Source organism: Rhincodon typus, chromosome 17 (assembly GCF_021869965.1).
Source record: "Rhincodon typus isolate 14 chromosome 17, sRhiTyp1.1, whole genome shotgun sequence".
In the NCBI taxonomy this organism is placed as follows: Eukaryota; Metazoa; Chordata; class Chondrichthyes; order Orectolobiformes; family Rhincodontidae; genus Rhincodon; species Rhincodon typus.
The window spans coordinates 16,459,905-16,568,920 of NC_063348.1; the positions used below are offsets into that span (position 1 = coordinate 16,459,905).

The 109,016-nt window shown below is 41.1% G+C and overlaps 3 protein-coding genes across 4 annotated transcripts in view; 2 read left to right on the forward strand and 1 right to left on the reverse strand.

The window, feature by feature from the left end:
* LOC125485268 (anoctamin-9-like) overlaps nucleotides 1-6,905 on the forward strand; it is a 191,555-nt gene extending 184,650 nt beyond the window's left edge. The window contains exons 21-22 of the mRNA XM_048607302.1: nucleotides 334-446; nucleotides 6,839-6,905. Coding sequence (XP_048463259.1) covers nucleotides 334-446; nucleotides 6,839-6,905 — 180 coding nt within the window. The remainder of the gene's footprint in view (nucleotides 1-333; nucleotides 447-6,838) is intronic.
* A 17,905-nt stretch (nucleotides 6,906-24,810) lies between these two features.
* sigirr (single immunoglobulin and toll-interleukin 1 receptor (TIR) domain) lies at nucleotides 24,811-75,596 on the forward strand. The gene is made up of 10 exons (XM_020519503.2): nucleotides 24,811-25,440; nucleotides 28,522-28,845; nucleotides 33,567-33,774; nucleotides 39,192-39,322; nucleotides 41,201-41,341; nucleotides 45,003-45,146; nucleotides 46,016-46,118; nucleotides 46,700-46,850; nucleotides 65,483-65,657; nucleotides 73,665-75,596. The coding sequence occupies exons 1-10, from the start codon at nucleotides 25,314-25,316 to the stop codon at nucleotides 73,856-73,858; spliced, it is 1,698 nt and encodes a 565-aa protein (XP_020375092.2). The 5' UTR covers nucleotides 24,811-25,313; the 3' UTR covers nucleotides 73,859-75,596.
* A 3,797-nt stretch (nucleotides 75,597-79,393) lies between these two features.
* cd81a (CD81 molecule a) lies at nucleotides 79,394-93,707 on the reverse strand. 2 transcript variants are annotated; one of them, XM_048607110.1, is made up of 7 exons: nucleotides 93,614-93,707; nucleotides 91,317-91,391; nucleotides 88,903-89,019; nucleotides 87,753-87,839; nucleotides 82,064-82,150; nucleotides 81,438-81,536; nucleotides 79,394-81,234 (listed from the first exon to the last, which is right to left on the reverse strand). In XM_048607110.1, exons 1-6 carry the CDS (start codon nucleotides 93,677-93,679, stop codon nucleotides 81,474-81,476), a joined length of 495 nt encoding a protein of 164 aa, XP_048463067.1. In that variant the 5' UTR covers nucleotides 93,680-93,707; the 3' UTR covers nucleotides 79,394-81,234; nucleotides 81,438-81,473. The 2 variants fall into 2 exon arrangements, with proteins under 2 accessions (XP_048463067.1, XP_048463066.1); XM_048607109.1 differs by having other exon boundaries at nucleotides 79,394-81,536.
* Between the last annotated feature and the right edge of the window lie 15,309 nt (nucleotides 93,708-109,016).

Sequence of the window (109,016 nt, forward strand, 5' to 3'; positions counted from 1 at the left end):
AAGGGTCTAGGCCCGAAACGTCAGCCTTCCTGCTGCTTGGCCTGCTGCGTTCATCCAGCTCTACACCTTGTTATCTCAGATGTGGGTGGATGTTATCCTCACTGCTAACCAACCTCAAAAGAACAATTAGTTCTGTGTGGTTCTCTAAATGGCTCAATTCATCTTCTGTCTGGAATAACTTTTATTAAACGGTAACAAATATCTCTGTTCATCCTAATCATGGGTTTGTATCTTATCAGAATTACCTGTATAATTTTTAATACGGTAGGGTACTTAGTTATGCACACATAATAACAGTATCCTATCAAACGATTGTCTTCATTTCTATTTCAGAATATTGCCATTTGCATCAAGTACCTTGCATCTTGGTTTATCCCTGAAGTGCCAGTATCAGTCCGAAATCAAAATCTGACAAATACAAATAACCGATTAAAGGAGGAGCTCAGGTAAGTTTTGTTCAGCTGACACTGAGATGCTATAAAATCCAGGGTTCTAAAACTCTGAAAGCCTCCCAATTAACAAAGCAAAGCAAAACAAAATGAAATGATCAAAGTGGCAATATTGTGGTGTAACTCAACCTGGTATGATGCCTATGTGTTGTAAACACAACCCTGGTGCAATACCAGTGTGGATGCGATGCAGTTACAACATGTTAATGGGGCCCTATTGGTGCTATGTAAATACAGCCCAGGTCTGGTGCCCTCTTGATGCAGTATGAACACAGCCTTGGTGTGGTGTTGGCATTATAAACTTTTACAGGTTGACATTTGAATCCTGACAGTGTGAAAATAAGTTGCTATGCTACATTTAATTTCTGAAGTACATCACAATCAGAATCCTTTTGAAGTGTATTGATGTTATGTACATAAATAAAGCCGTCATTTTGCAATGTATCAAAATAATAAAGAGATGAATGACTGTTTACAAATGTAAAATATTGCAGTTGCTGGACATTTGAAATAAAATCAGTAAATGCTGATAATACTCTCTGTATAAAGAGAAATATGGTGAATTCACATTGTTCAAATCATTGGGCACAAGAAATAGGAGCCAGTATAGGTGATTCAGCACAGCAAGCCTGCTCTAGATCGTAGCTGATCTTCCATCTTCATGTCATTTTCCTGCATAATCCCCATGTCCCAGTATATCTTTAATATCTAGAAATCTATTGATCTCTGCATATGAGAAGGGCACAATGGTAATTTTGGGTGATTTGAACATGCATATTGACTGGATTAATCAACTTCGCAAGGGTAGTCTCGAAGAAAGGTTCATAGAGTGCATGAGGGATTGTTTCTTAGAGCAATATGTCATGGGGCCAACCAGAGGATTAGCCACTTTAGATTTGGTATTATGTAACAAGGAAGAATTGATAAATAGTCTTTTAGTTAAGGATCCTCTGGGAAGGAGCGACCACATCCTAGAGTTTCAAATTCAGATTGAAAACAGAGTTGCATATGAGAGTTTTAGCGTTAGGCAGAGGTAATTATATAGACCTGAGGAAGGAGTTGGCCCGAGTGGACTGGGCAAAAATATTAAAGGCCAGGATTGTTGAAGAACAAAGGCAAATTCTTAGGGAGATACTAAATACCTCTCAATTAAAGTATTTTCCTGATAGGAAAATCATGAAAAGGTGAAAAATCATCCATGGCTTAACAAGGATGTCAAGGATAACATAAAGGCAAAAACAAGGGCATATCATACTGCAAAAGTTAGTAGCACTGTGGAGGACTGGGAGAACTTTAAATGCCAGCAATCAATTACTTAAAACAAAATCAAAACAGCGAAGATGAACTATGAAAGGAAATTAACAGAAAACATAAATGCTGATAGCAAAAGGTTCTACCAGAATATAAAAAGAAAGTGAATATTGAAAGTAAATGTTGGCCCTTTAGAAGATGAAAATGGTGAGGTAATAATGGGAAATTCAGAAATGGCAGAACAACTTAAACTAATATTTTGTCACTGTTTTTACTGTGGAGAATAACTTCTTCCCAAAAACTACAGTTACTACAGCAGAACTTGGTGAAGGTATTAAGTAAACTGATGGGATTAAATTGTATCAGATGAAGGGTCTAGGCCTGAAACGTCAGCCTTACTGCTCCTATGATGCTGCTTGGCCTGCTGTGTTCATCCAGCTCTGCACCTTGTTGTCTCTTGATGGGATTAAAGGCAGGTAAATCCCTGGTGCCTGATGACCTGCACCCTAGGGTATTAAAGAAGGTGGCAGCGGAAATAGTGGATGTATTAGTTATGATATTCCAAAATTCCCTCGATTCTGGAAAGGTAGCAGTGGATTGAAAACATGCTAATGTGACACCCATGTTCAAAAAATGAGATTGGCAAAAGGTGGGAAACTATAGACCAGCTAGTTTGACTTCTGTAGTGGGGAAGTTGCTGGAGTCAATCATAAAGGAGGAAATAACTGAACACTTGGAGAAACAATGCTCAATTCATCAGTGTCAGCACGGTTTCATGAAGGGCAAGTTGTGCTTGACAAACCTCCTAGAGTTCTTCGAGGATGTAACCAGCAAGGTGAATAATTGGGATCCAGTGGATGTGGTATATCTTGACTTTCATAAGGCATTTGACAACATGCCACATAAAGACTGATCCAGAAAGTTAGATCCCAGGAGGTTAAGGTTAGAGTATTGGCTTGGATAGAAGACTGACTGACTGACAGAAAGCAGTGGTTCTTCTCTAGATGGTGAACTATAACTAGTGGGGTGCTGCAGAGTTCAGTTCTTGGACCTCAACTATTTACAATCTACATAAATGATCTGTAAGGGACAGACTGTAAAATAGCAAAATTTGTATATGATATTAAAATAGGTGGGAAAGCAGGTTGTGATGGGGAGGTATAGAGCTTACAGATGGATATTGATAGGCTAGGAGATTGGGCTAAAATCTGGCGGATGGAGTTTAATGTGGATAAGTGCAAGATTTTCCATTTTGGCTGGAAAAATAAAAGGACAAATTATTATTTAAATGAGAAGCAGATTCAGAGTGCGTCTTTGTGCATGAATCGCAGAAAGAAAGTGTGTAGGTGCAGAATGTAATAAGAAAGGCAAATGGAATCCTGGCATTTATTGTAAGACGACTGGATTATAAAAGTGTTGTTACGGTTATATAAGGTGTTGGTGAGTATTGTGCCCAGTTTTGGTCTTCTTACTCGAGGAAGGATGTGATGGCACTGGAAGCAGTTCAGAGGAGGTTCACCAGGTTGATTCCAGGAATGAAAGGACTGTCGTACGAGGAGCAGTTGAATAGCTTAGGCTTATACTCACTGGAGTCCAGAAAAATGACGGGGTGGGGGGGTTCTGATTGAAGTATATGAAATGCTAAAGGGGATTGATAAGGTGGATGCTGAACAGATGTTCCCCCTTGTGGGACAGTCTCGTACAAGAGGTCATAGATATAGAGTAAGAGGAGGTAGGTTCAAAACTGAGATGAGGAGAAACTACTCCTCTCAGAGGATTGGGAATCTGTGAAACTCACTGTCCCAGAGTGCAGTGGAGGCAGAATCAATCAACAGATCAAGAAAGAAATAGACATGTTTCTGATAAAAAGCAGGATAAAAGGGTATGGGGAACAGGCAGGAAAGTGGAGTTGACACTGGGATAAGATCAGCCATGAATGGTGGAGCGGGCTTGAAGGGCTGAATTGCCTCCTCCCACTTCTAATTCCTATATTCCTGTGCTGAATATACAGGTTTGAGGAAATAAAGGCAAAGGGGAGGAAGGAACAAAAATGGAAATCTCTGGGCTATAAGATAGGACTGATGAAATGACCAATGTAATGATGATGTAATGGGACAGGTAAAGAAACAACAGTGAGAATGGGGGAGATAAAATTGCAAGTGTTACATCTCCAGCAATATAGCATGGAAGAGTGTTGGGTGGGTTGAAGAGTCGACCAGAGTGTCACAGAGCATTGGAAGAGAAATGGAAGATGTGTTTGGCAATGGAATTACATGGAGGTAGCAGGGAATGAGGAGGATTGTCTGATGAATGTGAAACCCAATTGGAGGAAGGTAAGGACAAGAGGATCCCTTTGAGACTGTGGAAGCAACAGGAAGGGGGAAGAGCAGAACTGTAGGGAATACAACAGACAGAATCAAGAGCCCTGTCAACATGGTTGAAGGGAATCCTTGATTAAGAAAAAAGGAAGATATATTAGAATCACTGGTATGGAAGGTGGCATAGCTGGGGAGAGAACATTATAAATGCAATAGAATCCTAACAGGAAGCAGGGTGAGAGACACTGTAGTTTAATTGGTTAAGGAAGACAATTGGCGTATAGTGGATATGGATGGTCTATCCCTATGGGGTCAGCACTGGTCTAATATCCCCAATTTTACCAGTGTTGGAATGGAGTCCATGTATGGAGTAAATGTACCCAAAGGAGTTTATCTGGCTGCTTTTGACTTGGTACTTAGTGCTGTTAAGTAGTAATCCTTATTGGACTGCTCTCATTTGTAGATTAAGTTTGTAGTCATACACTGCCTTTGTCTTACTTATGACCACAATACTGAAAACTACTAAAGACAGTTAGATATATTCACAATAATCCAATCCTGGCTAACTGAGACCATAAATGGTAACTATCAGAAAAGTACCATCCAAATGTCATCCTAAATGTTGTGAGCTGTTGTGATTTCACTGCTTAATGGACAGACCAGTATTCAAGCATCACATCTAGCTTAGAAAAGAATCTTCTTCTGGAAGCTTTAGGTTTTATTTGTTCTCGCATCAGTTATTTTGTGTGGAGACCTTTTACGTGAAAGATTGAGATAATTTGGCCATAGGTATACTTTTATTGTGACTTCTTTCTTTAAGTCACACATTATGGAGCTACACCAATCTGTGTGGTAGTTGAACTTCCATCTCAGTCCATCTTGTTTAGTTGTGCTTGAAACTTCCCCTGAATATACACACTGCACTTTCTTGAAGGATCAATGATTTGCATTGCATCATGCAATTATGTTATATTCATATCGGTACAAACTTTTGAGACTATTGACTGATTCAAATACATTGCATGTGGTCTGTTTCATCTCAGTAGGCGTGCTTTGAATCTCATGAATTGCGACCATGCTGAGATCTATGCATACTAGTAGTCTTGACACTGCTGGACCATTGGTATCTACTAGGTAGAAAATTTTGAAAAGTCAAGTTGAGCTTGCATATTCACACCACAGTGTGATTCTGCCAATGCAAGGAATTGGTGATCTGTTATAAGTTGTGAGACGGTCTCTCACAGGTGGTACCATGGCAGACCACATGCTAAGGTACATGTCTTTAGGGATGCATAGTGGTAATATATTGGCACTAGTTCCAATATGAAGTTTTAGTTTTTGGTGTATGTTGCCCTCCCTTTTCAAGATACATGTCATCAATTGTTGTAAATGCTTTTGATTACCTTATTCCATAGGCATAGTATGTGACATGAACAGTATGGAAAGCTTGGTAATCTTCTGAAATTTGCCTTTTACGTAGTTGACCCTGAACCTCACAACATTTGCATTTATGCATCTTTTTAAGACTTTCCTTGCTTCCAATGTTCTAATATACTGTCTAGTTGGTTTGTTTTGGGAAGTTGGTTAGCCTTTGGAACCAGATCTCCTACGCATGTATGCCCAATGTGCATCGGTACCACATGCTTTATAGTTACTAATAAAAACTGAACAACTTTTGGGAGGTGCAACAAACCATATCTATTTCAGATTTTGTTGGTTCTGTACACTTTGCTGACTGTAGCAAAAATGTTCACAGCTATTACAGCATATAATTATGGCTGGTCTGCCACTATGGTTTCATACTTGCATCCAACTACAAGTAATGTGTCAATGGTACAGTATTTTATTCTTCTGTCCAAAGATCCTTCTTAAAAGCTTTAACTGAAGTAATGGCAATGACAAATTTCATGAGCCTATCTGACTGTTCCCTTCTGTCACACTTGTGCCCTTTGTTGTGACCTCTTCTGACAAAATATTCAGTGGACTCTTGTAACTCCGTAACAAGATTTCTGCTGTCCATGATTCCATCTTAAAAATGTTGGATTGTACACCCTAATCAGTGTCTCCCTGACTTGGTATCAGCTTGGATACAAATCTGATTCTTTTCTTAAGAGCACAGACTTTGCAGCTGCTGTTCTGCTAAACTGTTTCTTGTGTATCAACTGTCAGAAACAAAGCATTCCAGTGTCTGGCTTCTTCTGTGCTGGCCTTGGTGTTGTAATCATTTTATATTTTTCTTTCTTTAAATTAAAGCAATGTTAACATTATTTTCTCTTGAAAGAACTTACATTCCAATCAAAATTAGCTGCTTTCTTCGTGGTAATGTGGTTTTCCTTGGGAAGGGAATAAAAGCAGGCTATGAAGGATTGCATGACTATCTGAAGAAGTGGGGTAAGAAAATTGATTATGAAAATACAAACACATTTCTTCTCCTAGAGGTAGTGAATGTCTGTAATTCCCTACTAAGAGAATTGCAGAGGCCAGATTACTGGAAATATTTAAAGAGAAGGTAAATATATTTTTGAAATATCGAAGAGTTGAGGGCTAAGAACAGCTGGCATAAGAGGAGTTGAGGCCTGGCGCAGATCAGCCATGATCTTATTGAATAATAGGGCAGTCTTGACGGGCTGAATAGTCTACTTCTGCTCCTATTTCTTATCTCTCCGAATTTGTACAGTCAACCAATCTCAAAATTAACCCCAAAGTCTTTGTAGGTAAGATTATTACGTTGTGAGAGGGAAGTGTGAGAAAATCAAGAATTATCAAAAAAATTGTATTGCTTTAACCTTGTGAAGTTATTCTAATTTTTTTTCCCTTTAGGATATTAGCAGAAAGAAGTCCAGCGGCTTCATACATTAATACGGGGCATCATCAGTTAACTTTATGAAAAATGTGAAAATAAAGATAATATAAACATGTTTACTGAAAAAGTATGACTAACAACTTACCTGATAATGTACTGCCTTTTATATTACTATACTAGCTTAACCAAAATATATGAAGCAAGCTGAGTTTGAAAAAAAATTGCAGTATACCGCTGAATCCTGTCAGTAAAGCATGTACCACTCAGTCATTGAACCAGACTGCAGCAAAGAAAAGCAAGGTGGTTTCATTCAGTTTGGTGCCAATCAAGCTGATCATTGTTGATGTTTCTTCATGGCCATGGTTAAATGTTTTCCTAAGTTCTAATATTCATGCATATTAGTCTTATAATAGGAAATCTTTAGTGTGGCACTCTGAACCTTAACTTTTAACGTGATTGAATAAATCCAAGAGAATATGAATGCACTGTGCATTTTAGCCATGAGCTTGTCAGACCCCTGCCTGGGTGAACATGTCTGATATATCACAGTTCAGAGCACACTCACTCCAATACCCTACCATCAACTACAAAAGCTGGAGAGTTTGTAGCTCCTAATCTGGAAAGCCCCAGAGCCTGTTTGCACCAACCAGAAAAATCCTGATAAATTCAGGAAATCCCAGTTTGTAGAATCCTATAGAGCTTCCAATCCCTGGAATTAATTGGACCTGTGATAAGCCAAAGTGCTAATTGTTCTAAAACTAAATTGTTTGCAGCACAACAGCATTTAAGGGCCCACCCTTTACCTCTGATTACAATGAGAAATCAAAACCGCGACACGGGAAGTTGGAACAACAGCTTATGGATAACAAATGCTGTTATTCCAATTCAAGATGCTTTTGCTTTTTTGTCACTGTTTATTGATATACAGGCTGTGCATATGATCTGCAATATCACAAACCTCATCATTGCACCCTAAAAGAGATACAATACCATGTATGATATCCTTTCTTCCACATACCCACTTTGTACAAGCCATGTTGTTTCGAAAGAACAATGGGAATATTGGGTAACTGATTAAATGTTAAATCTAAGTATTTGTTCTTGGAATGTGGACATCACTGACAAGGCAGAATTTAATGTCAACCAAAGTTGCCCCCAGAGCCATTAAAAGTCAATCACATTGTGTCAAACTGGTTAACTGTAGACCATTCTGGATCGGTAATGTAAGCTTACTCCCCTGAGGCTTATTGGTGACCCTGATAAATATTAAAATATAGCAACTTTCCTGTGATATTTGTGTCTTACAAAATTGAAAATAATCGTGTGATAGTCATCAAAACTCATGCAAAGAAATGTAGACCAATTGCATACCAGTGGAATCAAGATTATTGTTAGCCTAGGACAGTACCTAGTCTCCTGAGGCAGGCTGTTTCCATTACAGTATGCAGATCAATATTTCAGACGTGATTTTAACTTTGTTTTAGCCTGCTCTGAAAGCACTGTCTTGATGGTAAGTTGTTTCATACATAGAAACAGAATCTTTGCCAAATCAATTGGGCTTCTTGTGATAACATAGGAGGAGGAATGTCTGCAGAGAGTTCTGTGATAGGATTTGTTACATCCAAGCCCACTTCTGATCTCCCAGCGATCATAAACCCAACCTCTGACCTACCCTTATGGTCACAGTATTTAAGTGGCCAGTTAACGTTTCTGATTAATGGTGACTGCCAGTAATAGTAAGGGGATTCAGTACTGGTAACGTTGTTGAACATGCAAGGTCATTGACTGGTTTCTGTGTAAATGTTATTTGCCATTTATCAGTCCAAGTTTTCACTTTACAGTCATATTCACAGAGTTGTAGTCAATAACAAGAACCTTGTGCACAAAGACCATTTATAGCTCCCAGTTTCTAATCTGTTTGAGATCAGCTAACTCAGGAGAACCTGGATATCGCACTCTGGACATCCTAGGTTCTATGGATGTAATGAAGTTGTCTTTTCTGTTTGACTATGGGAACCAAAGAGGGTCAGAAGCTTGAATTTTTTCCATTTAAATGCATGACAAAGCAATAGCATTATGCATTGAAGAAATATAATGGTTATTAATTAATTCTAGTTCAGCAGGCAGACCATGTACAGGATTTCTAATGTTTCACATAAATCTTGACTGAAAACATCACAATTAGGATTTATCATGTTGATATCATCCTTGAGAGTTAGGTGTCTCTTTTCATCACTGCATTTTTGTGCATAGCTTAACACCAAATGCTGAGTTACCTGATCCGAGGTAGAACAATAAATGGCTTCAACAGGCTAGTCCAGGTAGGGAACAATTGTAAAAAACATGGTTCCTAATTCTGATTGCTATGCAGTGATCCTTTGCTGGAAAATGCAAATGTAGGGGTTGATAAAGTGGGCTTATTTGGGAAATCTTTCACGGTTAAGTAAGCTATCAGCACTTAGGGTTAAATTTTCAAGGAAATCAGGTGGGCATGCCTAGACCTGATCTCCTGCAGCAAAGGAAGCTACATTTCACAATGCAAGGTCTGAAAACAGACCCAATTGTTCTATATTCTGGTGCAGCTACTAAGATCACCAGGAGTGAGTAGAGTTAGATCAGTGGCATAAGGCCATTGGTTTGCTGATACAAAAATCGTTCACTTCATAAAGGACCCTAACACTCAAACCTTGAAGGCATTAGCCCAGCTCTGGGCCTTCATTGAAAAAATGTTTCAAGTCTTTCCAAAAGATGCTTCTGCTCCCTTCCAATTACCTCCCCCTCTTACAGCATTGTGCTACAGTAAGGCCCAGCATATTTATCCCTGATGGTTATGTAATAAGTTTCCCACTACAGGTTTGCCTTACATTATTGACTTGTAGCTGATGAAAATGATATCCATCAAATTGGTGAACAGAGTCTTCTTTACCTTATTTGGTAGGAGGAGGAAAATCTAAATCTTATTCTCTGCTTACACTAGGATAGATGGATCATACTGCTATTGAAGAAAATTGTGAAATAAAAATATACTTCATTGTAAATAACTGTCCTTGGGCCAAACATGAGTCTTTAAATTGAGATATCATACCTGTTTGGACATGTTGATCAATCTTTTAAATATTGCTGCAGTTTGGATGTTAATATTCTGTGCATTTCTGCTGTTGTGTAGGACTGCTGATTGTTGTGATTTCTACTGTGTCAATTTTCTTGGCTTGTGATTTGGAGCTGCAGTTTCATATCTCAGTCTTTTTCTCATTTACTTACTTATTACTATAATTGTTGTTATAGAAAATACAAATATGATGTAACATAGCAAGTACAACCAATGTTAAAATAACATAAATACATGCCTATTATATTTTTGGGTCTCCTACTACTTTGGTTTTTGTGCCTTAGATTACTGTCCTGGGTGAATTGAAACTATCCATACCATCAAGTGCACATATCCTTGCCCTAAAGCTTACATAACCTTTCAACAGTGTGTCTCCAAAATAGCAACAAACTATGTAGCTACTCAGCTAAGCATTCAAAATGCAAATGGTAGAGGATCATATGAAACCCCACTGCATGTTTAAAAATGAGCAAATTTATTTTAGAAAATAATCTTAAGATCAGTGATTTTCTATAGCATTGCAAATGAGGATTCAAGAGTTAGTGCAATGTTTAATCTTCCCATTAGAAGGCTCAAAACAATTGGAATGTGGCTGAGCTGGTAGAGTAGATGGAAGAGAAAGGTGTAGTGAGTTGGGACAGTCTAGAGGTTGACAGGATATGCAGATAGGGAAGGACAACAATGTTACGGGTAGTGTATAGAGAGATATGTGTGGAGGAAGAATGGGTGAGAGGAAAGGAAGAAAAAATTCAAGGTTGCTAGAGGGCTTCACAGGAGTTCTGTTGAAGCGAAACACATGAACATGCAAATGAAAGGCAGGTGGAAAGATGAGGAGGGAATCCCGGAGAGAATGTAAAAGGAAAATGGGAATCCTTGACGGAGGGGTCACAACTGGAAAATAATAAAAAGGATGGGGAGATAGAGAAATTGGGATGAGGTTAGTGACAGGAGAGAAAGATTTGGAGATAGGGTAAAAACATTAAATCATAAATAGGAGTCGGCCATTCAGACACCCAAGCCTGCCCTGCCATTCTATGAGGTGATGTCTCAGGCCTCAACCCCATTTTAACACCAGCACCTCAAAGATTTTTGAATATCTGGGAATATCTTTAAATACTTTCAGCGATCTAGTCTTCACAACTCTTTGGGGTAGAGAATTCCAGATATTCACTATTCTCTGAGAGAAGAAATTTATTCTCATGTCACTTTTATGTGAGTGTCCCCTTATTCTGTAACTATATTCCCCAGTTTGAGATTTTCCCACCATTGGAAACATCAACTTGTCAAGCTTCCTCAGAATCTTGTGTGTTTCAATGAGATCATCTCTTCATTCTGCTAATCTTGAATGAATAAATACCTAAACTGTTCTCGATAAGCCAGCCTTTTCATCCCAGAAATCAACCTAGTGATTCTGTTTTGAACTGACTGTAATGCCAGTAGTATCTTCTTTCTTAAATACAGTGACTGAAACAGTACACAGTACTCTGAGTGCACCCTCACCAATATGCTGCACAGTTGTAATAAGACTTCCCTGTTTTTAAACTCCAAACTCCTTGTAATAAAGGCCACAATTTCATTTAATTACTTGCTGCACCAGCATGCTACTTTTGCTGTTTCATGCATAAGAACACCCTGATGCCTCTGTATTGCATTTCTCTCTATTTCATTGCAATCTGCCTTTTAATTCCTCCTACCTCTCACTCACCTACATTAAACTCAATCTGCCAAGTTTTTGCCCACTCACTCAATTGATCATCATTCCTATGTAGATTTCCTATGTTTTCATTGCAACATGTCCTCCCAACTATTTTTCAATCATCAGCAAATTTGGATACATTACACTCTGCCCACCCTCCAAGCCATTAACATAGATTGTAAATAATTGAGACACTGAGACTAATCCTTGTGACACTCCACTAGTTATGTCTTTGCAACCTGAAAAAGATCCTTTAACCCAGGCTCCCTGTATTCTCTTAGAATCCGTACAGTGTGGAAACAGGCCCTTCGGCCCAACAAGTCCACACTGACCCTCAGAGCATCCCACCCAGACCCATCCCCCTATAACCCACCCACCTAATCTACACATCCCTGAACACTGTGGGCAATTTAGCATGGCCAATCCACCTAGCCTGCACATCTTTGGACTGTGGGAGGAAACCAGAGCACCCGGAGGACACCCACACAGACACGGGGAGAATGTGCAAACTCCACACAGACTGTCACCCGAGGGTGGAATCCAACCTGTGTTCCTGGTGCTGTGAAGCAGCAGTGCTAACCATGCTGCCCCGATGTGTTAACCAATCTTCAATCCATTCTAGTAATTGACACACAATACCATGAGTGCCTATCTTGTGCAATAAGCTTTTACATGGCACTTTATTGAATGCTTTATGGAAATCCAAATATAATATATCTTCCAGACCCCCTTTGCCAACTTTGCTTGTTACATTCTCAAAGGACCCTAAGAAGTTTGTCACAATATTTCCCTTTCACAAAATCATGTTGGCAGTGTTTAAGTGTGTTTAAGCTTTTCTAAATTATCTTGTCATTTCTTCCTTAATAATGGGCTCTAGTATTTTTCCAATGACAAGTGTTAGGCTAATTGACCCATAATTTCCTGATTTCTGTCTCCCTTCATGAACAGGGTCATCATGTTGGCAGTTTTTCAATTGAGTGGAGCCCTCTAGAAATCAGATGTGTTCTGGAATATTTGGACCAATGCCTTCACTGTTTCTACAGCAAAAACTCTTGGATACATAGAACATAGAACATAGAACATTACAGCACAGTACAGGCCCTTCAGCCCTCGATGTTGCGCCGACCTGTGAAACCAATCTGAAGCCCATCTAACCTAAACTATTCCATTATCATCCATATGTTTATCCAATGACCATTTAAATGCCCTTAAAGTTGGCGAGTCTACTACATTTGCAGGCAGGGCATTCCACGCCCTTACTACTCTCTGAGTAAAGAACCTACCTCTGACATCTGTCCTTTATCTATCACCCCTCAATTTAAAGCTATGTCCCCTCGTGCTAGCCATCACCATCCGAGGAAAAAGGCTCTCACTGTCCACCCTATCTAATCCTCTGATCATCTTGTATGTCTCTATTAAGTCACCTCTTAACCTTCTTCTCTCTAACGAAAACAGCCTCAAGTCCCTCAGCCTTTCCTCATAAGACCTTCCCTCCATACCAGGCAACATCCTGATAAATCTCCTCTGCACCGTTTCCAATGCTTCCACATCCTTCCTATAATGAGGTGACCAGAACTGTACGCAATACTCCAAGTGCGGCCGCACCAGAGTTTTGTACAGCTGCAACATGGCGATTTGTCTGCTTTCCATCGCATTAATCTGTCAAATACTTTATCCCTCATGATAGAGACAGTACAAGATCTTTCCTCATATTTACACCTTGCTTATCTGATATATTTGGGATGTTTAGAGGGTTCTCCACCATGAAGGCAGATGCAAAATATTGGATTAAATTATCTGCCATTTCCAAGTACGCCATGATCAATTCTCCTGTTACATCCTCTAAGGGTGCCACAGTCACTTTAGCTAATTACTTGTATAACCATAAACACTCTTACTTTTTTTTTACATTTCTTGCCAATTTACTTATGTGATCAATTTCCTTTTCCCTTTAGTCATCAACTACTGTTTTCAAAAGAAATTCCCGATCCACTAGCATACCACGTGTTGCCATTTTGTATGCTGTTTTTAAAATTGGATACTCTCCTCTTCTCTTAACCATCGGTTGTTCATCCTTCTCATCAAGTCCTTCATTTTGACTGGATACATTTTTGCTTAAATGTTTGCCACTGCTCATCTATTGACCTTCCCTTATCTTACATACCCAGCCTGCTTTAAAGAACTCTTTCTTTATACCTCTGTAATTGCCCTCATTTCATTTGAGGGCATTGGTTTAAGAGGCGAGTTGTTCTCCCTCAAACCAATGTTGAAATTTTACCACGTTGTGATTGCTACCCCGAGAGGATCCTTAACTGTGAGACTCTTACTAATCCTATTTCATTACATATGCTCTAACATAACCTGTTCATGGTATGGAGTTACAAGAAAACTTGCAGGGCCTTGCAGACTGAAATCCTCTGTGAAATGGAATGAAACTGACACTTATCCTATTTTTTTTAAAAATTTATTCATTATGTGGGATGTGGGCATAGCTGCCTGGCCAGCATTTATTGCCTGTCCCGAGTTGCCCTTGAGAAAATGATGGTGAGCTGTCTTCTTGAACCACTGCAGTCCACCCGCTGTGAGTTGACCCACGATGCCCTTGGGGAGCGAATTCCAGGATTTTGACCCAGCGACAGTGAAGGAATGGTGGTATGTTTCCAAGTCAGAATGGTGAGTGGCTTGGAGGGGAACTCGAAGGTGGTGGTGTTCCCATATATCTGCTGCCCTTGTCCTTCTAGATGAAGGTGGTTGTGGGTTTGGAAGGTGCTGTCTGAGGATCTTTGGTGAATTTCTGCAGTGCATTTTGTAGATAGTACACTCTGTTCCTGCTGAGCATCAGTGGTGGAGGGAGTGGATGCTTGTGGATGTAGTGCGAATCAAGTGGGCTGCTTTGTCCTGAATGGTGTCAAACTTCTTGAGTGTTGTGGGGCCTGCACTCATCTAGGCAAGTGGGGAGTATTCCATCACACTCCTGACATGTACCTTGTAGATGGTGGATAGGCTTTCGGGAGTCAGGACGTGAGTTATTCACTACAGTATTCCTAGCCCCTGACCTGCTGTAGTAGCCACTGCATTTATGTGGTGAGTCCAGTTGAGTTAACGATCAATGATAACTCCCAGGATATTGATAGTGGGGGATTCAGTGATGGTAACACCGTTGAATGCCAAGGGGTGGTGGTTAGATTTTCTGTTATTGGTGATGGTCAAAGCCTGGCATTTTTGTGGCATGTATGTTACTTACCACTTGTCAGCCCAAGCCTGGATATTGTTCAGATCTTATTGCATTTGGACACGGACTGCTTCAGTGTCTGAGGAGTCACAAATGGTGCTGAACATTGTGCAATCATTGGCTAACATCCCCACTTCTGACCTTATGATCGAGGGATGGTCAGTGATTAAGCAGCTGAAGATGGTTGGTCCTAGGACACTATCCCGAGGAACTCCTGCAGAGATGTCCTGGAGCTGAGATGACTGACCTCCAACAACCATGACCATCTTCCTATGTGTGAGGTATGATTCTAACCACCAGCGAGTTTGCCCCCTGATACCCATTGATTCCATTTTGCTTGGGCTCCTTGATGCCACACTCGGTCGAATGTAATGCAGCCTTGATGTCAAGGGTTGTCACTCTTACCTCACCTCTGGAATTCAGCTCTTTTGTCCATGTTTGAACCAAGGCTGTAATGAGGTCAGGAGCTGAGTGGCCCTGGCAAAACCCAAACTGGGCATCACTGAGCAAGTGCTGCTTGATAACATTGTTGATGACATCTTCCGTTACTTTACTGATGATTGAGAGTAGACTGATGGGACAGTAATTGGCCAGGTTGGATTTGTCCTGCTTTTTGTGTACAGGACATACGTGGGCAATTCGATATCACGTTGAGTGAATCTGTAACCCTGGGGACCACTGCAGGAGGCCAAGATGGGTCATCCACTCAAAATTGCTGCAAATGCTTCAGCGTTATGTTTTGGCACTGATGTGCTGGGCTCTTACATCATTGAGGATGGGGATATTTGTGGAGCCTTCTCCTCCAGTTGTTTAATTATCCACCATCTTTCATGACTGGATGTGTACGACTGCAGAGCTTAGAGCTGATATGTTAGTTGTGTGGTAGCTTAGCTCTGTCTATCCTTTGCTGCTTATGCTGTTTGGGTGCAAGCAGTCCTGTTTTGTGGCTTCACCAGGTTGACACCTCATCTTCAGGTCTGCCTGGTGCTGCTCCTGGCATGCCTTCCTGCACTCTCCATTGAACCAGAGTTGATCCCCTGGCTTGATGGTAGTGGTTGAGTAGGGGATATGTTGGGCCATGAGGTTACCGATTGTGCTGAGTACAATTCTGCTGCTGCCTCATGGATGCCCAGTCTTGAGTTGCTAGATCTGTTCAAAGTGTCTGGAAGCATACAGCTTTTATAATAAAATGGTTTAATTGATCGTGCAAACAAATAAATATGTATAGCCTGACAGCCATTTCAGAGATATGGTTACAAGGTGATGAAGGGTGGGACCTAAATATTCAAGAATATTGGGACATTTCAGTATTATAGGAAGCTAGGAAAAAGGTGTTGAGGTGCCTACTAATTGAGGGTCACATTAACAGTAGTGAGAGATGATCTTAGTTCAGAAGATCAATATGTAGAATAAGTTTGCATACAGTTAAGAAATAACAATAGTAAGAAGTCACTTGTGGGAGTTGTTTATAGGCCCCCTAATAGTAGCTACACTGTAGGATAATGTATACAGGAAAAAATAGTAGGGGTTTATAAAAGGGTATGGTAATATTCAAGGATAATTTCATTTAGATTGGACAAATTAGATTGGTAGGCATGGAATATGAGTACAAACAATATATTCAGAACAATTTCATAATGCCAACGAGGGAGTTGGCATTTGTGCAAAAGATGAGTGGATTTCCCCAGTCTTTTTCACCACCCAAACTATTATAGACTGTTCAGAGGCAGGAGGAATGGTGACAAGAGGACCAGCTGAGGAATATTACAAGCCCACCAGCATACAAACCTGTCATCAGGATCCATAAATTCCTACCCAATGAGCCAAATGGTCTCTTTCTGTTCTGTATAATTCTATGGTCAGAGAAGCGAAGCATGCAAAAAAATGGCAAGGGAGGTGCTGAGGAAGACAGGAAATAGAGGCAAAGACAGAGGGAGTGTTCCATCAGGGGACTTTGCCTCAAAGTTGTGGTGAATCCTGGTGGGATTTTCCTAGTCTTCAGGATTGTGGGGGCAGGAGGAACAACAGTGATTTTCTTTCAAAAGCAATTGGCATTCTCCTATATTAGTTTCTATAGTGACGTGCTTCAAATTTGGAGGACAAGTATAATATTCTATATTTTCTCATCAATTTAAACCCAGACATATTGGTGTATATCTCTTCTTCCTACAAACATGAATCACACTTCACAACATTGTTTCATCTGCCAATGTTTTATATATAATTCACATGATACAGACAGCAAAGCAAAGTAAATTCATAATGGCTCCATGAATGGAGTAGAAACCAGTTATTGCTACACATCTTTGCATATATATGTAGTGACTATTGAAAAACAGTGAACAGCGCACATATATGTCTGCTACAATCATGTCACTGGACTCAGTAATGATCTTCCAGAGCCTCTTTGAAGTCAATGTCAGCCAAACAATCAACAGCCATTGTTACACTGGTATCACTGTTGTTCTCTTCAATGGTTACTAGTTTAATGAACTTTATCTTTTCTGATTCTATGCCATGTATTTGTGCTTGTGTTGTGAAGCATTCTGCTCACCCCTATATCAAAGAGTGTGTGAAATAAACCTTATTCTGCTTTTTAACTTCACCACAGTGTTGATGTGATCCTGACAAAATCAGAAAATACAAATAGGACATTGGAATAAATATGTCCACCCCATACCTTCCCAAAAGGGGGAAGAAATTAATTTCACAAATGTTTCACAAACGTTGTGTACAGGTGGTGAGAGTAGGGAGATCTCAAAAAATTATTTCAGCACTCACAATCTGCCTTTGACAATTTGTTCTAATTATCCCACACTTTTCTAAGGCTACCTTAATAATATGTACTAACATTTTTACAACAACTGATGTTTGGATAATTAGCTAGTAGTTCCAGTTTCTCTCTCTGTCATTTCATGAAAAGCAGCTACACCTTTGCTGACTTCCAATCTGATGCAATCATTCCCCGTCCAGTATTTTGTCCTCCCAATTGTTTGTGATCCTCTATGGCATTAACTTCCTATTGTTTTTGTGATCCTCCCACTATTCCCTCTCCAATGTTCCAGTGCTTCTCTCCAGTTCTCCCCTTGCAATGTTCCAGTGGCACACCCCAGTGATTCTTCATCCCTTCCCATTGTTTTAGTGAACCTCTCCTGTTTTTTCACATTGTTCCCGTAAACCTCTTCTCCTGATCCCTTCCCATTCATCCAATTACTCTCTCCTCCTGTCCATTACTTTATTCATTTATGGGACATGGGCATAATTGGCTGGCTAGCATTGTCCGTCCCTAGTTACCCTAGGTGGTAGTGAGTTGTCTTCCTCATTTGCTGCAGTTCAAGTGCTGTAGATAGACTTCAATGCCCACAGGGAGGGAATTTCATGGTTTTGACTCAGCAACAATGAAGGAATAGAACACAGAACATTACAGCGCAGTACAGGCCCTTCAGCCCTCGATGTTGCGCCGACCTGTGAAACCAAGCTGAAGCCCATCTAACCTACACTGTTCCATTATCATCTATATGTTTATCCAATGACCATTTAAATGCCCTTAAAGTTGGCGAGTCTACTACTGTTGCAGGTAGGGCATTCCATGCCTTTACTACTCTCTGAGTAAAGAACCTACCTCTGACATCTGTCCTATATCTATCACCCCTCAATTTAAAGCTATGTCCCCTCATGCTAGCCATCACCATCCGAGGAAAAAGGCTCTCACTGTCCACCCTATCTAATCCTCTGATCATCTTGTATGTCTCTATTAAGTCACCTCTTAACCTTCTTCTCTCTAACGAAAACAGCCTCAAGTCCCTCAGCCTTTCCTCATAAGACCTTCCCTCCATACCAGGCAACATCCTGGTAAATCTCCTCTGCACCCTTTCCAATGCTTCCACATCCTTCCTATAATGCGGCGACCAGAACTGTACGCAATACTCCAAGTGCGGCCGCACCAGAGTTTTGTACAGCTGCAACATGACCTCATAGCTCCGAAATTCAATCCCTCTACCAATAAAACCTAACACACTGTACGCCTTCTTAACAAGCCTATCAACCTGGGTGGCAACTTTCAGTGATCTATGCACACGGACACCGAGATCTCTCTGCTCATCCACACTACCAAGAATCTTACCATTAGCCCAGTACTCTGTATTCCTGTTACTCCTTCCAAAGTGAATCACCTCACACTTTTCCGCATTAAACTCCATTTGCCACCTCTCAGCCCAGCTCTGCAGCTTATCTATGTCCCTCTGTAACCTGCAACATCCTTCTGCACTATCCACAACTCCACCAACTTTAGTGTCATCCGCAAATTTACTAACCCATCCTTCTATGCCCTCATCCAGGTCATTTATAAAAATAACAAACAGCAGTGGCCCCAAAACAGATCCTTGCGGTACACCACCAGTAACTGAACTCCAGGATGAACATTTCCCATCAACCACCACCCTCTGTCATCTTACAGTTAGCCAATTTCTGATCCAAACCGCTAAATCACCCTCAATCCCATGCCTCCGTATTTTCTGCAATAGCCTACCGTGGGGAACCTTATTAAACGCTTTACTGAAATCCATATACACCACATCAACCGCTTTACCCTCATCTACCTGTTTGATCACCTTCTCAAAGAACTCAATAAGGTTTGTGAGGCACGACCTACCCTTCACAAAACCGTGTTGAATGGTGATATCTGTCCAAATCAGGACGGTGAGTGGCTTGCGGGGGATCTTGCAGGCAACGGTATTCCCATGTTGCCCTTAGCCTTCTAAATGCAAATGGTTATGGGTTTGGAAGGTGTGGTCTAAGGATGTTTGGTGAACTTCTGCAGTGCATCTTATAGATAGTACATACTGCTGCTTCCGATCATCGGACTGGATGCTGGTGGATGTAGTGCCAATCAAGCAGGCTACTCTGTCTGGGATGGTATCAAGCTTCTTGACTTTTGTTACAGCTGTATTCATCCAGGCAAGTGGGGTGTGTTCCAACTTGTCAATGGTGGACTGGCTTTGGGGAGTCAGGAAGTGAGTTACACGTCATAATATTCCTAGCCTCTAAACTGCTCTTGTAGTCACTGTATTTGTTTGTTGAGTCCAGTTGCATATCTGGTCAATGGTAACTCCCAGGATGTTGATAACTGGGGGATTCAGTGATGCTAACACCATTGAATGTCAAGAGGACAGTGTTTAGATAGTCTCTTATTGGAGATGGTCAATGCCTGGCACTTGTATGGTGTGAATATTACTTGCCACTTGCCTGGCCAAACCTGGATATTGTCCAGATCTTGTTGCATTTGAACACAGACTGCTTCAATACCTGAGGAGTCGCAAATAGTGCTGAACATTGTACAAACATTGGCAAACATCTCCATTTCTGACTTTATGATGGAGGGAAGCAGCTGATGAAGGTTCAGCCTAGGACAGTACCCTGAGGAACTCCTACAGAGATGTCCTGAAGCTGAGATGACTGATCTCCAACAATGACAATCATCTTCCTAAGTGCCAGGTATGACTCCAGCCAGTGGATAATTTGTCCCCGATTCTCATTTATTCCAGTTTTGCTATGGATCCTTGATGCCAAACTCAGTAAAATGCAGCCTTGATGTCAAGTGCTGTCGCTCTCACTTTCACCATTCTATTGTTCGTATAGAGAGGTAGTCACACCACAGACTGAGACATCACAGGCAAGAAGGGAATGGGTGACGACCTGGCAGAGCAGGAGGGCTGATTAGGCATTGCAGGAATCTCCGGTGGCTATTCTCCTGCGAAACGGGTATACTGTTTTGGATACTGTTGAGGGGAATGGCCTTTCAGGGGATAACAGCAGCAGCCAAATTCATGGCTCCACAGTTGGCTTTACTGCAGAAGGAAAGAGAGATAGGTATAGAAATGCTGTAGTCATAGGGGATTCAATTATAAGGGAATAGTTAGGCGTTTCTGTGACCTAAACAAGGTGTGTTGCCTCCTTGATGTTAGGGTCCTGGATGTCTGAGCGGTTGCAGGATATTCTGGAGTGGGAGGGTGAACAGTCAGTGGTTGTGATACACATTGGTATGAATGACATAGGTAAAATAAGGGATGAGGTCTTAAAAGCAGAACATGGAGAACTAGGAAGAAAGCTGAAATGTCTGAAAAGATGGTGTGAGGGCAGAGAGTTTCAGATTCATGGAGCAGTGGGACTAGTTCTGAGGGAGGTGAGACCTGTACAGGACCGGGATTGATGTCCTTGGGAGCATACTTGGTTGGGGAGGGTTTAAACTAGTGTGGCAGGGGGATAGGAACGAGAGGAGTAGGGTAGTAGATGCAGAAATTGAGGGAGAGGTAGAAACAAAGGCAAACATTACCAGAAACAAGAACAGGCAGGGAAACACTGCTGAAAAGAGCAGGGGAGATGGTCTGAAATGCATGTATTTCAATGCAAGAAGTAAATAGGCAAGGTACAACTTAGAACTTTAGTTAGTACTTGAAACTATGACATTATTGCGATTCCAGAAAGACGGGTGAAAGAGGGACAGGACTGGCAGCTGAATGTCCCAAGTTTCAGATGTTTCAGGTGTGATAGAAAGGAAGGTAAAAGGGCTGGGGGAGTTACATTACTGGTAAAGGAGTATCTCACAGCTGTACTGAGAGAGGATACATCAGAGGCAATATGAGTAGAACTCAGTTATAAGGAACAATGAAATCACAATACTGGGGTATACTACAGGCCTCCCAACAGCCAGTGGGAGATAGGGGAGAGAATATGTAAACAAATTTTGGAAAAATGTAAAAACAGCAGGGTTGTTGTTGTGGGTGATTTTAACTTCGCCTATATTGACTGGGAATCACTTCATGCTAGATGCTTGGATTGGGCAGAATTTGTAAGGACCATTCAGGAGGGATTCTTGACACAATATGTAAACAGTTCAACCAAGGAGGAGGTTGTACTGGGCCCGAGATAACACAGTATGGAGCTGGAAAAGGCAGCATCAGAGGAGAGGAAAGTTGACATTTCGGGTCAGGATCCTTCTTCAGAAATGGACAGGGGGAGAGAGAGTTCGGAAATAAATAGAGAGGAGGGGTGGGCTGGAGAAGGTAGATGGAATGGTGATAGGTGAGTGCAGGCAGGCAGTGGTGGGGATTGGTCAGTGAGGTGGGAGGAGCAGATAGGTGGGAGAGAAGATAGACAGGTTGTGTTGCGTCAAGGAGGCAGGGATGAGAGAGAGGGTTGGACATGGGATGAGGCTGGGGGTGGGGAGATTTTAAAACTGGTGAAATCCATCTTTAGGCCATCGGGCTGTGGGAGGCGGAATATGAGGTGCTGCTCCTTCAGTTTGCGGGTGGTGTCATTGTGACACTGAAGGGAGGCCCTGGTTTTGGAAAATGAGTCCGGCCAGATGAGTGAAGTTTCAGTGGGAAAGCATTTCGGGAGTAGTGACCACAATTAGTGAGTAGTGACTGTGAGTTTTAAGATACTCATGGATAGGGATAACAGCAGTCCTCGGGTGAAGGTGTTAACTTGGGGCAAAGCGAATTACAACAACATTAGGCGGGAACTAGAAAATATTGATTGGAGGCAGCTGTTTTGAGGGTAAATCTACATCAGACAAATGGGAGTATTTCAAACGGCAGTTGATAAGAGTTTAGGAGAGACACATTCCTGTGAGAATGAAGGATAGGTATGGCAAGTTATGTGAACCTTGGATGACCTTGGTCAAAAAGAAGGAGGAAGCATACGTAAGCTTTAGGAGGATGGGAACTGATGAAGCCCTTGAAGTATATAAGCAAAGTAGGAAAGAATTTAAACAAGGAATCAGGAGGGCTAAAAGGGGTCATGAAAAGTTGTCAGCAAACAGGATTAAGGAGAATCCCAAGGCTTTTTATATGTACATAAAAAGCAAGATGGTAGCCAGGGAAAGGGTTGACCCACTCAGTGACAAAAGAGGGAATCTATATGTGGAGCCAGGAGAGGTAGGTGAGGTCCTAAATGAATACTTTGTGTCAGTATTCACCAAAGAGAAGGAATTGGAGAAGGATGATCTCAGGGAAGAGAGTGTCGAGTTTCTAAGCCAAGCTGCTATTAAAAAGAAGAGGCGTCTTAAGGTAGATAAGTCCCCAGGTCCTGATGGGATCTATCCCAGAATATTGAGGGAGGCAAGATAACAAATTACTGGAGTATCGACAGACATGTTCGTATCCTCTTTGGCCACAAGTGAGGTCACAGAGGACTGGAGAATAGCCAATGTTGTCCCATTATTTAAAAAGGATAGTAGGGATGATCCTAGAAATTACAGACCTATGACTCTCACATCAGTGGTAGGGAAATTATTGGAAAAGATTCTCAGGAACAAGATCTATACGCATTTAGAAACAAATGGACTTATTAGTGATAGACAGCAGGATGATGAAGATGATTGATGAGGGTAAAACGGTTGACGTTATCTACATGGACTTCAGTAAAGCCTTTGACAAGGTCCCTCATGGCAGACTAGTTCAAATGATGAAGTCACATGGTATCGGGGTCAGCTGGCAAGATGGATACAGAACGGACTTAGCCATAGGAGACAGAGGGTAGTTGGTGGAAGGATGCTTTTTGGAAAGGAGGGCTGTGACTAGTGGTGTTCCACAGGGATCGGTGCTGGGACCTCTGCTGTTCACGATCTATATAAATGATTTGGTGGAAAATGCAGCTGGTCTAATTCATAAGTTTGCAGATGGTACAAAGATTGGTGGAGTTCCAAACAGTGAGGAAGGCTGTCAGAGGATACAGCAGATATAGATCAGTTGGAGGCATAGGCAGAAAAATGGCAGATGGAATTTAATCCAGACAAATGTGAGGTGGTGCATTTTTGAAGGTCAAGTACAGGTGGAAATTATATGGTGAACGCCAGACCCCTTAGGAATATTGATATGCAGAGGGATCTGGGTGTACAAGTCCAAAGATCACTGAAGGTGGCAGCACAGATAGATAAGGTTGTCAAAAAGGATTATGACATGCTTGCCATCAATGGAAGGGGCATTGAGAATAAGGATAGGCAAGTTATGCTGAAATGTATACAACTTTAGTTAGGTTGCAGTTGGAATATTGCATACAGTTCTGGTCACCACACAATCAGAATGATATGGATGCTTTGGAGAGGGTAGAGAAACCAGGTTGTTGCCTGGTATGGGGGATTTCAGAATGAAGAAAGACTGGATAGACTGGGTTTGTTTTCACTGGAATGCAGGAGGTTGATAAATTGTGAATGGTATGGATAGAGTGGAAAGTATGAGGCTTTTTCGCAGGGTGAAGGGGTTAATTATTAAGGGACACAGGTTCAAGGTGTGAGGGGGGAAGTTTAAAAGAGATGTGCAAGGCAGATTTTTCACACAAAGGGTGGTGAGTGCCTGGAACATGTTGCTAGAGAAGGTGGTCGAAGTAGACACAAATAGCAGCATTCATGAAGCACCTGGACAAATACATGAATAGGAAGGAAAGAGAGGGATACAGATCCTCTAAGTGAAGACAGTTCTAGTATCTAAGGACGAAATGTGGTGGAGCAGGCTTGGAGGGTCGAAGGGCCTGTACCTGTACTGTATTGTTCATTTTTCCAGTGACTCTCAGCTCCTGTCGCTTCCCAGTATTCCAATGACCCTCTCCTCCTCCTATCCCTTCTCATTGTTCCAGTGATCCTCGCCTGCCCCTCACCGCTATTGCAGCAATCCATTCTACTATACACTATTGTTCTCGCTATTCTGAAGACCCACGAGGCAGCTGACGGTCCAGATCTCCAGACTTCTAGCACTACCACCATTCTCCAGCACGACCACCGAATACCGCTCATCCCATTTAGCCCCTCCCCCTCTCACCTGGCTCTTGCCATCGTGTCCGGAGCGGTGTCACTAGTGGCTGGTGCATGTCGGGAGTTGTAGTCCTGATTGCGCCTGACCCTCGTTCATTTAAGCTTTAGGATCCATCAGCCAAGACTACAATCCCAGCGTGTCGAGCACTGGAAGCTGGAGTCAGCGCACCTGCTGCAGTGGGTTCGAGCGAATGGAGCAGTGAGGGAGCTGCAGTAATTAATTCCTGTTGATAAACTCAGAGAGAAAATAACATTTAAAGTACAGATCTCGTATTGGGAAAACCGAAACGAGTGTAGAAAATATCAATTGTAATTTATGTCTTGGATTTGGAACAGACAGTTAAACTCTTGGATACCTATATTTTAACTGACCTGTTTATCATTGTGTTATTTAATATTTGAGTTTTGATGTAATTCGAAGAAGCTGCTGAGGTTTAAACGAAGACTCCAAATGAATTAACAATCTGTGCTCATAATCCGATACTTGCTGAATGGACTTTGACGCTTCGGAATGCCCAGGAAGTACTTTTGGATATTGCAGTGAATGTATCAGATTTTCTGATACAAACTGACCTGAGTTTGTAACCCTGTGGCACCTATTGGAAGGCGAAAAACAACAATAACGGTCTTCAAAGAGCCCCAATAAAATGTGGAAGAGCAAGCAATTTCTGTGGATTCGAAGTTTCTGCTCAGCGCTGTCTCTCTGTGTACCGATGAGCAGATTTGGAAATGCTGAAGAAAATGATTTGAAGATAGCTGGAACCTCAAAACCAGGTAAGATCAGTCCGTATCAGTATTCAGTAGGTCGCATCAATTTGTTTGTGTAATTTCATTGTCAATATAATTTGTTCCATCTGTATATATTTTTGGAGAATGCAAGCTGATAATCTTTTGGTGATAAGCTGTTTGTAATCTTAATCTAATGCAGAAAGTGTATAGATCAAAAACAACTTGCATGCATATTGTGCTTTTGGTGTAAAAAAGACATCCCAAGACACATTGCAAAGGTTTAATCTTAAGAAGTGAGTGAGAAGTTCATAAATTGCCCAAATTGGTTTAATCACCTACTGTTTTGACTCAAACCATCAAAGTTTTTCCATCCAGTTAAAAGGATCTGAGTTCTGAAACTATAAATGCAGTTTAAAATATGATTTAAGATCAGCCTTTAGAATAAGAGGGTGCTATCTTAGATATGTGAATTTTAGGTCAAATAGTGTTTAAGTGTTGTCACTAATATTACAAAGACTTTCCCTGAATTGACCACCATTGTGGAGAACTGATGCCTCTAACCGTTCCTGCAATGCTTAAAGAAAACTACTGGGTAGGGACAGTATTGTTCAGATGGTATAATATAGAGAATATCTTGCCAAAACTCATTACCCAGGCTTACACACCATAGATGATCATATAGATAAAGTACTGGAAGGCTGCTAAAGTTTGTGGAACTTCATACCGGCAAATTTTTGTACCTTCAAGAGAACAAAGGAGAACATCAGAAAAATAAAAGTGAAACTTTGAGATCAAGAATATATAAAATGTAATGAAAACAGAAAGTATTGGAAATGTACAGAAGGTATGACAGCATCTATAAAAATAGAAACAGCATTAACGTTCCAGGATGATGACCTTTCATCAGAACTGGAAGACATTCAAAGTTCTGAAGAAAGGTGATTGACATGAAATGTTAACTCCGTTTTTCTTTATATAGGTATTGTCTGACCGGATCAGAGTTTCTAATGTTTTATGCATGTACTGTGGGACTAGTCAGGTTGCAAATATTAATGTGGTATTTGGATTGTTTTACCTGCTGCACTTTTATCCAGTTGAAAAGACAGAACCATACTCCTAGCTTGAGTAAGAATTATATTATTACTATAATGTTGCCAGTCAAATAGGAAGCAGTTGTTGGGGGAGGGGGAGGTGCTTGAGGATTTTGGGTCCATGAGATAATACTGGCCAGCTTGTGGCCCATTGTATTTCAAAAATTAATTATTTTTTAAAGTGTTCAATATCACTATTGATTATGGACTTTCTTCCCATTATGGTATTCAGTGCAAATAATTTGTTCTTGTGGCCCTGGGGAGACTTCCTGAGGGGAAGCTTGACCTGCTGGACAAGGACACAGTTGTTCAGGAACTTACATATTGTGGTTGACTCTCAGAACCATGGGAACAGTGTTACACAGTTTCGGTTCACCACCATGCCCTTAGGCAGTTCTCCCATGCCACACCTTTAATTGTTTTGTTTTCCTACCTCCATCTGTCATTTCTGGAAATTTATCTATTTTAGGCTTACAAGAGTCTGTGTGACATGTTATATGAGCAGTGGGAGAGGAGCTTAAAGTGCTGCACTGTATCATGTGAGCATGAGTCAGAAATTGGCAGGTACAGCAGTATTTACACAACACCTGTTGCTCAGTTAGATTTATACTGTGTGTCTCCAGGTAATGGAAAGGTACAAAGTACCTGTGTACAGAACGATTAGTTTGACTGACTGGCTTGAATGTTAACCCTTACACCACTAAGCTGAATGCACATCTTCCTCCTTTTGACTTTTTTTCCCTTCCTTTCTCCCTAGAAAATATATATGATGGATATTTGCTTGCAACATTGTAGAAGAGCTTGCATAGTTTGCACTCGTAGACTACTGCAGTTTTGCAGACTTTTTGTGTTCTATGATATGTAGTAGTTGTTTATAACTAACTATTTAATCCAGCAGTCCCCTGTCAGGCCTTGATTATAGAATACATCTGTCATTAGGCTACACATTCTCTGGAGACAAAAAGAGAAATTGCCAGAAAAACTCAGCATGTCTGGCAATATCTATGGAGAGAAAGCATAGTTAACATTTCTAGTGCAGTGACCCTACTTCAGAACAGATTGTAGCTAGGAAAGGATTGGTATGTATGCTGAAGATGGGGTGGGGAGACTCATCATTTTTCAGCATTTAACTTTTAATTTAATCTTTTAATTGGTTTTCAGCAAAGGTTTTAAAATTCATTACTAAATTATTCTCTATATATTTTCATTATTTGGGAAAAAAAGTCTTGACTTTGTCAGGATGAATTAGTGTAGATTTTTATTAGAAAAATACAAGTGCATAGAGTTTGTTTGTTTATGGCATGGGTTAGTCATCGCTTAGGATGTTGGAGTTTTTGGGAATGTGCCTTAACTGACATGATCATCTTGAGATCAGATAAGACATTAAGGTTAAAAACAGGGAGATAGGTGAAGGCAGTGGTTTGGAAACTGAATTTGTTGTGGAATGGAAAACGATGACTTTGATATTCCTAATATTTAACAAAAGAAGATTTATGCTCGTCTAGTACTGTTCTCCTGGGTATTGGGTGGTGATTTTAGAGATTAATGCACTTTGCTGTCCTACATATTCAGGTTGAAATATTTGAGTTCTTACATAGTGGCAAAACTTGGATTTCTTATCAAGTACATTGAGTGTAAGAATGCCTCGAGTTGATTTTGTGCAGATCTGGGTATCTGGCAGAGAACTGGAATCCAGTGTAATTGGCTATCTCATACACTCAGACATTTGGCTTCAAAATTCTACAAGTATGGTTTGTGGTTCATTTGGAGCTCTGGCATGCCTGGTGTTGTCTAGCTACTCAATGGCTTTGACCTGGTAGGACCAGTGTGTTGCACAAGTGAACCTGAGTGCGTTAACTGGGGACGTAACACAAAAGCTGAATGACTGAACATTTAGTTGGATAAAGCTGGTGAGATGTTTTATGTAATGGATCAAATCTGGTTGTAGTTGAATTGTGTGTCAGGCAGCTATAAAAGAATTTGTAAAACCTGAGGCACAGACATTACTTTCCTTTTTTGTAATATGTATTGACAGATTTCTCATGTGTTGATGTCGATCGCTTCTATGACCATTATGTGTGGACAAAGCAGGAGCAGAAACATCATTTGTTTTGTCCTCTGAGCAAGGAACTGCTGCAGTTGATACCATCTGCCTCAGGATTCACTGTCGAGTGGAGCAAGAACTGCCTTCCTTTTAACATTAACCAGAGTTCACATATAACTAACAGGACCTATCCAAATGGGACTGCATTTCTCACATTCCATACCCTCCACAACACTGATGCTGGGAATTACACTTGCGTAGTCAGCTTGAACGGACAGAGATATCACTCCTTCACCATGCAACTCCGATTAGAAGGTAAGGATTTAGCAACTCAATGTTGTAAATGGTTTATAAAATCAAAGGACCAATTAAAATTCTGTGTTTAGCAGAGCCTGGTTTGGAAGAGCATTGGTTTGAATGGGCAGGTGGACAACACCAATTTGAAGAGATGGGGAGATGAAAGCAACTTCCTATTTTTCATCCTTAAGTCCTTTGAGAGGTCTACTGCAAAGTAATGCAGGTTTATAAATGTTAGGAAAGTAATACCTTTGTATGATTTTGTTTTCTTTGGTTGCATGAAGTATTGAAGTCACTGTGCCCATGCATTGCTTGTGGTGTGAATGGTGGTCATAAGTGTGTGCCAGATACATATGTGCCTGAATGGGATAGTTGATGAAGTGATTGCCAGCATGGAAAAAAATGTTGTGTGAAGCCAGTGAGACTGAAACATGTGCCAGAAACACCAAGAATGATGTTGACATTCGGCAACAAATGAAGCAGGCGCTCAATACGGTGCATAGACCCTCTCTCCCTCCCCCATTCCCCCCCAGTGCTGTGTTAACTCAGTGTTATTACTATAATGCAGCTCTTTCTTGGTTTATTTTTCTGCCTGCTTGATACTCTGTAACTACGAAATTGAAAACAAAATTAATTAAGACTTTTAAAAATTATTATTAAGAGCTTGAGGAGGTTTCAGGCCAACCACATCAAATAACTTGCTCTGAAAATGCAGCTTACATTTTGACGGTTGTGACAAATTTCATCTCAGCAACTGAGACAATGCATGGCATTCTGGAAAAAAACAAGACCATACAAAATAGGATACATTGACATTTTAAGAATATTGTAGGCTATCTGCCTGTTCCTTTTTAAAAAAAAACCTAGAATCCAAGTTCAGATCAACATCTTTGCTAAAAATTTAAGTTTTTCCTTGGGCCATTCCTAAGTTTCATTAAAATCCATCCATTCATTTTGAAATCTACGGCACATAAACATTACCTCTACCCATATTCAGTGGTGGGGGTAGTTAGGTGCAAAGCTGACCTAGGTCTAGGGGGAGACTGCATTTGCATTCTACTGTTAGGTAGATTTAGGTCTTACTGTAGACATCACAGAGCTCTTCTGGATTTCTTTGCTCAGGCCACAGAATTTCATGGAATTATCCATGAAAACTTAAACTAAAGGAATGCTCTTGTCCACATATTTCACTAAATCAAAAATCACAGTACCTTCAACAAGGCCTGGTAGCTAGTAGCAAACTACTGTTCAGTGAGTTGTTAGATCAAGAGCTGACCTTGCTGGCACATGGCATGTAAACATGTCCTACTCCCTAAATGTAGGAATATTCAGCAATGAGCTGTTGTAATTTCCCTGCATGGGTTGTGTGTGGTCCTGCAAACGCATTCCAACAATTTTTTTCCATCCCTTCTTCAAGCAGCACACTGTCTGCATTGTGTTTGGATCCATGTAAATAGTATGGTTTAAAGTCTGGTACATTATTTTCAGTGTGTCTGATCTTGAATTTCTGTGAGAAAACACTAACCTGCATTCCTGTTCCTGCTTGATATCTAGTGATTTCAACTGGAAAGTACAGACCTCAAATGAGGTAGAAATCAATTTGGATGTGATGTCCACTCTCATGATATTACACACACTGTCCTGACATCAAATGTGATGAGTATCCATTTGGATGAGGTGCATTAAAGTGACTCCTGGGCAAAGTTCAACCATTTTGGGGAAAGAACAAAGGCTCCATAAGAAATCTAACTCTGTCCTGACACACTAAGTATGGTTGAACTTATGAGGAGTGGTTTTTTTGTGCAAATCAAATTACAAAACTGTTGATGTGACCTTCAAACAAATCCGTTTTGGTATCTTTTGGAGTAGTGCTGCATCTCTAAAAACATGGTAGCTGCATCTTAATCAGAGGTGCTGGATTCAACCTTCTCATTCTTCTTTCAGTTCACTGAGCCTGGATGTGTTATGTTAAGCTTGAATTATTAGGTTACTGTTGTACTCTTGTTTGCCTAAAAAGCTTGTTGCCTGTTTGTCTTGTGCTGAGAGTCAACATCAGTCTTGGGAATAATAACAGCATAGTTAATAGTGTGGAGACAATGACTGTGTGACAATTTTATTAATGAGTTGGGAATTGCTATTATTCTGCAGAATCAGTTATCTTGTATATTTTGCCTCTTCATAGTGCTGCCACTCTTTCACCCATCCCCCACAACGTGATGAAGTCATGATATTGTCATTGGACTAGTAACCAAAAATCCAAATAATGTGCTGGCAACTAGGGTTTGAATCACACCATGGCAGATTCTGGAATTTTAATTCAAGCAAGGTGGAATTAATGGTCTAATGTTGATCATGAAACAATTATCAATTGTCATAAACACCCATTTGTTTCACTAATGCTCTTTAAGGGAGAAAATCTAGTGCCATTCTCTGGGCTGATCTACATGTGACTCCAGACCCACCACAATTAAGTTGACTCTTAAATGTCTTCTGCAAATGGCCTAAAAAGCCACTTGGTTATATTGAACCACAGAAAATTCTCAAAGCAATGAGAAAGAACTACCAGGCGTCAGCCTTGACACTGGAAACTACAATGGAAAACTTGGCCCAGCTGACCTGCAAAGTCCCCTTCCCTATCATCTGGGGGCTAGTGCTAAAATTGGGTAAGCTTTCTCACAGATTAGTCAGGCCACAGTCTGATTTACTGGTGGTGGTTAATAGATGAAAAAATAGCACGGGTTATTTGGTGATGGTGGGGGTGGGGTTGGAAATGCGGGGAAGGTTCAGTTGTGTGTAAGAGCACTTCTGGGTATTAAATAAAAGAGAGAAAAGATTTTAACAAGGGTTGTTGTGGTGATTGGAGGTCCAGGATAGCTCTGCAAGAGTTCCTCAGAGCGGTGTTCTAGGCTTAACTATCTTCAGTTGCTTCATCGGTAACCTTCTGTCCATTCATAAAGTCAGAAGTGGTGATATTCACAAATTGATTGCACAGTGTTTGGTACCTTTCATATCTCCATAGATGTTGAAGCATTCTTTGTCCAAATGCTGCAAGATCTGGATAATATCCAGGTTCAGGCTGACAAGTAACATTTGAGCCACACAAGTGCCAAGCAGCGAACATCTCTGACTGGGGAGATGACCATCATCCATTGACATTCCGTTGTGTTACTGCTGCTGAACCCTTGACTATCAACATGTTAAGAAGTGTCATTGACTTGAAATTTAAACTGAACTGGTCCTATAAATACTGTAACTAGAAAAGCATGTCAGAGGCTAGGAGTCCTCTTATGAGTAACTCACTTCCTGACTCCCCAAGCTTGTCCACTATCTACAAGGCAGAAGTCAGGACTATGATGAAATACTTTTCACTTGCCTGGATGAGTGTAGCATTAGCTACAGTCAAGAAACCGACACCATCCAGGCATGTACGATGGGCAATAAATGCTGACCCAATCAGCCCACTTCCCCTGATTGTATAATAAAAGTATTTAGGTTGCTAGACAAGCGATCTAACCTTGGATAACCTTATGTCTGAATCGTATATCCTCATCCAACCTCTGCACAATCACTTTTCAGCCAGATCACTATGTAATAAGTAGGAGCAGGAGACCAGTTTGGTATCTGTTCCCCCTTTCATATTCAGGAATAGTCATGTCAATTAGATAATGCAAAGTATCACTTGGCAAAGTTTAACTTAATGTGGATTGGAAGTTGAACCTCAAGTTTGCTGAGTTGTTTTTATTGTACTGTGAAAATTGAGTGTGCTTTTTATAAAAGGAGAGTGGGAATAAGTGAATCTCTCTTATTCAAGATCACACTCTTTCTCAGATAATCTAGCATGTAGTACATGTTTAAACCGAATGTTAAAAATTGAATCATTGTACAGTACTTCCTTTAATTATTTAGCATGAACATACATGAACATTGACTACTCAGGTAATATTCTATGGAGCACTTGGAGCTGCAGATAAATTTGCTAGTAAATATATGTGCAGAAAATGGAGAGAATTGTTGAATTCCTTTGTCCAGATAGGGCAGAAATGCAGATTTTATTTTTGTTTATAGAAGCTGCCTGATCAGTTGTTCATTTTGTTGCTTAGTTTTTGTGATTTGGCGGCAAATAATTAGGCTGTTCCTGGCTGGGCTGCATGCTAGCCCACAGAAGTGCACGTCTTCTCCCTATAAAAGACATCATGATGGGATCGCATGGTGGCTCAGTGGTTAGCACTGCTGCCTTACAGCACCGGGGACGTGGTTCGATTCCAGCCTTGGGTGACTGTCTGTATGGAGTTTGCACATTCTCCCCGTGTCTGTGTGGGTTTCCTCTGGGTGCTCCGGTTTCTTCCCACAATCCAAAGATGTGCAGGTTGGGTGGATTGCCATGCTAAATTGCCCATAGTGTCCAGGGATGTGTAGGTTGGGTGGATTAGCCATGGGAAATGCAGGGTTATAGAGTAGGGTTCCAGGTGGGATGTTCTTCAGAGGGGTGGTGTGGGCTCGATGGGCCGAATGGCCTGCTTCCATACTGTTGGGAATCTGTGATTAAATGTGGAGGTGCTAGTGTTTTCAAATATTGGACTATAAACTGGTGTCATGTGATTTTTGACTTTATAAAAGACATCATGTAGATCCCATTCTTTTGTGAAAGGGCATTCTAAATCCCTACAATGAAATAATGGGTTTTGTGCTGAAATGTTGTGCAGTAATGTGTCTTTGTCTTTGTCTTTGTCTTTGTTTAGATAGTCGCTGTGACGTAGCTCCTACATTCCTGTCTCCCTCTGGAAATCAGACTTACAATCTTCCTATTGGCTCATGGATGATGTTGAATTGTACAGTGAAGCTACTCTATGACCAGAAGTTCAATTGGTGTGACCCAAGCATCGAGTGGAGTAAGGATGGGCATGTGATCATGAACAGTAGTAAATACACCTGCACTGAGGAGACCAGGTAATAATTCTACCAATTTATAATTCCATCTTCTGCAGCAGCATATATAGATAGTTAACATGGTATTGTTGCTCAGGTCCTCCTGTCTATCTAGATTAATCGTATAGAACAATAGTTCTTAGGCAGGATTAATCTCCACTGTTACTTTACTTTCCCAAATCCATCCCCCACTATCAAATGAGCTCTCGGGAATGATTTGATTTGATTTGATTTATTGTTAGGTGTACCTAAGTGAAAAGCTTCATTTGCAAGCAGTTTAGGTAAATCATAGTAAGCAAGGACATACAGATCGTAGGGTGAAAAGCAAACTTGGACAGAGTAAGGCATACAAGTTCCACTGTGCACAAGGCAAGATTAGCATTACTTAAAGTTAGACAGTCCATTCATCAGTCTAATAACAGGAGGGAAGAAACTGTTCTTGATCCTGCTGGTGCATGTGTTGAATCTTCTGTACCTACTGCCTGACGGAAGAGGTTGTAGGAAAGCAGTACTGGGCTGGGGTGGGGTGGGTCGGGTCTTTGATGATTTTGGCAGCCTTTCCGCGGCAATGAGACATGTAAATGGAGTCTGTGGATGGGAGGTTGGCTTCCGTGATAGTCTGGACTGTGTATACAACCTTCTGTAGTTTCTTATGGTCCTGGGCAGAGCAGTTGTCATACCAGCCTGTTATGCACCCAGACAGTATGCTTTCTATGGTGCATCTGTAGAAGTTGGTGATGGTCCTTATGGACATGCCAAATTTCCTAAGCCACCTTAGGAAGAAGAGGCATTGTTGTGCCTTCTTGACCAAAGCATTCACATGGGAAGTCCAGGACAATTTGTTGGTTATCGTCACTGCTAGGAACTTGAAGCTCTTAACCCTGTCAAGGGCTGTCGAGGTTTGGGTATGAAGAATGTGCTACATTAGTGATGTATAACAGGCAGACTGAACTTGTCAATTTGTACACTGCATCAGCTCCTCTAAGGCAAGGTGGTAGAGAAAAAAATGGGAAATCATAGAATCATACAGCCCAGAAGGAGGCCATTCTGTCCACCATGCCTGTGATAATGTTTTGGTAGAAATATTCAGTTAATACCAGTTCCCTGCTCTTTCTCCATACTCCTAATTTGTTTTCCCCTTAAGAGTTTATCAAATTTTCTTTTGGATGTTAGTGTTGAATCTGCTTCCACCACCTTTTGGAAAGTGCATTCCAGATCTCAATGACACACTGTAAAAGAAAAGTTACCTTATCTTATTTCTCATTCTTTGTAGGAATTTTAGCAGTTAAACAGATATAAGAGATGTCAGTTACTCAAAGTAATTACCTGAAGCCTCTTTCATCAGTTCTTCTTCTGCATCGGAAGGACCAGAACTTTATTTGGAGGAGGAAAGGATAAGAAACTTATTGTTTTCTTTTTCAGTGTGCTGTTTGGGGGACGCAGATTGAACAAAAATAATTGTGTCCCCCACTGATTATTTTCTAGGTTCTATTATCATAGAATGATGCACCACTGAAGCGGGTCATTCGGCTTATTGAGTCCGTGTCACCCTTTTGAAATAATTATTCAATTAATCCAATGCCCTGAAAATTTCCTCAAAGCCCTGAATATTAACTCCTCTGTATTTAGCCAGTCCCCTTTATGAAATAATTGGATCAGTTTCTACCAGTCTTTTGGGTGGTGCATTCCAGATCTTAACCTACTTTGTATTCTTTTACAAAAACAAAGTTGCTGGAAAAGCTCAGCAGGTCTGGTAGCATCTGTGGAGGAGAAAACAGAGTTAACGTTTCGGGTCCGGTGACCCTTCCTCGGAACTGAGGAAGGGTCACTGGACCCGAAACATTAATTCTGTTTTCTCCTCTACAGATGCTGCCAGACCTGCCGAGCTGTTCCAGCAACTTTGTTTTTGCTCCTGATTTACAGCATCCACAGTTCTTTTGGTTTTTATTTGTATTCTTTTAGTCTATCTTAGGTTCCAGCTACATTGGCTTACATGGCATTCTTCCTTGCTGCATTCTTAAGGTATTGAATTCAAGACTCCTACTAAACTTCATTTTACTAGACTGCAGTCTGATATTACTTGCCCCTCACTCTGCTTTTCTTTTTATGGTCTATGGCTTGGCTTCATCTAATTGCTACTTTTCTATTTGTCTTATCTTCGTGATGCTCCAGACTGTCAGTCTGAACCCTGCGTCCAGGATTCTCAATTTAAAAGAAGTATAGTGAGTAACCATGCTATTTGATCATCGAGGACACCTGAGCAAAGCATGATACCGACTGCATCCGATTTCCACATTTTCAATTCGATGAAAATGGCTGAATTTTTGTTTTCTCTGGCTCAACAGCATTGAGGCCAAACATAACACCTAACTGTTCAATTATTTGTGATTAGTGAACTCCACAACAGGGAATAAGCCTGGCATCTTCTGGTTTATTCTATGGAATCTGTGACTGTTACTGCCTGGAGTGCAGTGGAGACAGAATCAATCAACAGATTCTAGAAAGAAATAGATATGTTTGATGAAAAGTGGGATAAAGGGCTATGGGGAACAGGCAGGAAAGCGGAGCTGAGTCCAGGAAAAGATAGGCCATGATCACATTAAATGATGAAACGGGCTCAAAAGGCTGAATTGCCTCCTCATGCTCCTAATTCCTATGTTCCTATGGCTTATTTGCTTCGGTATCTCTCTGGGTACCATTGAATAGTTTATTATTGCGCATTCTTGGAGCCCTCTCCTTTCATAGATTTTCTTTTACTCCAGACATTTTGATAGCATGTGATCTATTTGGATTAGTTTTTGCATTAAATCAAACTCTGTTTGCATCTGGAACTTTTTAGTAGGTAAATTCCAGTATAAGCGCAGACTCAGCACTACTTGGCTCAGTCTGTACAAGCCATTGTATCTGATATTACCTATATAGTTGTAGAGTAGTGTTGTCCAATAACTATCACTGACTAGCCAGAAGTGTGACTCCAGCACATCATTTTTGTCATATGCTCTAAGATTAGTAAAAAGCACCATACATGCAACACAGGTTAATATGCTTCATTGTGTATATTTAAGCAACAAACATCTGCTACCATTCTGTGTGAAATTTTGCAGCTTTGCTTTCTCACCAAAGCTTAGAATTCAGGAATGATTTTATCATACCTTTTTGTTCAGCACACAAGATTGCGTTCAACAGTTGCAAGCAGTATTTAGACTTTGGAATGATTACTGAAGACACTGATTTGCACAATAAGCAGTGCCAAACTCTCCAGAAAGTACTTTACTATGACCCATCTATTGAAAGTATACATTATTAGTTGGTTTACTTTCAGCTGCTGGCCTGGCTTTCTAGTTGACCAAGATGATAGCTGTCTTGCCCACATAACATTACTAGTGTTTCAGTGGTGCTGAAGTCCAGCCCTCTAACTTGTGTTACACAACTTTTTGGCAGAAAACTAGCAATTGATATCTAATAAAGTAAAGTCCATGCAACAGTCAAAAACAATTGAACTCTGTCTTTCATCTAGCCATTTTACTGACAGACAAGCAAAATGTTAAGAGTATGTCTGTGTGTCATGTAATGTGAATATTGAGGTCACACATCCACCAAAGGAGTCAGTTGCTTTTTATTTATTAATCAAAAATGCAATTAGCTACACCTGGCTAATGTGTTGGACAACATTGCTGTATAGTGCTGAAAATGCTAATGAGGCATGCAGCATTTTATATCCACAAAAGTACTTGTTCAGCGTTTTTTAAAGTGGCCAGCTGCTCTTTACATCAAAGGACAGAATAAACTGTATTTGTTATTGCATTCAATGGAATTGTTCAAAAATGCTGTCTATTATATACATCAAAATAAAGAGTAATGATGGGGAGGTGTTCTAACTTGATAGCAAACTACTTGTACTTCAAGAAAGTGATGTTGACAAATATTTTTATTCACCTACCTTTTAAACGTAATATTGTGGAGTATTTTTAGTGAACAACTACCTGCTATGTACCTCGTCCACCACTGGAACCCCCACTGTACCCTTACAGAATTACCTTCTTGTTTAAGAACTGCATTTCAATTCAGTCATCGGCTTCAGATTCTTCAATATCTGAAGTTTCTAAATCCACCTGATTTCAGAAGATGATTACTGATTGTAGCCTTTCAAAGATACTACCCAGATTTGAGTATTATGCTGCCTCTTAAACATTTATGTTTCTAAAAAGAAATCTGAACTAGGCTTCCCAGTAAATGAACAAGTAAATGAGTACCTAGTATGCTGCTGAGGTGCACAGATTAAACTCAGTCTCTGGCCTGTAATAAATTATCTGATCACAGCCAACGCATTACAGTGGACCATTATTTTCTGGGCTATTGAAGATAACTACCCTACCCAAAAATTTCCTGATCTGAGTACCAATCAGCATGCTGAGTGAGAAAGGTTGACAACCTGAATGGGAAACAGTTAATCCTCAAAGTTTGTTTACCTGGTTAGCCCAGTTTAAAATCTGCTCCCCAATATTATGTTACGGACCCACAAGAAGAAGTTACGCAGAATCGACCCAACACAATTCCTTGTAGCAGACCTCAACTTTAAATGAAAAAAAATTAATGGTTGGTTCTTCGGTCAGATGTCTAGAGATGAGAAAGGTGTGGATGTGAGTTGTAGCAATGATGGGGGTAAATAAAAGGCAGAGTGTGGATTTGGTTTCAGCAGAGTGAAGTGAGATAGACAGAGCTGAGCAGAGTTATGACGGTAGAAATATGATGATGGACTTTGAAGGGTGAAACAAGACATGGTCCCTCAGTGCTTCATTGCCATTGAATTAAAATGAAGCCCTTGTGATTTTGTAGATAGACACAACAACCAATTTCCACCCAATACAGATGCATAGGAAAAGCTAAAATAAATGGTCAGGCGGTATATTTTCCTGCTTTTTAGTTGAGAGATAAATATTAAGTAGGATTTCAGGAGACTTTACCTGAACTTCAAATAGTACTATGTACATTTATCTCCACGTTAGGCAAAGATTTGGTGGCTTGATTTAACTCCACCTGTACTGCACTGTTTTATGATGCTGTCATGTGAGAGGGTGAAAGGTACTTTGAAAGGTGGTACTTCCACTAATGCCACACTGACCCAGTACTACATTAGAGAATATGGTCAAGTCCAGGAATGGGGTATGAACTCAGTTTTCTAACTACAGAATGGAGAGTTCCACCTGTGAGTCAAGGCCAGGAACAAATGAAAAATTTCTTCATGTGGTTGATGTAGGAACATGGAAAAATAGCAATTATCATGTGGAAACCCTGGGTAGGCGGCTTGCGATACTCCATTGTAGTGACTCAAATACAGTTGTGCTGCTCAGGATGAAAGGACCAGTGGTAAGACTGATGTTAGACCCTGCATTGATGGATAATGTAATGGTGTCTTTACCATAATCCTTGTTCATCAGGTTTAATCATAATGCTTCAGAGAAGTTTCTCTCCAGTCTTCTGAATGTCAGCATGATGGACGAGGGTGACTATGGAATCTTCATCTGCCTCATAAGAAAAGGATCAGCAACCTTCACATTACAAAGAGATTGTGAGTCATTGTGAGACTGTGGCTAGTGTCAATATTAATCACAGAAGTGTTATGGCACGGAGGAGGCCATTCTGTCCATCATGTCTGCACTAGCTCTTCAAATAAGTGTCAATCCTTAGTGTGATCTCCTGGTTTTCCCCCTATCCTTGCTCATTGTTTCTGTCCAAATAATTGTCCAATGCCTTTTCAAATGTTTCATTTGAAACAATCTCCACCGTACTTCCTGGCAGTGCATTCCATGGTCTAACTACTTGCTGTGTGAAAATGTTTTACTTGCATCTCATTTTGCTCCTTTTGCAACTCACTGTAAATCTATGCCCTCTCATTCTTGTTACTTGTATGAGCAGGAAGAGCTTATTCTGATCTACTCTATCCAATCTGTATCAGGTATCAGATATCCTCTTAGTCTTTTTCTCTCCAAAGAGAACATTCCAAACTTCTTCATTCCATCCTTATGATTGAAGTATCTCAGCTCTGGAAACATTCTTGTAAATTACTTCTGCACTCACTCTGATGTGTTTACATCCTTCTCATAATGTGATGCCAAAAATATACTCTAGCTGAGGTTTAGCATCACCTCTTCGCACTTGTATTCTATACTCCTTTTCATAAAACCAAGGGTACTATATATTTTGTTAGCTGCTGTCTCCGTCTGCCCTGATATTTGCAATGATCTGTGCCCAAACCCCCAGGCCTCTCTACTCCTGCACCCCCTTTAGATTTGTATCCCCTATTTTATATTGTCTTTCAATGTTCTTCCTACCAAATGCATCGCCTCACACCTCTCTGCATTGAATCTCATCTGTCACCTATCCACCCACTCCTGCAGCTTGGGGAAATAAAAGACTCCATTGACCATAACTCTCTGTTTCCTATCGCTCAGCCAACCATGAATCCATGTTACCACTGTCTCTCTTATTCCATGGCTTGTAACATTCCTCACAAGTCTGTTGTGTTGCATCAGATGCCTTCTGGAAGTCCATGTATACAATATCAACAGATTAATCCTTATCATTACCTTCCTGTTACTTCCTCAAAAAACTCCAGCAAATTAGTCAAACATGATTTTCTCTTCAGAAATCCATGCTGACTCTTCCTAATCACACACCTATTTCCATGTGATTACTAATTCTATGCTAAATAATTGTTTATAGAAGCTTCCTCACCATGAAACTAAGTATCAATTTTGAGGCGGCACAGTGGCTCAGTGGTTAGCACTGCTGCCTCACAGCGCCAGGGACCTGGGTTCGATTCCAGCCTCGGGCGACTGTGTGGAGTTTGCACATTCTCCCCGTGTCTGCGGGGATTTCCTCTGGGTGCTCCGGTTTCCTCCCACAGTCCAAAGATGTGCAGGTTAGGTGGATTTGCCATGCTAAATTGTCCGTAGTGTTCAGGGAGATGTAGATTAGGTGGGTTATAGGGGGATGGGTGTGGGTGGGATGCTGTGAGGTTCGGTGTGGACTTGTTGGGCCGAAGGGCCTGTTTCCACACTGTAGGGATTCTATGATTCTTTCTGATGGATATAAGTCCTACTGTTTTCCTGTCTTAAGAGATGTGCTTGATACAGATAGAGGAGCTTAACTGTACCAGACTTGGAAGTGCTTGATTCAAACAAAGTACCTGGTATGGAAAGTACCCATACTTCAGACTTTCATTCTTCAACTTGATCAATAAAAATTCACAACAGTGAAATTTATTTTAAACGATGCAGCCGCTGCTATGGAGGGCCAGTATCTGGGGAGCAGCAAAGTATTTCATTCCGATTGGGCTGAGAAATGAGAACTCCAGATAGCCCATTTTATTTACAGTGCTTCTTTTAGCCAGGTAATGTAAGAGTGCTTTATGACCTATTATTTACTGTGTTTCTCCTGGTTGTAGACAATGCTAGCCATGTGCCAGCTCTACTGGGTGCTTTCCTGGTGCTATTTGCATTGCTGCTGGCTGGATTACTGTATGTGAAGTGTCGGCTAGATCTGCAACTCTGGTACAGAAATAAATACGGAGAATTTGAAGTGAATGGTGAGTTTTTTTTTTTAGGTTTTTTGACAATGAAAACTTGAGAATGATCCTATGCCTCAGCAACTTCTCTTTGAAAATCTGGTAAAATCCTATTCCAAAGCAAAATCCTGTTACTGCTGAATGTTGTGATATGTGTCACTGAAAGTATGAGAGTATACCTTTTAAAAGACATGCCCATGATAACATCATAGCATATGACCTGAGGGTATATATTGTTCCATACTCCATCTAGCCTTGGGATCACTGGAAGCATGACATGCTACCAGAAGCATGTATTCTACTGTATTCTAATGGCTCCATGTTAGCCCAGGCATCTACGTGTCTGAGAAATGTCATATTTGTTGGCTGTTTTAAAAAAAAATCTGTTGGATTCTTCAGTACCACAATATCCATGACCAGTTTCTTATTTGTGGGAGTTATCATTATGATTGCCAAATCGAGGAAAATATCCCACTTGAAGTAAACTCGCATCACTGGAAATCTGAAATACAAATAGAAAATACCTGGAAATGTTCAGCAGGTGCGATAGTGTCTGTTTGGAAAGTAACCAACATGATGTTTTGAGTCGATAACCTTTTGTCAGTTCTGATAACACGTTGCAACATTAACCATTTGTCTCCACATACGGTCTGACCCCCTTAGTGTGAGTGCCTGATTTCTTTATAGCTGACCAATGTTCTCTCCCCCTATTCTGTAAACATGAACTCTTGGTGTAGGTTTTGACCTGCCTTACCCACCAGTCCTCAGTTTCTCCATCTAAAAAGCTGTCCTTCAGTTGTGCTGTTATAAATTGTGTGTCAGTGGAGCACTTTATTATGGCACTGCAACAGCCAAGTCCCATCAAGCTCTTGCATACACGTTCCAGTAGGGCCCATTGGGTAGTAACCAGGAACATTGGATAATTGTCTTGCTCCTGACCCATACCACTGCAGCAGATTATAGTGTTCTGGCTGAAATTAGCTACCAGACCTTAATCAGAGAATGAAGCTAGAATCTTGCTGGTTCAGTACTATACCTAGAAGTGCATTAGCCTACAGAATAGCTGGAAATAAGAAGTTAGACTTGTAATTATATTTCTATTCTGTCACGGTGCATAATAATGCATAGTACAGTTAAAGTTGAAACTCATCTACCTTCTGTAAATGTTTTGTACATCAAGGATCACAGCTCAAAACCTAACTCAAACAATAAGAGAAATACAAGGAACTGTTTTTCATAATTTGTGTATATAGAGTAAGTCTGTTGGCAATTTTGGAAGAATTGATAGTTGGAAATGAATTACCAGATGGAAGAATTTGGATAATTTATATACAGAATAATGGACACTATTATTTACTGGGTAGTATTTAGTTGAAAGTTCTGTTTGTTTATACATTAAGAAAAATCAATAATTTTATGCATTATTGGGGACCAGTACTTGAAGTCAACTGGGGCAGAATCTTATAGTAGTCTGAGTGATGTGGGCTATTGTAAAGACCGTGTATTTTTACTTTAGTTTTGGTTGTGGACCTGAATTGAGAAAAGGACAGTTTTACAATAAAGGACCAAGGAAGCAATTGCTGTAGTTTTAAAAAGCAGGTTGCTGAAAATAATTGCAAGTCGCAACATGACTGCTTTATTCAAGCAGTGTAGATGGCCCAGCATCAAGGGATGTGTACAAACTGAAATTCAACTGTTAACAAGTAGCTGATTGGTTTTTGGAATTGTGACCAGTTGTGAATGCCAAACAATATCAACCGGATGACAAATCTCAGGTTAGCTGAACAGCTTGTGGGTGTGAATAATAGTGAGAAGTCCTTGGACCTCTGGAAGTGGAGGCGGTGTCTCTTTACTTCGCTGCAGTGAAAGACCTGAAGCTAAAGAAAGCCAGTTGCTTTTTCCCACCAGTTGTTGTAAGTTGTCACTTATAAACAATGGGTTAGAGACTTTATAATTTGTGAATCAGTTGCTCAGTGCTTCCGTGAAGAAGGTAATGAACCTGAAGGAAAAGATCAGAGAAGTGAATGAATTTGGAAACAAAAAAAATCTCATCAGATCCTAAAGATTGGTGCTATTGAACTGTTTCCCCAGCACTTTATTCCCTCCATCTATAGCACCAGTTTTATTTTCTGTCTGTGCTTGTCTGTATATATGTAGGCATCCCTAGCTAGGCCAGCATTCGTTGCCCATTCCTAATTGCCCACGGGGCAGTTAAGAGGTTGTTGACTTGCTTGCTGAGCTGGTTTGTTTTCATCCAGACGTTTCGTCACCAGGCTAGGTAACATCATTAGTGAGGCCTCCGATGAAGTGATGTTGTTCTACTCTGCTTGGAATTTATACTGTCTGGTCCATTATGGTGAGTAGTGTCATTTTGGTTTTGTTCTGTAGAGGTTTGTATATGGAGTCCAATTCTATATGTTTGTTGATTGATTGCATTATGGGTTGAGAACCAGGCCTCTAGGAATTCCTGTGCATGTCTATGTTTGGCTTGAGATATAAATTCCAAGCAGAGTAGAACAACATCGCTTCATCGGAGACTTCATTGATGATGTTACCTAGCATGGTGATGAAATGTCTGAACGAGAACAAGCCAGCTCAGTGAGCAAGTCAACAACCTCACCCACAACCCGAGCTACAGATCTTTGCTAAAACCTTAAGGACAGTTACGAGTCAACCACATTGCTGTGGATCTGGAGTTACATGTAGGCCAGACCAAGTAGGGCAGCAGATTTCCTTCTCTAAAGGACATTAGTGAACTAGATAGTTGTTTTTTTTCTGACAATTGGCAATCGTTTCATGGTTGTCGTTAGGCTCTTATTTCCAGATTATTATTGAATTCAAACTCCATCAGCCATGGCGGGATTCAAGCCCAGGTCCCCGGAACATTTCCTGGGTCTCTTGGCAGAGATAGAAAAGTGCTGGCAAGTCAGTTCAGTGGTCTTTGCGTCCTGATTTTGAGATGATTCTACTTTGGCTAGCCAGGCCATGGGTGTTCAATTGCCTTTCACTAGATGTCCCAATGGTTTGTATGAAATTTCCCTTGGAAAATGTCTCTGATTTATTGATTCAAAAGTCACAGCTCACAGCAACTGCTGCATGTAAGGTAATTGATTTTCATTAAGTTTAAACCGAGTTTTGTTTTACTGCGGTGAACCAGCAGATTCTGCTGTGGAGAACAATAGTACACTTTCTGTGTCTTTCTGTCTCTGTGTTTGTGATCTGTGACTTTTTTTTCCAGTCTCAACCTGCTTAGTTAGCTGAGAAAAAATCAATTTCACTTGCAAACAGCTCTGTGGCTGCTGATAGTCTGCACGTTGCAGGAACCAATGGTGACAAAAAGCAGAATTTACTATCGGTATTGAATTCCTTGCTGCGAAATTATTTACCTTTTGGTAAATCATTTGTTTTAATAACAAGTTTTTCTCCTTGCAGTTCCAGTTTTATATAAGTGTGGATTGGTTGGTAGTTGTACCTTCTTTTGACAGTGGGTTCAGGTTCAGTGTGTTGTTTTTCAAGTCTGATTGGACCTTATTTATTGTAAGAGGAATGTCAGACTGAAACTGTCTGTGTCATAAGAAAACTAGCAAATGACCTGTGAAAATGAGACAAAGCTTCCTGTTCAACAAGTATGTTTTATTGTAAGAGCAGAAATGTAAATACCTCATCGTTTTTCTCTTCCCAGATGGGAAGTTGTATGATGCTTATATATCCTATGTGTCTGCTGATGATGACCGCAAATTTGTCAACTTCATCCTGAAGCCACATCTGGAGAACAGATATGGATACAAGCTACACTTGGATGATCGTGACATTCTTCCAGGATCAGGTGCCTCTTTTTTTTACACTAATTGGGAGACTCAGTGCGTGAGGCCCAACAGCCTATCAGTATCAAACATATCCTAGAGTCATGGGTTACATTGCTTATGGGGTAATGATATCACTGAGGTTTTGGAATAAAGTACCATTTGTTGTCACAAATACCTTACCTGTTCCTGTGTGGAATTGGACAGGGAGTATCAGCTGGTAAATTGACAGTGGAGTGCATTTAAGTCAGAATCAGTTCATCTTATGGAATTGCAGCAAGAGTCATTGGACATTGATCAGGAACAGAACACTTGGCTGAGTTTGTCTGTTCCTATCAGAGGGTATTCAGACTTGAAACTGTGGTAGCATGCCTTTTAGGTGTTACCATGTGGGGTGTTCTGGAGCTGCTAACATTTCTCAGTCTTCAATTCTGTCTACAACCTCAAAGTTTTTACATCCAAAGTGTTATTTAATTGGATGTTCCATTGGTTTATATATTAAGGCAAATTCATTAGATTGAAGTTTCACTGGGGAGCAGTACTTGTAGACATTGAGCCTGAGACAGCTGTAAAAAAGTAGTTTCAATTTTCCAACTCCAAATTCCTTTCAAATGTTGGGTGTAGGAAACGTTATAGAACTATCGATCTAATCAAGTTGGGTAATTAGAATTAAATAAAAATGAATGATTGCAATACCTGATACTCCGAGAGGTCAGGAGGAAATAATAGAATCCACACTGCAGGACTAGTACACATCTGAATCAACATAGTTGTTACATATACTTATTTGTATAGAACCTCCTTGTTGTAAACTTATATGCTGCAACCAGTCACTGTGATGTACTGCTTCTTCACTAGTTTACTTTTGACTACTGTTCCTCTCTTGATCTAGAGCCCTCAGCAGAGCTGATAATGAACATTAGTCGCTGCCGCCGTCTGATTGTAGTGCTGTCCAAAGCATACCTGGAACAGGACTGGTGCAGGCTGAACTTTAGGTATCTTCTACACTATTGAGCTGAGGAAAGGCTAGGGATGATGGAGAGTGATGTATTCAGTATAGCCACGAGGAAATGTGTACAGGAAACATGTCAGGATATAAATTAGTGATTTAATATGTTCTAGATCTCTAGTACAATTAGTGTGTGCAAAGCATATAGATGACTGTTTTAGGTAGAACTAAGATTGGATTGGTTAGTGTACATTCTGCTTTTTTTATTCAAGGGATGTGGGCATTGCTGATATTTATTGCCCAGAGGGCAGTTAAGAGTCAACTACATTGCTGTAGGTCTGGAGTTGCATGTAGGCCAGACCAGGTAAGGACATTAATAAACCTGATAGGTTTTTCCTGACAATTGTCATTGTCAATGACAATGATTTCATTATCATCTTAATTCCAGGTTTTTATTGAATTCAAATTCCACCATCTGCCATGGCAGGATTTGAACCCCGATCCCATGTCATTAGCTGAGTCCCTAGATTAATAATCTAGTGATAATATCACTAGGCCATCGCTTCCCCTAATGATTTGTGCCATAGAAATTGTTCAATATTTTGACAGTTGACTTGTCTTTTGCAGGGAAGCTCTATGGCAGTTGATGGATCTCTCCAGGAGGCCCATCTTCATCATGTTTGAAAGCCAGTACAGGGAACTGTCTCACCCAGCTATTCAACTTCTCAAATCACAAAGGAAAAGCTTTACTCTCCTACTGTGGACTTCCACATCAATGGTACGTTGGTTGAACCTTAGAGCTAAATGTAACTGTCATCAGGCCAAATGGAACACTTCTACACTGTGTATCCAGAAACCTAAAACACTAGCACAGAAAAAGAGACAGATTGTGAATATACTTTTCTTTGGTAGTTTAGCCAATGAGGATAAATTATTCAAGTTGAAACTGGAAAATAGAAATGAGGCATAATGATGACAGCGTGGGTTCAATTCCCACATCGGCTGAGGTTACCATGAAGGACACTCCTTAATCTCTCCCCTCACCTGTATGTGGTAGCCCTTACTTTAAACCGCTATCAGTCATCTTTCTTCAATAAGAGAGAACCTCTATGGTCCAACAAGACTTGCTGGAAGTCCCAAAGAAATGAATATTGGATTGGGAACAGGGTGAATAAAATTAACTTCAGTAAAAATTGGTACTGAGAAAATTAATGTAATTTAACAGTGATAAATCCCTGGACTTGACGGTTTCCATCTGAGTGTGTTTAAAGTAGGGGAACACATTGTAGACACTCTAACTATAATCTTTTATAGATCCCTAGATTGGAGAATCATCCCGCTGATTAGAAAATTGAACATGTCATTCCACTTTTTAAACAGGGCAAAAGAGGAAAATCAGGGAATTACAGAACAGTTGACCTAACATTTATGAGTGGGGAAATTGTTGGAGTCTATAATCAAGGATAAGGTAATTGAGCATCTTCAAAAGTTTCACTTAATCAGGGAGAGCCAGCATGGATTCTTGACAGGTAGGCCATGCCTGAGAAATCTCACTCAATCATTTGAAGAGGTGACTCAGGTAGTGGACAGGGGCATGTCTATGGATGTTGTTTATGTGGAAGGCATTTGATAAAATCACACATAACAGAATGTTAACTAAGGTAGAAAGCCACAGAACTGAGGGCAAATTATTAACATGGGTGGGAAACTGGTTGACTGGCAGGCGACAGAAAATAGGGATCTTGAGTATGGCTCAAACTGGTAGGCTGTGACCAGTGGTGTTCTATGAGGATCTGTGTTAGGGCCTCAAATATTCACACTATTTTTTAACAACTTGGGTAATGGCACAGAATTTCATTTATCAAAATTTGCTGATGACACAAAGTTAGGCAACATTGTAGACAGTGTAGATGATAGCATAACATTACCAAGGGATATTGATAGACTAAATAAGTAGGCAAAACTGTGGCAGATGTGGAGTTCAATGTATGCATGTATGAGTTTATCCATTTTGGACTAAAGGAGGATACATAAGGGTACTTTCTAGATGGCATAAAGTTAAATATCATGGGAGCCCAAAGGGACTTGGGTGTTCAGGTTCATAGAGCTTTAAAATAGCATGAACATGTGCAGAAAATAATCAAGAAAGCTAATGGAATGTTGGCGTTTATATCTAGAGGACTGGCATAGAAAGATTCAGTGGTTGTACTGGTTAGACTCCACTTGGAGTACTGAGAGCAGATCTGGGCACCACACCTCAGGAAGGACATGTTGACCTTGGAGGGAGTACAATGTAGGTTTGCAAGATTGATACCTGGACTTCAGGGGTTAAATTATGAGGAGAGATTATATAAATTAGGCCTGTTTTCTCTAATTTTAGAAGATTAAGGGTGATCTGATTGAAGTATTTACAATATTTACAGGAAAAGACTGGGTAAATAAAGGAAGTATTTATATTGGTTAGGGATTCTAGAATTAGGGCCAGACCGATCAGGAGAAAAGATAGGAAACACTTATACATGCAAACATGCTAAAAGTTTGGAAATCTCTACCACAAATGGCAGTGGATCATTTATTTTAAAATCTGAGATAGATATATTTTTATTAAGTAAAGATATTAAGGAATATGAGCTAAAGGCAGAAATGTTGAATTAGGCCACAGATTAGCCATGACCTCACTGAATGGTGGAACAGGCACAAAGGGCTGAATGGCCTACTACTGTTCCTATGACAATGGTGACTGTATACAGTCAAAGTGTGACACTCTGTACCAAGTGTCCCTCACTTGTGCACCCACCTCAAGCCGAAAGACCAATCCAAGTTCAAAGAGGAACAGTACTGAACATTCCTGAAGATGAGCAAACCTGGCAAAGTTACAAAACTGATCTGGCACCCAAACGCAGGGTGCAGTATAAAGGAAGAAATTGGCAGAAATTCATTGCAATGGTTGAGGGAAATTTTTATCTTCAGAAAAGTCAAATAGGCAAAATTGCCTGGATTAAGAGCTCATGAAATGTTTACAGATAATTTTTTTCGAGCAGTGTATTATGGAGTCAACCGGAGAACAGGCTATACTAGTGCTATAGTATTGTGCAGTGCTATAGGATTAATTGTCTCATAGTAAAGGCACCTTTTAGGCAGCACCAACCATAATAAGATTGAATTTTGGATTCTGTTTAAGGGAGAGACCAAGTGGGTTCATCACTATTCTTTTAAACTTAATTCCCCTTATTTAAGAGGGCACAAAAGCACAGCTGGCTAAAGTGAATTGACCAATTAGGTTAAAGAATAAGTCAGTAGATATGGAATGGGAAACATAAAGGGATAATTTGAGGATATACAGCATAAATTCATATAAATGAATAAGAAAAAATTCCGTTAACTAGAAATATCAAGAATAGTATCATACTAAAAGAAAATAATTGTGCAAAGTGGAAGATCAGATATTTCAACAGAATATAAAAACAGCAAAGAAAGAATGACCCAAGGGATTAATAAAGAGGGAAAAGTTTTAGTATGAGAAAAAGTTATCCAGAAACACAAAACAGATAATAAGAGTTTCTATGAATATTTGAAGACCAGTTAACAAAATGAGTGTTGGTCCCATGAAAAGTGAGACTGGAGAATTGATCATGGGGGTGGGGGAGAAAAGGAAATAGGTGAATCAAAGAACTATTTTGCGTTGAATCCACTATAGAAAATACAAGTAATATCCCAGAGGCAGCAATTAAATCAGAAAATTAAAGGGATAGAGGAAATCAGGGAATATCACAATCACCAGGGAAGTAGAACTGAGTAAATTGTTGGAACTGTGGACTAACAGGTCTCTGGATCTTGATGGATTAAATCCTAGGGTCTTAAAAGAAGTGCCTAATGAAATAATTGATGCACTGGTTTTAATTTTCCAAAACCTGGTTGATTCAGAAATGATCCCATCAGGTTGGAAAATAGCAAATGCAATTATTCAAAAAGGAAGGGAGACAGAAAGCAGGAAACGATTGATTGGTTAGCTTAAAATCTATCATAGGGCAAATGTTATGACAATTTATTAGATAATTTATGGAAGGGTACTGAGATAAATTCAATGTAACCAGACAGAATCTCTCTGGCAGAGAAATGGTGTTTGACCAATCTGTTGGAGGAGGTAACACATGCTGTGAATAAAGGGGAACCAATGAATGAACTGTACTTAGATTTCTGGAAGGCATTTGCTTGGTGCCACATAAAAGATCATTTTGGAAGTTAAAAGCTCACGGTGTGGTGGCTAGTGGTACAGTAGTAAATAATAGGAACTAGAGACAGGCAATAAATGGGTCTATTCCAGTTTGGCAAGATGTAACAAGTATTGTGCCACAGGCATCGGTGCTGGGACTTAAATTGTTCACATTCATTTCAGATGAAAGGACAGAAGGTATGGTTGCCAGGTTTGCTGATAACACAAAAGAGATAGAAAGTGAACTGTGAAGAAAACATAAGGAAGCTGCAGAAAGTTATAGACTGTTAAATGAGTGGCCAAAGATCTAGCTAATGGGGTATAATGTTGAGAAAAATTGGAATTGTCTATTTTAGAAGGAAATAGTATTATTTAAATGTTGATATATTACAGAACTTTGCAATGCAGAGGGTTCTGGGTGTCCTCATAGATGAATCACAAAACTGTAGGGTAAATACTTGAAGGGGCAGCACATAATTAGGGACGCTAAAGAATGTTGAGCTCATGGAGTGCAGTGAGTATAAAAACTAACTTACCTTGGGAATTTGCGCCTTTGTTTCCATGCAGCGGGGTCAGAGGGAGGAGCACACAAAGTGACTGAAACCAAACTGAGAAAGTGGTAGGAAATCAATCCTAAATTTGAAAAAAAAACTGCAAAAATAATTAACTAACCAGGGATTAACTAATTAATAAATCAATTAACTAAGTCGAGATGGCTGGGCAGGTGATGTGCTGTAGCTGTATGATGTGGGAGCTGGCTGTCTCATTGCGAGCTGCAGTGACCACATCTGCAGCGAGTGTTGGTTGCTGGAGGAGCTTTGGCTCAGAGTTGATGAGCCAGAGTCCGAGCTTCAGACACTGCAGCACATCCAGGCAGAGGAGGGTTACCTGGACATATTTTTTGTTTCAGCAAGCAATCATACCTGGTAGATTAAATACCTTTAAATTCGGTCAGTGGTCAGGGACAGCAGGGTATAACTGCAGTGAGGCGGATAGAGGGATCCTGCATTCAGGAACAGAGGAGCCAGAGCTCTTGACCTTGTCCAACAGGTACGAGGTACTTGCTTCCTGTGTGGATGAGGAACAGAGCTGCAGGGAGGATAAGCCAGCTGACCACTGCTCCGTGGCACAGGAGGCCATTAAAGAGGGGGGAACAAAAAGACAAGTAGTAGTTGTATGGGGTTTTGTAATTATGGGAATAGATAGCATCCTTTGTAAGCAGGATCGGGAGTCTGGCATGGTGTGTTGCCTGTCTGGTGCCAGAGTGAAGGACGTCTCTGACCAGCTTGAAAGGATACTGGAGAGGGAAGGGGAGGATCCAGTTGTTGTGGTCCACGTCGAGACAAACAACATAAGCAAGATGAAGAAAAAGGACCTGTTTAAGGATTATCAGGATTTAGGAACTAAATTAAAGAAAAGGTCCTCAAGGGTTATAATCTCTGGATTACTAGTCCACATTACAAGTGCAAATTGGCATAGGGGCACGAGAATAAGGGAAGTAAACACGTGGCTAAAAGAGTGGTGTGGGAAGGAGAGGTTCCCTTTCATGGGGCGCAGGCTTCAGTATTGGAACAGGAGGAATCTGTACCGCTGGGACCGTCTCCACCTGAACCGAGCTGGGACCAGTGTTCTAGCAAAAAGTGTAAATAGGATGGTCAACAGGACTTTAAACTGGAAAGCTGGAAGAAAGCGAACAGTAAAACTCAAAAAAGTATAATGATCAATGGGAAACAAAACAGCAGATTGACACCTTTGGGGGTGGATTCAGCTGCATGGAAAAGTATGAAAAGAAAGGAGAGCTCAGGAGAGGCTATTCAAGCCTCCAGAACACAAAATAGGACAGTGTGTGTGGAAAGGGTTAGGAATCAAACTTCAAGCACACTGGATAAAGGGATGACATTGAGAAGAGAGGTGGTAAATTCAGGGCTGAAAGTGTTGTATTTAAATGCACCTAGTATACGAAATAAGGTAAATGAGCTTGTGGCGCAGGTCAATTTGGCAGAGATGATGTGGTGGACATCACAGAGACGTGGCTGCAAAAGGACTGGGGGCTAAATATCCAAGGATATGCATGCTATTGAAAACACAGGCAGGTGGGCAGAGGGGGTGGGGTTACCTTATTAGTAAGAAATGAAATTAAATCAATAGCAAGAAACGATGTAGGGTCAGAAGATGTAGAATCTGTGTGGGTAGAGTTGAGGAACTGCAAAGGTAAAAAAAAACCATAATGGGAGTTATGTACAGACCTGCAAACAGTAGTCATGATGTGGAGCACAAGATACACCAGGAGATAGAAAAGGCATGTAAGAAAGGCAAGTTTACAGTGATCAAGGGAGATTTCAATATGCAGGTGGACTGGGAAAATCAGATTGGTAGTGAATTGCAAGAAAAGGAATTTTTGGAATGTCTAAGAGATGGCTTTTTGGAGCAGACTGTGGTGGAGCCTGCTAGGGAACAGGCAGTTCTAGATTTAGTGTTATGCAGTGAGGCAGTCTTGATAAGGGTTCTTTCACCCTAACCTACCTTAGGAGGTAGTGACCATAATATGATAAAGTTTACTCTGCAATTTGAGAGGAAGAAACTGGAATCAGGTGTAATGGTATTACAGTTGAATAAAGGCAACTACAGAGGCATGAGGGAGGAGCTGACCAGAATTGACTGGAAGAGGAGTCTAGCAGGAAAGACAGTGAAACAGCAATGGCAGGAGTTTCTGAGAGTAATTCGGGTGACGCAGCAAAAATTCATCCCTAGGTAAAAGAAGCACAATTAAGGGAGGGCAAGGCAATCATGGCTGATGAGGGAAGTCAAGGACAGCATAAATACAAAAGAGAAAGCATATAATGTGGCAAAGGGCATTGGGAAGCCAGAGGATTGGGAAACCTACAAAGACCAACAGAGGACAACTAAAAAGAAATGAGGGAGGAGATTAAATATGAGGGTAAGCTAGCCAGTAATATAAAAGAAGATTGCAAGAGTTTCTTTATATACATAAAGAGCAAAAGAGAGGCAAAAGTAGACATTGGGCCGCTGGAAAATGATGCTGGAGAAGTAGTAATGGGGAACAAAGAAATGGCAAAGGAACTGAAGAAGTACTTTGTGTCAGTCTTCACATTGGAAGACATGAGTAACATCCAAAAGATTCAAGAGAATTGGGAGGGAGGGGGCATAGTGAGTATGGTGGCCATCACCAAGGAGAAAGTGCTAGAGAAATTGAAACGTCTGAAGGTAGATAAATCAGCTGGAGGCATTAGTGGTGCTCTTTCAGGAATCACTGGAGTCAGGGAGGGGTCCCAGAGGTCTGTAAAATCACTGATATAATCCCTTGCTTAAGAAGGGTGTAAGGTAAAAGACAGGAAATTACAGACTTAATAGCCTGACCTCAGCTATGGGTGAGATTTTAGAATCCATTTCGAAGAATGAGATTTCTGAATATTTGGAAGTACATGGTAAAATGGGGCAAAGTCAGCATGGTTTCATCATGGGAGATCATGCCTGACAAATCTGTTAGAATTCTTTGAGGAGGTAATGAGCAGGTTAGGAGAGCCAATGGATGTTATTTACTTAGACTTCCAGAAGGCCTTTGATAAGGTACCGCACAAGATGCTGCTGAATAGAATAACAGCCCATGGTGTTAGAGGCAAGGTACTAGCATGGATTGAAAATTGGCTGTCTGACAGAAAGCAGAGAGTGGGGATAAAAGGGTCTTTCTCAGGATGGCAGCCAGTGATTAGTGGTGTCCCGCAAGGGTCAGTGTTAGAACCACAACTTTTCACTTTATACATTAATGATTTAAATGAAGGAACTGAGGGCATTCTGGCTAAGTTTGCAGATGATGCAAAGACAGGTAGAGGGGCAGGTAGTATTGAGGAGGTGGGGAGGCTGCAGAAGGATTTGGACAGGTTAGGAGAGTGGGCAAAGAAGTGGCATATGGAATATAACGTGGGAAAGTTTGGTAGGAAGAATAGAAGCATAGACTATTTTCTAAATGGGGAGAAAATTCAGAAATCTGAAATGCATGGGGTCTTGGGAGTCCTAGTCCAGGATTCTCTTAAGGCAGACTTGCAGGTTGAGTTGTTAGTTAGGAAGGCAAATACAGTGTTGGCATTTATTTCGAGAGGACTAGAATATAAAATCAGGGATGTACTTCTGCAGCTTTATAAGGATCTGGTCACACCACATTTAGAGTGTTGTGAGTAATTTTGGGCCCCATACCTCCGGAAAGATGTACTGGCCCTGGAGTGGGTCCAGAGGAGGTTCACAAGAATGATCCCAGGAATGTTTGAGGACTCTTGGTTTATACTCGATGGAGTTTAGAAGGATACTGAACAGCCTGGACAGAGTGGACATGGGAAAAATGTTTGCATTAGCAGGAGAGACTAGGACCCAAGGGCCCAGCATTTCAATAAAGGGAAGACCCTTTAGAATGGAGATGAGGAGAAACGTCTTCAGCCAGAGAGCGGTGAATCTATGGAATTCATTGCCGCAGTTGGGTGTGGAAGACAGGTCATTGAGTACATTTAAGACAGCGATAGGTTCTGATTGTCAAGGGGATAAAAGGTTACAGGGATAAAGTGGGAGAATGGGGTTGAGACAGTTAACAGCCACGATTGAATGGTCGAGCAGACTCGATGGGCTGAATTTCTGCTCTTATGTCTTATGGTCTTATGGTGTAGGTACTTGCAGATACAGCGAGTAATTAGAGAGGCTAAAGAATATTGTCATTTATCATGAGAGGAATTCAAGACAGAAGTAGGAAGGTTAAATTTCAGTCATACAGAGCACTGCAGAGACCACATCTGGAGCATTGCATGCAATATTGGCCAACTTAATTAAGTAAGCATGTAAATGCCCCTGGGGGCAGAGAAAGTTTACCAAACTAATACTGGATTGAGAGGGTTGTCTCATGAGGAAAGGTTAGAACATAGAACAGTACAGCACAGTACAGGCCCACGATGTTATGCCGAACTTTTACCCGAAACCTAAGGTCTATCTAACCTCCACCGCTACCTTATACTATCGTCCATATGCCTATCTAATAGCCGCTTAAATGCCCCTAATGAGGCCGACTCCACTACCCTCTCCAGCAATGCGTTCCACGCCCCTACCACTCTGAGTAAAGAACCTACTTCTGACGTCTCCCCAATATCTATCTCCTTTCACTTTAAGACTGTGACTCCTCGTAAAAGCTACCTCCACCCGAGGAAAAAGTCTCTGGCTGTCTACTCTATCTATACCTCTGATCATTTTGTACACCTCTATCAAGTCACCTCTCATCCTTCGTCATTCTAAAGAGAATAGCCCTAGCTCTCTCAACCTTTTCTCCTAAGACCTTCCCTCCATTCCAGGCAACATCCTGGTAAATCTCTTCTTTTCTAATGCTTCCACATCTTTCCTGTAATGAGGTGACCAGAACTGGACACAATAGTCCAGATGTGGCCGAACCAGGCTTATGTATAGCTGGAGCATAACTTCATGGCTCTTGAACTCAATCCCTCTATTAATGAAAGCTAACACACCATACGCCTTCTTAACAACTCTATCCACCTGGGTGGCAGCTTTCAGGGAACTGTGAACATGAACCCCAAAATCCCTCTGCTCCTCCACACTGCCAAGAATCTTTCCGTTAACCCTGTATTCTGCTTTCAAGTTTGTCCTTCCAAAATGAATCACCTCACACTTTTCAGGGTTAAATCCATCTGCCACTTCTCAGCCCAGCTCTGCATTTTATCAATGTCCCTTTGTAACCTAGAACAGCCCTCCGCACTGTCCACAATGTGACCCAACTTTGTATCGTCCGTGAACTTGCTAATCCACCCTTCCGCTCCTTCATCCAAATCATTTACAAAAATCACAAATAGAAGAGGACCCAGAACAGATCCTTGTGGTACACCACTTGTAACTGAGCACCATGTTGAATATTTTCCGTCCACTACCACCCTTTGTCTTCTAAGGGTCAGCCAATTCTGAATCCAATCTGCCACATTTCCCCCTATCCCAAGCCTCCTTACCTTCTGCATGAGCCTACCATGGGGAACCTTATCAAACGCCTTACCTAAATCCAAGTATACCACATCCACTGCTCCACCTTCATCCACGTGTTTGGTCACCTCTTCAAAGAATTCAATAAGGTTTGTGAGGCATGATCTACCCCTCACAAATCCATGCTGACTATCACGAATCAAACTGTTCCTTTCCAAGTGATCATAAATCCTGTCTCTCAGAGCCCTTTCCAATAATTTGCCCACCACTGACGTAAGACTAACTGGCCTGTAATTTCCGGGGTTAACCCTGTTCACTTTTTTGAACAAGGGAATGATGTTTGCCTCTTTCCAATCTTCCGGCACTATACCCATGGACAGTGAGGACGAAAAGATCATCGCCAAAGGCCCTGAGATCTCGTCCCTCGCTTCCCATAGAATCCTTGGATAAATCCCATCAGGCCCGGGGGACTTCAACTTCCTCAGAATTCCTAGCACATCTTCTTTACTAACATCAACCTCCTCTAGCCTACCTGCCTGTTTCACAACGTCCTCCTCTACAACTACGTCCCTCTCAGTTGTGAATACTGAAGAAAAGTATTCATTAAGGACTTCTCCTATTTCTTTAGGCTCTGTGCACAAATTCCCTTTACAATCCTTGATCGGCCCTACCCTTTCTCTGGTCATTCTCTTGTTCTGCACATACGTGTAAAAAGCTTTGGAGTTTTCCTTGATCCTATCCGCCAAGGTTTTCTCATGCCCCCTTATAGGTTGGACAGGCTAGGCTTGTAACCACTGGAGTTTAGAAGAATAGCAAGTGACTCAACTGAAACATACAAGATCCTGAAGGATCTTTACAGAGGAGATGTAGAGATGATATTTCCAGTTAGGTGAGGAACTAAAATGAAGAATCACCATTTGAAAATGAGGAGTCACTGTTTAAAACAGGGAGGAGGAGAGAGAAATTCTCCAAGGGACATAATTCCTAAGAATGTTCACAAATAAGCCATTCAGCCCCTCAAACCTGCCCTGTCACTCTATAAGATCATGACTCATCTGTCTCCGGCCTTTACTTCCATGCCAGCCCCTCATAGCTCTGAACTCTTCAATAGTTCAAAAATCCGTCTACCTCCTCTTTAATTGTCAGGCCCCTCGAATCTTGAATATTTTAGTAAGGCTCAATCTGTTTAGCTGTTTTTGATGAGTTAACCCTTTTATCCTAGGAATCAAACTTGTTGAATTTCTTTTGAATCAGAGATAGTAGGAACTGCAGATGCTGGAGAATCCGAGACAACAAGGTGCAGGGCTGGGTGAACACAGCAGGCCAAGCAGCATCATAGGAGCAGAGAGGCTGACATTTCGGGCCTAGGCCCTTCATCAGAAAAGGGGGAGGGGAAGGGGGTTCTGAAATAAATAGGGAGAGAGTGGGAGGCGGATAGAGGATGGATAGAGGAGAGGATAGGTGGAGAGGAAACAAACAGGTCGAAGAGGCGGGGATGGGGCCAGTAAAGGTGAGTGTAGGTGGGGAGTTAGGAAGGGGATAGGTCAGTCCAGGGAGGACGGACAGGTCAAGGGGGCGGGATGAGGTTAGTCGGTAGGAGATGGAGGTGCGGCTTGAGGTGGGAGGAGGGGATAGGTGGGAGGAAGAACAGGTTAGGGAGGCAGGGACGAGCTGGACTGGTTTTGGGATGCGGTAGGGGGAGGGGAGATTTTGAAACTTGTGAAATCCACATTGATACCATTGGGCTGCAGGGTTCCCAAGCGGAATATGAGTTGCTGTTCCTGCAACCTTCGGGTGGCATCGTTGTGGCACTGCAGGAGGCCCAGGATGGACATGTCGTCTGAGGAATGGGAGGGGGAGTTGAAATGGTTCGCGACTGGGAGGTGCAGTCGTTTGTTTATTGCGAACCGAGCGTAGGTGTTCTGCAAAGTGGTCCCCGAGCCTCCGCTTGGTTTCCCCAATGTAGAGGAAGCCACACCAGGTACAGCGGATGCAGTATACCACGTTGGCAGATGTGCAGGTGAACATCTGCTTGATGTGGAAAGTCTTCTTGGGGCCTGGGATGGGGGTGAGGGAGGAGGTATGGGGGCAGGTGTAGCACTTCCTGCGGTTGCAGGGAAAAGTGCCGGGTGTGGTGGAGCTGGAGGGGAGTGTGGAGCGGACAAGGGATTTCACAAGTTTCAAAATCTCCCCTCCCCCTACCGCATCCCAAAACCAGTCCAGCTCGTCCCTGCCTCCCTAACCTGTTCTTCCTCCCACCTATCCCCTCCTCCCACCTCAAGCCGCACTTCCATCTCCTACCGACTAACCTCATCCCGCCCCCTTGACCTGTCCGTCCTCCCTGGACTGACCTATCCCCTTCCTAACTCCCCACCTACACTCACCTTTACTGGCCCCATCCCCGCCTCTTCGACCTGTTTGTTTCCTCTCCACCTATCCTCTCCTCTATCCCTCTTCTATCCGCCTCCCACTCTCTCCCTATTTATTTCAGAACCCCCTTCCCCTCCCCCTTTTCTGATGAAGGGTCTAGGCCCGAAACGTCAGCCTCTCTGCTCCTATGATGCTGCTTGGCCTGCTGTGTTCATCCAGCCCTGCACCTTGTTGTCTCGAATTTCTTTTGAACTGCCTCCACAGCCAATATATAATTTCTTAAGGGATAACAACTATACATAGTATTCCAGGTTCAGCTTCACTAATACCCTGTTTAGTTGTAACAAGGCTTTCCTATTTTGAAATTCCAACCTAGCATTAAAGGCCAAAATTCCATTCACATTCTTAATTATTTGCTGCACCTGATTGCTAATTTCTTGTGTTTCACACATAAGAACACCCAGATCCCTCATTGCTGCACTTTTTGGGAGTCTCTCTCCATTAGTCTGCCTTTTGATTCTGTCTACCAAAGTGGATGACTTCACACTTTCCTACAGTAAACTCCATCTGCCATATTTTTGCCCACTCACTTAACCCATTTATATCCCCTTGCAGGTTCCTTGTATCCTGATCACAACATGCCCTCCCTTTGTATCATCAGCAAATTTAGGTACATTACAATCTAATCGGTCCAAGTCAATAATGTAGATAATAAATAATTGAGGCCCTATGACTGATCCTTTTGACAATCCAGAGGTAGCATCTTTCCAACCCGCAAAAGACTTATTAATCCTTACTCTCTGTCTTCTGTGTTAACTAATTCTCAATCAATACTAATACAATACACCTAATACCATGAGCAATAAACCTCTTGCATGCCATCTGGAAATACAATACAGTATATCTGCCTGATCCTCTGTATTACTCTATTTGTTACATCCTCAAAGAACTTGAGGAAATTTATCAAACACCTTTCCCTTTCACAAAACCATGTTGTCTTTGTTTAATGATGTTAAGCTTTTTTAAAATGTCCTGTTTATTTCTTCCTTAATAAAGACTGTAGCATTTTCCCAGCAACAGATGTTGTGCTAACTGGTCTATAGTTTCCTGCTTTCTGTCTTCCTTTTTGAACATTGGAAAACTGTCAATCAGCTAGGTCCCTCCAGGTTCTGGAATATTTCGATCAATACCTTCACTATCTTTGCAGCCACTAAATAAGCACTGAATTGAATCACCCCACGTATTCTGTCAAAACCCAGGTGAATTTGGAATTCTGTTCCTGATAAGATGGTGGAGCAGAGTCCTTGGATATTTTTAAGGCAGAACTGGATAGATTCTTGTTAGGTAAAGGGCTGAAAGGTTATCAGGGATAGGCAGGAATGCAGATTTGAGGTTACAGTCAGATCAGCCATGATTTTACTGGATGATGGAGTGGGCTGAATGGCTTAATTCTGCTCATAATTCATATGTAATGATATGCTGAACAGTGAAGACAACGTGCTACACTCAATTTAAACTATCATATTAAAGCCTACCGACCTGCCAGTCCTAAATGAAAATGAATAATGACAATGATGTAGTTCTTCTAACATAATGAAACATACCAAGAGACCCTTGCAGGATCATCAAATAAAATTTGACGCACAGCCACCAAAGCAGATGCTCAAAAGCTTGGTCAAATTGTTGGTTTTAGGAACACCTTAAAAAAGGAAGGACAGCTGAATAGGTAGAGAGGCTTTGGAGGGTAATTCCAGAGTTTAGCCCCACTCAGCCAAAGGCATGGGCACTTAACAGTGGAGCAATTAAAATTGAAGATTCACAATGACCAAAATTTGAGGAGCACTGAAATCTTGAAGAGTCATGAGGCTTGAGGTAGTTATAGAGAAGAAGAAGTGTCAAGGACCATGTAAAGAAGGATGAGATGTTTTAAACGGAGGCATCGCTGGACTAGGAACTAGTGTAGGTTAATGTACACAGGAACAGGATTTATTGTGAATTTGGATATAGGCAGCTGGAGTTTGCAATTAAAAGCATTGGCGAGAGCACGGCATGGGCAGATTTCAAAATGTCAGGAATAAAATGTGATATTGGCACAGAGGAAGGTGCTGATTGATGAACAGCTTTTGATTAATGAAACTTTTTTCTAGTTTCTAGTTTATAATAAATAGTCTACACATTACAAGGCAGCTCATCTGTATGGAATGGTCATCCTGTGAAATAGGGAAAGTTGTATTCACAGCACATTTTCTAGATGACCACAAGGGTAAGATTTATTGCCAGCTGGCTTGAGATCTTGAGCGATGTCTGGAATCACTGGTTTATCCACAAATTTGAGAACTATTTGTTTAGGGAGGTGGTCACAACACAGGTTAAGAGAGTGCAGGCAGAGAGGAAATGAGTGACCATCCAATGGTCTAGAGGACCAGTACATAGTGCAGGAGTATCCTGTATCCATCTCATTTACCAACTGATTTTCCATTTTGGATTTTGGTAAGAGCAGTAGTTCCTCAGTGGAATGCAGACTCAACCAAATTCATGGCACCATGCAGGTGTGGAAGGAAGAAGAAGAGTGGAAGAGCAATATTGGTAGCCAATTCAATAGTTAGGCAACAGAAGGGCAATTCTGCTGTAGATGTGACTCTAGGATGGTACGTTGACTCCCTGGTGCAGGGTCAAGGAAGAGGTCATGCTCACATGAGTTCTGACAACATGGGTAGAAAGGGGAATGAGGTGCTGAGAGCAGATTTTTGATAGGTAAGAAAGAAACTGAAAGAAACATGATTACAAAGGCAGTGATTTCAGAATTACTCCCACTACAACATGCAAGTCAGTTCAAAATTAAGTTAAACCCAAATAAATGCGTGGCCAAAGTGGTGTAAGGAATGGTGGGCTTCAGATTTCTGAAGCATTGGGACTGGTTCTGAGGAAGATGGGCCCTGTAAAAGGAGAATGGATAACACCTTAGCAGGATTGGGACAATTTACCTTACAAAACGATTTGCTAGTATTGTTGGGAGGACTTAAACTAGCTTGGTAGGGGGATGGAATCCAAGAGGGAATTCACGTAATTCGTAAGTGAAATTGGAAGGCAATGGATACAAAGGTCAATATTAAGTAGAATAAGAAATGAGAAAAATTTTGAAATCATAAGGTTACAGGTATTCCACTGTATACATTCAGATAACAAGGTAGATGAATTGACAGCACAAATAGAAGTAGACAAGTATACTCTAATTGCCATTACAGGGACATGATTGCTTAATGACCAAGCTGGGAACTGAATATTCAAAGGCATTAATAAAAATGGACTGCAAAAGCTTTGAGTGTTTGTAAAAAGGAAAAGATTAGCAAATACAAATGTAGGTCCATTACAAATGGTGTTAGAACATTTTATAGTGGGGAATAGGGAACTTGGAAAGAGAAACTAAGCAAATTGTTGTGCCTGACTTGAAGGTGGAAGATATTTTTTAAAATCCAGAAATACCAGAGACCTAAGGGACTAAGAAATTTATATTGTTGAAAAAGTAGTACAGTTCTAATAGTTTCTCCAGGAAGTTGATAAATCCCATGGATTTGATGGTCTACACTCCTGAATGTTGGAAGAGGAGGCTGTAGAGATAATGGTGACATTAATGGAAATCTTCCATGTTTCTTCAGATTGGGATGGTAGCTAATCTAAACCTAATAGTTAAGAAAGAGGGTAGAGAGAAAATGTGGAACTACTGACCTGTTAATCTGACATTAATAGGAAAAGAAATTATAGAATATTTTATGAAGGATGTGATACTGGACACTTTTTTTTAAAAAAAATAGTATAATTGGGCCAAGTTTACGTGGAATTACAAAAGAGAAATCAGTTTGATAAACATGTGGGAGTTTTTTTGGGGATGTAACTAGCAGAATAGATAAGGAAAAACAAGTGAATATAGTGTATTTGGATTTTCACATGAGGTCCCACATGAATTGAGAATTGGTCAACATTCATAAACAGAGAGCCAGAATAAATGGGTCGTTCTCAGATTGTCAGGCTGTGATCAATGGTTGGACTCTGGACACTAATAATCTATAATCCATGTTTTGGAAAATGGGGCCAAATATAATATTTCCAAGTTTACTAATGACACAAACTTTAAAAAGGGATGTGAGTTGTAAGGAGGATACAAAGTGACTTTAAGGGGGTTGAAACAGATTAACTAGGCAGGCAAGAATATGACAGATGGCATAATAAGTGAAAAAAATGTGGAGTTATCCATTTTGACAGGAAAACCAAAAATTCAGTGTATTTCTTAAATGGTGAAAATTGGGGAGTTTTGATGTTCACTTGTATAGATTCTACCTTGATTACCCAGTAGGACAAGAAAACTTAGAAACTAGGAGAAGTAGACTATTCGGCTCCGCCATTCAGTATGATCATGCCTGTTCTAGTATCTTTATTCCATAGTCCCACTTTCCCCCAATTTTTAAAATCTAGAACTTTATCCATCTCTTTCCTGAAAATATTGAGTGATTGGCTTCCAGTGCCATCTGTGGAGGAGAATTCCACAGGTTCACTACCCTTTTGAGTAAAGAAATTTTTCCTCCTATCTAAAGAAACCCAAAGTGTCCTCCTCCATGAGTTACTGAAATCTAGCGTGCAGGTGCTGAAAGCAGTTAGGAAAGTAAGTGGTCTGTTGGCCTTTGTTGCAAGAAGATTTGAGCACAGGGATAAAGGTGTCTTACTGCAATTGTATAGCGTCTTGTTGATGCTCAAGCTCATATATTATCTGCAGTTTTGGTCTCCTTATTTTCTTCCACCCACTGTTGTGTCTCCGGCAGCACATTAGTTACCCTGGGATTGCTATATAGAACCAGCAAAATGTTTAGATGGGCCAAATGGCTGCTTTCTGTAAAACCTTATGACTGTTGCAACAGGGAATCATACGTGACTAGAGTTGTATCTGATTAAGTTGTTTGTGGCCAAAGGGGGAATAGAGAGAGGTTTCTAAACTAGGAAATAGAGCTTGTATGTCAATTATTTTCTGCCATGAGCTGTTAGCTTGGTCTGCTAATTTGGGTGGAGTTGTTTGATACCTTCACTAGAGAATAAAGGATGGGACACATTGACACCCAACACCGTGAATGTGCACTTAAGTAAGTAAAACTAGCACGTTATACAGTGAATATAATCTTCAGTATCAACGTAGGCTTATTGAACCATTCAACAGAAACCTATCTAGACTAGCCTTATAAATAGAATCGCTACAGGAGAGGTCAGAATCCAGGAACTGTGTGGCTAGTTACTCACTTCCTGCATCCCCATTATCCTGTCACCATCTACAAGGAACAAGTCACAACTGTAATTGAGTGTGGTGCCAACAACATCAGAACAAGGCAGACCATTTGATTTGAATTCCATAGATTCACTTAAACATTAATTCACTCCACCATCACCACGCCATGCCAACAGTGTATACTCCACAAGATGCAGAGATCCTTAGACTGTATTCCCTGGTTCCAGACTCCCCAACAAGGGAACACATCTTACCTGTATCAAGTCTACAGAGCCCTGTTAGAATTTTATACATTTCAATCAGATCCTGTCTCATCCTTCTAAACTCTAGTGAATACTGGCCCAGTCAAGCCAATCTCTCCTAACAACACAGTTCTGTCTTCCCTGCTGTCAGCCTTGTGAATCTCTTCTACTGTCCATCTATGGCATATATATCCTTTCTTAGTTAGTAAGGCCAAAACTGCACCTTGGTGTGGTCACCAAGGCCATGTATAGCTGCAGTAAGGCATCCCTCTTTCTGAACTCAAATCTTCTTGCAACAACGGCCAATATGCCATTTGCCTTCCTAATTGCTTGCTGCAAGTGCTACCTACTTTCATAGACACTTAGATCCCTTTTCCTTTCTGTTTTTCACACCAAAATGCACATTCACATTTAGCCACTTTGTACTGCCATCTGCCATTTGTTTGCCTAGTCACTCTACTTGTCAAGAGGATTCAAGGAGTTCAAGGTGATTTAGACAACTAGCATTCCCTCCGATCTTTGTCCCAGCTGTGTGGGCCTGCAAGGTCTGTGCATGGCAGCAGTTTCTGGAACTGGAAGTCAATGCCACTATGGGTGTGCCAACACTAATTGCTGTGTACAGAACCTTGGGTAGCTTCACACATGAGCAGGGAGGGAGCATTGCTCACAACTCTCAATCTTGTTCAGTTTTATGTTGTCAGCAAACTTAGAAATATTGCATTTGGTCCCCTCATCCAGGTCATTTATAATGAATAACTGGGACCTAAGTAGTGATACTTGCAGGACCCTACCAATCATGACTGCCACACAGTGAGGGACCCATTTATTCCCACTTCTGCTTCCTATCTGTAAACCAATTCTTGATCCATGCCAATGTATTACCGCCCCCATCCCATGTGCTTTAACTTGGTGCATGACGTCTTAGCCAGAACTTTATCAAAACTTGATCAAATGGGTTCTCCCTTATCTCCCTTAGTGGGTTCTCCCCACTAATTGCATTCTCAAAAATCTCTAATAGATTTGTTCAGCATGATTTGTCTTTCATAAATGCATGCTGGCTTTGTCCAATCCCTGCTAATGCTTTCTTTTAGGGATTCTAACATTTATCCTGCTAATGATGTTAGGTTAACTGATCTGCAAAATACTCATTAAGATTGGATGCTAAAATGGGAATTAATCTGTTGAATCAAAAAACTAAGAACTGTTGACTGAAAATAGGGTTGGAGTATATGGAATGATTACTATGTGCGGACCTGTACTGTATGACAAACAAAATTTGAAAATCTGGTTTTTCATTTCTATTCTTACCTTACATCCACATGGCACTTGTTTAACAGACACCTTCTTCTGAATTCTGGAAACAATTACGATTGCTCTTGCCTCGGAAAATTCCTCACCGATGTGTTATGGCAGATCCCCAGACTCGACTCCAGGATGACAAGGATCCTATGCTGATCCTTAACCCAGATTATCTGGACTGCAGATCTGACCCTGATCCTGAAGGGGACTTGGGTAAGTGGAGTGACTAATTTGAACGAATATCTCTCAAATGTCACATGGGACACAGTAAAGTTTAAAAGAACAAAAGACCAGAAGTAATAAGTAACCTTACCTTGTGCTTTTAAAAACCTGTGAGCTGTAAGAATATTAGACAGTTCAAGAGGTAGGTTTTAAAGAGGAGAGGCAGAGGTTATGAGCAAATTTCACAGTGTTGAAACTAAATGGCCAAAAGTAAAGAGCAAAGTGGGAGGAGACGCGTAAGACCAAAATCTGAGGAAGAGAAAATCTGACGAATGGAGTTTTGTGTTTGAACATATGAGCAAGTGGAAGGACAACGCTTAAAATTATTTAAATTGCAAACGTACAAACTTTAAATTTGAAGTGTTGAGGGACCAGGAACCAATATAGGTTAGCAAGGATCAAGTGATTGGTGATTTGCGGCCTATAATAGGATATGTTACAGATAGCCGAATTTTGAATGAACTAAAATTTATAGCGGGTTAAGAAAGGGAGATTGACTAGGATGGCAATGGCACAGTTAGTCTTGGATGATAAAAATGTGAACAGTTCAATACATGAATGGAGATGGAGAAGGTGTATATATCACAGATGAAAATAGATATCCAATTTAAAATATAAAGATAAATATTTTTCCTGGGTACACTAGGGCCCTCTGGTTTGAGCATTGACTTTAATGACTTCAGACCTTAGCTATATCCAAAATTCAGAAATGTTGCTAGTGATTTGGTGTGATACTGTTGATCTCATAGTATGAGATTGCAGTAACCAGGGAGTGCGGGAGAAGTAAGGTACAAACTTGTTATGAGAATGTAGTGCTAGTGTGTTCAGGAGAGGAAGACGTTGTGTGCTTGTTATTGCTCTAATTTTTTTTCTTGTGTTTAAATTTTTAGATTATCTGTATTTGGAATTTATGTTGCTTCTTCAATTTGCCTCTCCTCTTGCCTGTTTACTTGCATGGTTCTTTCCCATTTTGCTAACTACTTGCATGTTCCTTTCCATTGTTAATCATCACCAAAATTATCTTCTGCATCACTAGTTTTCAATAGATAATTTATGGATTACTCAGCCGATACAGTTCCTTTTTGATTGAATGGATTATTATTTCTCCCTTGCCTCCTTCCTTGCATTCTCCTAACTTTAATAAAAGGCTTTATCACCTTTCACTTGATGAAGATATAAACTCAGAACATCAATCTGATTTTTCTTTTTATGTGTTTTAAATAATATTATTGCAATTTTTAGTGTTCTCTCTTTTTATTTATAGCTAGGACCTGTCTGTTACTGATTTACTGTATTTGCAAACAAGCAAAAATATGATTCAATGCAGTGCTTAAGCGTGACTAAGGATTTTATAAATAATTCAAGCTAAATTTGGTATAAACGCAACACGGCACTTTATCCACAAACCACACTTGCATACTCAGTACGTTCCTACTACTTTGTATCAGAATAGAAACTGAAGGCATGTTTTGTTTTGGTTGGGGGAGGAGGTGGGGGGGCATGAGGAAAGCATTGAAAATACATGGTGATCATTGTGTTGTGGTGGTATTTTAGATTCATATTGGGAAATTACTCAAGCCGCTCTGACTTAGCTCTGTTCTCCTCTCAAATCCAAATGCTATTTTACGCCCTCCCAGCTTTCTCATGGGGTTCAACCTTTTGGTTCTACTCACCTCTTCCTGTTCCAGGTTTCTGGGTTGGCCTGTTTTCATTTTTAACTTGTTTGTCAATGAGCTGTATCCAGCTTATTTTCCCAGCTTTTCAGGCTTCTATTTACCTTATTCTCAAAGCTCCCAGACTCCTGCTTGTGTTTTTCTGAAGTTCCCAATTTCATGTGCTTCCTTCTCAATTTGTGGTCTCCCATTTGCTTGCCTCACTCTTTTATGCTGTACAATGATGGCAGTGTGATCACTTGTGTGCTGTGCGTCAACAGCCGATGCACTAGGGGTGACACAATTGGCAAACGTTCTGTGATGAGGGCCCACCAGCTAATACTGATAAATCTTGGAATTCTCTGTGGTTAGTCATCTGCAAGGCTGCAGTAACTATGTTTGGCAAAGATACAGAAATAAAGATTGGTTTGAAATACATTTTGCTCTCTCATCAGTGAAATGTGCATCCTGTCTCTTAATTCTAGAGTATGTAATAATTTCATGCTAGGCAAGGCATTTGTGCAAAAGTTAGCAAGGTACTATGCTGACAATTTATCGGATCAATTCACAAAGAAATACAAGCATCGAGTGACAATGGTAACCTTCATTCTATTAACTATAGCATGTAAAAATCACAGACACATCACCAAATTACTCCTATATCTAGTGGCACGATGTAGCTTCAGAGCAGGCTGATTTCTGGTAGTCGTGATTTTCTCTCCATGTCATCTTTAAGAGAAGTTCAGAGAGCAGCGGGCACCATGCTACCTTGATTTTGTGGATCTGAAAAAATTGACAGAGCAGCATAGGCCTCTACAGGATAAGAGAGAAAGTGGCTACCCTCACAAGCTTCACAGTCTCATAAGGTCCTTCCATGATACCATCATGACACCATTTATTCCAACAGCTGCTCAAGTGATCATTTTGAGATCAAGAGAAAGATGGAACAGTGCTACATCTTAGACCCTACTCTATTTCGTTATATCCTATTGAGCTGTACTTTCCCTGCCAACATGGAAGATGTATCAATGGAAAGGCAGCCGCTAACTTTGGCGACTAACAAAATTAAGTAACAACAAACTGACCCATACAACAAAAATGCCTATACATAAGGCCTGAATCCTCAATATACTTGCAAACCTTCTTGTGACAATACTATGACTTTCAGAGGTGTATTTTGTCCTGGTGTTTTTTTTAAATGAAGAAACTTTGAGACAGAAGTACCGAGCAGTCTGCTCCAAAGCCAATAAACAGGTTGTGAGGCCTTGAGGTTTTTTTTTAAGTTGGAACAATAAAAGCAACCTGAATGGGTGAGGTCAAGCTCCCACAGAACCAGAATTTTGTTTTTTTAGTTTTAACCTTCGCTAGCAATTGCTGGAGTCTTGAAGCTAGATGTGAAAGCTCTTATTTGTCTCTCTGTTACAGCTAAAGGGTGGGGTTCTGTTCCTGTTGCTAGAATTATATGTGAGACAATCTATTTTATTGAATTTGCCTTTGCCAAGAGTGTGTTTATGGGATGTTACTATATTGTAACAGTTAATTAGTAGTAGTTAATATATCTATTATTTTGTTCAGCATATTTACAGTAAGTCCAATTCTTTTATTTTATTTATTTTTATACTACAGTTAAAATACAAAGTGTGTTTTGTTTAGAGTCGAGTAGGTTGGCCAATGGAATTACACCTGGAAGGCAATGACTTACACTTACCTTTAAAATAAGAAAAAGTTAGCATCTAGACTATCTTCTTATATAGTTTTGAGGGGGTTTGGTCTAGTCCATAACACTTCCATGCCCACAAACATTCATTCCCTCCACCACCAATGCACAATAATAGCAATATTTACCATCTACAAGATGTACTGCAGAGATTTTTCAAGGCTCCTTAGGCAGCATCTTCCAAAGCCACAACCTCTACCATCTAGAAGGACAAGGACAGCACATACATGGGAATATCAGCATTGCAAGTTCCCTTCCAGACCACTCACTGTCCTGACTTGAAAATAATTGCTGTTCCTTCAGTATCACTGGTTCAAAATTCTGGAACTCCCTCTCTAATGGTATTGTGGATGACCCCATACCAAACAGACATCAGAGGTTCAGCAAGGCAGCTCACCATCACCACCTTCTCAAGGGCAACTAGGAGGGATGGGCAATGATTGCTGGCATGAATTCTTAGAAAAATTCTGTCTGGCAGTTAAGCATGGACTACTTCAGCACTGAATGCTGACAGTGGTGGGTAAGTAATTGGAATCTTTTTGTGCAAATTTAACCTTTTTATATTTAGCATATAACTGAATCTACAGTTTAAAATCTGAAGTTGCTACCTTAAGTGGGCTTTAACAAGGCTTTCCAATAACTGGGTCAGATAGGCCTTTTGTGTTAGGAGACTTTAAATCTATTCAACTTATTATGACTTAGGCACTTGAGTGTGACCTTATAATAGAGTGCTGGAAGCTGGGTGACTTAAGAGAGGAAGGGGAAGAAGTGATCTGTTGCCTCTGCTTTTTCTAACATTTCAGCTTCCAGGAATTGGCTCTCACTCTGCTACAGGCAAAGAAGCTAGTTATTTGGTGTCTATCTGGTACATAACTAAAATTTAATTTCATTCCTAAGATTCAAATAGAATAGTATCTAATGGCAAGGTTACAGGACTATATTAAAGCAAAAGATAATAAATAATTGAATAAAATAGTTAATTAAAACACATTAAGAATGGCAGGACAGGTTCTGTGTCACAGATGCAGCATATCACAAAACTCCTACAGCAATTTGGTTCAGGACAAATATATTTGCCCTAAGTAATATCATCAGTGCAGCCTCCGATGAAGCGCCGGTGTGTTTTCCGCCTGGTTTGCATCTGCGGAATAACAAATCAGCTCGGCGAGCCAACCAGCCACAACACCCAAAACCCGAGCTACAAATCTACTCCAAAATCTTATTTGCCCTAAGTGTTTGAAGTTTGAGCCGCTTCAGCTCAGCGTTTGAGCTGCAGACTGAATGACCAATACAGCAGCAGGGAGGGGAATATTACCTGGATTCATTGTACTAGGGATGGCAGTCATACGTGGGATAGAAACTTCTACTTTGGCTCAGCAGGTCTGGGAACATGTGTGAAGAGAAATCAGAGCTAACGTTTCGGGTCTGGTGACCCTTCCTCAGAACTGTTGAGGTCGCCAGACTTGAAACGTTAACTCTGATTTCTCTTCACACATGCTGCCAGACCTGCGGAGCTTTTCCAGCAATTTCTGTCTTTGTTTCTGATTTACAGCATCTGCAGTTCTTTTGGTTTTTCTTCTACTTTGGCTGATGTTTTGCAACAAGATAGTATGACTGTGTGAGAGGCAGGTCAAGAGAATCCAGACTGCAGGAGCACCAGCCTTTGCAATTCTCCCAACAGGTTGGAGGTTCTTTCAGCTTGTTTGGATAAGAGTAGGAGCTGCAAGATGGATGAGCAAACCAACTCTGGCACCATAATACAGGAAGCATTCAAGTTGGGGGAACAAAAGGGAACATGATAGCAGTAGGAGATAGGATTACCATCGTTGTTAGCAGCAAAGAGTGAGTCTAGTCAGAGTTGTGTTGTCTGCTGGTGCGAGAGTTCAGGACATCTGCTCAGGGCTAGAGAAGAAGTCATGTAGGTGAATCTCAAAGTCATAATCTTTGGATTATTACGTAGAATCATGGAATCATATTGTATAGAAAAGGCCCTTCAGCCCATTGAGTCAGTACCAAAACATGAACTACTGCCTACACTCATCTCACTTTTCCCCACAAGGCTGACAGCCTTGAATGTTAGGACATCGTTTCCATCCAAGTACTTCTTAAAAGTTGAAGTTACCTTCCTCAACTACCTACCCAGGCAGTGTACTCCAGACCGCCCTCACTTTTCCTTAAATCCTCTGTTAGCCTCCTTCCATTGACCCTTAAAAGTCTGCCTTCCGGTTCTTGACCCTTCTAAGGGGAACAGTGCTATTCACTATGTCCACGTCCCTCAATCTTATATTCTATCAGGTCCCCCTTCAATCTGAGCCATGTACAAGTTGGCATAGGACAAATCAGATTAGAGAGAGGAATAAATGGCTCAAAGACTGGTGTGGGAGAAGTGGGTTCCAGTTTGTGGGCACCAGTACTGGGAAAAGTGTGATCTGGCCTGATGGGATGATTTCTGCTTGAACCATGCTGGGGCCAGTAGTTTTGTAATCCATATGAGTAGCAATATAGAGATGATATTAAACCATGTTGTAGAGGCAAGGGATCAAATTTGGGAACATGTGATAAATCAAAGAAAATGGTATTAGTACAGGAAATAATAAACAGATCATGACAAGCAAGGTTACAAATTTAAGAGTGAATCAACAGATAAGACTAGAAGATACAAAAAGAATAGAAGGATAAAACAGAAGACTGTATCTGAAAGCATGTATTTAAAACAAAACAGGTGAACTGTAAGTGTAAACAGAATGGTCTGGTAACTATTTCAGAGATATGACAACAGGATGACATGGATTGGAACCTGAACATGGAAGGGTACAGAACATTAAGGACAGAAAGCTAGGAAAAGGTGGAGAGGTGCATCAAATAATTATGATATTGATAGAGGCGAACGACCTAAGTTCAGGAAACCTGGATGTGGAAACAGTTGGGATAGAAATGAGAAATAAAGGTAAGAACTCATTTGTGGGAGTGGTGTGTAAGCTCCCTAACAGTGGCTAGACAGTAGGGTGAAGCATAATGGAAGGTCAGACAAGTATGGCGATATTCATGGGAGATTTTAATCTCTTTTTAGACCAGAAAAGTCAAATGGGCAAAGGTAACTTAGCTAAGGAATTCATAGAACGTTTTCGCAGTAGTTTCTTAGAACAGCACATTCTGATCCAACCAGACAGCAGGCTGCACTAGACCTGGTATTGTGCAATGAAATAGGATTAATTGTTGATCTCTTGTGAAGGCACTCCTAAATAGCAGCAACCATACTATGACTGAATTTTACTTTCAGTTTTGGAGAGTAGATCCAACACTTTTTTTTACGTCTTTAAATAAGGGCAGTTATGAGGTCATGAAAACAGCTGTCTAAAGTGAATTGTCAAATTAGGTTGAAGTAGTAGTCAGTACAGATACAGTGGCAGACACTTGGGGGATATTTCAGAATGTACAAAACATACACATTCAAATTTGTAAGAAAAACTCCCAGGGCACACCCACAATCCACGGTTAACTAGAAAGGCCAAAGATCATATCAAACTTAAAGAAAAAGCATATAATTGCGCACACACCAGTGGCAAATCAGAAGATAGGACCTAGCATAAAAATTTGGAACGTGTAAATCAAAGAGGCGGCGATGGCCTAATGGTATTCTCACTAGACTAGTAATCTGGGTAAAAACCAAAAGAACTGCGGATGCTGTAAATCAGGAACAAAAACAAAGTTGCTGGAAAAGCTCAGCAGCATCTGTGAAGGAGAAAACAGAGTTAACGTTTCGGGTCCAGTGACCCTTCCTCAGGACTGAGTAATCTGGGGTCCTGGGTTCAAATCCCACCACAGCAGATGGTGGAATTTAAATTCAATAAAATCTGGAATTAAAAGTCTAATGATGACCAATGTCAATTGTCAGGAAAAAAAACTATTTGGTTCACTAATGCCCTTTAGGGAAGGAAACTGCCATCCTTACCTGGTCTGGCCTACATGCGACTCCACACCCACAGCAATTTGGTTGATTCTGAACTGCCCTCTGGACAACTAGAGATGGGCAATGAACGTTGGCCTGGTCAGTGATGCCTTCATCTACTGAACAAATAAAAAATGAAATCAAAGAATAGAGATAACATGAAAAAACATTGACTAAAAAATTGATAAGATGGGACAAATCAGACAGAGTTAACCAAAAATATAAAAACATCTTAAAATATTTTTAAAAAGAAAATAATTAACAAAATAAGCTTCTTGCCCTATAGAAAGTAAGTTTACAGTCTCAGTTATTAGTAGAGTGATGGAAGGTGTCATCAAGGAATAATATGCTCAGTGATGCCCAGTTTGGGTTCCACCAGTGCCAATCAGCTCCTTATTACAACCTTAGCTCAAACATGCACAAAAGAATTAATTATACTTTACCTCTAGAATGCATTTGTACTGGCTCGATCACATTTTATGTCACTTCCTAGTAACTCATTCTCACTCTATTATTCGAGTTGCCTTCTTATTCAGCTTCTCAATTTTTGATATCATCTAGCCTGGGTGTATTCAATTAAAATTTCATGGAAGACATATCAAAAAATGTGAAATTTCTCTCAAATTAGGTATGTGTGAATCTGTACTGCTGGCAGTGACTGTTCTTATTTCTTTTCCTAGGAGTGAGAGCACCGATTTATAAAGGCCCACCCCCACCTGTATTCGCCCTTCCTAAAACACCAAAGACTAATTCCAGTGCAGAGCCTCCTTGTGAGGACACGGAAAGAAGTGATGTGGATATTGCAGATCTGGGATCTCGAAATTATGGAACAAGAACAGATTTCTATTGCCTTGTAACTGAAGAAGATATTTGACTGGGGGTGATCACAGTGCAGAGCAGTGAACCATCCGTTCCAGCCCCAAGATGGCTGTCAATCAAGCATCTCTACCATACAATCCCCTACAATCAGTCTTTTTTTTATTTAGTTAAACATTCAGTGCACAGCTGTTCCTGAGTATTTTCATCCTATATTTTGAGAGGGGGAAATGTTGCCATGATATAACCAATTCTAAAGACAATTTTTATTTGCTCCATTCATGCTACATTATCATATTATAGCTGGAATTCTGCCCATTCAAAACAGGTGGAATGTTTTAAAAACTTTGTATACATGAAAGTAACCATTCAATATTGTTTTGACAATGCCTGATCTTCCCTGAATGTTCTGTACATGGCTGGAGAAGCGGGTCGTGAAGTTAAATGATGGATAGTGCATTTTTAGGAATCCACTATATCTCCAGAGCAAAGGTCGGCCTGAAGGTCTGTGATCACGTCAGAAATTTCCCACCACTGCCTTGCAAGAACTGGGCCTCCCACTGCTTCTGATCTCCATCATGGAGTGATGAAAGGGGACATTCTGCATATCCCCTTCTCACTATTCTCATTGCTGCCTACATGTACCTGAAATTGTTGCATTTTTGATCCCTAACACTCTGAATGCTCTGAAATCTTAATCTTAGATGGTAATCCTAATCAGGGCAAGTATGCAATTATTGAGATGCTGGAAGACATGTTAATCTGTAGGGTTGTTTTTTGGTGGTATTGTCTTTCAGCTGCTTAGATGAAAATGACCATTCTTTATTTTATTATATTTCCTCTTATCTTCCTCTGTTGCAATGGAAATAGGCCCATTAGGTGAAGTCTCTCAAAAATACTTTGCCATCCCAGCAAAGGATTTTAGCTGTATGTTAATTATATAATTCCTTCCTATAATGCTGTGACAAATGCAATGCTTTAAACTGTTATCTTCACTCATTGGCTCATAGAAGTAACTGTTAAACTGTTTCGCTCATTTGCTCTTTATCTTCATTTCTAAAATGCAAAATGACTTTTTTAAAATGGCTTTAATTGGTTGTGCTTTCACTTTCAGGGCATTTTATATTTGAATATCTGGGCCTTTTGTGTTTCCTACATATTCCCATTAAATATGTATTCCAATTTTTTTCCCACTAACCCCATGACAAATATCATCTCACACTTAACTGCATTAACTTTCATCTGCCACCTGCTGACCTATTCTGCTAACTTGTCTGACAGTAAATAAAGATTGAGATTCCTAGTGAATGCGGACAGCACTGACCAATCGCTTCAGAGCATCACTGCTTTCCCTTCTTCAATCTGAGCAATAAAATCTAATAATAGCCATTTACATACAAATGGAGGCCATTTCATGACATCTTCTGTCTGCCATCCAATTTAGTTTGTTCATTCTTAAACGATGTAGCCTCTTAAGAGATCAGTTTTGCACTAATTCTGATGCAAATAAGAGGTCAATTATGGAAAAATAGGGATACCCGCACCTTTTCTGTTCTGCTTAGCCATAAATGAATTGTATTATGGCCTTTCCTTGCTTGCCAGCTCAGAAATCACTAATGTATGAGGAGGAGGAGGAGGAGGATCCAGAACCTGGGCTTCCTTAGTTTAAAGGAGATGAAAATTGTGAGACAGGTCAGTGGTTGGTACTGCTGCCTCACAGCGCCAGGGACCCCTGTTAGATTCTGGCCTCGGGCACCTGTCTGTGTGGAGTTTGCGTGTTCTCCCTGGGGTTCCTCCCACAGACAAAGATGTGCAGGTTAGGTGGATTGCCCATAGTGTCCAGGGATATGCAGGCTAGGTGGATTAGTCATGGGAAATGCAGGGTTACAGGGATAAGGCAGATCTGGGTGGGATGCTCTTCAGAGGGTCACTGTGGACTCATTGGGCCAAATGGCCTGCTTCCACACTGTAGGGATTCTATGAACTAAGAGCTGTAATAACCACAACTAGCAAATGTTAAATTCTTTACCTTGGACTCAAACCTAAAGAAAACTTTGAGGAAGTAGTACAGGACTTGAAAATCAAAAACCATTTATTTAAAACTCAACAGCACTAGTCACACTTTTGGCCTTTGAGATTTTTGATAAATATTTCTTTACCTGCCTTGCCTTATCCTGTTATCTCCCTATTTGAAATGAACAGCACTTATTGTATTTCCAGATCCTCTCTCAAATTCTATAAAAACTTTCAGAAAAGGGCAATAAGTTGATAGAACTTGCAGTTTATGACCAGAATATGAATTATGAATGTCTGTGCAAGTTCCCTTGACAGTTCTCCGGAATCCGGACTTTTCTGATCTCAAAAAACACCACTTGAGGTAGGTGCCCCTTTTTCTAATCTATTTGAGACCATAATAAATCAGTTAAGTACCTGTTCCCTCTTTACAAACAATTCAGTTCACTTTGCAACGTTACTGCTGGTCTCCTGCTACATGGAGGGTCAAAGTAATTCAGAGGACCATTTGGTTGATCTGTCATTAAGCCTGGTGAAACCACCATTGAGAAGTCCAGGATGATGGGAAGAATTATTCCAACTGCTAATCCCTTTTCAGAATCAGTGGTCAGTGGTGCCTAACTTTGCTTTGTCCACAGCTGGCTAAAATCACCATGGTACTCACAAGTTGATCCATCACCCTGTTTTAGTGATAGAATTCCTTACTCTCTTTTACCTTCAGAGTGCTTTTCTAGCATAGCAATGGGTCAGCTCTCTAGCCTCCTCTGCCTGCCTGTCTTTCATAAATTGTGTAAGTTTTTCTGTTGATAAAATTGAGTGCATTAGATGGAGTGAGGAAGACAGCATCAGGTATGAAGATGTTGGACTTGCAGTATGATCTTGTTATATTGTTTGCAATGAAAAGAACATCATTCTCTGGAAGGGACCTGAAAGCAGATTCACTGTAGCACAACACTGAAGGTTAGATTGGTCTGCTTGTTACTTACACTGTCTCAACACCTTAGAGTCCATTTCTTAGCAATGGACACTTCCTTGTTGAATTCTCTTACTTCTGTAACTGATGTTACTTTAAATCATATGGCCAAATTTTATTGCTGATTCCATTTCCTAACTTGTATTGTCTTATCTGGAAGTGTTGCTCTTCTGGTCTGTATGACTCAAATAATTGTTAATTCTGTCAGAGTGGAGGTATTTGTGAAGGGCTAATTCAGTTTCCAAGTCTGCCTGTGTCCAATAAAGAGACAGAGTCACTGTAACAGCACCAACTTCTCATCGTTTTCAGCAGTTTTTTTTTGTCCTACAAAAATAAATGCTTTAATTCATGTAAAGATTAGTGAACCTAATAATAGGGAGGGTCTTTGAATGAAGTGGAAGCAAGTTTCAGAGTATGTGATGTTGAAAATACCCTCACCATGGCTGATTGACTTGATCACTTCTGTTCTGCTCAGAAATTATTCTCAAGTGGAATCACAAGAGATGTAAACTCCTGAATTTTTCAGGTCGTCCTCAGGAATCTCTATAATCCATTAAAATGTCAATGAATTATTAAAGCTGAGTGTGTAGGTGCACGCAGGAAGTAATTTCAATAAACCTGATTGAACTAAGTAACTTCATTGCTGTTCTAGTCATTTGAAGCATGTTGTCATTAGTAATTGCAGGAAGTGGTGTAGAAAAATGCGAGAATGGCACATATCCATTAGCACAATGGATATTATGCTAATACACTGTGCTACAGTGTACCATGACTTCTGCTTATACAGTTACCACTGTGCCTCCAAGGTACTCAACACAAATATCAGTTCAAAGAATGGTTAAGATCTTTGGAAATTGGATGTGTACGATCAACATAGACAATCAAGCTTCCAGCAGTCAAGAATATTATATTATCCTACACATTTCACATCTATCTAGCTGCAACAAGATCATAAAATGTAGGAGCAGAAGTAGGCCTTGACTGATTGGCTAATCCTCAACTCCTTTGCTGCCTTCCTCCCCACCAACCCTCAACCCGTAACACCTTTGATTTCCTTACTAAAAGACCAGTTTATCTCAGCCTTGAATACAGTTAACCATCCAACCTCTACAGCCTTCTCTAGTTTAAAAAAAAATCTAGAATTCACTAACCTCAAAAGAAGTTCCTCATCTGTCCTAACTCAGCTGATTATGCTCAGTGAACTAGTAGTAGCTGGTGGAACAATGATCCAGTATTTACTCCATCCACCAAACGCAACCAGCTCTCCTCTCCAACCAACATGTCTCAATCATTAGCGTTGTCCTACACACGTGATATCAAATAGGCATTTATGCATTAGCAGTTCATTTAAATCAGGATGCAGCTGCCACTGCTTCAGTTGTACGTACAAGCTCAAAAATGGATAAATGTGCTGCTCAGTGTGATACTTTCCACGCTGAATAAAGGGTTCAATACCTGGTAAAAAGGTAAGGGAGGCAACAGCCTAGTGGCATTAATCGCTGGAATGTTAATCCAGAGACCCAGATAACATTCTGGGGACCCAGGTTCAAATCCTACCACGGCAGATGTGGAATTTGAATTCAATAAATATCTGGAATTAAGAATCTAACAATTACCGTGAATCCATTGTCAATTTTCAGAAAAGCCCATCTGGTTCACTAATGCCCTTTAGGAAAGGAAACTGCCACCCTTACCTGGTCTGGCCTCCTGTCCAGACCCACAGTTGACTCAACTGCCCTCTGGGCAATTAAGGATGGACAATAAATTTTGCCTCGCCAGCAGCACCCTCATCCCATGAAAGAATAAAGAAAATAGTAGTACCTGGTTAGCTAACCTCAGATTCCTGGCATTGCTGTTTGTTTGCCACAACTTGTCTTGGTGCCTAATGAATTCCACCAGACAGGTTTAACTCATTTCAAACTCAAAAAATGAAAAATGTCCAGTTTTGTGATATCAGAAGCTGTAGTATCTGTGGAACTGCATCTCCATAAAGAGAGAGGTAAAGGGAAAACTGTGGTTAAACACTAGATCAAATAGTCACTAGGTGCAGGAAAAGGTCATTCACACTATCTAATCTGTACCAACCTCCGATGAGCATCACACTCAGACCCAGACTGCAAACCTATTCCTGTAACCCTGCATTTCTCATGGCTAACCCACTTAGCCTGCATATCCCTGGACACTGGACAGTTTAGCATGGCCAATTCACCTAACCTGCACATTTCTGGACTGTGGGAGGAAACTTGAGCACTGGCAGAAATCAATTGATTAGCTAGAGGCTTTGATCTCTGCCTCAAATCTTGCTAGATTGGTGAGATAAAAGTTTTAGTAGCTGTAAATATTTTACAAAGTTAAACTGAAAACCTTATTTCCACTCTACAAAACAGCCTCTAGGTTAGCACTAAAATTAACTGTGCTACAGGACAGGAAATCAACAAATGAAACAGACAACAGGCACTCTAGATGAGTGCAGAAACACAGGCATGTATACATGAACCCAGTGTTTAATAACGATAAAGTTAAAATGCTGTATTCCCTTGTGCATAAGAGGGAGAAGTGTGTGCCACAAAGTCCAGGGCACAGCATAAAATATACCGGAGTCAAAGCTGTGTTAAAAAGGTGATCTTTATTGTTACGTATTCACAGAACAGGCAGGTTGTATACAAACCCACTGGATGCAGACATGCTAAACATACGGGATATTACACTTAATATACTCCAATGTGTACAATGGTTCAATCCATCTCAGACATCAGTCAATCCCCTTCTGAAATCACTGCTGTATAAAAGCAGCAGCAAATGGGTGCTTCATCAGAACTCCCCTGGGTAACAACAGATCTGAGTGATAACCATGTCTCTACTGCCAACTTGAAAGATCAGAAGGACCATAATTGAAAATACTTGTTACTTTTCTAATTTACTGGAACACTGAACAAATTGTCATTCAGTGCATTACTGGGATGACCTCACATTTGATAAGTACACGCTGACCCAGATTTAAGACTGAACGTATAAAATCATAATCATCATTGGACAAATGTGCCTACACTTTATAAACAAAAACTGTACATGTTTTTTACTTGGTGTGGGAAGGTGGACAAAGTAGCTGTTTGCATGATAGAAGCTCCCACCTAATTTACGAGTAAATCTGACAATGGAGACTGGAGCAGGACTAAAATTAAGATAGTTATTAGTTGCCTGCTAACCAATCACTTGATTCCTTTTTGAACATGGGTAGCAGCTAAGTGCAATACCACGTTGAATGTTTCTTGGGTAGCAAATGGTCTTGGTAAATATCCAGCCTTGTGTTTAGTCATCCTTCCGTCTGTTTGATCAACTGATTGAAACCCCAATCGAGTTTGGCAAGGAGACTAAGGCACTGTTCTATTGGACTTCTAAGAACACTCGTTTGCAGGGAGTGCTTTATGGTTCTAGGCACATTATGGAGCAGCTTTAGAGAGGTGGGTTTCAGATTTATGTTCTGATGTTTACTCTGGCAGAAGTCACAGCGTAGTTTTCCCAAGGTAACATATTATCTGTATTCAAATACAGAGTGTAGAAATGGGTTATGAAAAGTACAAGTGCCCAGATTTGTTTTTAGTGATTCCCTTTAGATTAGAATGACAAAATTAACAGCATTTTACAGTAAAATAAAACTGCTGAAAGCAAGGCATCAGAGCTTATACAAGGAATTTTTCGAACCACCAGATAACCAGCAAGCCCTTCAAGTTGAAGGTATCCCACAGTACACAAGCTGGGAGTTAAGCAGATAGACCCCAGTGTCTGAAACCCTGATATAAAGAAGTCGCCTGAAATGATACAGGAAGGATGATCTATTTTTAGTTTACACTGATACACAAGCCATTAAAATACTGGAGACTGGTGGGGGGCACAGCCAAATTTCCTCTAGTTCAGAGCTACAATTCTATAAATGACCAAGTGGTAATGCAAGAGCAAAAAGCACAATAATAGGCCAGGTACAAATTTTGACTAGCCCCTTTCATGAGTTACTCACTGCACTGGTTAGATTATACATATATACTTTTTTAAAAAAAAGGTACCTGCAGTACAATGGGAAGGAAAAAAAAATCAATACTTTGAAATCAGTACATTCATTTTGGAAAGTTTGCACCATTTTAGTGCACACTGATCACAGACGGTTCACAGCTGATGCAGTTGTCAGAAAAACTTCTTATAAAAAATGTTGAGTTCCAATAACTTTAGTATCCAAGTGTTCATATTCATCTGGTTGAGGAACCCAAGGCTTGAGATCAAAAGGAGCACCGAGCCCCCTCCTGCAGCATAATGGGCATCCAATCCTTTTCCTTAAATAGTCTTCATACTGTGCTGCAGTATACAAGCTCTTTGATAAAGTTGGTAATTTACTTGCTGTAGAGCTGATGGGTGGGTACCAGATGTTAACTGCACACCAATTACTTTCATGAAAGCTGCAGCATAGCACCAGAGGAGAACCGTCAATGTCAGGAAAATTTATTTTTTTATATATATATATATATATAAAGAAACATTATATATATTTTAAAAAACCGAGTGTGACAAGTGGCAACATCACAGATGATAAGATTAGTTTAGGGGTCATCTTATGACAGGATCTATTCCACTACAAAGCTTCTCTTTCAGCTGCGCTCACCAAGGATCCTGTGAGGTGGCAGCAAAAGGTGCCCCTTTAGTACACAGAGGCATTTCGGATCCCACAGCACAGCACCATGCTGAAAATCATCTCAAGGATCTGAAATGGAGAAAAGGAAATAACTATACAAGAGGAAAAATGTTGCAAGCAACATCAGTTTCAAGTCCTATTTAGGCAATAGCTGATTTAGATCGTAAAAGCATTCCATAATTCTTGATCTGCACCTGGGTCACTTATCTCAGCCCTTTCAAAAAGAGATTTCTAATCTCTATCCAGCAGGCCTGGTGGAAAATGTGCGTGGGGCACTGGAGAAAGATACATTCAAGTTCAACAAGGATTACGGGGGCGAGAGAAAGAAAAGTAATAAGGCAAGTTAAATCTAAAACTTGCTAACTTTCAGTCCATCAGTGCTGAATTGAGAAATCATATCAAGTATCAGTATTTACGTTGAGCAAGGATGGTCTTGCATCCCTATAATCCTTTGATTCATTCCAACCAGGACCACAAAAGGATTAAAAAAAAAGGGACTTGTGACTTCTGGTTCTTTACAAAACAAAGATCAAAAAAGACAAACTCCCTGTATTATCTGGGATTCCTGCTGTTAGAGACTAAAACAAGGTTCATACCATGATGACTGCAACAATGACGGCAGCAATCCCAATGATGTACAGTTTCTTTGTAAACAGCTGGTCAATCCGTGTGTGACAGTCGATCTAAGAAACCAAATCACATTAGCAAAGCACCTTGAGCCAGGTCGGCCAATCATTGCAACTGTCTGGAAAATTACAGCATTCCATAGATTACCCTCAACACACATCACTTGATTTGTCAAGTAAGCCACTCAGTGTTTTATCAATACCTGGAAGTTTAACTGGATTCATTTTGTGCTAATTTCAATTCACTACCTGACATTGTTCCCACTTCCTATGACAGATCCCAACTATCAACTCTACACCTACAATCATTCAAGCTTTTTGTTAAAATAAAAAAAAATTTAAAAAAAAAAAGGCTAATGGTACTTTTGATCATAGATAGAATGACTAAAGAACAGGAATGTCAACTCCATTACACTTTGGTATCTCAATATGTTTGACGCACAGGCTATAAAACATTCCCACAACTCTACATGAATATTTTTGACAAAGTTTCCTTAGCTAAATTGGCAGTGTATTATGTTTGTGATTTCAATTTCAAAATGAATGTGGGACAGTTCTCTGAAGGTTTGTTTCAAAAGCTCAGTCAATTTGGAACAGTGACCTAAACGCAAAAGTTCAAAGGGAGAATGTGACTGAAGAGCATATTTGATAGAACAACCTCTACTGATACAAGATAAAATGTTTATACTGTTGAGTCTACAACAAGCAGAACACCACATATAGGGGCAATTAGTTTAGTTTTGATTTTAAAACAGAAGGTTCAAAGTTCTAGCTCAGGAAAACTTTATTCAGTTCAGCTTAGTACAGAAGAAGAAGAGAGAGCAGCTTTAATCCTAGCCTAGTCACCTCAGAAGTCGCTGGAATCTGTGGAACTTCAAAACCAGAAGAATTCAGATAGAAATCTTTCCAGTTGTTAGAACTGAAAACTTTAGGCCATTAGAAATGAGAGGTCATGCTCGCAGACTTGGAAAGGAATAATGAAAAACTGAAAGAAAAAAAACTGGAAGCAGTGAATTAAGATTTAGAAAGCTGAGATAGGAATGATACATCTTTGGGATTGAGTATCTGCAATGGAATGTCTTGGGAAATAGGTTGAGAAGCTTCATTTTGATGGTGCTATTTCTAACCGTATTACTTATAGGTAAGTATTTTTCTTGTGTAATGAACTTACGTCCTGTTGATAGAGAACATCTGCAGTCTCATGTGCACATCTTCAGCAACTAACCACAAAAGTTAATCGTATGATCTGTCAAGGCAGGTTTCATTTTGAGATCTGACTTGTCCAGTATTACTATCAAGTATTTTATGATTTAGCTGGTGACCAGAGCTGATCGCGATCGCTATCGCTATCGTTATCCGCTGAATTTACAACATTAGGACATGGATGGGATAAAGCAATCAGCCCCGGTCTCCAAAACTAAGAGTGTACAGAAAGACAAAATACTCAATATCTGTGGAAAGGAATGAGCTAGATGGTATTATCAAACCTTATTTTGGATACCTTAGGTCAGTTTGTAGCGCTTGTTCAAATCAAAAGGTTGTGGGTTCAAATCCTACCCAAGAATAAAACTTAGATCAATACTCCAACGAGGACTGACAGTATCGTGCATAGAGATGTTGTACATTTGTTCCTTCGTTTGTACATAAAATATCCCACAGCATAATCTTTAAAAAGCAGCAAGGAAGTTTTCCCTGATATCTTGATAAATAGCTCTCAAACAAAGTCATTATAATAGATTATCTGATCATTGATTTCACTCCTGATTTTGGAAGCTTGCTGTGTGCACATTGACCATTGCTTTTCATATATTACATCAGTGAAAAGGTCTTATATAAATGCAAACTGAAAAGATAGGTGGAACATGGAAGGACAGAGTGCAAGATCCAGAAAATGGAGTTGAAGATGGGATACAGTGAACCAGTATAGGTCAAAGATTAAAGCAATCTGACAATGAGACTCAATGTAAAGCAAGCACTTAAGAGTTTATGAATTCTGGGAGATCAGAAAGAAGGAAGGTTAAAATCAAAATAGCTCTAGCTTAGAACTGACAGAAGCTGATGAGGAATGAACATTGAAATTGGACGATCCAGTTGATCCAAGACTAAATGGAGGGCAAAGGATGCTATAAAATATCAGCTAGGGGAGCAGATTGAGATAAGAACATTAGAGCAAGCAGCACGATTTACAAAAACGTTACTCAGAAAAATCAGTAATAGGTCCCACAGTAAGAAGATGCCAAAGGTGTCTGCAGGGTCATTCAGGACAGATTTGAGCAGTAACAGGGAACTGCAATGAGAAGAAATAATGAAGGGAACAAAAAATATAAACTTGCTCAGATAAAGGAGCTTCTCATAGCATTGATCACATCCTTAGGAGGCCAAAGCCATTCAATTACTGTGGAGATGTAGTCATTGTAATATATGCAAAATGACTGCTGTGTTTGCTTACAAGCATCACAAAGCAAATAAGATGAAAGCTCAAATAACGTTTGAGAATTTCCTATTGGAACAAAATAAACTGGAAAAACTTAGCATGTGAGGCAGCATCTGTGGAGAGAAACAGTTAATAATTCAAGTCGTTTATCTTTGATCAGAACTAGAATTTTGCAGTTTGCACCATTGTAATGGTTATTAACATTATACAATGAGCACAGTGGATAGAAATGAGGAAAGCCATTCCCCTCTCCTGGCCCATCCAACCAGAAAAGTGGAGTTATCCAGTGTCTCTTCTTCCTGTTCCACACCCCGCCCCCCACCTTCGCACTTCAAAATACCCCAACACTTGCAAGTAGTTGGTAAAGGTGTATGTAATTGGAAGTGAAAATCATGTGATCAATTTTCTTTTTTTTTTTTAAGAAGTTATTTTACCACTGGCCCCAATTTACAATGCCAAAAAATAGGCATTAGTAACAGTGAGAATCCATGACTTCTAGAGCACTCTTGTTCAAGCTGAACAGCTAATTATCTTGGCTTTCTGCAGGCCCACTCCCTCCATTTTACCTCTTCAAAAATCAATGGTTTAATTGGTTTGCTGACATAACACTGCTACTCCTGCTGTAGAAATAATGCCAGTAGGCTCAGTTTACAGTCATGCAGCATGGAAACAGATCCTTCATCCCAACTCGTCGACCAAATTTATCCAAACTAAATTAGTCCCACTTGTCTGCATTTGGCCCATACCCCTCCAAACCTTTCCTATTCACATACCTGTCCAAATGTATTTTATATGTTGTCACTGTACCTGCATCTACCACTGGCAGTTCATTCCACATCTGAACCACCCTGAGAGAAAGTTGCCCCTCAGGTCCCTTTCAAATCTTTCTCCTCTCACCTTAAAAAATATGTCCCCAAGTTTTGAACTCCCCCCACCCTAGGGAAAAGACCACTGCAATTCACTTTATCTATGTCCCTCATGGTTTATAAAGGTCACCCCTCAACTTTTACACTCCAGTGAAGAATGTCCCAGCCTATCCAGCCTCTCTATTACTCAAACCCTCTAGTCCTGGCAACATCTAGTAAATCTTTTCTGAACCTTCTCCAATTTAATTTCCTTCCAGGATAACACTTTGGGTTTAAGATAAACAATTGTTACTGATCAAGAGCTTTCTATAATTCAAATGACGTAGTCAGGATAAAAAAGGTGCAAATCTGCAGGATGGTGGTAAGTTCACTGCTAGTCCTGAATGTGCAATATTTGAAAGTGACTTTTAAAAAAAAAAAAAAAAAATTTGACACTGGTTAGTTCACTGCATTATAAAATGCAGGAGCCAAACAATGAGAAAATGTCCATTTATATATCTTGAATTCAACAGTTCACAAAGGCAATTTGGGATGAGCCTTGCCACATCTGGTGAATTAAAGAGCAAGTAGCAAATGGGTAAAACACTTCAATTACAGGCTTTGAAGAAATTAATACTGCTCCATAGATCTTATAACCTCAAAAGGCAGCAGGATCACCATACAAGCTAATGAACTAACCAGTGGGGGGAAAAAAAAACCTGGGCAAGTGAGCTTTCTCCAATTTGAGTATAAGCCATCAGTTCACATTGCAAACATCTACTTTAACATTGCCAGGTTTAATTAGTATCACAAGGCACTGTGATTTTGCTTTAGTCACTGGCCACACTGAACTGATCTGAATAAGGTTCACTGACAAATTTTGTACAAGATCAGCACAAGAACAGAGTATATGACTGTCCAGCGCATGGCATTCGGAGCTAGTTACATTTATACTCAAGCACTGACACATTAGCCTAAAATTATGTAAAGTCCAGGAGAAGGGCTCTAACTCATGATTTTCCTGAGCCAAAATAAGAAGATGCTAGAGCACAGGAGGTACAAGTGTGTGAGAAGCAGATGGAGAGAAAAGTGCCAAGAATTAGCTGGAAGAAAATAACAGGGAAGATAGTCTCAAAGCCTCATGGAGGTACACAAAATATTAAAATGGCACATAAAGGCTGGGTGAAGCTAGAGTAGTACATCAAACTAAGCTGCCTGGCAAACTAATAGGTATCCAAAACGTAGTAGGGAAACGAGAATGAGGCTGGAAGATAAGGGGTTTGAGCTTAAATGAATTGAAAAGCCTTATCTTCAGCCATTCTGCACACTGAGAAACTACTTTAAAAATTTGACCATGTGATTTTCATGTGCAATTACACATACGTTTATGAACTATTTGCAAGCTTTGGGGAATTTTGGTTGGGAGGGGGAAGAAGGGGATGGCATGGGTGGGTCGCTTGAAAGAGAGACACAGATAGACACCAAGTGAGTGACTTTGCATCTTTCTGGTTGGACAAACCAGGGGAGGGGAATGGCCTTGCTGATTTCTCCCCAAATTGTGCTTATTATTATACATCAGCTGCCACCTGGTGGAGCCATTGAGCTGTTAAACAGGGACATTAAAAATGCATAGTCAGCTTCTGATACTTGCTGCAGAACGAAGTCCTTTCTTCCGGGTTTCAGGTTATAGCCATAGGTGTAATTTGCTTCATCATGTTGCTGATGAAACTGGAAATGTCCTCATTCCAGATTCGTGTCAATAAAATAGCACATGACTTTAAACAAAAAAAAGTGAAAGCTGACTATTTCACTCTGACATTCTGTTCCACTTTTCACCAATTCTCCTTAGGGCATCAACTTCCACTTGGCTACACTAATTATATGCCCCATGAGGTGCATTGAGCCAAGCCCTTTTGCTCATGGACCTGAACAGCAAGTGTTAGACAGCTCATGGATGGTTTCATCCTTTCCCCTTATCGGTCATTTGGAAATGGGCCCTCCACTTGGTTTTCCCTTCTTTAGCCCATAGGTTGATTACAAACACTATAGGCCCTGTCCCAGCTAACAAGACAAATCAGAATTATAGATAGTAGGAACTGCAGATGCTGGAGAATCCGAGACAACAAGGTGCAGGGGTGGATGAACACAGCAGGCCAAGCAGCATCATAGGAGCAGAGAGGCTGACGTTTCGGGCCTAGACCCTTCATCAGAAAAGCTTGGGTCTAAATCAGAATTATACCTGTGTGCCCAAGTGCTTAAACCATCAGATAACAGAGCTCCTCCTTTCAGTAAGAAAAATAAAGTAAGACTTTAAACCAGCTCTAGAACCAAATCAGTAGTTAGAAGTATGCAAACACCAGGATAATTAGCAGGTACTTACTTTAGAGAGCAGACCCACCCCTGTCTGCTTGGGGCACAGCTCACTTGCCACAAACTTGCTCAGCGTGTTGGCTCCACAGCAGTCCAGCTTGGGGGCGGGGTGGAGAGAGAAGAAAATAATTGAGTTGAAGTATAAGCTAACCTTGATAATGATAACCACTAGCAAGAAAATTAAATAAATCTAAGTCTTCTAACACAAAAGGAAAGTTGCAGCGCAGCACAACTGAACACACCAACCAAGTATCAGTCATCATCCCAAGTGTCTGACCTGGGTTAAAGAGCCTTCATGATTTTCTGCCTATTCAGAATATTTACAAATTGTGCAGGCTCTCTTGGGTATGATTACTTTGGTTTTGTTGTTCATTAATTAATTAATCCTTTCTAGGCACAGGAACATGAAAACCTGTCTTCTGCATTAACATTTTCTTTTCTTGCACATGATCTCTCATTTCCCCAACTTGCCCACCTTAACCACATGAAATGCCTCCTGGTTAGCAGTAGAGACTCTCTCAGGAACTTAATATTGACAGGTTCACTCCGTCGTATGTTGGGGAGATGGGTGAACAAGCTCTGCTCTGCTCAGCTCCATATGATATAGTATGGCTGAGATAGCTCATTCCCCTGAAGAGGAATCAAACCCCAGGCTCCTTCTCAGGCAATGTCTTTATCTGTTTTAAGCTATACAATACAATTTCCCTTTCACTGAATTAGAAGTTAATGACAACTTCTAATTCAATGCTGAATTTAAAAAAAAAAGTGAGGTAAGCTCTGTACTTCTCCCTAGCTGAAACAAATTCACAGAAACAGCAGTAGCACAGTCACATTTCCCTCCCTTGCCGAGAGGAGGAAAATGGGCAGATAACAACAGCTTCCAATCTGAATAAAAGCTATAAAAAAACAAACAAGAAATGTTCACGGGTTTTTCTGTACCCTTGGCACGAGTTCAGCACAAACCCTACAGAAATGACAAACGGCTATTTTTTTTAAAATCTTGGCAGTGTGGACAGGTTGGAGAGTTCTCCCCAGTGTCCCATCGGAGAAAGCAGATAGAAATTCTAGGCACAGACAGAAACAGCAATCGGTCACAAAAGGATGCTCATTCACAGCCAGAATTACTTCAAGTAAGGAACATAATTGAGAATGTGTCTCACCGCCTGGTGCATTGCAACCAACACTGCTTTAGCTTGCTCTTTCTTCTCTACATTTTGCAATGGTGTATGATAAGTCAGAGAGGCCTGGTTGTAGAACATTTTCAGCTCTTCAGCTACCTGTGTGTGGGGAAGGGGGAAAGAGGAAAGGAAATCAAAGCTTAGCTCCCCACAGGTTAAATAAGTGTTTTATATCAGCGGCAACACAAGACCTCAACTTTTAACGTTCTATGTCCACAATACCTCAAGCATCATAACCGAAGAGAATAGTGCATTTTTCATTCATTCCTGGTTTTCTCTACCAAAAGGACCTGTGCTCCTGCCAGAAGGAATCATCCAGGAGATTCCATTATTATTCCCAATATTTCCACTCTTTCCCGTATGCACCGAGGTTTGCTGGAATCTAGTTCCAAAAGTGCTGGTGGCAACCCTCTGGTATCTTAACTGAGCTGTAGCACAAGATGGAACCAATGAGTGAGTGTCAGCTGGCTATGACATTCCCTGCTCTCTCCTCCTGCAGCTTACCTTCTACACGTACAGTATCCAAACACCACCTCCCAAAATAAGATGCTGTAAACTTTATAGGTTACTTGCATTTAATGCTCCACAAATCCCACCTCTCACCCAGCACAAGGCCCAGGAGTCACGTCCATGCAGTACAAATCCACAATGTTTGAAGTGCCGCTCTGACCCACTAGTACATGGCTTGACAGCCTCACTCCAATATAACGAGGATAAATCTTTCCCCTTCTCCGGTATAAAGTCAGCTAGACCCTGAGACAACAAGGTGCAGAGCTGGATGAACACAGCAGGCCAAGCAGCATCATAGGAGCAGAAAGGCTGACGTTTCGGGCCTGGACCCTTCATCAGAAATGGGGGAGGGGGAAGGGGTTTTCTGAAATAAATAGGGAGAAAGGGGGAGGCGGATAGAAGATGGATAGAGAGGAGAGGATAGGTGGAGAGGAAACAAACAGGTCGAAGAGGCGGGGATGGAGCCAGTAAAGGTGAGTGCAGGTGGGGAGTTAGGGAGGGGATAGGTCAGTCCAGGGAGGACGGACAGGTCAAGGGGGCGGGATGAGGTTAGTAGGTAGGAGATGGGGGTGCGGCTTGAGGTGGGAGGACTGGTTTTGGGATGCGGTAGGGGGAGGGGAGATTTTGAAGCTTGTGAAATCATCCCTCACACCCCGTCCACGCAATAAGAGCCAAAAAAGAATCCCCCTCGTCCTCACATACCACCCCACCAACCTCTGGATCCAACGCATCATCCTCCGACACTTCCACCATCTGCAATCCGACCCCACCACCAAAGACATCTTTCCCTCCCCACCCTTATCTGCTTTCCGGAGGGACCGCTCTCTCCATGACTCCCTTGTCCGCTCCACACTCCCCTCCAGCCCCACCACACCCAGCACTTTTCCCTGCAACCGCAGGAAGTGCTACACCTGCCCCCACACCACCTCCCTCACCCCCATCCCAGGCCCCAAAAAGACTTTCCACATCAAGCAGATGTTCACCTGCACATCTGCCAATGTGGTATACTGCATCCGCTGTACTTGTTGTGGCCTCCTCTACATCAGGGAAACCAAGCGGAGGCTCGGGGACCGCTTTGCAGAACACCTACGCTCGGTTCGCAATAAACAACTGCACCTCCCAGTCGCGAACCATTTCAACTCCCCCTCCCATTCCTCAGACGACATGTCCATCCTGGGTCTCCTGCAGTGCCACAACGATGCCAACCGAAGGTTGCAGGAACAGCAACTCATATTCCGCTTGGGAACCCTGCAGCCCAATGGTATCAATGTGGATTTCACAAGCTTCAAAATCTCCCCTCCCCCCACCGCATCCCAAAACCAGTCCAGCTCGTCCCCGCCTCCCTAACCTGTTCTTCCTCCCACCTATCCCCCCCTCCCACCTCAAGCCACCCCCCCACCTCCCACCCCCTAATCTCATCCCGCCCCCTTGACCTGTCCGTCCTCCTTGGACTGACCTATCCCCTCCCTAACTCCCCACCTACACTCACCTTTACTGGCTCCATCCCCGCCTCTTTGACCCGTTTGTTTCCTCTCCACCTATCCTCCCCTCTATCCATCTTCCATCCGCCTCCCACTCTCTCCCTATTTATTTCAGAACCCCCTTCCCCTCCCCCATTTCTGAAGAAGGGTCTAGGCCTGAAACATCAGCCTTTCTGCTCCTATGATGCTGCTTGGCCTGCTGTGTTCATCCAGCTCTGCACCTTGTTGTCTCGGATTCTCCAGCATCTGCAGTTCCTACTATCTCAGCTAGACCCTGCTCCTTTTCCCTAAATATAAGGACTTGTGCCTCCCTCTTCAAGTATCTCTCTACACCCAGTCCATCAAGTACAAGGTTCAGTAGTCCTCTCTCCAATTACAGTACATTCAGGAGACCAAAATACTGACCTCATCTTTGTTTACGAATCCCCAGATCCCAGCAGCCACCTCACAAGCAAACAGGATCACCAGACAGGCAAAGAACTGATGGAAAGGGAGAGAGAAAGAGGTCACATTAATGCAGCTTTAGTTAATAAAACCTGTACAGGAATACTATACTGCACTGGCTTTGAACTAATCTGCTTATTGCAACTAACTAGTGTATAGTGCTATTAAAATTAACAAAACATCAAAGCACTTCACAATGGAAAGGAAGGAAATGGACACCATCATAAAGCAAGGATGACCAAAGTGTAAGAGCTCAAGATAACATTAGAGTGAGTAGGACTAAAGGTGGTTGAAATTTCTATCACAGACAGGGCAGTACAAGACAACTGTGAAGGAGGGATAGAGGATCCAAGAACATCAGTTGTCTATTAATAGGATTGCAGCAGTGGGACTGAAAACATGTTTACTGCTTTGATTCAGACATCTCTAGTGTACGCCTGCATCTACAATGGAGAATGAAAAACTATTTCAAGCACTTCAGCAGCATATCAGTTTGTTTCAATGACCAGCATTCATGGGCAGCAGTGAGCTCAGTACCCCCTGGTACAAGACACTCCGTACAATACAGACTTACATCACTGCAAAAACTAGCCAGCTGCTTTTATTTTAAAAAAAAACGCTGCAAGCCAGCCAATACGAGGCTGGAGATGACATTCTCATCACTGAACGCCAATAGACCTTAACAATACATCAAAACTAGTCACACTCAAGGATGGGCATATTAATCCAAACAGGGTGTAAAATGCCATATATACAAAGCACCAAGGGGCACACAATCATGGTGACTGCAAGGTAGTTTGCTCAATGGTTTAATGAAAAATGTGGTTATTAATTACTGGAAAGATGTGTATCACAGGCAAACAAAGGACCATCATAAAAAGGTATAATAAAAACCAGTGAGCCAATGGGAGGAGTGATGAAAATCTGAGTTACATAGCTGGGTTAAGGGGAAGGGGGAAAACGCAAAAGGAGGGACTCCACAGTGAAAGGGCCCATGCAGCAGAAATTACAGTAGCCATCACTGGGCAAATGGAAAAGGAAGCAAAAATGTGCGCATTCAAAAAGAAAATGGAAATGTGGTACAGCTTTATGACAATGGGTAGGACTTAGATGCAGTATACGAAAGACTCTGAAGTACTGCATGTGATGGGTGGTAGAGGTTAGATGGAAGGCCAATTATCAGAACATTTAGACTATACCGAGGTATATAGGAGGAAAAGTCATTGCTGCAGATGCAGTGGTTATTGCTGGATAGATGGGAATGCAGTATCTGGCCTATTAGATGTAGATCATTGTACAACTCAGTCTAATGAACTACATATAAAAAGGCTGAAATGGGCAAGCACAATAATGCACACAAAGCCTTCTTTCTAAAGATAACAGTACAGGAGAGAAGCCATAGAAGTTGGCATGATCAAAGGAGTGGCTGTGAATATGGGTTAAAAAAAAGTGTGTACCTGAGGTGAGATTTCAGAAGTACAGAGGACACCGTTGGAGAAACAAGAGTGAACAAAGTTGAAGTGGAGACTGAAATCAGCAAGGATGAGGAATGGTTGAGTGCAGAGGCTCATGCGGGTTGGTAGGATGCAGGTGGGGGCAGCATGAGCAGTCAACAGGGACTTTAAGAAACCAAGTAGTTAAAGATGAAGGGTTAGAAGAAACAAAAAAAGGAATCAGAGTAACCAAAGTAAGACTTGGTGATAAGAGGCCACACCATTACTCATGAACCATGCTTTAGTTAAAGCCATAAAGTCTCCCACTCAATGTGTTTGTGGGTGGCAAATATCAGAAAAATCCAGTTTGATCTATGGCCTGTGCTGGGTTAAAACTGATCTGACCCAACAAGCAGCCTCCCTGATAACTACACTGAGGAATGAATCCCAAACAGAATCAGGCCTATTCTCCACTGTTCTCATGAATAAATCCCATTTCAACATTTTCAGCATGGATAAATTGGCTCAAGTACAAGGCATGTTGTGCAGGTACCCACCTTAATGTACCCTGTGATGATCAGCATCTGTAGGTCACGTGATAAAGAATAGGATGACCTGACCATCTGTGACACATACTTCTACATATTTCCAGCTTTCAAACACTTTAAAACTTGCAAATAGAAAAAGGGAGCTTATCCAATAACAGATCGCAAACTGCAGCAGTGAACTAAGGTAGGCATCAGAATCCTGTTCTGGAGCCAGCAATGCCCTGCAGAAACCCAATAATAAACAGGAGCGCCAAAGAAAGAAATCAGTGTACTTTACCGTTCCTAGCATGCACTGGGATTCCTGGATGGCACCGTAGCAACCAAGGAAACCAACAATCATCATCACAGCTCCAACACCAATCAAGATGTAGACCCCTGTCAGGAGAGAAAGGGCAATAGAATCATAGAATCCCTACAGTGTGGAAACAGGCCCTTCGGCCCAACAAGTCCACACCGACCCTTGGAGCATCCCACCCAGACCCATCCCCCTATAACCCACACATCCCTGAACACATCAGGCAATTTAGCATGGCCAATCCACCTAGCCTGTACATCTTTGGACTGTGGGAGGAAACCGGAGCACCCGGAGGAAACCCACGCAGACACAGGGAGAATGTGCAAACTCCGCACAGACAGTCACCCCAGGCTGGAATTGAACCCGGGTCCCTGGCGCTGTGAGGCTGCAGTGCTAACCAGTGAGCCACCATGCTGCCCCAAAATGATTAACATGTAAAAAAGCAATACTCCCCATTGGGAGGCAAGTACATAAATACTACTTAATTCAGCTCATTGCTATACCTGTTCTTTTCTCATTTCATTTGGTGATCTGGATAGAGCCAATTTTACTGTAATTTGGCAATATTCATTCAAGCTAGCAACTGTTGGCACTGCAATTGGTCTGAACATTCCTGGGTTACAACTCCTTATCGTTATCGTTATCCAAAAAGCTGTTGGTTGCATGACAGACAAGGATAGGATCTAGTTTGCCAAAATCAGAGAGGGGGGCATGCAGTCGATTAAAAAAAAAAGACGACAATGCCATGGGTGAATTTGGTCAGTAAAGTGGTGGGGGCAAGAATGTACCAGAACAAGCACAAAGTCTGAAGTAAACAAGCTATTCTAGTGGGTGTGCAGCACCAAATACATCTCACTTCTGAAATATCTGCAGCCTGGTAACTGCAAACTCAATCTCAATCAGTCCCTTTTACAAATGAAAACAAGCCAGTTTCAATAAATGGCACATTCATAGTTATTTTAAATATTTCAAATGTTCTGTGGGTGGTTCTATAATTGGACAAATTAAATATTTCAAATAATTTAGTGTACTAAAAGTGCAAATGTATCTGTGGGTGGACTTATTACTGGATGCAAAATACTAGTAGTTACAGATGTACCATAATTCTGTTTGAAAGAACTGAATATTAGCCCTTGTGCATGCTTTGAGGAACGTGAAGGCAGCCCCATTCTAAAAAGCACTAGGGCATCAGGGTCCTGCCACTTTAACTCCGTAGCACCGACACAAAAACTTTATCCGCTACCTGACACTTTCACTAAAAAGGGACACAAAAAGGTGACAGCCATTTTCAGCCAACTATTCCACCGAAACAAGAAAACAACTGGAATTTGAGTGTAGATTTGTAGCTCGGTTGCTGGTTTTAGATGGTGCGTTCGCAGAGCTGGGGAGGCTTGCTAGCAGACGTTTCATCCCCTTACTAGGTGACATCTCAGCGCTGTTGACTTGTGCTGGTTTGAATTTACACGGTCTGGTTTTTGTTGCCATCAGTAGGTGCTGGCTCCGGCTGTGCATTGTAATGGTCGGTATATCTGGTCTAATTCAATGGTTTGTTGATGGAGTCCGCGGATGAATGCCAAGCCTCCAAGAATTCCCTGACTAGGAATCATGACAGCACACAAGCCAGCAGCCACACTAAGACAGTAACTGAGCAGAGTTAAAAGACCCAATAGATACCATGGACTGGACAAATGTGGTTTACAAGATACCATGCGGAGACTGTACAAAACAGTGTGGGACAAACAGGCAGACTACTAGCAACCCACATCCACGAACACCAGCCAGCAATTAAATGACATGACCAGATGTCCTTGGATTCAATACACACAGACAAGAAAAACCACACTTTCAACTGGGACAACACTACTATCATAGGACAAGCCAAACAGAGGGCAGCCAGGGAATTCTTGGAGGCTTGGCATTCATCCGCGGACTCCATCAACAAACCATTGAATTAGACCCGAGACACCGACCATTACAACGCACAGCCAGAACCGGCACCTACTGGAAGCAGCAAAAACCAGACCATATAAATTCAAAGCAGCACAAGACAGTAGCCCTTTACAGGAGGCTCCACAGCACTGAGGATGTCACCTAGTGAGGGGACAAAACGTCGGCTAACCTCCCAGCTCAGCGAACACACCAACAGCTACAAAAACAACTGAAAGGCCCAATTTCTGACAGCACTTACTGTGACAGTATCATAACAAATGACAAATTACACAACTTCACCCTTTAAGAGGGCTGACTGAATGTGCTAATGTGCCCAGTGACAGATTACAAACACTCCCTTGAATTTAAATATAGTGGTGACAGCACTACCTGAAGTTTACAATATTGAAACAATGAATTCAGATAACCCATGTCTCTAGCAGGGGAACCTAGAACATGGAGTCATTTAAAAATGCTTGCTAGGCCAAAAAGGAGCCCAAAAGAAAACGCTATTTTCCTACACTGAGGGTTTGGAAATCTGAAACACCTTCTTCCAAAAGACAGCGAGAGTGTGGGTCAAATGAAATTTTAACAAAAATTGATTAGTTTATATTCTGGAAAAGCTATCAAGGGATATTGGTCACAATTAGGTAAATGGAGTTGAAGTCCAGATCAGCCATGATCGAAAAGTGCCGAGAACAGACTCAAAAGGGCCAAATGGTGCAGTGCTGTTTCTATGAAAAGCTGAAAAGGAGACAGAGTACCTCCCCTGGTCCCCACCTTGGTGAATGAGGTGCAGTGGAGATGAATAGTTCCTCAAACATCTATTTGCAAAGTTGCATCTCAGCAAAGGGTACTGCCGTCAACATTTCCTGTAGGTGCAAAACACATTTGCCTCTATGTGGTCTCATCAACCACTCCCATTTCCATTAAGGAGTTAGGCCAAGTTTAACAACTTTGAAGAAGCAGCCACCCTCCTAACCTCCTCCTCCAGCAGCACACATGTGAATGCCAGGTCTGTATTTACACCCAACCAGAATAGATGTGTCCAAGCCAGTCAAAACCAAAAAATGTCCAGCCTAACATGTGACTTTCATCCCCTAGATCAGAATTCAGATCTCAAAAGAATCAGAACATTTTCTACAATGAATCACTGAAGACCAAATATGGCAGCAGGTTTTCGCAATGACAATGATTACATTTAAAATAACTGTAGACACTGTTGCAATGCATGAACACCTGCTCTTTCTCAATGGGAACTTTAATGCCAACTGAACCAGTGAAACAAGCAGAAAAAGGTTTTTTTAAAAACCCAATAACCTTGACACACTGACAATTTAACACTCCCAGGAAAAAAAAAAAAAAAAAAAAAGAGGGGGGCCGAAGAAATAGGAGAGAGATTCAAAACAGCAAAATAAAAACATGCTGCACCAAGATAGTGTCACAGCTAACAGGAGATGAAGGTAGCAGTTACTGAACACCATCATGCCTCCTCTGGTTATGACTACAATACAATACAATATATACATTTGTTTGACAGGGGAGTTCATTCTATAAATCTTTTGTACTGAGCTGCAATTCTACTGACTCAAAGACAGTAAGGACATGGCCAACTCCACGCTGCCACAGTGCCAGAACTTGGATAAAAGCCTCTTTTAGATTCATGTGTTTTGAACTTTGTTTTCTTGCTGTGATGTGTTCCTAATCACTAGGCTGGCACAAGGAGGGAGAGTGGGTTGCAAGGTACTGTGATCCAGCTGCTGGGAAGAATTGGTGAAAACAGGGAGGACTTTCAGATCAGCCAACTGACCTTTAAGCAGTGCTGGGGTGATGCACTGTAAGATAACAAGCTGCACTCAAATAAGAGATAGTAAGAACTGCAGATGCTGAAGTCAGAGATCACAGTGCAGAGCTGGAGGAACACAGCAGGCCAGGCAGCTTTTTTTCCCTGAAGGGTCCCAACCCAAAATGTCAACTTTCCTGCTCATCTGATGCTGCCTAGCCTGCTGTGTTCCTCCAGCTCCACACTTATCTTTCACTCAAAACATAACTTTTTCTCTACTTCCGGAGATGCTGACTGACCAATTGTACATTTGCACATTTTCTTGCTGTCTCCCTAGGCCACTCCTCCTCAACTAGATCACTATTGCCAGCTCTTATGGGTCTCATGCCAGTGAGATAGAACAAACCCAGGGATGAGGATGGAGGGGTGTGGGATATTGGTTGCAAGATACGATTCAGTACACCTCTGCCAAGTTATTGATTCAGTTAAAAAAAAAAATATATATCGGCAGTGGATGGGACCTCTCCTAAATTTTGGCACAAGCCGAATGACAGTAAGAGGAGCTACTCTGATGTCCAATGGGCAGCGTCTTTCATATCCAGTGTCTTTGTCTACGCAGGCTGATCTGTCAAGTTTTATTACTTTTGTGCTTTTCTGTAATTGCTTGATAGAACTGAGTGGCTTGCTAGACCATTTCAGTTATGAGCCAGCCATTGCTGTAGGTCTGAAGTCACATGTAGCCCAGAGCAGGCAAGAACCTCAAAATGATCTCCCCTGAAGGGGATTAGTAAACCATTTGGGTTTTTAAGAAACAAGTCATTGTTAATGGTCATTGAGGCTACTTTATTGCTTTGAGGTTAATTTCAATTTCTTCAGCTACCATAATGCCTCTGGAACTTGAATTTGGGTGTTTGGATTAGTTCAGTTATATTACCATAATGCTAGTATCCCAAAATACATTTCCAAACATTTTAATCCTCACCCACCCAGACTCAATGGCCATGTTGCAGCTCTAAAGTAGGGAACATTCTCAAGTTATTAGTGGCACTCAGTTGAGCACAATCTGGAAAACATTACAGTAATGAGTTCCAAGCCGACATTAGACTATAAAAATATTTGCAACAGAAAGCAGCAGCATATCATTACCACACTGTGGGTGGTGAGGCATGAGAAGGGAAGACAAACAGTTGTGATACCTTAAAAGCTCACGTTGCTCACTTTGTGCACCTCAAATACAAATCCTACACTAAAATACAAAGTTCCACATTCACTGGCCACGTCTCTTGTAACGGAAGGACTGTGAGCCTTGGAAATTTTACTTCAGGTCCTGCCCTTTGCGACAAGCACAAGGAGGTTGCACTAATGGCATCTTTCAATGGATGTGTTTCAGCCACTTATAAACGCCACAAATTTCACTTCAGGATGTACTGAAGTGAAGAGATCAAATCATCTGCCATAAACTTATTCAAAAGGGGATTTCCTACTGGTGACATTGCAAATTAAAATGCAACTGCTTGTAACACAAATAGACTTACAGTAAAAAAAAATTCCCCTGACAACGTACGTATGTTAGCAGAAAACAATGTGCGGTTCACTACAGATTCCACTGTCAAACTTTTCCCATCAGATTACGCCCTTCGTTGCAAGTGGCCAGTCTATGCCCTCCAATTCATTCCCCACTGCTGTGGGGCACGAAGTACCTCACATACAAATCAGCACCTCCTCAGGAGGAGCCCAGTTTATCCACAATACTGTCACTGTCCTCCAACCTGTCCCCAGGATCACAGTAACAGAAATTCTAAGCATACTCATTTCCTGAAAGGAGGTGGTACAGCATTTCTAGAAACATGTTCCCAATTAAAAAAAACAAAGTGACAGATGGCAAGTGAAAAAACACTGGCACTTTATCCAGCAATGGCAAGAATTGAAATATTTTGGGACTAGGTTAGAAGTGGATTCATATCTCTGCTGCACTTTCAAAATAGCCTCAAATACAACCACATGCTCAGGCCTGTCCAGGTGACGTCTTATTTGGCCAAGTTCCTCTCACTGTTCATATTAGGCTCAAACAGCCCTTAATTTCAGAGTCTCACACTGATTTTTACCCCCTTAGTAAATATCAAGTACTTGTTGCTGAGACACCACCAGCCCAAGAATTAAACAAGCAGCCTGGCTTGGCAGTCAGCTAGCTATTTGGTATTATAACCTGTGGCTAATTGAGGTCTGATAAAAGCCCAGTAAAATCAGTTTATCATTGACTACCCACCTAAAAACATTTACTCCCAATTGCTCAAGCTTACATCAGAATTTTATGAAGTTTCTCATCAGCAATAAATCCATCATGTGATCACCCAATTAAATGGAGATTCCTTATGTACCACCTCCAGCTGTTGAAAGTTCAAATGTAAGAAAGAAGCAGGACAATGGGGTAGTGTCTGGAAATCTGAGGCTGCCGCCTTGTTTAAAAAGAAAATCAAACTTTAATAACCTATCATGTCACACACACACACACAAAATGTGTGCGTCAGTATATGTATGTATGTATGTTGGGGAGATGGGGGTAAAAAGTGCTTCCTATTCACACCTCAGTCTTATCTAAAATCATGCCTTCTTGTCCAGTTTGAAGCATTTGCCCAAAGCCATTCAACCAACACCTCAACCTGGATAGGTTCTAGCCTCAACCATGCCATCTAATTTTGGATTCTCCTACCCTGGGAAGAGGCTGTGACTATTCACCTTATCAATGCCTATCAAGTTTTTATAAAACTCGATAAAGGTCAGCCCTCAGCCTCCAATGCTCCATGGAAAAAAAGCCCTAGCCTTTTGAACACATAACCAAGATATACTTGCTTACTCTCCATGAGGACCATAACTTCAGTAAGGAATCTGTTGCCTGCACATAGTCCAAATACACTGTTGTGAAATGTTAGGTTGACCATTGTAGCTCCTGACCCGAAGTGACTCCATCCAGTTGATACACTGGCTCAAAATTTCAGATACATCCTTCTTTTAAAAGAAAGTAGGAAAAATGTAAATGACCAGCAGGTCCCACAAAGTGGGGCAAGAAAAACAAGTTAACATTCCAGGTTAGATCTTCAGAACTGGCTTAGCACCCGAAATGTCACATCATGTCACTGCGAAATGCTGCTTTTAGCATTTGATGTTTATGCTGTCCAGATAGTCTCTGACAATCTGACTTGTCTTCTCCAAGCCAAACTTCATATTTTGAATATTAGTAGCAATTTCCTCCAAATATGCCCTCACAACATGGAGTTATTTGTTGTGGGTTCTGACAAATTTTCCATCAGGCACAAAGCAAAAACAAGAACACCAATGCTGGAGACAGCTCCTCCTCACTATGATTCTGACACTTGCTGTGTCTAGTTTATTAGCATGGATTCCCACTTACAGTGGATTAGATCACCACCTCAAAATTTCAATTTAAAATGTATACCAGCCCCCTGATCAATAACTGACTACTTCAGCTCAATTTAACCTGAAGGGCACATCTCATTCTGTGGGCAGAAGTGAGAAAACTTCCAAGGCCTCAGGCAAAACCCAGCACTCCAGCAAAAAGTACATTTGAACTGGAAATAAACCCTGGAGTACCTGACAGTTGGGAATGGTAGTGTTTAGTTTAGGTTTAGTTCTTCCTTATGCAATACTGAACTATGACACTAAGACTCCCCAGGGATTACAAGAACACTACACAGAAAACTATTCGAGATTTGTCAGCAGGTTGTAGCCAACAACGATCGCACAGTTAACATATACTGGCCGTTCCAGGATCAGCCTGAGGTGATGATGCCTGGGTTTCTTGAAGTGCAACTGTTTATTCAAATGAGTAACCTTTCCTCAGAAAACAAAAGTAGTCAACTAAAATGTAACATCGGCTTCATCCCTACAATGGACAGTATAAAGTGGCAGGTTTTCTTTCTTCACCGACATTAGTGTCCTGGCAACTTTTATGTTCAGCTTTCATAATGATTGCCAACAAATTAATCAAAATGACCAGCTTATCAAATTCAGACTCCCACTACGAGACCAGTATCACAACTGCAACACCACTGGGTCAAGTTGAGAGTGTAGCGAGGAACAGTTAACTTATACTGGAACCCGATTGCTCTGCTGTCCCATCCCCTCTTTACCATTGGGCTCATTGTTAATCTTACTGTCAACCCACAAGAACTGTCAAAAGGAGTCCACTGGCACAGGGCTCCATTGTTCCATGAATAGACCTCAGAGTTAGTTCAGAGGCATAGGGATGGTATCTGTGTCAGGAACTGGTTGGCACCATATCCATCCACCACCAGGATCCATCTGTGAGTCATAGTTGTTTTCCAGTAATGCTGTGTGTTTGTATTCACCAGGTCACACCACTGAACCAGAGACAATAGGGGAGGCAGTAGCACAGTGATATTGTCAGTGGGCTAGCAATCAGAGACCCAAGTTAATAATGCTCCGAGGAATGGGGTCAAAACCCCTCCATGACAGATCGTCAAATTTGAATACATTTTGAATTAGAAAGTTTAATGGTGACCATGAAAGCTTTGTAGATTGTTGTAAAAACAAAAATTCAAGGTTAACCAAATGTCCATTAGGGAAGGAAAATCTGCCATCTTTACCTAGTCCAGCCTATATGCAATCCAATCAACTACTCACTGAAATGGCCTAGCAAGTAACTAAGTTGATCAAACCACTGCAGAGTCTAAAATCAAACAAAAAGTTTAAGCCTAATATTAAAAAAGGACTTAAACCAGACAAAATTACTCTGCACTGACCCCTGTCGACCCTGAAATGTCCTTATCAAGATCTGGGACTTGTGTCAAAATGGGAGAGCTGTCCCAGACTCTTCAAATAACTACCTGATATTATTCTTCTTATGTCATATCTGTACCACCAACAGGACAAACCTATCAGAGGAGCTGCACAATAGCATGTACTCTGAAAGGAGTTGCAAACATCAGTTCCGGACCCCATCGTATCACAGCATCAGGTTGAGCACAGAACGAAGTCTCCCAGTGACCACCTACTGCTACAGCCACTGCCTCAGTTGAGAAATCATTGCTCCCCTACACTGTGCATCCTCCAAGTGGTGTTCAGAGGGTGGCAAAGGTACAGCGTGCTCTGGGTGGAGACCCTCAACACCTATCACCAAAAAGTAGCTCAGTAGCACCACTACTGACCAAACTGCCCATGGCCTAAAGGATCTGTGGCAGATGGTGAGGCAGCCGAAAGGGGGGAGAAAAAAAAAAAAAAAAAAACAAACAAACACTCTCCTTCTCACCACTGTCTGCTTTAGATATATCTGCTCATTACAGCAACAGAAGCGACCACCTCACAATGATTGCAGAAACCAAGTCCTGACTGGACATGGAGGATGCTGTCCATCAAGTTGTGTGGTGCTATTCCATCCTGAATGGGTTACACTGATCAGATTTCACATTGTGGGAACTGTATTCAACCCACACAATCTGTAAGTGCACGGCTCAGCATATCCCTCACTCATTATCACCAAGCCAAGGGATCAATCCCTGAAAGGTGAAAAAAAAGTGCAAGAGGACATATGCCAAGGGCAGCACCAGGCTTACCCAAAAGTGGCATCAACCCAGTAACAGTACACACAATCCAAGTGCGTTGGTGTGCCAAACAAAATAGGCAACAAGTGACAGGTGACAAAGTTAAGTAATCTCACAACCAACAGATCAGATCTGACCTGACTGCTACAGTCCTACCACAACTAATCAGGAATTTCGGTGGACAATTAAATAACTTACTGGAGGAGTTAAATATCCATACCATCAATAAACAGGGGAGCTCAGCACATCAATGCAAAAAAGACAAGACTGAAGGATTTTCATCCACCTTCTACCAGAAGTGCCCAGTGGATGATCTTGGCCTCCTCCTGACATCCCCAGAATCACAGGTACCAGCCATCAGCCATTTCAACTGACTACTTACATTGTCATAAAAATGGAAGTCGGAGCATACTATAAAGGCTATGGGCAATGTCAACATTCTGACAGTACCAGCAAAGGCACGTCCTCTGGCATTCACCACTGCTTGAAGCCAACTTTGCACAAAGTGAGACTGTGGTGTTTCTTGGAGGTTAATCATCTAATCCAAAGCCATTGCTGCAATTCCAACAGCACTCGCACAGCTCAACACCATTTGGAATAAAGCAGCCTGCTTAATGGGGTCACATTCACAAACATGGACTCCTCCACCACTGACACTCAGTAGCAAGACACACTGCAACTCACCAAGGCATCTACAACAGCACCTTCCAAACCCCTACCTCCACCACTAGAAGGAAGTGGGCAGATGCATGAAAGTACCATCACAGGCAAGTTCCCAACCCCCACCCCCCACCCCTCAAGCCATATACTCTCCTTTGATATAATGCCATTCTCTTACTGTCTCAAAATCCAGGAATTCCCTGCTTTTTAGGCAGCTCACCATCATCTTTTTCAGGACAATTAGGGATTTGAAATAAGTGCAAGGTAGCCTGCATCACCTACATCCTTCATCAGCTCCTGTAATAACCCCACCTCCTGTCAATTGTATTGTTATCAGATGTTCTTACTCCTCCAGCTAGGTCATAGACAATCCAGTAGTAATAAATTTACATTAAATAGCTCAGGTCCTGTGACAGGAATGTACTGAAATCCCCTGGGCAAGTGCCAATTGAGGATACCATATGTGACTGCAGCAAAGCCAGATTTGAAATATTAGAGCAGATGAGAGCAAGAGATCAGTTACTAGCTGAAAAGAATGTGAGCCCAACACTAAGATAAAACAAAAAGAACTGTGGATGCTGAAGATCTGAAACCAAAACAGAAACTTGTTAGAAATTCAGCAGCCCTGGCATAATGTGTGGAAAGAAAGCAGAGTTAATGTTTCTGGACTTGCGACACTTCTTCAGAGCTAGATTCAAAACATTAACTCTTTCTCTCTCGCAGATACTGCCAGACCTGAGCTTCTCCAGCAATTTCTGTTTTGTTCCTTGAACATAAGCTGAACCAGTCTACAGCTTCATTTCCCTCCACCTAGCTGACAGGTTGCTCTGTGAAGAGCATTTCTCACCTCCTCTCACTACTTTCACATTTTGAATATGGATCCTAACTCAGCCAGCTCTTTGGTGAGGGATTTGTAGAAAATTCTGATCTAGTTCTACACATCTTCCTCATCCATGATAGACAGATGACCACTCATGCCACTTCATGCTCTCATCTTAAACTGGGATATTGTCAACTTTCTCTGATTTCAATCCTTCCTCTGGCCTCAGGCATTTTCCCTTCCTGAACCCATCTATCTCCATTTCTAGGGATAAGCTGTCCATCAATGTCAACTGCAAGCTCATAGGTATATTGTTAACACTTTGCCCAAATCCCTTCCTGCAAGGACTAGCTTCTTCAGTTTCTCCATTGGAAATTGACATTAAATGCAAAGTGTTTCAAGAAATGTCGTCCTTTGTCCTCAAAAAGGAGGTTTACATAGACATACCAACTAGGAATAAGACCATTCAAGCCCTTTAAGCCTGCTCATTCAGTAAGATAGTGGTGGATCTCAATTCACATCCCTATGTAACCTTTTTTCTAGGAATGGCCAGTTTGTTCAAAAGCATGCTCCAAGAAAAAAAAAATTTCATGTCTGAAATTGTCAACCCCTCATTTTAAAATAGCTGCTAGTTCTGGAATCTCCCACAAGAAGAAACATCCTTTCCAAATCCATCATGTGAAGACTCCTCAGGATCTTGTGTTTCATTCAAGTTACCTTTTACTGTTCTAAACTCCAGCAGATACAAGCCTGGCCTGTCTAGCCTTTCACAAGATAACCCACACAATCCATCAATCCAGTAAACTTGTGAACTGTTTCAAATGCATTTACAATTCTTCCCTACATATGGCATCGATACTGTGCATGCAGTCTCAGTGCCTTGTATAACTGAAGCACGCTCTCAAATTTGGCATTCTATTCCTTTTGCAATAAAAGATAGTGTTAATTACTTATTCTGAGGAAGGGTCACCGGACCCGAAACGTTAACTGTTTTTTCCTTCACAGATGCTACCAGACCTACTGAGCTTCTCCAGCAACTTTTTGTTCCAGTGTTAATTACTTGCTGTACGTGCATACTAATACTTTTGCCATCTCAGAGCTCCACAATATCTCACCATTTAGATAATGATTTTTTTATTCTTCCCAAAATGTCCAATTTCAATTTTCCCATATTACATTCCATTTGCCAGATCCTTCTCCACTCAACCCATCACTCTCTTTTTAAACTTCATGTCCTCCTCAATTTTTCTTCCTATCCATTTGTGACATCAAATTTGGCAAGCATATCATTCATCCTCTCATCCAAGTCATTTACATAAACCGCAAAAAGTTGAGGCCCCACCACTGATCCATGTGGTACATCCCTCATTACATCTTGACAACCAGAAAATGACCCATTTATGACTGCGTTGCCGCCTGTTGGCTAGCTAATCATCTGTGAACACACCCCCTCTACAATGAGCTTTCGTTTACCACAATGTGATGTGACAACTTAAAGGCCTGCTAGCTACCCAAGTACTGTTCATCCACAGGTTCCCCTTTATCCACAGCATGTTAGATCCTTAAAGAACTTCAATAAGCTGGTAAACGTGGATTTCCTTTTCATAAGAGGGTAGACTCTGCTTGAATATCTAACTTTTTCAAGTGCCCTACTATTGACCTCTCTCAGCAGGTAGTACAATTGTACAATTTTATGATTGCTATGTTCATTTTGAGGGAGCGATGAGTGCCATCCAAGAGTTTTGTTTAATTTGAATATGGGCTTTGGAGGACATGAATGCAGAGCTAGCTAAAATGAACAGGTTTAAGGATAGGTCAATTGTGACGCAGCAAACATTTTAGGGATATTTATCTTTAATAACAGTTCACTTTTTCATGATAACATCTTAAGCTAATTGTAGCATCCTCTTAGCAATTCTTCCTTTTTGAAGAAAGTTATATGCACTAGTTCAATTCCAGTGGAACCGTTCCCAAGTCTAGGGAGTGTTGGAAAATCAAAACCTAGATCAACTGTCTCATTAGCCACTTCCTTATGCTTCAAGGAAAGCGTGATCAGCCCTTCCTTCTACTTCCTAAGCTATATCGGTTTCTGGAATATTAAGTGTAACCTCTACAGTAAGGACCAATGCAAGAAAACCGGTTCTATTCATCTGCCCTCTCCTCCCTTACTATTAGTTTCCCTTCGTGGCATACCAATGTTCACCCTGTGAACTTTTTCCCCTTTATAAATGCCTCTAGAAACTATTATTGTACCCTCACTCCAATTTTTCCTTCCTTTTTCACCTTTTAGTCGATCTTTATCTTTTCTATCCAGTCCATCTGACCCGACACATTTGAGCATTTATACACTTAAGCCCGAGACTCCAACTCCTAGTTAACCACAGATGGTGGGGGACGTTTCCCTTGAAGTTCTCCCACCTTAGGATGCATCCATTCTGTGGCTTCTGAAATATCCCCTTAAATGTTTGCTGCTGCATCATAATTGAAAAAAAATCCCTAAACCTATTCATTTCAGGTAATTCTGCATTCATAGTTAACGTTTCGGGTCCGGTGACCCTTCCTCAGAACTGAGGAAGGGTCACCAGACCCGAAACGTTAACTGTTTTCTCCTTCACAGATGTTGCAGACTTGCTGAGCTTTTCCAGCAACTTTGTTTTTGTTCTTGATCTACAGCATCCGCAGTTCATTTGGTTTTTAATTCTGCATTCATGTCCTCATAATAGCCCATAAGTTAAACAAGTCTCTTGTATGCCATTTGTCTCTCTTTCAAAGTGAATATAAAATTATAGAATTTTGATTGTTATGACCTGCCGAGCAAGGTCAGTAATTAGTCACACCTTATTGAGCAATACCTGGTTTAATATAGCTTGTTTGGTCCCAGATTGCACCGTTTTAAGAAACGGTCCTGAAAATATTGTCAACTCTGAATTCCTCAGCTAAACTACCTTTGCTCACCTGATCTTTCTAACTTATGTAGATTGAAATCCCACAATTATCACTGTAGCTTTCTGACAACCTTCCATTATTTCTTCCTTTTTACTCTATCCTACCATGTGATGACCGTTAGATGGCCTGTACACCACGCTTCATTGCTTCAAAAAAAAAGTTAGAGAGACAAATTCTAGGATCAGTAATTACTGTTGTTATGAGCTGTTGCATTGTTTTGGAACTTTGGGAAAAGATTAAAACAACAGCACTTTTAAAAGGAAGAAGAGAGGCAAAGGCTGTGACCACATGGTGGGAAGTGAAATCAATGGAGAAAGAAACGTACACTGCTGTCTGATCCAACAGTAACCTTCACAGCTACTGCCTCTGCTGTTTAGAGTTCACCTTTCCAAAGGTAGTAAATGAAGTAACATCTGCCCTTTCACCTTCTCCCCTCCCAGTATTGTCAGCAACCATCCCTCAGAATCGACAGTGACATTTGTCAGGCTGAACGATCCTTCAGATGACTAAGGATGCCAATATTGGATTCACAAGGGTTTTTGCACTGTGGGCACATTTTGTTGTTTGGGCCTCGGGATTTCAGTAGTGGAAGGTGGGGGAGAAGAGGTGGAATTTTCCAGCTCGTTTGCTTTCTCCATCCTCAGCCACCATTGTTCCAACCAACAGCTGACTCAAGGAATCCTGAAGGAGCTTGCACCTTGATGGATCAGCAAATTCCTCATGGTCAACAGCCTTCTCCATTCAGTGGTATCGATGCTTGTGCTTTGCAGTCCTTTGATTGTCCTTTGAGCTTTGGCCAGTGAGAGTCAAGAGAAGAGAACCAACCAAAGCAGGCTGTTTTCAGACATCCAGATTCAGTGGCCTATCCATTGAAGTTGGCTCTTCAAGAGCAGGGCTTTGATACTGTCAGACAACTTTATGGAGGACATTCAAGTTGGTCCAGCAGCCTCACATTTGATCTCCAGGATTTGATATGAGCTTCCACTAGTGGAAGTTCAAGGCTCTCAATATTACGATTTGAGATGGTCCAGGTTTCTCTGCAGTAGAGGAATGTGGTGAACATAGCATGCTTCTGGACTGTGACCTTTGTTGACTTGCAGAGGTCCCTGTTGTCAAAGGCAGCAGCCATTTTCCAGATGATATAGCAATGAGACTTGTGCATTTGTACCCATTGCTCAGGTCTTTTTGGCTGCATTGGGGAAATCCAATTCAGATTGGACAGTCACTTTACTGAATACGTCTGTTTAATCCTCTGTGACCTAAGCTTCCAGTTAAATACCATTTTAATTCTTATCCCACTCGCACCTTTTCTGATTTTCATTGTTCGGATGAAGCATCTGATTCTCCAATTAGATACATAATGTTTAACGTTCAATTGGCATTCAACAACTTTAAATCATAACCACTACTTCCATTTACTCAGCCACTTGCTATAACAACTCCCACAAACATTTTATTTTTTCATTTAACCACTATCTTCCTCTTTTACTTTGAGCATTTAATGACACTGTCCCACCTTCCACCCATTCTACACTTACTTTCTTCAAAAGCTATTTCCCTTCCCTCCACTCCACTCATCTCTGCACTTGCTTAATATCCATTATATCTATTCACCTGTTCCAATGAAAAACGGTCACTGGCATCAAACATTAACTTGGTTTCTGCCTC

What these genes read in the sequence shown, in the direction of transcription:
- sigirr (XM_020519503.2), top strand. Translation starts at nt 25,314, where the DNA reads ATGTGGAAGAGCAAGCAATTTCTGTGGATTCGAAGTTTCTGCTCAGCG. An exon ending in AGCTGGAACCTCAAAACCAG is followed by an intron (nt 25,441 to 28,521) that starts GTAAGATCAGTC and finishes ATGTATTGACAG; the next exon opens with ATTTCTCATGTGTTGATGTC. An exon ending in TGGTGCAGGCTGAACTTTAG is followed by an intron (nt 46,119 to 46,699) that starts GTATCTTCTACA and finishes TGTCTTTTGCAG; the next exon opens with GGAAGCTCTATGGCAGTTGA.
- cd81a (XM_048607110.1), bottom strand. Translation starts at nt 93,679, where the DNA reads ATGATGATTGTTGGTTTCCTTGGTTGCTACGGTGCCATCCAGGAATCC. An exon ending in GGGTGGGTCTGCTCTCTAAA is followed by an intron (nt 82,151 to 87,752) that starts GTAAGTACCTGC and finishes TTGGTTTCTTAG; the next exon opens with ATCGACTGTCACACACGGAT. An exon ending in TCATTGTTGCAGTCATCATG is followed by an intron (nt 81,537 to 82,063) that starts GTATGAACCTTG and finishes TCTCCATTTCAG; the next exon opens with ATCCTTGAGATGATTTTCAG.